We start from the raw sequence: 144,179 nt of genomic DNA on the forward strand, positions 1-144,179 counted from the left end.
TCATTTAGTTCCCATTTATAGTCAGTCTGGTGTGTATTTTCTTTGTAGTGTGTTGAGATCTTGCAAGCTTGTCTGTCCCAAAGCAACGGTGTCGTCTATAGTGGGACTCGTGTGACTGCTGTGGTGTTGGAAAAGGCTGTATCTTCTTGCACCTTTATCCTGGTCCTGCCTCTTAAACTGTTATTATCTAATAACCGCTAATATTTTCTGTCTTCTCTTCAGGTGGTTACAGCTCAGAAACTGCAACTTCACTACGATCAACAAGTAGTTCAAGTATGGACACCACACCTCGTCAACTGTATAGAGCAGGGGTCGGCAACCCGCGGCTCCGGAGCCGCATGCAGCTCTTTCGTTCCTCTATTGCAGCTCTCTGCAGCGAGTGGTGCGGAGCAAGGATGCTGATCAAAGCCGTTCACTTTTTCACACTAACTGCCTCAGAATAGTGGCAACTAGTCACTCATCAGTGAACAAGCGAGAGTTACACAACAACTGAATGACGCTGAATGCCACACCACACTCATGGTTGTAACATCAACCAAAAAACACTGAACTCCCACAGTGCATTGCAGCTCATTTACTAGTTGCTGTCGAGTATTTAATTCAAATGTATTTTTATTTTTCTGCGTTAGTTTTTTTAAATATAATTCTAAATTTGAATTGATGGTGATCTTTTAACATTAAAATAAAATGTATTTAATTTTTTGTTGCACAAAATATACGCCACAACTGCCGACGTGCGACACCCGCCGCAGGTCCAGTCCGCTATTTATTGACCTTTCGACCCCAGGTAAGCCAACCATGGATAAATCCCTGTTGCAATTTCGTTTTCTCTGTAGCAGTTATTTCATTTCATAAATGCAACACACTATGGGCCTAGCATAGAGGTGAAAATGATATATGCAGTGTTATCTTCATTTTAGATGTCAAAGGGGTTTTGTGGCTCCCAGTGTTTTCTTTCCAAATGGCTCTTTGAGTGTTGAGGGTGCCGACCCCTGGTATAGAGTATGGATTCATTTCCAGTGATGTTTCACCAAGTTTCTAATCAGTGTTGTGGATGTATGGTGACTTGTATGTAAATTGGTAACTCAGCTATTTTTTTTCTTTTTTTTTTTCTTTTTTCTTTCATTACCAGTTCAGTTGAATTTTGTTTGTTTTTTTTTGTTTCAGAACCAGTCATTTTAATGAATAGATTTTTCAATATTGCTGTAATAATGACTACCTGCTACAGTTGAATAAAAAATATGGAGAATGGTGAATTGTAGCTGTTCTTGTTCAGCTTGGTCTCATTTTTTTCTCATGTTCTCATGTTTTGAAAAGATCAAATTATTGTTGTATACTGTTATATTACATCTAATCTAATATAGCCTACAGCCTTTTTAAATAAAATAATGCCATTAAAACAACTAATAAGAGCACATTTCTGTAACTTTAAGCATTATTATTCGTTAATTTGCTATCTTTATGGGTAATTTCATTATTTTAAAATGTAAAATGTTTGTAATTAAACGTAAAACAATTAAATATCCATTTGATGTTTTCAAAAATGAACAGTAAATTCTTGCAGTCTAACCAAATATCTAGTTTTGCAACAGTTTTTGACGTGTTTTGAAAGATTAATCACATTATTTTGTGTCATATGCTGTTGTATTACATCAAATGTAAATTATTATACAATCTCTTCCCATAAAATAATGTCAAAAACCGTTTAATAACAGTAACTGTAAATTTAAGCATTATTGTTCGTAATACAACATTTATTTACTATATTTCTAGGTGATTTAATTGTTTTAAAATGTGAAAATATATGTGTATAAATATAATATTATACTACTCTCAGTCCTGTTGATCCTTTAATTAACACAATGCAAACTGGGTAAAATGTGCAGTATTTTTTTATTTTTTTTTAAATGTGTTTAAAGTGAAGGGCCAACACACTTTAAGAAAGACAAACGCAGACAGATCCACTGTATCAAACGTAAGCCTCCAAGCACATCGTTTGTGTAGTCATGGCTCCATCTTGTGTTAGATGTTGGACATGTCAATACTGACTGAGAGTTATCTTAAGATAAAGTCATTGATATATCTTTGTATCTTTAAGAAACAGGGTTACTAAGGACATCAGAGCAGCTAAATCTAACTTCTTCATAAATCTCCTGCACGACACTAAAGGAAATCATTGGCAAATCTGTGATTGTCTACAGAAGTTAACTGGGAAATGTCATAATACAACAAAGCAATTGGAGACCATTCATAATGGAACCTTATGGAAGACACCAGTAGAAACAGCAACTCTTTTTAACAACCACTATGTTAATTCTGTGAAGTTGATTATAAATAGTCCTCAGGCTACTCCCCTATATTCTTTACCAGTTCTCTTTAACCGAAGTGTTTGAATCCAAGGTCACCTCTATAATCACCTCTATTAAGAATTCCAAATCAAAAGACATTTTTGGACTAGATGCGTTGCTTTTGAAGAAGCATGCTGCCACTCTCACAGGTCCAATTACTAACGTAATTAATGCCTCAATAAAGAAGGGTAAATACCTTCAGATTTGGAAATCAGCCATTTTTGTACCTGTTCAGGCGACACAATGGACATGAATAACTATAGTATTATAGTATTTTACCGGTCATGTCTAAACCCCCCCCCCCCCGTCCTAGGGCCTGTTCTGTTTAGTCTATACATAAATGACCCTACCATCAATTTGCTCAGGATGTGAGGTTCAGATGTATGCTGATGATACAGTAATTTATGTTCATGCACAAACTAAGGCACAAGCTGCTACCACGCTCAGTGACACCATGGTACATGTTCAAAAATGGCTGGTTGATTCACAACTATACCTTAATGTTAAGAAGACAGACAGAATTCACACCCCCTCCATACACACACACACACAAACGCAAAGCCATGGTTTTTCTATTTCTTTGCGCAGTTTGTCTCTTGCTTTTTGGGATGCTTTCTTGGCTGCTAAATCAATAAAATGAAAGCATGGAATACATAGAAAGGGCATCATTAGTTTTACAGATTAGTAGTTACATATACATAAGGTTGCAGTAACTGACCACCATGGCTTTGCGTTTGTGTGTGTGTGTGTGTACGGAGGGGGTTTGAATTCAGTCTTAAAAACAGTTAACCACAAATGTGCATGTCTTAGGAGCTACTACAATAATCAGAACATATATAAAGCAGCGCTTTTAAACAAGCTATCATAATTAAAACCAAGCACTATTTCTACCCATATATTTCCCTCACTGTGGCTTGCACTGCATCTTGAATGTCACTGTCAGGAGTATGTGGAGGGGTTAGAGGGGTTCTTTTCTGTCTTTCTTTAGACTTCCTCTCACTCAGGTCATTGATTGATTTCTGATTCAACCCCATAACAGTGCATGTCAACTTGATGATAAAAACAATGAAATATAGGTAAGAAAGTATGTTAGCACTTACCTCTCATTACAGGGTCAGCGGGAAAAGATTTGAGTGATGAGAGGAAGTTGGACTGAACCATTATATTTATTTATATTTGTTGTGCTTTATTTACGAATAATTCTTTTATTTGGGTTAAAGTGGACAGACAACGTATTATATTAACAGAAAGACATGTGGTTACTGACTATTTTTTATTAGTTTTACATTCAAAGAAAAAGTATTGGTCAGTGGAGACATGCTCAGCAAACCCATAAAAGTTTTCAGAACATTTTTTTAAAAATATCTTTGTGTGTTATAATGCAAAGACACATTCCATTTCTTGTGTTAAAATGCAGTTGTGGTGTACTTTATATGAAAATGTTTGAGGTACACCTGTGGGACACAAAGTGCACCGAATTCAGAGAATCACCCAGATAGATTGATAACTCAAAGGATTGAAATCATTAAATAGTTTCAATATGAAATTTTCTAATTTTCTCCTCTCCTCAAAGAAACTTAAAATGTGTACATCAGAAGAATTAAACTGCTGCAAACGTCGTCAAGAAGCACTTTGTAAGAAACAAAATACATTATAAGGTGGGCTCTGTTTTTTCTGTACTTCAGTGTATACCATGTTCTTCTAAAAAAGGACTTCACAACAATAACAGGATGTGCTCTGCAGTGAAATGGCTCAGGGGTCAGCTGGGGCAGAAGGAGCAGTGGATCCCCCCCGTCAGGTCAGTGATGGTTCCCTCTCTGACGAGGCTTTGCAAGAGTTGAGTCTCTCTGTCCACATTGTGCGACGTCTGCTGCAGCATGGCGCTCATAGGCAGGTGGTCGTAGTAGTGCAGTGGCGCCCCCCTCTGGGTCAGATTATAGCCAAAGCCTGCCAGGCTGACCTCATCACACAGCAGACTGGCTACATTCAGTGCAATAACGCCCAGGGTCGGCACATTCTGCACAAACAAAACAAACACACAAAACTTGTTGCCAGTAGCTCTGTGAAGAATAACAATTTAAGGTTATTCTTATTGTGTTAATGGTTGTTTTTTGTGCATTGAACCAATCAAAATGGCTTTTGGTCGTGTTTTATCTTTTTGTGCTGTTTTTATTTTGTCCATTGGAGTTTACATCCCTCCCTCAGCGACAAGGACAAGGAAACACCATGTGACATGATTCATGCCGCTGTTGCTATGCAACTGGCCAAACAACCACATCACCTTGCCACCTACTTTTTTTTTGTATATTTGATCATAATGCTAATTTGATTAAATTTGAATACACTGTTTGTTTTTATTTTACTTACTTTATTCATTAACCACACACCTAGACTGTGAACGTGGCTTTGATAAGTTTCTTCTCGCTTGTCTCAAAAGAAACCTTCACCTAAAGCTACATCTGACACTCTACGTCTGTGACTGTATGACTTGATTCTTGTCAGTATTGACATGTCCAACATCTAACACAAGATGGAGCCACGACTACACAAACGATGTGCTTGGAGGCTGACGTTTGATACAGTGGTTCTGTCGGCGTTTGTCTTTCGTAAAGTGTGTTGGCTCTTCAGTTTAAACATTTTAAATTGCACATTTTACCCAGTTTGCATTGTGTTAATTAAGTGGTCAACAGGACAGAGAGACATTTAAAGGTACAGGACGTGTCTATTACCTGGTCCCAGCCCCACTTAGGTGGTCTGGGTGGAGTGTATTTCAGGAGGTCGAATGCAGTTTCTCTGACGACATGTGGGTTTAGAAGTCTGAACCTGGGCGGCTCAAGAGGGATTTGATCTGGAACCTTCTGCCAGAAGTGCCGCAAGTCCTGCAGGGGCTGCAACACAAAGAACAACTTTGTTTGTAGAAACTACTCTTTCTCAAAAGCACTGGCTGAAGTTTGGGAATATTGAAAAGGAAGGAAGTATATATTTTAGCTGTCAGAGTAACGTCACATGATCATTAAGAGGATTGCATGTGACAATGGCAGGAGTTAAATTCCTGAACTGAAGCCAACTGTGAGAGATCTGAACAGAAGTCTGCAGGATCTTCCCCTGGGGGAAAATACCTGATTCTTAAAAAATATAGTAAATCTCTACAAAAACAACACAACTATGATCCAACAACAGAATCTGAAACCGGACTCAGGCTCAGGACATTTTGTATCTAAGAAGTATCATTGTTCAGTTGGTCTGAACTCATGTCTAATTACATAATCACAGTTGGATCTCTAAAATTAGATGAAGTCTGGTTTCATCAGGTCGACCACTACTCACCACACTGAGCTTGTTGATCATAGCAGAGATCCAGCTGATGTCTACACCTTTAAACACCACAGCTGCAAACAGGGATTGTGGGTCAGTGTCGGCCCAGTGATGAGGTGTACCCTCTGGGTAACTCATCCTGATGCTGGTTCGATTTCCAACGTCAACATGAAACTCTCCCACAGGACCTCTGTTTAACCTGAAGGACCACAGACCAAAGAGTCACTGCCGTTCATTCAGACTGTTATCACCAGAGCACAGACATCATCTGAACCGACATGCTCCTTGTTCGACATGAATACACCAAGCAACACTGACAAAGACCATCACACTGTGTGTGAAGTTAATAAAGTCTAACCTGATTATGGTGTCAAAGCGGTCAATCAGTAGGCCCAGCTCCAGGCCTTTGAGAATGCCTCCATTTCCTATGACCACACAGCGGTGACATTTACCTGATGTCTTTTCTGTCTGGGGGGCTGAGTCTGAGGCTGGCAGCTTTAGAGGAAAATACAACCATTACATTTATGCTCTGAACAGGACTTGTTTTCACATGTTAAAGAACCACAATCTCACTGTATTAGTGTGATGTGTGTTGCATGTTTGTAGTAAAAAAGACACACAGGGTTAACACACTTACATGTACTATGGTTATTTTCCCTTCATAAACTTATTGATAACTTTTCAACAATGTAATATTACTGATGTCATTCGTACTGTTAGTAGATGTTGTATCTGACTAGAGCTGCATTAAGATATTAAGCACGGACAGATTTCAAGTAACCACACATACAATACAACACACGGTCGGGGATTATTAAACAACAGCCACATTACAGCAGAATCAAAGAAAGAAAGAAGTTGCATTCACCAGCTTAAGTAGCTCCATTACTTTGCCTTCAAGGCCCCTGAACCCAAATGGCGGTGGGTACAGGAAAAGGTCATCAGGAAGGGGCTCATCCTTCCACAGGAAGGGCTGTTTAACGTAACTGGAAGCAGGGAGATGAGCTGCCAATCTTTGCCTGCTGCTGCTGGGACGACACTGACTCTCCAGAACTCTGTGCACGTGTTCATGCACTCGCTGTAGTTCAAAAACAAACAACAAAACCTATTAGCTTTAGGGCACTGATGTTATAATGTGACTAGTTATACAAAACCCCCCCTGCATCACTTCTACAGACTGTCGGGTTCAAACATTAATATCAGATTGTGCCTTCAGATAACATAAGTTTATAGACATGCGTGACTGGTTTTTACTGCTTCAGTATACATACTACAACAGTACTATACAACAGTATCTGCAGCGAAGCAGGAGTTTGGGGTTTTCTGTCAGACAGTGTTGCTAACAAGCTCAGCTCAGATGAACAGGCCACGATAACACACCACATACTGCTTGTGTCCTAGTATTATAATAAGAACTGTGCTGCAGCTCTGAACAGGGCGTGGACACGTGACATTTTAGGTACGTAGAAGCTTATCTTTCACATTTCAGTTAAAACAACATGATTTAAGCAGTTATAACTACCATTCAATCAAAGGCTTATAATTTATAACAGCAGCTTCTCACAGGAAAGACACTGCTGGTGAATTTCTATATTTGAGTTCTTCGCATATATTAGCACAATCTGATCCACTAAAGCAGTTATATTTTTAAAGCTTACATTTCCAAATAGCTAAATATTTACTGGTGCCGGGGGGACTGTCAAAGCTGAAGTGTACAGCCTCAGTAAATTCCTTTTAATTATATGTTTACCTTCAGAGCCCTGCCAGGTGCTTCTGTCACAGTTCAATATTACAATTTATAGATAGTGAACATGCTGGGAGAAAAGAACTAGTGTGTACAGTATTGCTTTTGGATTAGAATACGACGGTAATATGAAGCTGAGCAGCCTAATAAATAGAGCTCTAGGGGACAAGGACCTTGCAAGTGGCCAGTGGGCCCAATTTGTTGATATGTATACATATTTTTTATTCACATTCCTTAGTGACATGCTATTGCTTTTATAAAAGGGCTGTGTGGGCTATCGGGTCCATGGTACTGATTGTTATTGGGAGTGTGTGTGGTTCTTTTTTTTTTCTTTCACAGTACTGCATGGTAAAATGAGTATACCCAAATTAATTAAGAGTTGATTTTAACACTTTTAAAGTGTCAATATGGTTCCACACCTCAGAGTGTTAATTTAACACTTTTTCGAGTGTTGGTACCTTTACACTAAGTTAGTGTAAATTTGACTCTTCTTGTAGTTAAATTTAACACTGCCTAACATCAACCAGTGTTAGTTTTTAACACTTTTATGTAGTGTTAGCAATTAACTCTCTCAGAGGACTATTTCTTAACGACACAAGTGTTACCCCCATAACACTTAAAAGGTGTCAATATAATTCTTATATGATCCTACAAAACATACTTTAATAAAATAAACTTCACTAAAGGGGAGGCGTTAACACTTGGGTTGTTAAATACAGGATCAGAGTTTAGAGTAAGAAGCTCGGAATTAATGTTTAATATTAATATTTAAACATTTACACCTAGAGGTTTGATTTAGTGACACTTCCTTTTTACACTCGCTTCTGACGACAACTATTTATTGACTGAGACTTAATTATAATGGATTAACTCTACCCAGAGTATAATTAACTCTACTAGTGTATGTCTAGTTTAACACCAAGAATTCAACTCTTCTCAGTTTGCTGTGTGGGTATTCAATAGAGTCGTATAGTACAGCCTGAACACCGTGCTCCAAATTAAACTCACCTTTTGTGCAGGGCTGAGGTGCCACTCGAAAGGTTCTAGTATTTCTGTCTCCATCAATGGCAGAGAGACCATCACTAAAAACACCAAACCTAAAACCAGAAACAGTGACAACACACACCTACACACACACACAGACACACACACACACACACACACACACACACACACACACACACACACACACACACACATAAGGGGGTGGTTTGAAACAATCTGGCAAAGAAGCGGAGCATTTAGAGTTTTATAAAGTGAACAAATAAACAGTGACAGTAACAAGTGGTAGATGTTATAGTTTGAATACTGCTTGTTGAATGCAAAAGGGAAATGCATGAATTTCCGTGTCAATCATTCATTCAACTGACTGGCGTTGATGGTAACGATAAAGCTGTCCAAACGCTAAATGTAAATTAAATAGGAAAAGAAGCAAATAAACAGCATTTCATAAGTGAAATCAAAGTGGGTGCTCTAATAGCTCAGTCTGTTACATGAAATAGCCACACACTGCAACTCTTCTATGTAGATTTGGCTTCCTCAAAATAAAACAAAACAAAAAATCCCAATGCCACGTCATGTCACTGGCAGCTACAGAGAGTGAAGCCACCATCTTCACATGTAAAACCAAAGTGAAAGCTGCAGTTTACTATGTGTGTGCTCGTTGGTAAAAATGTTGCCTATTCTTATTTTTTACATATGTAAAGAGAGAGTATGAGATAATAGGAGGAACCTGTTTTTTACAAAGAATCTTGTTAGAGATGATAAAAGGTTCATCTGAAATAAACAGCTCGTCAGCATGACTGTACTTCTTCTTAAGACTTTTCTATATGTTGCCATAAAGCATCTCTTTTCACTACTAGCGTGTAGTAAAAAAAAAAGCCACATGATCTTAAAAGAAATGAGATCAATGAGAGATGAATGATACGGCTGTTCTGCTTTTAGGGCAGGACAGAGTAAATCAGTCTCGTGTCGTGTCTTTGTGTCGTGTTGAGAGATTATCACCTGTGTGGTGTCCAGCGTTTGATAAGTTTCATGTTGTTCTCCTTCACAGTGCACCCTGGGGACTCTTCTGGTCTCACTGCCGAAGACTGAAGCCTTCTGGCTCTCAGCGATATTGTCCTGGACACACAGGGCGGACACATACTGCCAACAGAAGTCCACTAAACATTAGCCACATCGATAAAAAAATGTATTTGTTAAGCAAAGCCTTCCCTTCTCTCCATTGGATCTAATCCCCAAAAGCCTCTCACGTTTCTCATGTCACGTGTGTTAATAAACTGTAGATTGTTCTCCTGATACAAACAGTGATTATTATTATTCATTTGCAGAAGTGTTGTTTCTAATTGTGAGATATACAAGGGGTCCACTGAGGATTATACAGTACTCTGATTTGCTTTTTTGTAATTGGAATACTGCAGGGTGGGTTGTGTATCCTGGGACAAGAGTCAAGCATCTCAGCTGTTCGACAGTGGTCACTCAACTTGTCAGTGTCCTTATCAGCATCATCATCCTCATCATCATTATCATCATCATCATCATCATCATCACTATCATCATCATCATCATCATCATCATCATCACTATTATCGCCATCAGTACTAGGGAGACTGAAGGACACTGTCTCCAATTCCACTTTTTGCCCCAGTCATATATAGCATTTGCACTGTAATCCTTGAGATCACGGTTGAATTTCACAATTTTGCCTTGTTTCAATTTAGCAGACAATTTCTCCATGTTTTCCTTTAATTTGTTCTCAAATGTCCATCTGTGTTCTTCTGACTCCTTCTCAGAGAGATGGACTTGTAGTTCTTCAGTCTGTGTTTGTAGGGCTTTTTTCTGTTTTCTGGCTTCCTCAGTTTATGGGAGAATCAAATCTAGGGAGCATTTGTTAAGAATCGCTTCCCATTTGTCTTAAAATTCTTCATTCTCATGACCAAAGGATGGAAATTTGTTTAATCTCAGCCCTTTTGGGATCATATCTTTCCTCCAATAATCTGTGACTATGTGCAAATGTGTCTTCAGTTCTTTTTTCTGAAAGTTTTTGAAGTCTGCCATCTGTGCAGGTTCCTGATCCAAATCCAGAAATGTGTCTTCAACAGTAATGCCCTCATCCTTGGTGTAGGAGAATGACTTGTTGTTGCTCATCTTTGTCAGTTGTGGATGGGAAGGCGTATTGCACATGTAACAGAATATTGCTCATATGTTATTGTTTGTCTACAGGGAGAAGACCTAATTTTAGAGTCTGACGGCAGAGGGGAGGAAGTACCTGCAATACCACTCCTTTCCACAGTGTGGTGTAAGATGGAGCCCCCTCCACATGATCAAGGTTGCCGCCAAGGACAAAGGTAGGCTAACCCTTTGATTAACAAATGTGTTACCAGATCCACAAATGTGTAACCAGATCCACAAATGTGTAACCAGATCCACAAATGCGTAAAATAAATTGGCATATGCCAATTGATTTGTATGTGTAGACATTGTATTTGTAGACAGATCGGCAAATACGTACATCGATCTGTAAATGAGTGATCTATAATTATTGGGCGTCTAAATTGGACGTGGACGATTTGTGGATCTGGTTAAACATTTGCAGATGGAAATACATGCACAAATACTTTTGCTGTAATAACGGCCCCATATTTGCCAATGAAAACCACAGGCAAATTGTTGATGTGCAGCCTCCTTCTCTCTTTTACCACGGGTTGTTTGGTGAAGTCGTTAACTGACTGCTGACGATAGGATTTGGACCGTTCGGGGATGCCTTTCCAGATGACCACGGTGTTATTACAGTAGTACTTTTGTTGTATTTTGGGACTTACATATTTTGCATGTCACAGTAGAATGGGCTTCATCTTTAGTGAAGTATTTCCCCACACTTGTTCAACCAAATTATTGTAAGGGATGGCTGTTCATTGGTAATGACAGATTTTAAAAATAGTCTGTCCTAAAAAAAAAAAATAATACATGTAAGTAACAATGAACAAATGAAAGTATTTATTATGAGTACACGAGTGTGATTCTATTATGACTACACGAGTATGATTCTGTGGCAATTACTGATGTGATCACGTTGATGTATCAAGACACGCGTGTGGTAAAGTATTTCCTCAATCTGAACTTTGTGCCGGCCTTTGCATGTGTCACGACGTACGCCCAAAAAAACACAACTCTTTTTGGTTCTATGTTTTATGACGCCTGAGCTCAGTTTCTCTAGCGTCACCCAGGCCTGATTACTGCCACACATGTTCTCAATCAAGAAATCACTTCAATAGGACCTGCCTGACAAAGTGACGTACACCAAAATATACTCAAAAGCTAAACATCGTGGTGAGAAAGAAAGTAATTGAGATTGATCAGTCTGGAAAGGGTTGTAAGGCCATTTTTAAAGCTTTGGGACTCCAGGAAACCGCAGTGAGAGCCATTATCCACAAATGGTGAGAACATGGAATAGTAGTGAATCTTCCCAGTAGTGGCCGGCCAACTAGAAATAACCCCAAGAGCAGCCAAAGAGGTCACAAAACACCCCACAAAAACATTCAAAGAACTGCAAGCCTCACTTGTAAGGTCAGTGTTAATGACTCCACCATAAGAAAGAGACTGGGCAAAAATGGCCTCATGGCAGAACCAAAACAAAAACAACTACTGAGCAAAAAGAACATAAAGGCTTATCTCAGTTTTGCCAGAAAACATCTTGATGAGCCCCAAGACTTTTGGGAAAATTCTCTGTGGACTGACAAAGCAAACGTTGAACTTTTGGAAGGTGTGTCCCCCATTAAATGTGGAGTAAAAGAAAACTAGAATTTAAGAAATAGAATATCACAGCAACAATCTGGTGGTGGTGACGTGATGGTCTGGGGCTGTTTTGCTGCTTCAGGACCTGGAAGACTTGCTGTGATAAATTAACTATGTATTCTGCTGTCTACCTAAAAATCCTGAAGGTGAACATCCAGCCATCTGTTCATAACCTCAAGCTGAAATGAACTTGTGTTCTGCAGCAGGACAATGATCCAAAACACAACAGCAAGTCCATCTCTGAATGGCTAAAGGAAAACTGAATGAAGACTTTGAAGTGTCCTAGTCAAAGACCTGACCTGAATCCTATTGAGATGCTTCGGCATAACCGTAAAAAGGCAATTCATGCTCGAAAACCCTCCAATGTGGCTGATTTATAACAGTTCTGCAAAGATGAGTGGGCCAAAATTCCTCCAGAGTGCTGGAAAAGACTTATGGCAAGTTATCACAAATGCTTGATAGTAGTTGTCGCTGCTAAGGGTGGCCCAACCAGTTATTAGGTTAAGGGGGTAATGACTTTACCCCCTTATAAAGGTTAAAGGTTTTTTTGTTTACATGTGACTAGCCAGCGCTGGTTGTTAATTTGAAGATCATGAAGATAGTCGGGCGTCACCGATGGGTTCACTTACACAGTTCTTGGTTGTCTGGCTACATTTTACAACCTCCAGAGCAAGCCTGAGGGCAACGGTGGCAAGGAAAAAGTCCCTTTTAACAGGAAGAAACCTTGAGCAGAACCCAGCTCATATGGAGGGACCTATCTGCCAAAGGCCAGCCGGGTAGAAAGAGAGAAGATAGAGAGAGAAGAAGAGCAGGGGAAACAAGATAAACAAACTTCTGTCATAGATACATACATCCAGCTGAAGGAAACACGTAGGATCTAGTAACATAGCTGATGATCTTATGTGATAGTTTTTGAGTATAACAGGAATCATGGGCAGGTTGGTGAATTGTTCATCTAGGTAGGAGTGGACCACTGAAGATGGAGGGGAAGGGAGAGAGTGAGACACAGTGGTTAGTAATAGAAAATAAATTATAAGAGATAGAAAACAAAATGATAAGATATTAGAGGTCAGGAGCCAGAGAAGAAAGAGGAGAGGACAAGTCCTCAGTGCATCGTCCCCCTGCAGCCTAGGCCTATAGCAGCATAACTAAGGGATGGTTTAGCCAGCTCAACTATAAGCTTTGTCAAAAAGGAAAGTCTTGAGCCTGACCTTAAACGTAGAGACGGTGTCTGCAGGCATGCAAAAGATGCTGTAAATTAAGAATTCTTTCAAAAATATAAATAGTGAAAGTCAGTGATTCTGTAGGACCGTATACTCAGTGGTCGGCCAAGGAAGGAATCGAGTTTATTTCCCTTTGAAATCAGAAATCAGAACATGTTCAGCAGTGCCCTCAGCTCAGAACTGGCAGAAATCAGTGGGACCCAGGTACAACAATCTACTCTCGGGAGACGTCTGGCCAGAAGTTGTCTTCACGGAAGAGTAGCAGCAAAAAATCCATCCATCTGACATGGAACCAAGGCCAAGAGACTCAACTATGCAAGAAAACATATGAACTAAGGTGCAGACAAATGGCAGCAGGTGCTCTGGACTGATGGGTGAAATTTTAATATTTGTCTGTAGTAGAAGGCAGTTTGTTCACCTGCTCACCGAAGGGCTAAGGTAGAATAATGAGTGTCTGCAGGCAACACTGGAGCATGGCGAAGGTTCCTTGTAAGTCTGGGGCTGCATTTCTGCAAATGGAGTTGGGGATTTGATCACGATTAATGTTGTCCTCAATGCTGAGAAGTACTTATCCGTCATGCAGTACCATGAGGGAGGTGTATGATTGGCCTCAAATGTATTGTGCAGCAGGACAAAAAGTCAGCCAAGATCATTAAAAACTTCAGCATAAAGAAGAACAAGTCCTTGAAGTGCTGGCATGGCTCCCACAGAGCCCTGATCTCAACATCATCGAGTATGTCTGGGATTACATGAACAAACAGAAGGATTTGAGGAAGCCTACATCCACAGATGATCTGTGGTTTGTTCTCCAAGATGTTTGGAACAATCTACCAGCCCTGTTCCTTCAAAAACTATGTGCAAGTCTGCCTAGAAGAAGTGATGCTGTCTTGAGAGCAAAGGTTGGTCACACCAGATATCGATTGGATTTAGATTTCTCTTTTGTTCATTCACTGCATTTTGTTAAATCGTTAAATTAACTATTAACACTTCCATTTTTTAAAGCATTCTTACAGCATGTCTTCACACCTAACTCAGGATCATATTACCTAATTCATGACTTATTGGAGACTCTGGCATCTCAAAGAGGGAACATGGTTTTGGCATCGTCGTAGATATGTGTCAAGTGACCGCCTGCATGCAGTAGAACTGATCAATGTGCTTTTTCTTCCTTTACTTCACATGTGTGCTACTGAACTGGAGCAAGGATGATAGAATTTATAATGATTTATCATAATAATGATCCTCAGTGTAGATATCATCACAGTTTTCCACAAGTGTTTTGCCTGTACACTGGAGTATGTAACGTCAGCTTCATCTAACAATCAGAGAGAAACATAATACAAATCTTTAACTCTGTGTTTCTGTACAGACACTTTGTTCTGCTACTACTAATACAGAATAATAGCAGGTGAGCTTTATCGCTGTGTCAGTTTTATAATATTCATCTCGACCTTGTCATGCATTCAACTTGACTCTTACTGCAGGAGTGAAACACAAGTTAAAGCACAGGTCATAATCCTTCCTTCACCAGCTGCAGCTGCTGCAACACAGAGAGATGGAAAGAGAAGTAAATGGATCGCTGCATTACGAAGAAACAATGGAATCCAGGGACAGAAACCTGGTGTTTTGGTTCACATTTCGTGTCAAGTAATATTAATGTAAGCTGTATTTTTTGAACGTCTGGAGGGCTATCAGATAAGTTTATCGATGTTGTTTTGGCGTAGGTACAGCCGACAGTGACTATTTCAGTTCCAACAATAAAACAGTAAACGGAATGTTTGTGATCACTTCTCGTCATCTTTTTAACATCCGGATGGACGCTGCAGTATTGTTTGGCTATGTTACTAATGTTACTTCTCAGTAAAGCTCTTAGCATTCACATAGGCGATCCACAAGTACCAGAACTTTAGTATAAGTATAGTATTTCCCAGTGTTCAAATGAGGCCAATATAAATATCAGGATAACAAGCCAATATTTATGGATCATTTGTTATTTGATAACAAATGATTTCGTATTTGATCTAATAATCTGCATTTTCCTCAGTCTAGCTGGATTTTATGCTACATTTGACCATGTTTTTGTTTTAAATGCACTAAATTGCTGGACATTTGAATGGACTTGGAAAATTGCCTGTGAATGGCGGAAAAATGCTGTCACATGGTGATTTTATTTTTAGGTAAACACAGCCAGGAGGAGGCACACAGTCAATAAAATCATAAAATTTATATCACTGTGAAGCATGCACTCAGTGTCTGACAAGAAGTAGTTATAAAATCAACTACGGAAAGCAGGCTACGTCATGTTGAATCATTATTTGGGGGATTTTTGTTACAGGTTAGTGCTAATGCTAACCGCTAGCCAATGGAATTTTTTCGGGGGTGTCCAAACATTTACTACGTTACTCTCCACAGTGGGTCAGCTTACTTCTTGTAATATCTTTGTTGGAGAGGCTTCACTTCAAAAAGACGGACCAGACTTCATCCCCTCTGTGTCCTCCTGAGGTCAAATCGTCCATCCAGTGAGTGAGAGTTTAGGGGTCGTTGAATATATATTACCATCATTCAGAGTCAACCTTTTAAAATAACACTCGCGTTCTTGGAGAGTAAGTGTATTTGTATATTCTCTAAAATGTGTGTTTTGCATGTCCATTCTTGCCAAGAATGTCTGTTGAAATATGCTAACAGGCTAAAGCATTTGAGATGTTTAGCCTCCAGCTAATCCCCGCCCCTCAAATACGTCACACTGTTTACAAACTGTGAAGGGGTCCACTGAATCTCTAATAACACTTGAATTACAGTACGTTAACAGGCTATTTTCGAATTTTGACAAAATAATTCCAAAAAATAACAATCCCAAAACCCGATGTTGTTGTCCGTAGACCGAAAGCGCGCAAAATGAGAATGTAGAATGGAGAGCAGGAGAGAGATATTAACAGTAGCTAATTAACGGTCATTAACGGTCGTTAACGGTCGTTAACAGTAATGGTCAAGGGTGCACACGGTAAATAATATTACTTTACTCTGGGTTAAGTTTGTTTATGATGAAAATGATACCGAATGGTTTGTGGTGTGAAACGTTAATTTCAAAATAATAATAGATCCCTTGGATTACATTACTGTCTATGAGCTAGACAGCTTGCGCTTGGATGTTAACAAATTTCGGTTCTGTTCCTAAGATACCACAAGAGCTTGAATTTAACGTAATTGGTTCAGTAAGTAACTGTGTTTGTGTTTATAATTGTGTTAAGCGGCGTATTTTGATTAGCGTACCAGGTTACTCGAGTTCATTTTTTAGGTTGTGCCAAACTTCAGTTTAGTGAAAGAAATTAAGGGAGGTAATCAAATATTGTAATATAGTCTAACTGAGTTGGATGTAATACATGCTTTGAATAATTGGAAAATCCACTGTCTCTCATGACAGATATTCATTGAGACTGTCTTCTCCTCGTTTTAGTTTTCACGGTATTTAATGAAGATGTTTCATCAGCGTGTACAGAAGAATAACTCCATAAAGTCATCATAATAAAATCATAAAATTTATATCAGTATGAAGCGTGGACTCACAGCGTGACTGACAAGACTTACTTATAAATTCAGCTTCGGGAAGCAGGAAGATAGAAGATAGAATACCTACCATTTAAAAAATACGTTCCTATGCATGCGTATCTCACCTTCATATTTATGAACCTCATACCATACCAGAATCGTGTTTTTAACAAAGGGATTATGTGTTGTGTAATTGTAATATGTGTAATTCTTTTAATTTAGCTGAGTATGAGTGGTAGATAGGATGTCGTATTTCCTTCCATACTCATCCAGGACCGTGGCATTCCCTGTGAGAACCACCAGGAGGCAGTAGTGAATTGAGCAGCCCAAATAAGCACCATTGGAGGTTTGGGAGTTTCAACCCACCTCTACCATTGGGGAGATAAAGCAAAGATAAGCGAAGTCTAGCATGTCTGTTGTTCCAAATGAAATTACAGAACATGCTTTTGTTAATCCGCCCTATCGTGGAGACTGGTAACATCGACCATCTATTGATAGATTCAGAAACTGACTCTATCACTGGATTGTAATTTGTCTCTACTAAATCGTCAGTTTTAGGGGTAGTCTCATTTATTCTAATGCCTGTAGGGGAGACAGGGGATGATAGTAACACTAAACTAGGCAAGTTTTTTCATACAGAAAGTGCTTGTAATCTTTACTCAGGCCTTTTCAAGTAATATTTACTTGCTAGAACTCCTTATTTTTTTTTTAATGAAAAATATACAAGTAAATTGCACTGACAATACTCAACTACAGATTGTAACTTTCACTCAGATTACCATCTAACAGTAACTGCAAATGTTGCATCTAATTACAAAACCCAAGTAAACGTTTCTTTGTTTCCTACTCATCTTTTCTTTGTTACATTCTATGTAATTATTTATTATTACTAATTAATTAATATTTGTTATGAATGTATTAGTTAATATTAATCTAATTAAGTAAATATATATATATATATATTTACTATTCTATTTAATAATAATTCAATATTTTTCCCAAAACAAATATTTGCAGCTTAAGGGATGTTTGATAGACATTTTTAATTCACATTTGAAATAGCATAGATATATTTAAAATATCTACATAACATTATGACCACAAACACATGGCCCTAGAACTTCTTGCTTGCAAATTTCAAAACAGTGCACATATACATATACATAGAGTACATACATCAAGGGAGTTCAGAGACTGTTAGAAAGCTCAAAAGTAAAGCAGTGTAGAATTTGAAAAATTAAATGCAGAATGACAAAGCATCAACTGACACGTCCATCTCATGTTGTGGCACCTGAAACATACAAATTAAACATCTCAATATTATACCAAACCATACAAGTTAAACCTAATCATTACTAATTTGATCTTACAGTGTGTCAGTCGTGGAGTCCAAATTAGCTATGCTCCGTAAAAATAAATAAATAAAAAAAATAATTCGCATTAATATTTGATTTTTTAAATTAAATATAAATGTGCATTTTTTTTAAGAAATCAGAAAATTATACTTTCTAACGTTATATAACAAGTACATAACTAATAACATAACCTGCTGGTGTACGTGACGTGACATTATTGTTACACCATAGTTTACAAAGGGAAAGTTATTGATGGTAGTTCATAATAAATATAACAAAAATAAGCGAAAACAGTTCTCCAAATTGTATAGTATAGACAGCAGAAATCAATAGATGCAACATCATGTTTCTGACTCTAAAATACATAAAATGTACCTTTTGAATAAATTAGATTTTGCTTTGATGTTGCAATTTGCAGATGGTCCCTGAACACCTGACTCACAGTCGGCCGCGCACAGATCAATGCGTTCAGCACAGTTATGGCACATTTAAAACAGGTCGATGTGAAAGTGAGTGCGTGTACACGGAGACCGCGCAGTCGTCAGGTGCGAGTACGCACATCGTTTTTGTTTTGTGTTGTTTTGTTTGTTTGTTAGTTGTTTAATTATACGTCATGGCAGCGGCGCCTGGTCGTTTTATTGTGTTCACAAATAGACATACAATCATAAAATCTGTTGTATCAGTATCAACAATTAAAAATTTCAAAGGACTTCAACTTCAGTGAGAGTGCCTCAGTCTTTCTCTTCAGCGCTGCTGAATGAGAAACATCTGAGTCACTTAAAATTGACGTTTTGTAACATCAGCTGATATTATACGCAGCACCTCAGCGTTTTGCACACTACGCCGCTAATATCATTTTTAACGCTGTTAATGTTGACATCACATGGCGCTGTTTTCATTAGTTTTTCGGGCTCCGCTGTGTTTTTCTGAGCAGCTTCTGCCTCAGATGATGTAGATTTATGTTTTAATCAGCGGTTTGTGTTGTTTCCTTAAACTTAATATCACTGTTAGCGTGTCTGTGTTATGCTAGCGGGAGGTGCAGAGAGCTACAGGTGTGTTCAGGGTTTTTAATTCATATTTATTTGTTTTTCATTTTTAAAAGTGAGGACACATAATTACAGACAATCGCCAAGTAATGCACTACACGAAAACTGCTATTTTAAAGTAAAAGCGCTGAATTCGTATTTTTTTCTTTTTGTAGAATTGATATAGATAATTGAAATAATAATTACAAGGCCAAAAAAAAAGGAAAGAAAAATAAAAGGTGTAAAATAACCTGTTGGATGAATGCTTCCTCAATTTTCCCCATGTGGTATTTTCTTATTTTTGTTTTTCAATGTACAGTATTTTATTCGGTGTTGTTATATAAGTAATGATACATGTGTTTTGAGCGATGATAAGTGTGTCGTATGGCAAATCTATGCACTGTTACTGTTGTACGCCAAAGCAAAAAGAAATTAAAAAAAAAAACGAATTACAAAAAAAAAAAAAAAAGGTTATTTGTTGAATTTGCTGCTGCAGCTGCGTTATCGTTATAATATTATAATCTGCGTGGTTTATAAATATAAATATTTATTCACTTTTGGCTACAGGTGAATTTAAAGTCGGTAGGAGATAAATTTTAATTTTAATAAAATTAGAGTATTGAGCTATTGTTGCCTTCCGCTCTCTGTCTCGTTTTGACCTGAAGGTCCAGTCACCTCTGTGTGTTGCAGCAGCTGCAGCTGGTGGAGGACGGATTATGACCTGAGCTTTAAGGTGCGTTTCAATCCTGCAGTGAGAGTCAAGATAAATGCACGACTGTGTCAAGATGAATGTTTTAAAATTGCCACACAGCGAGGTGTTGTGTTGTGTTGTAGGTTGAAGACAGTGCTGATCTTTTGTTTACTGCCTTGGTTCCTCTGTTTTGAAGCGGTCACTAATATGCATTAATTAATTAATTCATTAAATGTGTCTCTCTGTTCTCACTGTCCTGTTGACCTTTAATTAACACAGTGCAAAATTGGTAAAATGTGCAGTCTTTTTTAAAATGTTTAAAGTGAAGGGCCAACACACTTTAAGAAAGACAAATGCCGACAAATCCACTGTATCAAACGTCAGCCTCCAAGCACATCGTTTGTGTAGTAGTGGCTCCATCTTGTGTTAGATGTTGGACATGTCAATACTGACAAGAATCAATGAAGAGTGTAAGATGTAGCTTTGAGCGAAGGTTTCTTTTGAGACAAAACAAGAAGAAACTTATCAAAGCCACGTTCACAGTCTAGGTGTGTGGTTAATGATACATATATTGTTACTGCAGTAATGTTGCAGGTATGAAAATCTAAATCCATCCTAAAAATCTGATTTTCCTGCAGTCTGAAAACAAGTAAATCCAGAAGCTTTGTCTCTTGGGTTAAACTTAGACCTAACCCCATGTTCAGTAGAAATAACTTGCATGGACTGCTCTGTCTAAAGTGACTGAATGTCATATGTTTATGTTTAAAATTTTTAAAAGTCTGAAAAGAAACTTATAATATATTATTATATTTCAAGTACAAAAACAGTTCACTTAAAAAATACAAAGATGACATGATTATAGAAACTAAAATGATTACTGTACATACGTAAGTTTGGAGCAGGATGAAGTCATTGTGCAGAATTTGCCAACCCTGGGCGTTACTGCACTGAATTTAGAAAGTTTGCGATGAGGTGGCAGATTTGAGCTACAACCTGTCCCAGAGGGGGGCGCCACTGCACTACTACGACCACCTGCCTATGAGGTGAACCTATGAACCATCACTGACCTGACATTTGCTCTTTATATTTTGAAGTTACTGTTCTTCCTTTTGAAAACATGAAGACACACACCCAGTGAAATACATTTCAAGTTTCTTTGATGAGATGAGAAAATTTCATATTGACACTATTTATTGATTTCAGTCAGTTTGTCTTTTCAGTTTGTGATAATCATGAATCAAAGTCTAAAAATGTCCATAGGAAGCAGAAGGAGCTGAGTCAAACTGTTGTTTCTGATCAGTGTGTCCATCAAATATGTTACTGCACATGTCGAATAATAATAAGATTTTCATTATTAAAAAATAATACAAATATATCTATTCTAAAATAACCACAATTCATGTTTGTGTCGCATTGAGGCAGCTGCAACCTCCGTCCAGCAGGTGTCGCCATAAAGCTTTTTAAAACTGAATGAAAACAGTTGTTCATTAAACAATGCTACGAATAGTTATTAACTACTTAATTTCTTAACAAACTGGAATTAACTTTACAGCGAAAACACGCAGAAGTAATTTTACGTAGACAGGGGAAAGGCTCATTTACTTATTGGAGCATTTTATATTAAACGCGCCCTTTGATCGTTAAACAGACACTTCCATAACCGGAAATCAGCCAACGTCATCTTCAAAATAAGTGTCCCCAAAGTGGATTTTCACATAATTAAATACAATCTCTGGGAAGAACGAGATTCACTTTAGTTTAAGAATATTATGAATTGTATATATTATGCTTTGACGTGAGTTTACTATTTAACTTTGTCTTGAGAATGTATTTTTAAATCGTAGGTATTTTATTTTGAAGTCTGCTTTTGCCTGAATTTACTCAATGTTTAACAATTAAACACGCGTGGTGGTGACGGCTCGAACAAGAAGCCGGGGCAACAGGTGTGAGTAAGTCTATCTCAAGTTTGTTGTTTCTAATTTATTAATATTATTGAACCGAATATTACTTTTGCTGCCTCTTGTACTGCGCGCTAAACAAAATATGCGGACACATTCCGAGAATATAAACGTGTATTCTCAAGTGGTTTGCGATACAGCGAACTCCATTCAAATATCCGGGATTTTAGTGTATTTCAAACAAAAACTCCAACAATACGCGGTAGAGAGAGAAAAAACACGAATAAGTGTTTTCCTCTGTGGATTTGGAGAAATTCGGCGTTAAAATTAATCCATATATCAAAAAGGTCATTTGTTGAATGATCTTTCATTTCGGTCATTCGTCTTTCGCTGAGTTAACGTTATAATGTTACAGTCTGCGTGGTTAATAAATATAAATATTTATTCACTGGTGAATTAATAGTTCGTAGGAAATGAATTTTAATTCAGAAGAAGTCACTTTTTGAGAGTATTGTGCCAGTTGCCTTCCCCTCTGTGGCTCATTGTGACCTTAAGGTCCAGTCACCTCTGTGTGTTGCAGCAGCTGCAGCTGGTGAAAGACGGATTATGACCTGAAGTTGTGTTTCATTCCTGCATTGAGAGTCAAGTTAAATGCACGACCGTGTTTAAGATGAACGTTTTAAAAATTGTCACACAGTGAGGTGTTGTGTTATGTTGTAGGTTAAAGACAGTGCTGATCGCCTCTGTTTGGGTTAGTGTTGGTCGCCTCTATTGTGTATTGCCTTGGTTATTGTGTGCTGAAGCGGTCACTAATATGCATTCATTCATTCATTAATTCACTGTCTGAATTAATGGTGTGAAGGTGAACCGAGGGTCGGTTTCGTAGGTGGTTTAGTGCCGCTGTGGTGTTACATTAGTGGGAATAGTGCAGGTTTCGAGGTGAAAGGTGACTCTTCTCTGATTGGCTGACCGCCACAACCCCCCCACTCTCCTTCCATTGGTTCTTGTGCATGAATCCTCTAACTTCACCCCCCTCCTCTCCCCTCCCCTTTTTTCACCTCCCCTTCCCTTCTATAGCTGTCTCTCTAGGGGACGCATAAAAAAAACACTCTTAAGTCCCACAAAGTAAAAATAAAGATAAAGTAAAATATAAGTAAAATCGAGTACAATAAAAGAAATACAGAATTGAACAAATGAACAAGAAATAGAGATGGAAGAATTTATATTATATACATAGCAATGATAATAAGATGCAATAGTGTCCATTAACGTTAATAACACAGAGTTATCTGTTCCAGAAAGTTTTTATACAGCCGGATAGATTAGGGTATAAATCACATCCTGTGGAGGAGATGGATCGTCCGTGATGGAGAGCAATTTGTCCAGTATCCTCTTGTCTCTCACTGAGACAAACGTCTCCAACACTCTATCAATAATGCAACCAGCCTGTTAGATCAATTTGTCCGATGTCCGTTTTCGCTGGACGTCAGCTTGAGTGGCTACTAGAATGAAGCAAATCAAACCATGTATAGGGGAGAAAAATCAGCAATGAAACACTAACCTCAGGAAGAAGCCTCACTTGAATCCTGTTGTTGGATGATTAATTAAATTATATTTATAAAAAAATAAATATATATATTGTTTTTTCTATGATTATTGTCTTAATGTACAGCATGAAACCGATGTTCATATTGCTAATGTGTGTGTGTGTGTGTACAAACAAAATTATATATATATATGTATTTTTTTTTTACTGTAAAATTACATTGAAATACTCACGCTAAGTAAACAGAATTATATTCTTCAGTGACATGACAACAGAGATTACTGAATGAGAGGACACGGTCCAAAAATGTAAATATCTAACCATTCACATGCAAGATATAAAATAGAAAACCTAGAACGAAGCTACAGGTTTCCTTTTGAAACCACGAGTCCATTTTCCTTAGTGAGTATAGTAAACTCTGTGTTGGTTAAATGTTAGGTTTGACACAAATTCTGTTTCCAAAAGGGAAACATGAAAACTGCAAGCGGAAAGTTGAAAGTAAAACATAACTTCTTTGGACTTTACACATTTCCGTATATTATAGCTATAGAGGAATTTCTGCAGAAGTGGTTGCAGGTTTCAGCTCCTCTTGAATCTTTGGTGTAAACTGGACAAACCTACTACTTTCATAAATATTGCTGCCAGCGCAACCCCCTCACCTCCTCTAAATGCCCCATCTGAGAAACACCAGTCTTGGTTCTTGGGACAGTTTCACCCCACTTTCACCTGGTTGATAAACCGACTGCACTTATTGCATAAGAGCAGTCGGTTTAATTGTTGCTATCTCTCACTCTCACTCCTCAGCTCACAGATTAGACATGTCCCATACTCTGCTGTGGTTCCCTGATTTAATCTAAATTCTGTGTGACCAGATCTTAAACATTTACTTAAAAAACTGATTTCAAACTATTTATCATCTCCTCGTTCTGGCACCCAAACAGTAGTTGGCGCTGTGTCTTTTTTTTTTTTTTTTGCCAGTTGGACTTACTGCTTCACTTTCAACAACGGCAAACTTTCACCAAATTTTTGGTCAAATTTCGAGTCATAGAAATATCTGTAACCTTACCGATTTTTTTTATTGGCCCAAAACAATCAATTCAGAGAAGTCGAGAAAAACAATTTGAAGGACACTAGGATTTTATCATTCTTATTACTATTTAGATCAAACTAACGACACAATTATTAACTTTTAAAACGACGGATTCCGTAATGAGTGGAAAGGACAACTTCCTCTCTGTTGTGCAGTTTTTTCCCCTTGATCAGCTTTTATCTTGTCTTGTCTAATCATCTCAGCTGACCGCACAGAGGTCGTAGGTCACTGAGGCAAAGGTGAGGAGGACGAGCCTCGGCTAGAGCCTGGTGGCTTCTGCAAGACACTTCGTTAGAGGAGTTTCCTTTCCCGTTCATCTTAAGCCTTAAAAAAGAGGCGTGTTTATGCACACTGCAGCTGTGGTTTTACTGATGTTGTGCACGCGGGGGGGAAAAAAAATAACCCACATCCCGTGTTTTGGTCCCACAGCCTTCACTATCTCATGGTCAATGGATTCATTCATTGATTGCTTACAAGCCATTGAGTCAATCAGACTGACCGTCTTGCTGCGACCAATCAGAACGCTCCCTGGAGCCGGTCTGACCTTTGATTGGTAGATTAGCTATAGTTACACATCACCTGAATCTTAATATGTGCCAGTGTTTGGCTGCAGTTGTATTTCAGTGTGTTGCTGTAGCAGCAGCAGCAGCAGCAGTAACAACGACATATCCCAAGGTCGCTGTCGTTGGATGTGCAGCCTCCTCCGAACAGGTTAGTATGAAAATAATTTACAGGAACACACGAAGGAGCGCAGACAGGTAGCCCTGCAGGAAGAAACATTACCAGTCGTGTACAGGTTTTTCCAGTTCGTATTTTTCTACTACATAAATGATCAAGGTCGGATGTAAAACAAAGACAACTGGTTTTGTAGTTTTTCTTGAACTGTCAAACCGCAGATTCATTCAAGTAGCGTCTTCTGTTCTAAAGGACTCGTGGGGAGTTTAATGAATCTTAACTAACCTGCACTATTCTGTTCCTATGCTATTCTTGCTACCTGCTGTTTTCATTTTAAAAGCTATTAACAAACTAAGCACTACTTCATGAACATTTTGGAGCTCATGCATGGTCTTGGTTTCTTTTGAAAGCCAAGAATATAAAGTTTCTGTCACAAGTGGTATTGTTCTTGAGTAACGAAAGTTGGCACACAGTTTTGAAAAAACGTGTTGGTTGTGTCGCCTGTGTTGGTTTTATGAATGAAATCAGAAGACAATTGCATATTGCATACAGCATTTACTCAAACACAACTCGTGTACAGAGCTCTGACTGGTTCAAGAAGCTGCTGCTGTCCCATATACGACACAAAGGAATGTTAAAGGGTTAACTTAAGTTGAACGTGGTAGTTTTCGACAAAAAGTTAGAGCTTTCTGATTCCAAGTTATTTCCTGTGTTTGTCCAGCTGCTGAGAAACATGGATGAGGAATTGCATTTCGGACCAAACACAACCTTTTCTGTTTATTAACGTGTACATTTCTGGGGAGTTGCATGTAGGGTATGGAGGATCTCCTTGTACCCATGGCATAGATGTGATATGCAACCACAAATTAGGCTTTAAACTGTCCCCTGGGTTGGTGGTTAATGTTTGGCATTATTAGCAATCTCTACAGCTTTAAAACTGACTTTACTGAGTGGTTCATAAGAGAAATGATCAGGGGCTGCTACTAAAGGGCAGTTTTGAAGCTCAATGTGGTCGCGTGTTGTGTCTGGATGCTGCCATCTTGGCAGTTTCTGGTTCTGCCTTTACAATGAGGTGGAGCATGAGTGGACCTGAAGTTGGTGGGTGATAACTAGAAACCTGTGAGGGAACCCATAGAAATCACGCCCCTACCATGCCCCTAATGATGCATGATTGAAAGTCTCAAAATGATTCAAGCAAATGAGCTATATATAAGTACAATCGCCTTGAAAGGGTAAATTAGCTTAGTATAACCCAAAATAAATTTTGCACCAAGCCATAAATAGGATTATTTCTGCTGTAAGTCTCTATTTCTAATGGGAAGTTTATGCTTCTGTGTCAATTTGACCTCATAGCTTTCCAGAAATGTAACTACACATCACAGAGCTGTGATTGGTCCACTTGGTAGTAGCGTGTTTCTCCTTCAGTATTTCCGTCTGCTTCTCCATCTCTGCAATCTTTCGAAGTGATTGCATTGGATGAATATAGATGGAATACATTGAAGAAAGGTCCAACTATTTGTACGACGAAAGTTTCAGTCGCCGTTGTTGAACGTGAAACAGGAAGTGGAAACAAAAATTAACCCAACTGGCAAAAAAGCCAGATCGACTAACTCACAAATACAAATGGCTTGCACCAGCGTAGGCTACATGTGTAGGTTACACCGTCTAGTCCCGCAGAGATATAAACCACACCTAACACTGTACTGTAATATTTATCCCCTCATTTCTGCAGTGACTGCTGGTCAAAAGTTAAATCAGCTAATTTTATTACCAACAATTATCACTGGAATAAAACCATACAAGTGTTTGTAACAATCAAACAATAAGACTGCATCAAAATCATCTCTATCAGTCGTCTATCATTCATTGATACCAATCATCCTCCTGCTCACTATTGAACCTGTTTGCTAATACATGACTGTTGTGTTTGTTTTGTGTGATATGGAGATAATCGGTCCACCTTGGTCTTGATATGACCAGTGTAACGGATTGTTTACCCAGAGTCTGGACCTTTCACATGGAGGCGGATCTGTCCTTGTGCTCTCACTTAATCTGCTTATTCATTAACAGGTCTTCAGTGTGTTTTTATTTTAACACTGAGGACCTGTTTTCAACCGTGTTGAACATCAACAAGACGAATGGAGTCATTAAACCTGACACCTTCAAAAGTTTTTCTCAGGGAATCTGTTAAGTATGCGATACATGATCTAATTATAGTGCTATATGAGCCGCAGCTGAACAAGTTCACCCACTATTATTGTATAGTTGTAGGACTGTACTTACCACCCAGTCCTGTTTTACTGAAATGCTGAGTTCAAGATTTTTTCTCTGTTTCTCTCTGATTGTTAGATGAACGCATAGGCTCCACAAAAACTGTGATGATATCTACACTGAACATAAACGCCACTGTCAATCAGATCAAACCACACAGCCATGATGAGGCAGATAAGAGTTTTAAATCCTGATAATTTGTTTTCTCCTCACTTTAATTGTAGATTATGTGGTAGTGACATGTTAGACATTAAAACACTAGTTTGGGCACCTTGGATTACTAAAAGAAATCCTACTGATGCACAAAAGCTCAATACGTAACTTGGGAAGTTTGGGATTACCTGCTAGACATTAGCATGTTGGAGTCGCCGCAGTTAGGAAGTTCAAAGTCTTTGCGTTTCTGAGAGTGATGAGTGCGCATACACTGATCAGCCACAACATTAAAACCACTGCACAAGAGAAGTGAATAACTTTGACCATCTTGGGACAATTCAGTGTTCTGTTAGGAAGCTTTTAGACCCCTGGCATTCATTCATGTGGATGCTCCCTAGACCTCTACCACCCACCTAGACCAGACCAGGCCCCCCATGGCATTGACACTCCTTGACACCTAGCAGGATGCAGACCGACACAGACACACTCACAAAAAAACAGCACCTGGCCTCCAAATTTACTAGATCCCAAAGTGATCAAGTATCTGCGTCATGATCTACAGAGGCCCCTCACTTCAACCTGTAGGACCCAAAGGCCCCCCCACTAACAACACCAGACACACTCAGAAGGCCCGTGTCTATTCTCTGATGCTTTCGAGGCACAAGGTGTTCATAATTTTATTTTTTATTGTGATATTGTATTGATCCCACAAGGGGAAATTATCTCTGTACATTTTGACCTATCCAGTCGTTCACACAGTGTTTCACAGCACTACAGCCTCTAAGGGCCGAGTCTGGGGAGCAACTTGGGGGTGAGGTGCTTGCTCGAGGCACCTCAGCCGTAGAAACAGAAACAGAGGGAGGTGAACCTGGGACGCTCCGGTCCCAAGCTGCATTTCCAACCACAACCCATAATTGTGTACAGGTTTAACTCGTCTTAGTTTGAACAGACATGGCCGTTATTAGTTGTTACACGTATCAAACCTCCTCAAATCATGGATTTAAATTACTAACCTAGTCTTTTCTCTTACTTCCTCTCTAGGTCTCCTCCTGGCCAGCATCTGTCCACACACTCCTTCACATATCACACACTCTTGTCACCTCACCTGTGAACCGTAACTCCATCTCACCTCAGTGATACCAAACCCACCCTCCTGCCACATTTCCCACTTTAACTTCATCTGCAGCATCATGCTAAGCCAGGAGTTCTTGCAGAAGTTGGCGTTTCCAGATCTGGAGAATGTAAGCCAGTACATCAGGAATGTCTCCACGCCCATGTTAGTCAGCGTTGGGGCGGTGGCTGCGGCAACAACCTACTACTTGGCGACAAGACCGAAAGCTCTCCCTCCAGTATGCGACCTCCGAATGCAATCTGTTGAGGTTCAGGTGTGTTTAACTTCCGAGTCCTACAAACACTCATGCTGCTTAAAAGTATTTGCACCCTTTAGGACGTTGCACATTTCTGCATAAATTAACTGTTTTCCCATATCTGTGAGTTGCAAAAGTAAGTGAACCCTTGTTTACAGATGTGAGCCCTTCGTGCCGCAATAGCCCTATTTGCACAGGATTAGTTTTACGATTTCTTATAATCATGGAAGTTGTCTATCATCTTAAACTTATGCGAATCGTCCATGTCCATGATTTGTAAAGTAAAAATTACACCACAAATTACCTACCATAATTATCACAACAAAGAGTATTATCCTCTGATAATGCAAATCCAGTGCGAATCGACATCTCTGTGATTTAGGGGTGACTTTTTACTTTTTCATGACTTTTTTCCGTCTCTTGTCAGTTAAAAATCATGAATTATGTGCTACAATTAAAAGTTTGGACAGATATTAGAGAGCAAAGTCAAGACGTCGCTGAACTATTCACCCGTTCAGACGGATAAAAACCAGTAAATCAACCATTAACGTGTTCATCTGCAAAGGTGGAGCTGATTTAAATACCACCCGGTCGCTGGTAATTTCTTCCCCGGGATAAATAGTCAAATCAAATCATGAATATTTTTTTTATCATTCATTATAATTTGCAAAGTAATTAAAACTGTCTCACATGCAGTGGAGTGAGATGGGAAGTAGCAGAGCCATAACAACGGATCTTAAATTTGACTAAAATGCAGAATTTGTTCATCCCATGTGAATGTGCCACATGATACACAGACATGGGGGGGGTAATATTTTAATCACCGAACGTCCTCAGGTAAAACTAATACTGTGCTATTAGGGCTAATAACAGCAACAAGATATTGGAGATCACTGTCTTTGGCACTTCGCCACGACCTCTGTGTTCTCCTGATGGTAGATTTGTTAGTTGAACATTAATATTATCAAATGTGAGCAAGACATTTAGCTTAGTTCCTTTGCGTCCTCTCAGACGATTGTGTGTCTTGCATTTGGAGCGAACACTTTTTTTGTTGATCAACCTGTGGATGGTAACGGTCGTCCTGAATCCCCATTCGTCTCCATCTGTCCGACTGTGGATTTCTTCCAAACTCTTTAGAGATGGTTTTGTAACCTTTTTCCAGACTGATGAGCTATAACAACTCATTTTCTGAAATCTTCATTAAGCTCCTTTGTCTGTGCCATCATACATTGAAGATCTGACTGAGACAAACCCCTGATTTTAGACTTAATGACACCTGAGTCATTACATTGACTGGAAACACTTGTGGACAGATGGACTGTAATTTGGCCTTGAAATTGCTCTACCTTCACTTACCATGGCACCTCACAGATATGTAACATTGGCTCATTTCTGTAATATTTCAGTTGGGTTTGGTTCTCTTTGTTCAACTTTCAGGGCGTCTTTTTTTTACAGAAATGTACAAGTTCTTTTCTATTCGTTGTTCGTTCCAGATCTAGGCACAATAAACCATTACACAACTTTCCTGTTACTGATTAAAATCCCTGCAGGATGTTATGATTATGTCAATCCACACTTTGTCCCATAAATTCTACTATCCTTGCTGCAGGTCAGTAGCACACAAAAGGTGAATTGTTTGTTTTGTCAGGGTGGAGATTTGGCGCGTCGATCGGTCCTACTGAACGGAGACGGTCACTTGACGCACGTCTACGACGATGCTAAAACAATGTATGAGTTCTTCCTCCGAGGTGCCAGAGTCTCCAGTAAGTCACAAATTATGTAATACGATCCCGAGTTAATATATGTTTAGTTATAGAGCATAAAGTACACGGCTTATCTCCTTCATGGGTTTAGTATCTCACAGTTGATAACCTATCAGCAACTTAGGCTTTGTAAGGTGTTTCCCTTTCTTCAAATCTACCTTCACAGAGGGACATGCACAAAATATTTTACATCCGGAGCAATGTAAACAACAAATTGGCAACCTACAAAGGTTCTTTTTGTGATTTCTGCAAACATTGTTGTTGCTATACAACATACAGAGTAGGAAATCACTGCATGCATGTGTGAAAACAGATTCTATGAAGTGATTTTTTTTTTAACTGGAGAATCTGCCTCATTTTTTCTCTGTTGTCACTCTCCTTTCAACCTGCAGATAATGGCCCCTGTCTAGGCTCCAGGAAACCAAAACAGCCCTATGAATGGATGTCCTACAGCGAAGTAAGAGCTCCCCTTGTAAAAACATTACGGCCTCCAGCTGGTCAGCAGCAGAGCTTAGAGTTGCATGCAGCACAACAGTTGTTAACACCGGGGTGTGGTGTTAGTAAGAAATTATGAGCGGTGCATTATGTAGGTCACACATGTTTTTTTTTTTTTTCTCTGGCATGGAGCCTACATCACTTTTACCCTTTGGTTTAAGGTGAGGTTGAACAAATGTGTTTACAAATTGTGTGTGTGTGTTAGGTAAAAGAGCGGACAGAGAACCTGGGTTCTGCGTTTCTTCACAAAGGACACTCCAAGACCACTGACCCCCATATTGGCATTTTCTCTCAGAACAGACCCGAGGTAAACAAACAAGCACTTTTTTGATATGAACAAGTCTTATCAACTTTTGTCCTGATAAATATGATCTATCGCCTAATTCTGTGTTGCACATTTTTAGCCAACTTATTTTTCAACTACTTATTGCATGTGGTACACGTCTTATTGGAATTCATTTATATATGATTACGTGGTGTAAAAAAAAACAAAAACATTTTGCATTTATCAAAACAAGCATTTTGATTGCACAGGCATATTCCAAGATTCACAAATAGTGAAAGAGTGATTCACGGAGCATGAGGTATAATTTTCACAGAGTCCAGACCTGAACCCCTGGGGAATCATTGGGATGTGTAGTGGTCAGACTCTTCATCATCGTCAGTACAAGATCTTGGTGAAAAACCAATGCAAAACCGGATGGAAATAAATCTCGTGACATTGCAGAAGCTTATAATGCAGATGCAAGTTTCTTTTTAGTTAGTTATTTGACGCTATAGAAACAGGATGTGACATCACGATGACTCCCAGTTGCCATGCCAACCGCTACATGAAGCAAGAAGAAGAAGAGGGAGTTGGAAAAAAATAAGTACAGTGTTTAATCCAACATTTCTTTGTAACTGGTGGAGGTAGAGCAGAGCGTGGTACTAATTAAACGAAAACGTGAATGCGTTAATATTCAAAATGGCATCAGTTTGACCAGTGCACGGAAGTGGGGGCGCGTTGTCCATATTTGTGTACAGGCTATGTATGAAGTAGCTGTGCTTTTTATTGAGTGTGTTAGTCATCCTTTAAAGCTTTTGTGTGTGTGTGTGTTATTTGTAGTGGACCATCAGTGAGCTGGCATGTTACACCTACTCTCTGGTGTCGGTCCCTCTGTATGACACACTGGGAACAGAGGCCATTTCCTACATTATAGACAAAGGTAAACCACAGCAACATGAATGCATCCTCTGAGCTTCTGTCAAGTTATGTGACTTTGTGTTTTTTATATATATATAATATCAGTTCATGTATCTAATCGTCTTTGTGTCTTGTTTGTGCAGCCTCCATCTCAACCATAGTGTGTGATGTGACGGAAAAAGTCAATCTGGTCCTGGACTGCATTAAGGACATGGATCACTGTCTGAAGACCATCGTTTTAATGGAGACCCCCAGTGATGATCTGGTTGAACGAGGGAAGCAGGCGGGAATCCACATCCTCAGCCTGAAGGAGATGGAGGTCAGTGGACAGACTATCCACAACTCTCTTTTTCTTTTACCAGTTTATTTTTTTTGTTATCTTACATGTTATTTCTTGTTCAGCTCGTCGGTTTTGTGCCAGGAAATATCTGAACCATTTTCACTTTCCTTCTTCTCTTTTCCTTGGTAATCTTTGCTTTATCTTGATTTTGTTGTAAATCTTTTTTCTTTTTCCACCTATTTTTGTCGTATTTGTTTATTCCTTAGTTTTTTTGCTGCAGGTTTTGTTGCTGCAGTTTTTATTTAGCTTGAATTTATTAATAATTTTCTTTGATAATTTCATGACTCTATGCATCTGCTTCTCTTGTTGCACAGGTTATTGGGAAGACCAACCACCGCCAGCCAATAGTAAGTCCCCACTGGCTTCTTGAGTCCCATCCTACTCACCCAATTGTTTTTGTTTGACCCGTTTGTCTTTATGTCTCTTCAGCCTCCTCGACCTGAGGACATGGCTGTGATCTGCTTCACCAGCGGAACCACAGGTGACGAAGACGCACAACGGATTTGAGAGAATCATCCTTTCCATCAGTATTTAAAATGTTTACCATATGTGTTTGTTTCAGGAAGCCCAAAGGGAGCTATGTTGTCTCATGTGAATATCGTGTCCAACTGCTCGGCCTTCATCAAAATTACAGAGGTGAGGTGTTTATTCGTCAGTTTGGTTTTTCTTCCTCTTCCCAGAATAAAGGATCTGTAGATGAGCTAGTAAACTAAAGAGGTTTTTCTCCAAGTGTTTCTGCTAGCTAATGATTAGTTAGTCCACATATTTTATGACACTGCCACCAAGGTGGTAGACAAAAAGACTTCAGTATGCATTGTGTAATCTTCAGGTTTCCTTTCCGTCTGTAATGAAAAAACAAACAAATGGTTGTGTCCTCGCTGTTGTTTCAGCAGATGTAGAAGAAGAAGAATGCAAAGGAGAAATCCAAACATTAACTGGTTTATTATGTTTCTGACAATTCAAATAGCTGGAAAGTGGGATTTTAATGGAGAGAGGTGTAAGAAGTGGAAAAGTACACCAGTTCATATTGAATGCTAGTATTTTTTTCATTATGATTTGAATTTTTAATTTACCGGCATGCTGGTGTATTTAATTAAATAGCGTTCAGAACTGTGTTTCAGACTGGACTATTTTCAATGTAACACTTCTAAACACTATGGTGCCACAGAACGAGAGGACTTGTGGCAAAAAAGATGGTGCTGTGTCGGTTGTTTGGGTTTTTTTTGTTTGTTTGTTTTGTTTAGAGTGACCAGACGTCCCCGATTTCTGGGAACAGTCCCCGCTTTGGATGATCTCTCCCCCGGTTAAACATGTCCCCAATTTTAGCTTTATGAATGAGAGAAAAAAATGTTGCACGCAGACTACAATTATTACGGTAGTTGGTCGCACTGCTTTTTACAATACATATATAGCAGTTAAAATATGTTTAAATACGAATAAATATGTCCTGAATTGTCCCCATTTCATTTCGCCTTGATGATATTTATTTATTTATTTATTTATTTTTATCTCTGAGATGTAAATGTCCCCAGATTTCCACATCAGCAGGCAGTGCTAACACGGGACCATGCAAACCTGTTTTACTACCAGTGTGGGATTATTCTATAATATTTGCTCATCATCACAGTAAAATAGTCCATCCTTAGTCAATCTACTACATTAACTCCTCTCTCAACCAGTAGAAAATGTTGTGAACACGTAATTTTACATTGGGAAAAAAATACTGTGATATATATATATATATATATATATATACATACACATATGTGTGTAGTGATTCGCAACTTAAGTGTGGTTCAGCTGTGACAACATGTAGTGGTTCTTGGTGGAGAAGTGAGTTTAAACCCTTATCTGATGCGGGGACGTATTTTAATACTGAGACATTTTAACTAACTTGTTCCTTTTTCTCTTCAAGTCGTACTTTAAGACCTCTTCCCAGGATGTCATGCTGTCTTTTCTGCCTCTGGCCCACATGCTAGAGAGAGTGGTGGAGGTACAAACATTAACACTGTCCCCCTGCTTGTTTGTGTGTGTGTCATTGTTGCCCTCGTTTGTGTGTGTTTGTATTCCTACCTGTGTGTTTTAGTTTTCCTGTCCGTTGTCTCCCAGTGATGTCCATATTTCCTTCCTGCCCCTGGCTCATATGTTTGAGAGAGTAGTACAGGTAAGTTCCCCGTAGCTCCCGTAGTCACCTTTTGTCTAAAGATTAGGTGTATCCCTTTAAACCTTGTGTGTTTTTTTTTTAAACCACAAACTCTCACCTTCTCTGGTTTCCATCTTTGTCTGATGTCACTGACAGGGAGTGATGTTAGTGCACGGAGCTAAGATCGGCTATTTCCAGGGAGATATTCGTTCTCTGCCGGACGACCTGAACACACTGAAACCTACCGTGTTCCCTGTGGTACCACGGCTCCTAAACAGGATGTACGATAAGGTGGGCGGACATGTTGACGATGAAGATGATGATGGTCTTATGGGAATGATGGTGAGGCTCTCTCTCTACATATATATATTTATATATAACGGAGTTGTGTGTGTGTCTGTAGATCTTTGGACAAGCCAACACTTCTCTGAAGCGATGGCTGCTGGGATTTGCCTACAGGAGGAAGGAGGCGGAGATGATGAAAGGCATCGTGAGGAGAAACAGTATCTGGGATAAACTGATCTTCAAGAAGGTCCAGGTACACAGATCCGACCCGTCACTGTATGGCTTAGTGATAGATGTCCAGGAATGGGTTTTTACTAGAGCTGGGCATTGTATTTAATTATCTTTTAAATGATGCATAAAGTCTTCCCTGGGAAGTCTGTGTTTTTTGGCATGGTGTCAATGGAGTCGAGGTTCTCCAGCTGTTGTTAGCTAAACTCTCAGCAGACGACAGGCTGATGTCCCGCCAAGAATCACAGACAGTAGGAGATGCATGAGTGTGTGTGAATGTTTCTGTTGAATCTCTGTTGAAGTTATTAACAAGGGTGTCTGTTCTCTAGTTGAGGCTTCCTAACAATCAGTATTTTTACATGCACGTGGAAAAAACATAAATTGCCTTAATCCGACTTTAACTGGACAACTTACGTGCATGTAAGCGTGTTACTCCGACTAATATCAGAGTTCTCCTTATACGACCAAGACACCCAGATAATGCGATTGGATATCGATTTTCAACTGCATGTATGTACTTAATCAGACTTTAACTAGACAACTCGTGTGCGCATGCTTGGTGTTTGACCCCGGGATAAAAACATCCAAGAAAGTGAGTCGCAGAAGAAGATGAAGGTGAACAGAGTCGGTAGAAGAACCACCAGAGGGATAGCGTCGTCTTATCTGCACCATAAATAGCGTGCACATTATCCAGTTGTTTAATATATGACGTAAAAGATCAACTGGAAAGGGGGTTGTATTAACTCGATGAGAAGACTCATATCGCCGACTAGTGTGTAGGAGGAGAACATGTTCCCAGCAGTTATTTGATTTTCTCTCTTTTCTTGTAAACTGGGACAAGGACCACATTCAGAAAGTATATGAATAATGTAAACTATCCGTAGCTGCATCTTAGTACAACTATTATTAGACCTGTTGCTGTGTCCAGATCTTGTCTTGTGAAAGATTTATGAGCTGCACTTTTCTATATGTGTGTGTGTGTATATATATATATATATATATATATATATATATATATATAAAGCAACAAATTCCTAAATACATTTTCAGTTAAAGTCATAACAGTGACATATTACATAGATGTTTCTCTGCTGAGCTCTCTTATTTTGTGATAGCGAAGTCTAAGCCCCACATCAGCTGTTACTGGGTTTCCTGCTCGTCTTGCATTACAGCACACTCTAAATGAATATAAATAAACAGTGGAAAAGCCCTGATGCTTTGTCAGCATCTTCTTCACCTAATGTGGAGGAGGAGGATTTAGGAGGAGGACTACCAAGTGGTCCAATCACAATCATGGCTCTGTATTTCTGGGGGAGGTTACAGCACTTACAGCATGTCTGCAACTTAATGCTGAAGTATAAAATTCAAAAACGAAGGACAGTCTTTTGAATATGTGCTGTTATGACCCCTGATCTACAGACTAATGAAACAGAAGACATGAAATGAAGCACCCTTTGTCCCTATGATAATTCAATATATACTATAATAAGTTTTCAGTACGTACTGAAAGAGATTCAAAGGGTTGAAAACATAAATAAAAATGCATGTCAAACACTAGCCTGTGACTTATTTCAACTTTATTTGCTGCTGATGTAAATACTGTAGTGTGCTGCCCCCTACAGGCCAGCCTCGGAGGTCGCGTGCGCCTCATGCTGACTGGAGCTGCTCCCGTGTCTCCGGCTGTTCTCACCTTCCTCAGAGCTGCAATAGGCTGCCAGGTAACACATGCAGCTTAATTTGAGTCCGTGTCGCCCTGTTACTCTGTCTCTTTATGTCTTATTTACTGGAGGAAATGCTTCCCTCTGATCTATAATCATCCTCATTCACATCTCTTCTGTTCCCAGTCTGCTTTGCATTGCTTAGTTCTCTGCAGTAATAATAAAAAAATCTATTCTGTCTCAGTTTTATGAAGGCTATGGACAAACCGAGTGCACAGCTGGATGCACCCTGACAATGCCTGGAGACTGGACTGCAGGTAATAAATAATAAACTGCTTCACTCAACTCAAACTAATTAATCTTGGTTTTAAATAATCAAGAACCGAATCTCGTGTCCTCAGGTCACGTCGGAGCTCCTTTGCCGTGTAACTCGGTCAAACTGGTGGATGTGCCTGAGATGAACTACCTGGCTGTGAATGGAGAGGGAGAGGTGAACCACCACCACAACAACAACAACAACAACCAGACGCCATCACATTGCAGCAGAAACTTTCGTTGTTGTTCACACTCTGTGTGTTGTTTTCTTAGGTGTGCGTGAAGGGTGCCAACGTGTTCCTGGGCTATTTAAAGGACCCAGAGAAGACGGCGGAGACCATCGACGCAGATGGATGGGTGCACACAGGAGATATCGGGAAATGGCTTCCGGTAGATTGATCTCGTCCCGGGCTCAACCTCGCACACGTCTGCGTCTGTGGCTTAACGTAGATGTTCACTATGTTGACTTGTGTGTTTTTTGTAGAATGGCACGTTGAAGATCGTGGACAGGAAGAAGCACATCTTTAAGCTGGCACAGGGGGAGTACATTGCTCCGGAGAAGATAGAGAATATTTACACCAGGAGTGATGCAGTGGCTCAGGTCTTTGCACATGGAGATAGTCTGCAGGTAGGAAATTATTATTATTATTATTATGTTTTAAGGCTAAAACCAGACAATTAGTGGGATTTAATCCAATATTTTGAATTTCTTCCACAAGGTTAAATGTGAAGCCATTAACTACACTTTTTACTATGTGATTCATTTGTTTTGTTCGTCTCCAGGCGTGTCTGGTGGCTGTGGTGGTTCCTGACCCTGACTTCCTGTGTGCCTGGACCAAGAGGACGCTGGGGCTGCAGGGCAGCTACCAGGAACTCTGTGGCAGATCGGTAACGCTAGAAAAACTATGAGCTCACACCGAATTCATGCCGTTCCTGTGTGATTATGTCAACCAGTCATTCTTCTCATTTCCTTTGGGTGTTCACAACCAGCGTAGAACTCTACTATTGTCGTGGGACAAATTATGGAGTAGACGGCCAGTTTGACAAAAATCTAATTCAAAGTCAGTTGTAACTATTATGGAAGATATTTGTTCTAAAAAGGCACAAGTAAAGGTAAACATACACAAACGCTAAAGATTACACCTGAACCTGTCCTGCTTTAATGTCAAAGCATCTGCTGTGTTAAATATACGTGAAATCTTGTGTAAAAGATAGTTAGCATGCAAGGAAAGAGCTGATATGATATGAATTTTCCATTATTTGAACAAATGCAACATTGACTAAAGTAAACAAAAGACAAAACCTAAATGTCAACAGTTTAAAAGTTACTGTCTTCTGTGAAGGGAATTAACGTAAAAGTATCACGATTACTAATAGTGGACGACTTCGTCTGATATGAGTCTACGTCAGACAAGAAAAGCCCAGAACCAGAGCTACACACACACAGTGAAGGGTAACGTACGCACATTTGACTTGTAATAACTTCACGACAGATCATTAGTCACTAGCTTCGTCTGTGCAGCCATGGTAGAACCTTAATTAACTTTTAAATTAACACAAGAAAACCTCAATGGACATTATTTCTTCTACTCTATTGAAATCATTCTGATCTGAGACTCCTCACATGGACGCTAAATAAAATGAACAGAATGTGTGATTCAAGAAATATCATTCATGGGTTCTGCCTGCATCAAATCCATTAGAAGAAGAAGAAGAAGTCTTTTTCCCTAATTTTGACAACCCAGAATTTATTTGGTATGAGAAGATGATTAAGGCAGAGGAAGAAGAACCCACATTTTCAATTTCAAAGGGACAAACATGCATAGACGCATAGAAAGACACTGTAGGATCAAGCATTTCAGAGCATGGTTATTTAATACTCGGATTATCAAAGGTTTACACCATGGTACAGTTTAAATAGCATATTTAATGTGCTGTAAATGATTCTTAGGTTGTGACATATTTATTTCAGCTTTTTATTTTATTTCATTTATAGGAAGTCAAGGCAGCCATCATGGAGGACATGGTGCGACTCGGCAAGGAAGGAAATCTGAAGTCTTTTGAGCAGGTACAGAGCTTCACTTAACTATTATCGGCTTTTATGACCTAAAGTACATCTGTAGACTTTGTAGTGTTCTTACATGCGTCAATAATGTAGACATGAGAAGCTGCTGGTCTGAAAATGAAACATTATCTTGTGTCGTTCAGGTGAAGGCCATCTACATCCACACCGAGATGTTCTCAATCGAGAACGGCCTGCTCACTCCAACAATGAAAGCCAAGAGGAACGAACTGCGCCAGTACTTCAGATCCCAGATAGATGAGCTCTACGCTGAGATCAAAGTGTAGAAGAGGGGGAGAGCAAATCTGAAGACGAACCGGGAATGTGTTTTTAGGTGAAAAAGGAAACGGCAGGGAGGTAGGAAAGTACAAGCTAAAGCACACAACAGGAAGGAAATGAGGCCAAAAGTCATGCCTATACTGTGTACTGTACAAATAACGATGTGATAAGATGTTGATTGTTCTAATCAGCTTTTTATGGGCATTTTAAAGGGAAGCAGTTCTCTGTAGCATCGGATATCTCAGGACTTTCAAGAATCCGTTTCAATGAGTCTTGCACCTGAATTAGGAGCCATAAGAATTGTACCAAACACAGTACAGTTTATCTTGTTTCATGATTTTATTTTGCAAAAATGTTGAGTGTGTGTAGTGGATAGAAGGATATTCAAGTCCTTAATTCTTTTTATGAATAAGCTTTAGCTCCAGTCAGCAACAGTTTAGATATTCAAGGTAATTCAATCACTGTTGGCGCGACACAAGAGAACCAGGTACCGCAGAGCAGTTTATTTATGGCGGTAACCTGAACGGAAGAGATTTGTTGAAGGAATAAAGTTTCTTAAATTATTGTAGTGTGTAATGGTGAAAATGCAATTGTAATATGTTTCTGATTTAAATCATTGTGGTTTCATGAATGTATTTTTGACTCTGGTCATTCTGTAATTGTTTTAAATGTCATCTTGTGTTTTGTATAAAAATAAATGACATAAAAAAATGAAAACAACTCAAATATAATGTAATTGTGTTCCTTTTGCCTACTGGATAATGTTTTTACACAAGCATTTAAACAGTTTAAGTAGTTTAGCATGTCGGTTGCATGTTTTATTTTAATTATGCTGTTAATAAATAATCAGGGTCTTGCTTTTTATTCCAAGAGACAGTACTTGATGCTTGATTGTCATCTAATATCGTTCAAATGCGCATACAGAATGAACCCTCTCGCTCACCGTAGGACCGAATTTTAGTCTAATCCGCTATGGGTGGATAATTCATACAATATGTACAGCTGGCACTTATTTCAAGTAAAATGTGTACATCTTGAATACAAACACACCTCGCCGTTTTCAAATTCGTTCCATTAGCGTCTTCTCTCACTTCTCTCGTTGCGCTGTAAATATTTTTTGTTATTTAATTATAATCTCCACCCACCCCTGCTTGTGTGGAATGGTACAGTCCGGAACTCGAAATATTTTGCGGGAAGTCGCTTCGGTGTGTTTACAAAACATAGCTGCTAGTTTAGCTACGTCTGTTTCCAATGAGGTGAGAAAAATACGAATTGTGACGTATAAACTTAACAAGGGTCAATCCCGCAACTCCTCAAACGTGCCATTTTCTCTTCTGTTTGCGAAGAATTCCGTTTAAATCTGTTGGACACGCTTACGGTCACTATTTATGTACATTTGTTCATGACATCATTCTGTATATTTTCTGCTTACACTATTTTCTCTTTTAGTTTACAAGATAATACGTATTTTAATCTTCATTCATCTCAAACGTTTATGTTTAAACGTTGATTATTAAACATATCCGGTTACCGTAATATTTGTAGTCTGCGCACGCACAACATACTCACTAAGCGTTTAATATCCGCCTACCGTAATAACCCTTGTTGTACTCTGCGCGCAACATTTTTTTTCTCATTCATAAATCGCTAAAATCGGGGACGTTTTCCGGAACAAGTTATCCAAATCGGGGACTGTCCGTACAGAGTCCACGGCTCCCAATGTAAAGACTTTCTCTTATTTCCACAGTGCCAAAAAGCGTAGGGGGGCCAAAGTGCTCCAAGCGCCACCGGGGGAGAGACAGGTGAGTCCACCAACGATCACCTGAATGGGTTGTTGCCTTAATGTCAACAGTTTTATTGAGGAAGACGTCAACACGTGTTATTATACCTGTTAATGCACTTTAAATTATGGATTTGGTGATGTATTCCTCTCCAGAAACCTAATAATGAAATGGAAAACCCCAACCTGTCCACCATAGACAACGCCAGCTTCCTGGAGGGACTGCAGAGGAATAATGGTGAGTCTTTATCTTTGTGTATCCACGTCAGTGTATTTTTTATTTATTATATTCCTGTTTAGTCTAGCAAGCAGGAAGTCAAACTAACGGACCGTGCCAAACCCTGTGTTGCCTAGGTAACCCTCTGCACAGCACAGCCATAGACGAAGATCTGAATCTTTTAGATGACAAAATGATGGAGAGAGGAAGAGCAGGAGCTGTTGTCAAGAGGAAGGGGACGAAGGGGGCTGGAGACAACGAGGAAGAAGAGGAAAAGAAAAAGAGAAAGAGAAGTACTGGAGATAAGGTCAAAAGCAGGTACGGCTAAAAAGGGTTTTCTTGACACTTAACTTTCCAAAGTGGTCCATGCATTTTTTTTTTAAAACTATTTCCGTACTGGTCAGGCCTGAAGAGGAAAGAGTAGAGTTAGATGTGGAGAAGAAGAAGAAGAAGAAGAAGAAGAAGAAAACAGCTCCTGCTCCAGAAATCAAGAGAGGTTTAGTTGGGAAGAAGCCTGCAATGAGAAAGAGTGAAGGAAGGTGAGGTCACATATAAAGGCCGGCATTAAACATTTATAGGGAACTCATTGACACACTTGGAGATTCTAAATTTCAAGCGTTATTATTGTAGGGCATGGGAAGACTTTTTATTTTCATTGAGAAAATCAAGATTAATAAAGTTACCTTATATGGTCCCTCGTCCTTAAGTGTTAAACATTCGAATATTAGCGCTGATTTGTCAGCATACTCACATTAGGACACTTCTTCCTTCCTTGCGGACCACATTTGACCTGAGAATGTTTCCTGAGTTGGTTGTGTGAAAACCACATTCTTCTAAACCTCACTGAGTGACTGTACCTGGTTCCTTGCCCCATTAAAGGTTAACCACCAACCAGCTGTCAGACGTTTGGCTGAATGTGAAATATGAAACTAGTGTGTAAACAAAAGTTTGAATGAAACTGGACGACTAGACAAAAAAGACAAAACAAAAAAATTCATTCATCTATGCGGAAAATACATATGTAGCATATATATGTACGTACAAATTAGCCAAATGCCCCTATTTGAGCAACTATACCACTGCATGAACTTAACACTGGGACTTAACATAACATCATGTATTAAACCTGTGAAGAAGCAGCAGAGTTGAATTGCCCGCAAGTGACAAAATACAGTACACAAATACACTAATATAAATATATATGGATATGTATGTAGTATAATTAAAATTGTATGTTCATGTAGATATTAATGTAAGCTATATATGCTATATATTTATAATTATATAGATGTTTATTAAGAATAAATGAAGATACAAACTGAGGGATGAGAGGAAGGAATTTAAAAAGAAGTGTTTACTTCTTCAAATTCCTTTTTTGAACAAATAAGCTGTGTTTCTGTTATTTTTTTGTCCAATTATTTTGTTGTTTTTGTTCATAATCATCATTTCTTTCTTTTTGTATGTACATATTTTTATACGTTTGTACGAAATAAATTCATTCATTGATACGTTCGTTTAAAGAAGTGTCTGTTCCTCTTTGTCCGTGCACTTGCTCGTCTGACTCGTGTTATTATTTATTAACTTGTCTGTTTGTTGTGTCCCTACAAGGCCAGAGGAGAATCAGCCGCCGAAGAAGGACAAGAAGACCAGATCAGACAGTGGCACTGAGTCACAGGTGAGCCAGTGAGTTTCTTTAGCGACGCATTAGAAAACAAACAAGTTAAAATGAGGCTTTACTGAGACTTTCCTTTCTTCCAAACAGAGGCCCAGGAGAGACCTGTCCTCCGATGAGGAGGGTGACGAAGAGTCCGAATGGGTAGGGAGTGGACGGACGTCAGAAGACGACTTCCACCGGGAGCCACTGACGGCTCATCTTTTTTCCTTTTCTTTCTTTTATTCAGAAGCCGAGTCCGAAGAAAGCCAGGATGGCCGGTCTGGGCACAACCGGGAAGTCTTCACTCAAAAAACCAAAACATAAGAAATCTTCATCATCAGGTCAGAGAAAAGAGTAAAAGAGCAACGCTTTATACCAAAAATACGCATTAAAATGAGGCAAACTGATGTTAATGAGTTTTACAAAAAGCACTTTTCACTATTCCTTGGGAAACTTGAGCCATTGAACCACTGACATCTGTTTCTACCACCTGAAGGCAGCACATCTGCGGAAGACAAAACAGACAAACAGAGGAGGAAGAAGCAAAGTCGTAAGACGCAAACCGAGTTAGAGGTGGTGCTGGACGCCTTCCTCGACTTCTGTGACCAGTACAGGTGAATTCTCACATCTGATCGATTACTGCTCCCAGTACCTCTAAGGCACAGGTGTCAAACACGTGGCCCGCGGGCCAAAAGCGGCCCGCCAGAGGGTCCGATCTGGCCCGCTGGATGAATTTGCAAAGTGCAAAAATTACATTGAAGACATTAACTGCAAATTTTGCAAATTTTCCAATAAAAATAACTACTTTTCCTACTTTTCACACAATTTTAGTAAGAGCTGTGGACATAACACAATATGAGACATACAGAAATTGCACTACTTTTTCTCAAGAAACATCTGGTTGTTCATAAAAGATTTTGTAATAGTGCAGTTCATTAAATGTAAACACTTTCATAATGTACTTCTTTGTGCTAAAACAAAGGGAAACATTTGAAGTTGTCATTATTTGAAGGTCTGGCCCCTTGAGATCATATTGTTCTGTACGTGGCCCCTGAACTAATAAGAGTTTGACACCTCTGCTCTAAGGGGTCTTGGATCCAACTCTTTTCACTTCACGCTACCGACTCAGCGGCTGCTCAGATTCTCGTCTTTCTGTCATCTTAATTCTAGATGTGAATAAACGGATTGTGTTTGTTCTCAGGGAGACGGTGAAGTCGGAAGCAGTCAAACAGTCCATCGATTCTTTCTCCGACAACGTCAGAGACCAGCTTTCTGAAAAGGTCACACTTTGCTTGGTCCTGGTTCATATTACACACAAATTGTTCAGAAAATAGAAACTAGACTTTTGAAACAGAAATTTCAATTTTTTTTTAAAAAAAAAAGGGCTTTTAAAATGTGCTGCCACCTACTTTTAGTTTCCACAGAGTCTTAAAAAGTCTCAGATTTGATAATTCTAATTTAAAGCCTTAAAAAAAAAAGCCTTAAATACGAGTTTATTTTACATTGTAGATCTTAAATTACATTTAGTCAAGTCATAAATCCTTACATACATTTTACAGTATGATCCCTCTGGCCCCGGCCTATCGTCTATTATTTATTATTATAAATCATTCTGGGTCTCTGATTTTCCTAACTTTTCATACTTCATGTAAGTCTTAAATTGAACCCGTTTAACCCACTTGTTCAAACCTGCAGAAACTCTGACTACCAGCACAACCTGATTTGTTGATGATATAAACAAACATTTCGGTTGTTGTCAATAAAGACAGAGATACACAACAATACTACAAATGCGTATCTGTGCCATCAAGATGTTTTTAATCCAAAATGATCATGACGATGCTGGATTTTTAAACTATAAACTTGTACCGATCGGGCATTAGATTATGACCCCCTTCTTAATATTGTTTAAACAGGTGTGACTCATGATAATGAAACTAATATACTGGCAACAATGTGGCAGTTTACTAGTGTAGTAAACCTTCATTTAATAACCATTAATTTGAGAGAATAATTTACAGCACCTTAACGATTAATTAATATGATTTATTTTATTTGATTCTCAGGCATTCGTGCTCACGTGTATGTTGCTAAAGGCCAGGGAAGGAGAGACTTCAGGGAGTGTTGTTGTGCGTGACTCCTCACTGAAAGTTATGAGAAAGAGCTCACTCTGCACCCATGAGTCAAACTGTGTCAAATAGGAGACCTTTGTCAAAGAAAGTTCAGCCTGGGGGAGTCTTCTCTTTGGAGTCTGCATTCAGAGCATCAGAGTCTTTATTGCGCAAAAGTTCACCACAATCCCACTCTAAAGTGTAAAGGCCTTTGTTCTCATCTTTTTTACTTTTGGGACACCACAGGTCCCACCTTCTGTCCATCCCCTACGTTTGGGGTACACTCTTATACCACCCCTTCATTTAAACCAGTTACACTGTAAGAAATTGTCGTCGTCACTGTTGCTGAGGTTTTCATGACCTTGTGTGTCAGTTGTTCTTATCTATCTGCACCGTGCCATTGCGCCGTTATCAACTACTTCAGAATTCCCCTAGGTTCCCAGTTTTATAAAGTCAGCCCATTTTACACCCTTACTTTCAGTTCTAAGCCTATTTTTTAAAAATAATGAAGTTTATTACAAACTGGCAATGAGTTCAACTACCTTCTACATATAACGTGCCCTTACACACGTGCTCTTGTGAGGAATACGGTAGATATACTTTGTTTTCAGTGCTCTCCCTCTGTGTTCTAGTAGCATATACCTGGTGAAGTCCCATCATATCAAACATCATATTATAATCTATAACTAATGACATTATAATCACACATATCACTGTAATCAGTACAACCTTATAATCAAACATGACATCATCGTCATTCTGCCTGCATCTTTTTCATTTTTCTTCTTCTTAGCACATCACAGGCTTTAAAACATTTTACTACAATACGAAAAACACTGAAACTAAAGTAATTTCTGTTTTCTTCACTCTTCCAGATCTCTTCCTGTAAGGAGTTCAGGGTTCTGCAGAGAGAAAACACCAAGGTGAATACGTTTACCTTTTTTTTTTTTAGGCTTGTGGCTCTTGGGGCTTGTTTGTCCAGCGCTTTTCTTCGTTTTGCAGCTTAAATGTGACTTTTGTCCAACTTCAACTTTGTTTTGTGCGTCTTTGCGTGTCAGGTGGGTTCGTTGATCCGTAAAAAGACACAGAGAATGCTGAATGTCAAACACGAGCTGATGAGGTGAGAATCAAGTCAACTATTTTCATAAATGCAAATTAGCATAAGAAAAATGTTTTTAACTGTTAAAAAACGCTACTTCTCCTAAAAAAAATAAATAAAATACAAGTAAATGCTTTCAATGAAATACTTAAATGAGTGAATTTAGCCTGAGTGGGTTTGTTTCCACAGGGCAGAGAGGCAGGTGGGGCTGCTGAAGAAGGAAAAGACTCAGCTAGAAGTCAGATTAGCTGATCTGAGACGAGGCCACGAGTTCCTCCAGGACGTCAAAGAGCTAAACAGACGATACCTGGACTACCGACGCAAACACCCCAAGGAGAAGGAGACGGTACGCTCAGTATTTCCTTTAGAAACCAACACCTTCTGAAAAAGATTAATTCCTGCTGTTTTAGCGACCGGCTGGTGGTAATTTATTCCTTCTTTCTTTTCAGTACGGGGCGTCCAGTTTACCGGCTCTGCTGCTGGAGGCAAAGTATGTCAAGGTGGCAGAGGAAAAAGCTGAGAAGAAATAAACGTGTGGGAATATCACGTTATATCCAGCACACATACACAACTATATAGGATTTGAAGCTAACCGAGACCACATATTGTACTATAATACTAAAGATGCTGGATTCATTAACAGCTCAGATTGGTTTGGATGTTGTATTTTATATACTGCCAGCATTGTACCCTCTCAGACTAAATGTAAAACGTGTTCTGAATGTGTATAATAAATGCAAATAATAGTAATAATAAAAGTTGTTCTAGAAGTATGCAGATCAACAAATTGAAATTCTGCTCTGAAATGGAGTTGGAAACACACAGCAGCCTACACCACTGTCTGGTTTCCTGTGTGACTTCCGCTCATAATGTGTCACAAGTAAAAGAGCTGATGCTCGGGTGAGAGCTGGCTACTCATTGATTTTACTTTATTTTTATTTATTTTTTCCTCTTTTGCTCGTGCCTTGACAGGGGGCAGAACTTTGGTCACGCCTCTGTAGATTCAGGATGTAACTTAACTACGTCTCCATGCAGTGTAACAAATTTTAAAAGCTGTAAATCATTAGAGACACTTAGCTCTTCTGGACTAAGTGCTAAAGACGCCCAAGTTGCCCAGTCTGACTTCTGCTGTAGTTATGCATAAATGAGTCTTGATCGGTTTTTATTAGTGGAGAAGCTGCACTGTTGACCTCCACAGACGGAAGAGCTCATGGAACACTAAAAGTTCAACTATACTTGTCAACTTCTGCATTTCCTTTGCATAAGCCTCCTGACTTGGTTGAGTTCATGACTGAGATCATCAGAATCGCTTTAATGAAATTCTCCTAGGAGACAAACTGCTTCCTCTGGAAGGAAACGTGTGCCGTTTGGGTTCAGAGCATGTATCCCTCTCATTAGATCACATTTATTTTTGGAGAAACGCCCGTCTAACTCTCCAAGTATGTTGTCCACAATGAGGCAGAACATCGTTCTCCTAAAAATTATTCTTGTCACCATTATTACGTTTGCTCTGACCTATTGTAGATGTTATGAGAGGCCCCACCAAGTCTGGAGCTAACTCTTTGAGATCTCCTCTTCTTACCATTTCCAGTAGCTATATTACACTTTGTGGCGACATTATCTTTCCACAGACTGTCAACAAATGAGTCACTGCTGTACTCCTGAAGTGAGTCTTTAAGTGCGTCAGTAGTAAACCCACTGCTATCAGATGGCAGCTTCAGAAAGTTGCGAGAAGACTGACAAAGCTTAGATTTAAGTGAGAAAGTAAACCTCGAGCATGTACGGATCTTTCTCCACAATTTTCTGTAGAAGTGTCGTGCAAAACATGAAGCACAGCTGGTAATTTGCACATTAAATTCCTGCAGGCCAAATATCTACATCATGACCACCATGTGAATTACAATGTACATAAAATGCATGTTTTGCGTCAGTCTTTATTCTGGCTGCCACTCCTCATTACAGATGCTCCACCATAACCTGGTCCAACAACATTGGATCTGTAAATTCATATATTCCCAAGCTGTGGATTATTTTGTCCTCCGTTTTCGCCCAATCTTGTTGCTTGTCAAGAAAACTTTCATAGGAAGTACCAGTAAGATCTGTCCTTTCTTTTTCACATATTTGGCTTCACCAACAATCAAAGAGAACACTCAACTTCCTCTATTTTGTTGTCACGAGCCATAGTTGCCATTTGACCATTTGGATTGTGGCTTCCTGTCATTTTTTTCTGTACCACTGGGTTTGACAATCAAGTTTGGCAATCAACTCTTAATATTTCAGAATACATGTCCCCCCTGTTTTTTGCCTCTCCTGTCTCACAGTGACTTTGTTGGGTGACCTCGTTTGGACGCGTCTCGGCTTTGAGAGTATTCAAGCCACGGATACCGTTTGTACCAGTCACCGTGGACGGACCTCTTCCTTTTAACTTGTAGAGTCCGAGGATATACCTTCAGATGAGGCTGTGAGGGACCTGCTGCTCTGGATTGTGAAAGATATGCAAACGATAAACAACATCAAAGTCTATCAGGTGTGAGACTCACAACATGTTTCTTTTTCTTTCTTTAAAGGGATTAGAGAATAGAAGTGACTTAAAACTGTCCAACGTCATAAGTCTGTTATTATTGAACAACCTTTAATGATAATAATCATTATTATTTATTTTGACAACTACTTTTGTAAATTAATTCATATTGCAATTACAATGGTTATTTTATTTTACTAGATAGTATGTCTTTTAAATTTAATTTATTCTTATATATCTTTCTTTTTACTTGTGGTTTTTAAGAGTTTTTTTATGCATGTGCAACTAAGCTATTCTGATCATTAAAGTTAGTTTAGATAGTTAGTTATGATGAATAAATAAAGATTACTTTATTCATCCCCGAAGGTAAATTAGGTCGTCATGGCAGTCCGGTATTGAATACAATAAAATACAATAGAATAAGAAAAAAAAATAGAAGTAAAAATAAAAACAAAAACACTGAATAAGGCATTTACATAGGTAGATAAGGTGGACCTGATGATACAATGGTAACGTTATGTGCAACGAAGCTACGGTGACAAAGCAATTTCCCTCGTGGATCATTAAATATATGTCCAATTCTTAATTGTGGTCGTCACGGTAACGGACAGTTTTCTGAGCCAATCAGCTTTTAAGTTTAAAACGCAGGAAGTCCCGCCCTCTGAAGGAAAAACGTTCGTGATTGGCTGAAAGTTTCAGGGCTGCTCTTTGAATTGTGACGTTTAGTTCCCGGTGACATTGGATTAAATTAGTACGTTGAACCTGTAGCTACCTGTCTGTCTACTTAAGGTCTCTGCGACGAATTAAACCAGGTATGTATATTATTATGTGTTCCTATCATTGTTATTTACACTTACGAGTTTGACTGCAGCTAAATCGAAACATGTCAACCTGGTTTAGTTATATAGTTGTTGTTTCTTTTACAGTCATATGAGGTAGGAGCTGTTTTAAATTAATACGGTGCTCATATATCCAATTCCTGTGTATTTTTTTTGCAAGCACAATGATAATATTGCAGTATCACAGTCAGCTAATGTTGCTTCTTAACCTGACATAATTGTTTTCGGTGTTTACACACACAGAAAGACACGACTAATGCCCGGTCAGTATCGCTTTTGTCGCCGCTGCTTCTAACAATTTCCTGTTGAGTCAGTGGGGTTTCGTTATGAGCTGCAGCATGTCTTAACAGCTCCAAACCCACGTCAATACCCCTGCATGTCCCTGCAGCAACTCCGAGCCTTTCACACCGACATGCAGTGTAAAATTATACACGCCTTGTGAGTTGTCTTGGTGCCACTTTTAACCTTAAACCAGGCTAATAACAAAAGTTAATAACAGGATTAACCACTGGGCTTATCGTGCAAACTTTGGCAGCCACTAAGCCCACAAATGAGCCCAAGTACCTTTGTTTTGATGGCCTTATTTTCTCCACATAACACAAGAATGTCAGGAAATCCTGCCTTGGTTCCTCACCGTTGTCAAATGAGCTGTTGTGTTTATACTAAACAAGTTCTCGTTCTTTGTGTTGACAGCAATATCTGAGAAACCAAGCCCAGGACTTAACTGTAACTATCACTATCACTATAACCATAACTATAACAGTCCACCATAATTCATATCATTATCTCCTGATCTTGGTCTGATGACTGAAACTGAAGGCGTGTGCACCATGATCTCTGAATGAGTTCACCAGAGAGTTGACTTTTGAACTGTGAAACCCATAAAGCTGTTTGCATCAGCTAAAGCAAACTTTAATATAATGAAAAACCGCTGTGCTTTATTTGTCCTCGTTATTGCCTCTGAAGCTTTGTAAACTTTAATTTGAGATAAAAAATGTAGTGTTTAGATTACATCGGCTGATTTTCACTACAAAAAAAAAATATATAACATTTATATTTATTCTGTAGTCAGTGGGAACTGCAGTATGTATAACTCTGCATTTGTATATTTTTCTATGCATTTAAATGTGTTTTGTTCATATACTCAGCCACAACATTACGACCACTGACAGAGAAGTGAATAACATTGAGCATCTTGTGACAATTCAGTGTTCTTCTGGACAGTTGTGTGGTTGTTACCACAAACCTAGACCAGACCAGGCAGACAGGCATGCCATAGCAAAAACACTCAACAATTTAGGAACAGCTAAAAAAGCAAAAACAAAACAAAAAACAGCAATTCTGCAACTACATTGCCTTCAAAACAGTAATAAGCAACAATAAAAGCACAAATTGGTGATACAGATGAAAGCCAATGTCCTTCAAGGGAAATATGAACTTGTTGCACTGAAAACATTATGACAAACAAATGTTGCTTTACTCTAGGTGTAGTCTCCGATAAAGGCTTAATGGCGAGATTTTATTTAATTTTTTTTAGAATAAAGCTGTTTTAGAGGCACAAGAGAAACCTAGACAATATTAGGAAGGTGGTCATAAGCTAGCTTTAGCTTTAGCTTCCCTATCAATGTCTTACAGGTGTCACACGTGTTCTAATTTCTTCACCTTCTCTTCTTCCTATGTCTGCAGCGATATGGCTGACGATGGCGGTGACAGAGACACACAGAGTCATGAGGACGATGTGGATAGTTTTTCCATTCCGTTTAAGAGGTAGTTATTCACTGTCTTGACTGCCCATGTGTTGACGAACATGATCAAACCCACAGTGTTTGGACCTGTGTGGGATAACTGGACTTCAAGAGTGAACATTAACGTTCACGTCACAGTCGTAGCGAGCGCAGTAGCTATGTGGCTGTACTGTGGCTGGGTGTGTTCCTCTTTTGCAGTCTCTCAAAACTCGTCAGATCTGCATATAAGTTACCACCCTCACCTTAAAGTGGAGCAGGGTTAAATATGCATCAGCAACGATACCTATTTTAGTGGTTTGCTACTAGTAGCAGTACTAGTGCTCAAACAACATTTCAAACTTTGCGTCATCAGACACTCTGTCTTATTTAGTCCAAATGGATTTGCGTTGTATGTGCAGTCCACGTCTCCCAGATGCTTTTAATACCTTTTAATAAGTAGTCATCATATATGCTATATATTTTTCATTGTTTCAGCCCAGTCTTCCACATTAGGTATCTCTATCTTCAGCCAAATTCAGCTGAAAAAGGAATATAATGGTTGATGGAAATGATCAGTTTTATCGGTACTTTAACATCTTGTATCTTGATATGTCTTTGGTCTTGTACATATGTTTCCCCTCCATAGTCTGTACAGGATGGGAAGCAGGTTGTCTGCTGGTGCTCAGTACTCTCTTGCCATCCATCCTGTGACAACTAAAAATTCGCTACTCTTTTAAATATAATGTACCATTTCCTCTGAAATGTATAATTTTGAAATTCATTTTCTACCCAAATCTGTGCCAAACAAGACATTTTATAATAATTGGTAACACCATCCCTTCAAAGATCTCCCTTCTCCATGTTTGCCTGAGATAATATCTCATTAAAGAAATCCTAAATGTTTAAGCCATATTGGAAAGCTTTTAATTTCCTTCTTCTCCAAGAAATCCCTTTTGGAGTAAACATTATCAATCCATTGTAGCACTTTACTTGATGGTGTAGCTCCTTAACTTGATTCTTTGCAATTTTTTTTCAAGTGTGGTAATTAAACGTTGTCTTTTTTAATGTATTAATCTTATTTTGGTAATTAATTCAGCAGTTTTTATCGTCCTGTTGCTTTTCTCAAAGAAAAAATCTGCAAACTGTATTTTTTTTCTTCAACTTGTCACAGTGAAGACGTGAATTATTCAAAAGTAGAACGCAATTGGTAAAGAGCTGGATGCCCTCTTGGATGGATAATAAAGTGGAATAAAACAAAGTCCTTGTCTATGCCACACTCTTAGATTTAATAGGTTTGTCTGTAATACATCAACCTTTATAAGGAAATATCTACATCTCTGTGTGAGACGTGCGTGATCAGGCACAGATTGTAGTTAACAGTTCTTGTGCTAAACAGGTTCTTCAGGTTTTAAGCAGAGTGTGTTTACGAGTGTGTGTGCTTATTTGTTTGCCAACAGTAAGACTAAGAAAATAAAGCCGGACGCCAGACGCAGTGGCAGAGATGAAACAGATTTAGATTGCCACCGCTACAGGATGGACTACCCTTCCATCGGGACCTGTTTGATTATCAACAATAAGAACTTCCATAGGAGTACCGGTAAATACACCCATCCAGCAGTTTGTTTACACACACAGATGCACACTCCTTCATGTCGTGGACACATGGACAGTTGTCTACATTTTTACAGTATTCCCCAAAAATGAGCACCATTCCGTCAGTCTAGCAAGTCACCCAGCATTAGTATTAGCATAGCTTAGCAGGTAGACACGGTGTGCTGAATTCCAGTTCCAACCTGTGTCGCATAATGAATGCCTTTGTGCATCAATTGAGAAGTGGGAGGAATGTGGCTGAAGTCAAGTTCTGCGGAAAGACACATGTGTCTTCTTCCAGATAAAACTGTGATGGGTCACAATATGAAAAGCACAAAGAGAAATGAAGCACAAACGGAAAAAGATAATGTTACTTTCACAGGAATGTATTGCACTTGCCTTCTGTTACTAGGACACTTGAATGCGACAGAGCCACTGACGTTATTAGATGCAACAGAGCTTTTCCTTCTTGTGACGAGTCAAAATTTCTGCTTCATTCCTCATTTGTGATCAGAAACACATGAGTTTAGATGATCTGTGAGTCATCCTGGTCAGACATGTTCTTTGAAGCAGACATTTAACAGTGTACTGTAATGTAATAGTGCCTTTGCGTGTTCGTGGGTCTCTCTAGGGATGAGTATGCGCAATGGGACCGATGTTGATGCCTCTTGCGCATTGAAGACCTTCAGCTCTCTCGGTTACAAGGCCACAGTTGTAAATGACCAGACTGTGGCTCAGATGAAGGAGCTCTTGATAAAAGGTAAGAAAAGTTTGCATTCATTCAAGATTATTGCTGTTTTAATGAAAATCCTCCCAATCCTGGTTCACTGTCATGAGTTGTCAGTGTCGCTTATATCACTAGGCTAGCAACTAGCTTTCTAGTGACTAAATTAGGAATAGTAGTTGAGACAGCCTGGGAGATACTGGTGATTAACCTAGGAATAACCTAGTCACTAGTGAAGGCATACCCATGACTAACATAGGAATTCAAGTTGCAAGTGTTGAGATACTAGTGACTGATCTGGGAATTCTAGTCACTAGTGTAGGAAAACCAGTGAAGGACCTAAGAATTATAGTCACTAGCATAGAGATACCATTGACTACCTAGGAATTATGGTCATTGGCATAGAGATACTATTGACTACCTAGGAATTATAGTCACTGGCATAGAGATACCATCGACTACCCAGGAATTATAGTCACTGGCATAGAGATACCATCGACTACCCAGGAATTATAGTCACTGGCATAGAGATACCATCGACTACCCAGGAATTATAGTCACTGGCATAGAGATACCATCGACTACCCAGGAATTATAGTCACTGGCATAGAGATACCATTGACTACCTAAGAATTATTGTCATTAGCATTGAGATATTATTGAGTAACCTAGGAATTATAATCATTGGCATAGAGATATCATTGAGTAACCTAAGAATTATAGTCACTAGCATAGAGATACCATTGAGTAAACTAGGAATTATAGTCAAACACTGATCCTAAAATGTTGACAGTGTCATTAACATACTGTTGTCCCCTGTGTCTTCAGTGTCCAAGGAGGACCACAGTGAGAATGCATCCTTTGTGTGTGTGCTGCTTAGTCATGGAGACGAGGGAGTGATATATGGCACAGATGGTTTTGAAAAGTTCGACACCCTGACAAAGTGTTTCAAAGGGAATCAATGTAAGGGTCTGCTGGGAAAACCCAAACTCTTCTTCATTCAGGTAAGTTGGCTATGAACATGACACTGCTGTTCCATCCAATGCAATGTATTTTTATATTCATGTTTCAATGAAAGGCTTATATGGCAGTGTTTTTTTTTTATTGTTCTTTCCATTTTCAAAGTGACTCTCAGTAGTTTGATGTTGTGCAAACCATGGCTTTACTACGCAGCTTCACATACAAGAAGACAACAATTTGGCAAAGTTTTCAAAACTCAGGAGTCAAAATGAATAACCTACGACAAACGCCCACGAAAGAACAAACTTTAAATGTTTTTCTTGTGGTTAATGTGAACCTCAGACCATCTGGACACTCGCACAGTTGATGACTGTCGTGAACCTTTCAGGCATGCCGTGGTATGAGCCTGGATGAAGGAGCTGATATCGAGACCGACAGTGTGAGTGAGTCAACATCAGAGAAGATTCCTCTGGAGGCGGACTTCTTGTATGCCTTCTCCACAGCTCCAGGTAACCAGTAATAGTAATAGCAATAGAAAAATACTATTAATATCTCTGTCTTGAAGATGCTTTATTGCTACCAACATATTTGTTGTTCCCAGGCGTCTTTTCTTACTCTGCTGAAAGTGTCACTTGCCCCGCAGGCTACTATTCATGGAGAAACACATCCTGTGGCTCCTGGTTCATGCAGTCATTGTGTGAGGCTTTGCAGGAGTATAGAGGACAATTGGAGCTGATGCAGATCATGACCCGAGTCAACTATAAGGTGTCTCGGAAGTTTGAATCTTCTTCAAGCACGCCTGGATTTAGTGGCAAGAAGCAGATCCCATGCATCGTCTCATTGTTGACCAAGGACTTTTACATTCCTTAACTGGGTCCAAAGTGAGTGTGCTGGTGTTGCCAGTTTCATATCATATATTTTCCCTTTGAGGGTATTTTCGTTTTAGGCTTTTAATGGGATTTTCAACCAGTCTTAATTCTATCTTCCTTACTTTAAAAGGAAAGAAATATGAAACTGTGATTTTTTTCCATGGGTGTGTACTCCATCACTCACATACTTCTTTTAATTGTATTTTTACCAGATAAACATTAATTTTAACACACACAACGTAGCTTAACTAAACAACTAAATGATGGTGACAGTGTCTCCTGAGGGGTTTCTACATAGACATAATAACTTGGATTGTACCTAATCATTTTCTGTGATGATTACAAACAAGTTGGCTTTTTTATAATTCCTTGAATATCAGTACCATTTACATTTAATGTTTTATACATACAAGAATAGATTATAAACAGGTTTACTTAATTTAAAGTAACCACTGTACAAATGGACAGTGAAATTCTGAGAACAACTATCTGATGTAAAACATGTAAACCACATAAAGATTCTTCTTCTTCTCTTTCATTTCTGATTGACCGTTTTTTTCACCCATCTGATCGCCACTGACATTATCAGTTTTTAAGGGCAGTGGATAAGAAAATAGGGTCTGGATAAAGTCATTATCCTGGTTGCTATTGTTCACTTAATATATGCAAAATATATTCATTAAGAATTTTGTTTAAATTAAATCCTTCCTCGTATGATAACAATCTCTGTCCTAAACAGAGTGTCTTGTGTGTGTGTCAGCGTTGGTGATTTGCCTTTGCAAAGAAGAGATTTAGAAAAAAATAATATTTAACTCAATCAAAACCCTTTTTTTTGAATATTTTATTTTCATTTTTTCAACTGAAATAAAGAAAAAAAACACTACATTCAAAATGGGTTTAACAGCATCTGACATTGAATGAAGAGTGACAGAGGCTACGTGAGGAAATACACAACAATCAGAGTTGTCAAGTGACTTTGCCTCATGATACTGTAAAGGGTAAAAAAAAAGACAAAATAAACAAGACAGGAAAGACACACACACCAAAAAGAGAAAAGGGAGAAAAAAAAAACGATAAGAGATCTCTGAGAGGAGGAACGAAATCTCGGTCAGGAAAAAAAATACAGAAAAATTGCAAAACCTTCTAGTTCTTTGTTGCATGAATGTGAAATACAGGAGCCGGTAAAGTCACCAGAAGCTACTTTTGTTATGTTTGAAAATAAAACTTAATTAACAGCATTTGTGTCCCCTTGTAGGAAACACTCATAGAGGAATGTGGCGTGTCTAAAAGCGCCCTGGGAGGTAATTAAGATGCTCCCAGTGCACATTTAGATCTGGACGGTTTGTAATAAGTTTCAACTGAGCAGACTGAAACTCACTTAAGATGAAAAGACCGTTTTTCATCCGGTGCCACTTTCCTGTCAAAGAATCTACTTCTGTTATAGCTACATCCTGGGTGATAAAATCAGATCTTGTTGCCAGTTTTTGTTCTCTTTTCTTTTTTTTTAAAAAAAAAAAAAAATCTGTGTATCTGATTATAAAACAGCAACCTGTTAACCAGTATTAATCACTAGAAGGTTAAAGGTGCAGAGTAGGTTTGTGTGAGGCTATTTTACTATAAGTTTAGGATGGTTAGAGACTGCACGTCAACATCCAACCACCAGATGAAGCTAGAGAGACGTCAGTTGTGGTTCTGTGGGCTGTTTATGAATCAGCAGTCTTTCACATTTACAGGACACGGCTGCAGGAACTGAAACCGAGGCTCATTTCAGCCCATGCGGCACACAACAGCCAATTTGTCGCTGTTACATTTATTAATACAGAAGTGAGGTTTTCTAATAAATAGTCGGTTGTCATATTTGACTCTTGATCCGATTTAATTCATTCATAAGCCCCAACACTGTGCATATATATTATGTACATAAATATAAAAAAATATATTGATAACAGCAGCCGTAAACATGAGAAGCTTTTTTCTCAGTTGGTTTATCTGACCCCTCCCCAGGCTCAGCTGCAGCCTGCATATCTCAGAGTGAGATAACCCTGACCTTATGCAGAGCTGGCACACTGCACATGTCTATGGGAGCAAGGGTCTGCAGGTTGTAACTAACACAGCTTCTCAAACATAGTAGTTTCTGTTCCCGTATTTACCAAAACCTAATTTCTCTTTAGCATAAAAAAAAGACCCAGGTGTCAATGTTTGAAAGGCTGCTATTAATGCATATGCTATGTGTATTTTTTTTTAGTTTTAAGCGGATTTAAAACTAGAGCATATCTAGTTTCGTCTTTTAAATTTGGACTTAAATATTACATCATGGTAGCATTTCATAATATTCTGGACATTTTCATATGAAACTGCGGCGTTCAGTTTCGATTCATGTTTAAAAAAAAGAAAAAAGAAAAAAAAAGCACCACTTTGGTTGGTTTTGAATCCGGTGCACCATTTCATCTTACTGGAAAACAAAATGAAAAGGTGTACTTTCTAAATCAGTGCAGGTGGCGTTTTCAGTTTGTCACACTCATGAGGCTGTTAACGCTTCTGCAAAGTTTCTGGTTTCATTTCCAGCAGCAGACATTCAGAAAAGGGAGGATGCACATGGGCGGAGGGGAGGATGGGGGAGGGAAGATAGAGGAAGTGAAAATGAAATCCACCTCCAAGATCGTCTATGTTCTTTTATGGCAACGATCCACAGCTAGCGTTATTTTATTTTATTTTAATTTATTTTATTTTAAACATGCGCTCATCTGAGCTTGAATTTTTGGTTCGTTTAGGTTTATTTAATATGAATATTTCACTTTGCAGAGGAGGAGTTTATTTATTAATCACAATGAAAATATATTGATAACAGCAGCCGTTAAAAATATATTTGTAACACCTGACACATATTCAAACAGATATAGATAAATAGATGGATAGATACTTTATTTATCCTGTGGGAAATTATGTGTCCAGTAGCTTAATCACGTAGAAACAGATATAATAATATGAATATGAACCAAATAGACTGTGACTTTATATATATATATTTCATATTCTATGTAAAGAAGCTACTGGAAACTGAATTTCTCTTAGTATAAATAAAGTATCTATTTTATATTATATTTGGAGAAAACCTGCAGATGCAGATACGAATATGTTTACAAATAGCAAATATAAATAAAAAATAAATAAAAATAAGGATAGATAGAGCTTTTACCATTACTAATTACATTTTATCGTATGTCTTGTGTAGAGGTTGTTTTGTTGTCTCTTTGGTCACTACTTTTCTTGGCTATTATTAGTATTATCGTAACATAATTTATACTAGAGGAAGCAAAATACAGATAAAATGAACAATGTCTACTTAATGTTACTAAACTAGTGCAATATATATCGCATAGTACTGTGCAAACAGAATATGTTTACAAATATCTCGGCAAGTAAACGAAAATTATAAAGTTACACTTAGCGCTGTCCTTGGGGTTTTTTTTTTATGGTACCGAGAAATCGGAGCGGAGTGAGACCTCTTCGCGTCTGGGTCGTTCGGCGGGAGCGCGCACGCAAGCTCCTCCGCGACGCCGCTCGCCCCCGACAGAGAGAGAGAGAGAGAGTCAGCGAGGGAGAGACGGAGCAGGAGGGGGATTTCCAGGCCGAGCCCCCACTTCCCGAAGCAGCAGCCGTCGTTGTTTTGCTTTCGGTCTGGACGCAGAAACGCTTTCCTTTTTTTTTTCTTTTTCTTTTCTTTCCCTCACTTAAAGCCTCGAATAATTCAACTTGCCCCAACTTCGGCTCGGGCTGTGCGACTCCTCGGGGCTGGACCGTGAGGCCACAGAGGCCGTCCAACACTGAACAGGTAAAGGCTTTTATTTCCGCATTTACCCACAAGACTTCCTAACGACACGACACGACATGACGGATCCCCAGCTCGAACCTAAGTGAAAGTAGCACTGCAGTTTTTCTCTGCCCTTTGTTGACTAGGTATGGGATTTATTTTCACTTTTGGCTTCGTTGTCGATGTTGTTGTTTTTGTTTTGTTTTTTTCTTCTTCTTTCTTTCTGTCTCCTTGCTCCCGTGCAGCCTGGGCAGACAAACACACCGCTGTTTTAACTTTCGACCTGACCCCTGTTTCTAAATCAGACTTTACTCACCAAATAAACACGCCACTAACCTCTAAAAGGTTCAAGCTAATGCGGCTGCAGCTTTTCGGCTCTTTCCTGACCTCATGGAAAGCGTCGGGGATTTGGATGTTAGTTTTGAACTTCAAGGGTCTATACGCGACAAACTGAAGCGTAGTTTGGTAAATATTTCATATAATATTCGTGTTTTTGTGTGTGTGTGTGTGTGTTAGCAGGATAGCTAATACCACCTGTTATTTGTCAAGCTACTGCCCGCTTTTATATATATATATATATATTTTTATTTTATTTTATTTTTTATTGCAATCAGCAACCCCACAAAAAAACAACTACTACAGTAGTGTGGCTTTGAAATTAATGATTACCACATGTAACTCGACCCTAATGCATTCAAGCAACACGTTTACTTATCTCATTATATGCTAGTTATTCCCACATTAATTAGACGCTGTTTATTTATCCCGCTCATGAGGAATTTCCTCGTCACAATAGCACAGAATTAGACCAGAATATATGCAGAAAAAAATAATAATAATAACAAATTTATAAGATAATACAAGATATACAAAAAAAAAAAAAATTATAATATTTAGAGGAAAATATAGTAAATACAGTGTGGAATGGGAATTAAAAATGCTAAACAAAAAAAAAAGAAAGAAGTAATATATTTGCTAAGATTTTAAAATGTAGAGTTTGCCGGATATTAATGAAACAGAAGTCGTCCGGATGCAGCTGGAAGTTTCAACCCTGCTGCTCATTAAAAAAAAGAAAGAAAGACAGAAAGAAAAAAGAAACTAGGATGATGTTTTTGCATTTGAATATGTGCCATGTCACCCTGTTCGACCTGTTGAGGAGCTCACGTCAGTAGGTGACTTGTTGCCACTGTGTGCAGGGAGTGCCGGTCTCACCGGACTTTGACCGGGCTGCAGGGAAACTAACCCCGGCTTTAAAATACACCGGCCGGGTGAAGGTTTTTTTCTTTTTCATTCCCTGACTCTTTGTTGTTGTTGTTGTTGTTGTTGTTGTTTTTCTCCACTAAGCATGCTCCTTGTTTTTCTGTTCTAAAAAACAAAGAAAGAAAGAAAGAAAGAAGTTGAATGTGGGTCTGAGTCGACCGCAGCGTCAGTTTTATTTGTGAAAAAGTAACTTATGACATCTGTTCCTAGCAACATCTTAAAACCAGCGAACGAACCAGAGCTGGAGGGTTTTTTTTTTTTATCTTTACGACGACACACAAAACTGATTGATTGTCTCGTTAGTCGCTCACAAAAGAAGAAAAAAAAAAATAGTGGCTGCTTCCTGTTGCAGTGGGTAGTGGCAGAGTAGAACCACGTGTTTCAGAAAATGTTCCCGGTGTAAATTACAGCCCGGTTTATTGTTATGACGTGCCATATATGTTCCAAAAGGAGAAAAAAAAGGTAGATTTTAATATAAGAGGTTGCTATCGGTAAAGGAAGATTTACTCGTGGCTTTTTTTAAAATTATTATCATTATTATTATTATGTATTTATGATTTTTTTGCGTTCCTAGGCCACGATGCCGGTAGAAAGGATGAGGATGCGGCCATGGCTGGAGGAGCAAATCAATTCCTGTCAGATTCCGGGATTGAAATGGGTTAACAAGGTAAATGTCCACACACAGAGCAACAACGCAACAACGGTTGTGTTGTGTGGTTAACACGCTAACCAGAATGTACATGTGTGCAGGAAAAGAGGATCTTCCAGATCCCCTGGATGCACGCGGCGCGTCACGGCTGGGACCTGGAGAAAGACGCTCCGCTCTTCATGAGATGGGCCATACACACTGGTAAGGCACAGATTGAACTGCAGTTAACTGCTCCACTGCTTCTCCTTTTTGGTGGTTTTCATTTTCAAGTCTACCACACACACACACACACACACACCACGCCAGTTATCTGGTGCAAATCAAAGAAACGTTTGATATTCACAATATTCACCGGGTGAAAAAAAAAATGCCAGTCCCACTTTTTTGTTGTAGGTATAAGACGTTCGGTTCGGTCAGGGAGTCGTCTTTTTAGACTGAACACACTGGTTCTGTGCCTCATTAGTGAAGAGGAAACCATATGAAAACTCACCTCAGTGTCGGGATGTCCCCCCAGTGTTTTTGCATATGACGTGGGAAAGAAATGTTGACTCCTCGTACGTTTAATATTCATTTTCACACTCGTTCATGCGGAAATTATGAACAAGAAATGATGCTTTACTTTCCGTTCTACATTTTAAGGATGTGGAAAGCGGCAGAAATCAGCCCAGCGACACCGGAGAGACAAGTGTTTACCTTCAACCATCGATTCTAATGACAAACAAATTAAGTCATCGCACGCTATTCAAGTAGCCACCGATCTCGCAGATCTCTGTTTTCGTTTTCTTTGGAAATACGTGTCGGGTCTTTTTTTTTTTTTCTCGCGAATCTCAGATGCAAAACTGTGTCGTCACCCAGTTGAAAGTTTGCGCCACCGCCTTCTGTGTCTGTCAGCAAGATAAAGTGCACGGACCTGCATTTCACAATGTTGTGAAGATACTGACTTTCATCTAATTTTATCAGTGACTCATCGGGTTGCTCACCGTTTTGTTACCTCAGACGTTATTTGACCACGGGGCGGTGACGCAACAGATGCTGAAATGAAAGTCTCAGAGGTTTCAGATTTTAACCGTTGCCACTGAGCGAAAACCTACACGTGCTTTAAGAAAAGAAATCTATTTTATTTAAACGGTTTAAAACATCATTGTGGTGATTTTTGCATTAAATTTTAAGTTATTCAAATAATACACAGGTTCATAATATTAATAATAATCTTATTTTTTTATTTCAAACATGTGCAACAGTAGAGTGGCGACTGAAACATGACGTCCTCTGCCTCCATTTATCCCTTTACGAAAATATGTTGGATTCATATCAATTTGTATTTAAATAAATTAAAAAAAAACATCAAAAAATGTCCAAACAACCTTAGATTAACTGCTGTTAAAACTAAATGGTGAAACCTTTATTTCTACAGAACAAAACAGCAGTAGAGAAGGTCAAAAAGCTAAAGATAAGATAGCGATCGTTTTCGTGAACCTTAGTAACACTACCGTGTTCCCCTGAAGATGATGCACGCATGCCAGTAATGCCTGTAGTGCCACAGATGCCCTTTTGAGATTCTACACTTTTATCCGTCCCCGTGTGCAGGTAAATACCAGCCGGGTGTGGACCGTCCCGACCCAAAGACATGGAAAGCCAACTTCCGCTGCGCCATGAACAGCCTGCCAGACATCGAGGAGGTGAAGGATAAAAGCATCAAAAAGGGAACTAACGCCTTCAGAGTCTATAAAATGCTCTCGTCCACAGAGAGGAGCTTGAAGAAAGGTGAGCTCCGCCGCCGCCGCCGCCGCCGCGGTGACGGAACGTATTTATTTATATCTGTGCATTAAGACGCTTTAATAAACTGACGTCTCTCTGGTTTCCATTCAGGAAAGAAGAAGACAGACAAGGAGGGGAAGCCCAGAGGAAATAAAGAGGTAGGCGATCGTGCCTCTAGCTGTTGCTGTCGCGCACGGCACGAGTACAGTAGCGGTTTTTGTGGGTGCACGGTCCTTTCAATTCCAGAGTCAGGCAAACAAATAGCGACACAGGCGCAGAAGATCAGCGAGTTTCTGACTCCTCACGGAGCCGTTTCATTGGAACTCAAACGGCCTCTCCTCCTGGCTCCTTTGGTGACATGTTAAACATCACAGAAGTAGTTTTCTGAGAAGCGCGGCTGTTTTTGTTATTGCCAAGACGGAAGAAAAACACTTCTGGTAATTTTACTCAGCCTTGAGTTGAAGCCAGATTATCTTATTTGCAGATCAACTCTGCATCCAGTCAGGACTTGACTCAGACTCTTACCAGAAAGTAACCACAATAACCACACACTCTACTCCTCACACGTTCGGTTCCTGCTCTCCCGGCCGCGGGCACGTTAAAGCAGTTACATGTAAATTAGTAACGAGGTGAAGGAATTGGCATTTTGGCAAAGCGCTTAATGAACACTTCGGAATTATTAAAGTGTTAAATCAGAAATGCTTCTGCTGTTTTCTGGGACGTGTTTTTTCAGAAGCTGACGGGAACGATTGTGTAATACTTGGCAAGTTGGTTTCGAACAGTTCGGCCTGTTTCATTTGTTTGTTGACATGCCTGAAATGCTTCAAATGTTAAATTTTATCTCTGTGTGATCTCCCCTGGATTACAATGACATTGTGGCAGGGAAATAACAAAGGAAATTCATTTGTTTAAAGCGCAGCAGCTCCCTGTGTTACTGAGTGTTGTCTCACAGTTTCTAACATCTGACTGTTGCATTCAACATAAACTCTTGTTGGTCGTCAGTTTTTACTGGGATGAAAGAAAATATGTGAGGACTGTATGAACAAATTAAATCCCCCCGCTCAACCATAACTCGGCCCTTTTTCTGACCAGCAGGCAGCTCCTCCGTCTCCGGACAGGACTCTAGTTGAGGCTAACGCTGGACCTATTGATTACACCAAACAGGAAATCATCAAGCAGGAAGCACTAGAGCTGACGGTGGCTGACAGCGCACCAGGTATCTCACCATCTTTTTCTTTTGTTATGCTGTTGAGACGTGTGTGTGTGTGTGTGACCTCTCCCTGCTTTTGACATGGCACATTTATTCGTATGTCTGCCTTTGTTGATAAAGAAATGCTTTAGAGCTGTGTATATAATGTTTATAATAACTAAACCCTCCTTTCTTCCGTGGATTTTGACGTGTTTTATAGAAACAAAGCAAAAAAAGATCAGGTGTCAGAATAGCAAAGCTTGAAGGAAGAGTCCAAGGAAATATGTATATATACACAACACTACAAGTTTGGAAGCAAGAGCTAATTTGAACATAAAAGATCATAGTATCGTTGGTCACTTTGCATCAAAATAAACATGATTATTATATGAAGAGAACTTATCAGAAGCTATTTTTACTATAATTACCAGGTATTAACAACAGCTTGGCGTATACGAGTCATTCATTCACCAAGGGATATTTCTACGCAGACTCTCAAAAGTATTAGAAGAGTTAAAGTGAATGATGCAAACTGTGATTTGTTTTTTTTTATTATTTTTTTTTACGTTGGCACTGCAGTTGTGATTCTTGCAAATCTTCTCAAGCCTAAAACTAAGCTCTTCTTTTCTTTTGCTGACATTTATTCAGCAATGGTCTGGTAACATCAATGAACACCTGAAGGTAAATTGAGGAAAATGTTCATGTCAATGAAAGCAAAAGTCGTTGGCAGTGTGAAAAGGAAATTGAAGTTGCTTCCAAACCTTTGGCCTGTGGTGTAAATAAAGGCTTTATTTCATTGTGGAACGGTTTAAAAAACATTAGCGCTAAAAGAAAGGACGGTTTCCCGATACACATGGTCTTTATCCCAGTGTCCATTTTTTTAGCGCTAATGTTTTAACCCATTTTATAAGAAACAGCCATCTCAATAAAGACTTTATACATGTTTTTATTGTGCTAGAGGAGTTCCTTGTACTCCTTCTTCAAGCTTTGCTGTTTATCTCTCTCTTTCCAAAGAGCACCCTGGTTATTTGCATAAGAAACTTCCTGAGCATGTTGGAACCTGATGGATGTACTTAAAGAATAAAAAAAAAAAGGCTTAAATGTCCACATTTGATCTGACGTGGGTGGGAACAGTAACATAGCAGAATAATAACCTATAGGCAACGACAACTCCAGATTATTTCCATTAGTTTAAGTGTAAAGAAGAACAAGTAAATTAGGAGAAAGTTTACATTTAATAAACTAAACTTGGAGGGGGGGATGAAATTTCTTAAGAAATATAAGTGCAGTTTGGGCTCATTGCTGCCTGCTGTTTAGTCCTGGGTCTCAGTGTTTATCTTATGTCCACTTGTCTTATTAACCCTTTAGGCATCTGTTTAACCCTCTTTGAACCAAAAATGTCCAAAAACTGCTATAAAAACTTAACTGATTATTTTTTTTTGTCTGTGTAAACCTCCTGAGACCCTGTGTCCTCATATGGGGACATTAAGTTTTATTGCAGCTTATTACAGCCAATCACGGGACAAAAGTGGACAAAGTACAAATCCCCACCATGTTTTACGGTTGCAACTTGTTTATTCACGCTTTTTAGATTTTCTACTTTGATATGATGCACAAATGTAACAAGTTGGGACTTGATTGTTTGCAGTCCTGTTTTTGCTCAGCAATGTTCAGTTATTGAAGTAGTTTTATACATGTGATGCACATCAGCGACTTCATTGTTTAACGCAATGAAATAATCCCCGTGTCCACATATGGGGACTGTTTTCTTTTCCCCCAAAAAACTGCTTCCTGTTTATGGATGATGTTCAGTTTTTATACGTTGGTTCTGCTAATCCACTAATCTTGGTTATACCCAAGACTGATAAGAAAAAAATGCCCCTGTCCCCCAATATTAATTTTATGGAAAATAGCAAATTTTTCATGTTTGTTTTTGGTAAGAAAAACAACAGTAACTTGTATTAGTCAAAGTGGCATTTAAAGGGTTAAAATCCTCAAAATGATTGAATTTTTAGTAGTTTTGTGAAGTGCTGAAGTGGTTTAAGAGATTTATGCAGAAAAAAATCTGAAAATAATAAGTTTTTATCGCAGTTTTTGTACATGGACGTCATTGTCCACTGAGGTTACACGAGGGTGTTAAACTTTTTCCACAGTGTTGTGTTGATCTTTTAGAATTAATCTGTGTGGAGATAGACTTTGTTACAAAAAACTACCATATGCACTAACACAGCCAGAACGAAGAGGACAACTTTGCCCAAATGGACAAACAATAGTTACTAATAGTTAAAATAGTGGACACATTAGGAATAAAAGTGTAACTTCTGTGTAACCTTCACTTTTCCAAATTCAGATTAGACCCTTGTACACTTGTGCCTTATGTTTGCCACCTGTGCATTAAAGTTAAAGCCGTTTAGTTCCGTCTGTCATAACGGATCCCGTGTGTCCTCCCGCAGCCATTCACAGTTCGGTAGAAGACCACGTGATCACCAGCGAGCAGCTGCCGTTCGTCTGCCAAACCATCGAAGTGACCACTGAGAACGAGGAGCAGACCGTCAGCTCCTCCCACTCGTACCCGCTCCAAATCTCTCCCGTGTCCTCGTGCTGCGGTGAGAGGACGCACATCACGTCTTAATGTCTTAACCACAGCATGTTAGGAGATGAAGCAGAAGTCACAGGAGTGGAGTGGAGTGGAGTGGGGGGGCGGGTGCTATTCAGAGCACATCTGACCACAGTTACATGTTTTTTTTTAGATGGTAGTGGTTAGAATTCAGCAGCTTCTTACTAGACAAGAGTCAAGTGGTGTTAAAAACACGCAGCTTTATCTCTTTTAGCTTTTTGATTATTTTGAGCAGCTGGTAACATCTGTAACACTGGTTATGGAGGAGGGGGAGGGACTTTGTCACCGCATGTAATCTCGAGGCAAATGTGTGGGAAACCGAGTGAATGTGATAAAATAAGCCAGTGTTAGATACCGAGCAGCAGCCGCAGCCGCCGACGACACAACTCGTTTCGCTGGGATTGTGTAATAGATGAATATAGTAAAAAAACAAACGGTTTCATTACCACCTTTGAGGTGCGTTCATGTTCGTGGTGCTCTGTATCAGTCATTCATCCAGTCATTCAGGCTCAGCTGGCCAGGCGGGTTCATGTTAGAGCGCCTATCTTTATACAACTACTTCATATTTCCTCATTTTTTTTTTTTTATTTATTACTTGAAGAGTCAAGTTGAAGCCACTCATGCATCCTTAATTATTATTGTTATTATATGTTTGTTAATATGATTTTACAGGTGAAAGTTAAAGCCTTTATTTCTTCTGTCTGTCTGATTGTTCTCACTTTAACTGGTCACTTTCTGAATGTGGCTTTATTCATACATGAACGTTTATATATGTGTGTGTGCGTTTTATTTCTACAGACAGCGACACAGACAGCGACACAGAAGACATCAAAGAGGTTAGTCTGACGTTGTGCATCAGACGGAAAGAGTGTGAATCACTAATATGAGTTTCAGGCGAACAGGTTTTCACGTGTTTCAGCCTCACTGCTCAGACGCAGAGAGAGTGTGTGTAGTGTGTGTGTGCGATGCTTGCGAGGAGCTTCAGACGGATGTTCAAGGGTTAAGATTTAGTTTTAGGTTTAAGGTTAGATTTAGAGAAGTGTGTGTGTGTGTGTGTGTGTGTTTTCCTTCCTGTAATGTTGCGAGAGAATGAGAAAAGGGAGGGCCTAGTCAGGAACTGATGCAGTTAAACATTAACAGTTTGATTTGAGGTTTCATGAAAACCCGCATGCCCGTATACACACTCGCTTACAAACACACCTCACACTACTACCACCTACGTACCTACTGGCAGTCAGAGTGTGTATGTGCTCATAACCAAGTTGTTAACACTCAAGTTTAAACCCTAATGTGAATAATATAACTAATAAGAGAGATAAAGGAGGTTAGTGTTTATCAGATAAGCTGTTGTGTGGTTGGTGAATTTACACTGTTAACCGCAGCATGCGTCAAAAAACACCCACAATCTTTACATTGTTTTTTTTTTTTTTTTTGTTGCCTATGCGGTTCCATTACCTTCTTCTTCCTTCTTTGTTGTTTTTGTCTAGCCGGGCTTCGGCCCCTACAAACGCAGCAACAACTACAACACATCAGTTCTCAGGATTCCCTCGTGTTCTCTCCCTGGCATGGCCACGTTCGTCAGCCCGAGCAAACCCAACTTCAGGGTGACCAGCACGCGGGACCCCACCCCTCTAATCAGCTACACCGACAACTGGACGCCGGCCTACAGCCAAAACTCTATCGGCTCCACGGCGGCCAGCCACACCCACGAGATGCGCGCAAGTGTCATTATGAAAACTTCCGACGTCACGTCCTCTTGACCTCAGACGAGAGGGAGCACCACCGTCGCCGTCGCCGCCCCCCCCCCCCCCCGGGGGGGCGTAGGAATGACAGAGAATGTTTGTTTTCTCCATCAGGGGCCACGTGGGGCCTTTAGAAGGCGCAACATCCAAACCTTTGATTTATTGTGTAACGTCTGTCTGGGTCGTTCCATTCGTTCTCCCCCTTTCGTACGTTCAATTTTTTTCGACCAACAGAGAAAAGTTCTGAGTTCAGAACCAGATCCCGGTCGTGGTGGTAAAATGGCATCTTACGAGCGGGGGGGCACATCCAGACACGCTCTGTTATTTCTGTTCTCTGTTGGTTGAAATGCCCTGCGAGTGGGGAGCACTTGAAATAAACGCGGAGCTTCTGCATTGGCCCCGTCGGGCGTGTGACGTCGGCGTCCTTGCTCTTTCTCCACGTCCAGGAGGGTTAGCGTTACCGTCCACACGCTAGAACTAAAAAACACAGCGGAGAGTACGCAGTGACACGTCTGGTCATACCACGATTATTTCTCCTGCTGTTTAGCTGTTTAGTTTACACTATCCTCTCGTGAAAGAACGTCGCCACTTTTTTTCTTGGAAGACGAGAGAAAAGATTTTATCGTTCAAGTCTGCGGATGAATACGTTTTTTTTTTTTTGTTTTTTTTTTTTTAAATATATTAAATCAGTTCTGTTGATGCGATTTTAAACCACCCAGACAGCAGGGAACGATTAATTTGATCCCAAATCAGCTCAGTTTTTGTTACAAAAAACAATCAAAGGAAGGATGTTTTTTTTATCAGATGAAAGTTTTAACTTTCATGATCGGCCCCACAGTGGAAAGCAGGCGTGTTTGTGTTTGTGTGTGTGTGCGAGTGTGTGTGTGTGTGTGTGTGTCTGTCTGGAAACCTCAGGACAATGTATTCCCCAACACACATGGATGAACTGACAGACAGACTGACAGACTGTGAACCATGTAATCATGTCTTCTCCTCTCCTCTCCTCTCCTGGTGTTAATAATGTATATAGCTCATATGGATGTATGCCTGCAAGCCGCTTCAGCACCTTACGGACAGCACTGGCGCGTGTGTGTTTACTTGAGTGTGTGATAGTGTGGGGAGGAGGATAAAAGCTTTATTGATTATTTGTGCCTTTGATAGCGTGGCTGGATTCAAACTACCTGTGCTTTAGTCTGCTGGCTGGTAGACGTTAGGAATGTTAGTCGGCTTTAAGTCGACGGCGTCGTAGGAAGCGCGGGAGGATCTGGACCTGGTTACTACGTTTGTTTTTTTTTTTTAGTGACAAATAATTTCTATTGAAGCTATATAAGTTGGAGGAAGAGATGGATCCTTTACGTTATACTGAAGTTCATTTAAAGGATGAGGACGGGGCGTTAGCGAGCAGAGTTGGTTGTTTTCTTTTACAGTCCTCTGTCCCTCAGCGTTAAAAATGTTCCCCGCTGACTTCACAGAGCTCAGGTGTGATCACATCCACCTCTTCATTCCTCCTGCTCCAGCTCTGTCCAATTTACATCTCTCTCCCTCCCTATATATATATATATATATATATATATATAGTTATATTTTTTTAATATATTATTACGTCCTCTTGAGAATCACTGCCTGCTCAGTTGTAAACTGATGAGTGGGATTGTTGGCAGCTCGCAGACTAAAGCACAGTCGGTCGAGCTCCACTGGGAACCGGTTTTAAAAAGTTGCAGTGGAGTCTGCAGGAGTCGGCGATGTTCTCGAACCAAACCCCTAGAAAACCTGAACACTGGACGCACCTAACGATCGCGGTGAATCTATTGACATTCTCACCGCTTCTAAGGGGTTTGTGTTGAGTTTGGCTGTAACCATTTCTTCCATGTTTGCCTTAGAGCACCACGAACTCACAGTGACAGACCGCTTCAAACTCGCTCCGCGTTTTTGAAGTTCATCGTAGTTCATTATGCAAAAAGCTGCAATACATGGGTTCTGATTAAACGCGGTCCATACTAAATGACTTCAGCAGCCATGACAAACACCTTCCTGTTTATTCTGTCCGTGTAAAAGAGGCTTTCAGACACAACGTCGCGGTTTTTGTCGCTGTGGCTCGTGAAGCCAGAGTGCGGCGCGTCGGGCACATGCAGCGGTCAAAGTTCATCTCGGTAAATCATCATCATCGTTGCCGCTGCAGTCCTGGTCCCGTTTTGCGTTTTACTTTTAGGCTGCACTGCAGACTCCCTCTCAGAGCACACATTCGACCCTCTTGTGCACGTCTGTTGTGGTTCGTTTCACTAAAAAAAAAAAAAAACACAGTACTTATCTCTCATCGCCCTGTATTGGACACTACTTTCCCTCCATATCAGTTATCTTGATGCGTTTCTTCGTTAATGGCTTTAAAGACCTGGGAAAGTTTCTCAAGCTTGTAAACAGCTTGTAAAAAGCTTGTAAACAGAATAACTTATTTGCTCCATACTGTAGCAAACAGTTTGCTCGACTCCGCAGCGCAACCAGCTTTGTGTCTGAAAGCATCATTTACCTTTTTTTTTTTATCATATAAATCTTTGCAATGTGTTACTGTGGTAACATCCTCTCTTAGTATAATAACCATGAATTGTTTGCACTGTTTAAACGTGCCAAATGACATGCTGCCTGGGATATTAAAAACAAACAAATAAATAAATAAACGTGCGTCTTCCCAGGTCTTTGCACCAGTGCGTATTTCAAGTTAACATTGTGTTTTTTTTTTAAAATGTTTTAAGCGTCAGTCGACTTGAAGTTGAGCAAGTTCTGAAGTTCCAAATGATCAAGACGTCTGGCCTGATAATCAAATATTCAGACTTTTCCCTCGTTTGCATTGCCTTAATAAAGAAATATTAATAATTAAACTTTTTTTAAAAAAAAAAACAAAACAAAAGCCTGAGCGTCATCACAAAGACGCTCAGCAAAGAACTAAAGTGCACTTTTACATAGAGTTGATTTCTGCTTTGTTGTATGTGTAAAAGGGAAAAGTCAACAGTGAAAGTTGGCAGTGGGGAGTTTTAATATTAAAGTGATCTATCACGCAGTGGGTTGATGTTTTCCAACTTTTTTTTCTTTTTTCTTTTCCGCATAAGCAATTCAGGGCCACTGAATCACTTATGAGTTAAAACAGGTCTCTCTCTATCTTTTGCTTAAGCACATAAGGAAAAAAGCTGATCACTGATCTGCTTCTCACGATGCACCGAGAGGTTTTCAACAACACGTCACTGTTTATTCTCTGTACATTAAGAAAACTACATGTGAATCAACATGTAAAATCTGAATAAAGACTGTTTTTGTATTTATCCCGAGGTCTGTACACATCATTTATTACCTGTGCAATCAGCGGTTGAGTTAGGGTTATCTTACACACCCAGAAAGATCAGAGTCCGCCTTTACGGCTTCTCGCACAACAGAGGAAAGTTGTAAATCTGTAGCTGTTAAGATAAAGACATCCAGTAAAAACAAAGTCCTCCGAAAAGGAGGCCGTGTTGCCGCCTCTTGGAAAAAGTGAAGCCAGAGTTGGGCTAGGGCTCACTAGGCCCGAGATAAGAGTTAGATTCGCTGCTGACGTCTGCAAGTTAGTACATGTAGTGACTGTACGACAAGCTGTGTGTGTGTGTGTGTGTGTTAGTGCTGAGCGGAAAAATACGTGTGTGGTTTTGCTCTTTGTCAGAGTTGCAGATGTGCCTTGTTTCACTCACTGACAAGAGTTTAAGCCGAGCACTAACTGCTGTTTCAGTTTCACTTGTTGTTCTCAGTTCTCACTCTACTTCCTGTTTATCTCAAGGCCTCGGTGGCGAGTGGCCAAGTTTCCCTGACAACTGTTAACCGCATGCCATTAGTCCGGTTTAAGCAGTCTGTCTTTTAATACGTTATATCTTCTACGTTTAATGTTCTCTCACTAGCTCCTTTGTGTCCGTAGGTCTCCTTCACCCCTGCTCTGCTTTAATTTCCTGGACCACAAGCAGCAGCAACAAGTCATATCAGAAAGTCCCTTCTCTTCTTTCTATTCCCTCTTCTTCAAATATTGGAGTTGACAAAGGCATGCTTTCACTCTCCAACTAAAATCTCTTTGCCGTCATCTCTAGAGCCATTAACACGCCACATTAGCTCAGAACTTTAGCTTAGCTTAAATGGATTTTCTTCAGACCTCTTTACATTCACATACCATTTAGTGGCTCACACAGTGCCAAACAGGAAGGCAAACCTGTCTGCAAACAAACCGGACAGGCAGCTCTGCGGTCATGTGCCACCGATGCCACCTGTTGTTCAGTGGTGAAATTGCAGGTTTGTTTCTGGTTTTCAAAAAGGTCCTCAAGTCACTTTATAGTTTTGCTGGCTCCTGTATAGGACAGCAGTGGAGAGAGGAAATGTCACATGCAATTGGTAACTTTCTTCTGGTTTCATTGATAAAAGTCACAGCTGACCACACAACCAACACATTTTTAAAGCAAAAAAAATTCAGGTGAATCCAACAACTTTATTTATATTTTATATATATTTTTTTTAACTGTGTGCCAACTTTGATTAGTCAAGAACAATACCACTGTGAGTGATTCTGACTATTGTGACAGAAACAGAGTCTTGGCTTTCAAAAGAGACCAAGACCGTGCACGAGCTCCAACACATTCATGAAGATCATTCAATTTATTTTGGGAATGTCCTAAATCTGTGTTGTTGTCTTGCAAAAGGGCCTGAATGATAAGAGTTTAAGTCTTTTATTTATTGGCACTTTCTTGGTAAAAACAGCTGAAACACATCCATGTGCACACGAAAACCGTATTTTTCTTTTGAAACTGGACATTTTCTGAATTGCCCACCAAAATATTAGTGTCTAGACCAGGGCTATTAAAAATTCAATTTTACAAGGGTTATACAGGATAAAATTATGTTCTATTAATGCTCAATTTCAGCTCATTCAGTTTAAAGTAATTCACAGACTAAATTCCAAGACTAAACTGAATATATTTTTTCCCACTGTCTCCACCACTTGTGATAGATGTAAATCAGCTGATGGAACCTCTTGGGCATCTCTTCTGGTCCTGCTCTGAGCTCACAGGTTTCTGGGTTGACATTTTTAATTTGTTTAATTTGTTCCTGACTGTCTCTTAGTGATTCTGGGCTGCTCCAGTGGTTCTTTGACTCTTCCTCCTGCCTTACAACAAGCGCTCATGTTTGGCACGGCCATTGCAAAAAGGGTGATGGGTCAGCTTCTCCTCCCTGCTTCAAATGGTGGCTAAATGACATGGTTTCCTCTTTACACTTGGAAGAACTTCGGTTTTCTATGTCTCCCTAGATAAATTCAAGAAGATCTGGAGCCCTTTCATAGAATACACCAGGAAGGACAGACAACAAACTGGGCTCACTGTTTTTTTTTTTTTTGAATATTCCTGTAAGTTGTCCATACTGACACTTTGCCGTTCCCCTATGACTCAGGCCTCCTGGACTCAATGTGTGTGGACACTCTGGGACATCTTTTCAGTGACTGTATATTTGCACACTTCCTTTTCTCTGTGTTGACTAAGTGCTGGCTGTATGTTGTTGTTTTTTTTTTGTTTTGTTTTGTTTGTTTTTTTTTTTGTGGGGGGGGGGGGGGGGGGTAATTTCCCTTGTCTTGGTACTGTACAACAATTTGCACAAATAAAAAAAAATAAAAAAAATAAAAATAAAATAAAAAATTAAATTTTACGTTTCAGAGTTGTGACATCTCGGTGTCTAATATATGCAGTCAATGGTATTTTAGCACTTATGCTTCAACCATTAAAGTCTAGATAGTCTTGGCAAAACCGTGTCCAAGGTGATCCGCTTGTTTGGACTGTTGCATGGCAACAGTGGCGTGGATCTTGTCACATGCTGTTAGCTGTTGAGAGATAGATGTTGGTAACGTTCCTTCAGCTCCAGCATTTTCACAGCCATGGGGTAAAAAGCCGTGCTCGAGTCTAATGGTGCGGGTCCTCACGACTCTGAGTCTTTCAGAGGGGAGGCTGCTAATCAGTGAGTGTCCTGGGTGAGTGGGCTCGAGTAGATCTTGTCCAGATGTGGGAGTGGGTAGCCTACAATCCACTCTGCCATCTTGTTGACCCAGAAAAAAAAAAAGAGACACAGCTGGGGTTTTCTGAGGATAAATGTGGCGTTCACTGTTGAGCCACAGTCTGTTGGTGCTTTGACATGTGTGCGGCGAAAACCAGGCCACTAGTTTCTGGACACGCTCCCTGTATGGAGCCTCGTTGTCACCGCCGATCAGTCCCACGACCGTCGTGTCATCAGCAAATTTGATGATAGTGTTAGTATCTCAGGTAGCGACATAGTCACGGGTGTAAAGTGTGAAGAGGGTGGGACTTAGGACACAGCCCTGTGGCACTCCGGTGTTGAGGACGATGGTGGAGGATGTGGGGATGCTCATCCTGACGTGCTGAAGTCTGTCAGGAGGTTCATGATCCACCGACAGCACCTTAGTGTATGTCTGTTTGTTAGAGCTAAGACCCTTTTAATATATTTAATATCCTTGTAACCGAAAACAAGTCAGATAAGAATTAACGAACACACTATGATTTCATCGGCATGTGGTTAATTATAAACACGATCATGTTGACTGAACTGGACACGGTGGCAAAAATCAACACGAGCGTCTAGTTAGGTTTTGCACTTCCTAAAAGTCAGCACTGTCTTGATTCGCCTTTATTCCAGAAGATTTTACTTTCACTGGTCTCTAAGATAACTCGCATCAAAGAGGAGATCGGTAAATAAATAATAAATAAACAGGTGTAAGACAGACTTTAAAACTTTTTTTTAAAAAAAGTGCATAGCCAATATTTTCCCCAAACAAAGGGAAATAAGGATCCATTAGAGACAGAAGCTGCTACAATACTCTACAACACACCAACTGATATTGATGTTGCATGTCAGGTGTGATCACATTGTATTTTTTCCTCATTCAGCTCATTCAAATGACCAAGTCTGAACAGGGCTCAATACTGTACTAACACTGATTGGATAAACCCCTGTATGTACATAGACAGACAGATATGCAGCCAGAACGTAGTATGAATAAATAAAAAGAGACAGTATTTTGTAATATGGTAATCGTTAAATGTTTCTGGGCTTGGTCCAATAACTCACCGGCAGCCAGGTGTTCTCTTTGCTCAGCTCTGACCTGAAAGTGAAGGTTACCACAATTAGCCTGATGAACAAAAACATAAGGCGCATTTGGAGCATAGATGTCGGTGATCAACCAAGTGTAACCGGCTCGGGCAGAGGTTTTTTTTGGGGAATGCAGGAGGATGTAAGCGGCAACTAAAAATTTCTCAGATACACAGCACAGAGTTTTAGAAGTGGAGACAAGAGTCTGACACAGTTCACGTTTCCTCACCAAACAAACGCTAATTACAGAGAACTTCTCTTACATCTTGTTTACTGGAACAGAATTAATGATGTACTAAGAATAGGAGGGAAGGTTAATAATGAAACCTACATTAGGTGGTCTGCGGCTCAGACTGACTGACGGGAAACGTGCAGACTAGCTTTTGTCAATGGACAGTAGCACCATTCAGAGGGAGTTCAGACAACATAACACACTGTTTATTTATCTCATGTATGGGACATTTCCTTGTCACAGTAGCACAGAACTAGACTAGATTAGTATATACACAAAAAAACAATATCAAATCACTCTGAAACCTATACAGAGGAAAATAGAAATAACGATAAAGATATATATAAAGATATTCTGTATATACAGTGTGGAAAAAGAATTAAATTAGTTAAAAAAAAACAGGTAATATAATACAATAGGGTAAATAGGGTGTAAAAAAAAATGGTCACAATACCTTCACCATTCTTCAAGTTTGGATGTGAATGCCCTCAAATTTCAGCCTTTATGTTCATGATGTAATTTTAACTTCAATCTTAATCTTATGATTAACAGCAAACAGATACGTCAACAAAGATAAATCACATATATGAGCACAACTCCTGCTATCTGCTTTATGAAACAATTTACAGTAATGAATAACTTTAAAATGTAGTGTTTACCTGCTCTACCGCCCACATCTCTATTATAAAAAATATCACAGTGAGTTTATTAAAAGATTAACCAGGAAACATGATGCAGTAGCAGCTCTGAGACCAGCAGGTTGCACTGTTACTCCATTTATCAAACCTCTGCCCTTTCCCTTTTCTGGCCTCTTTTACTTTTCCAGCTGGAGAAACTTCTCACACAGAGGCTTCATCTTGTATTTGTCTAAAAAAAATACACGTTTATGTATAAAAACTATGGACTTTTTGATGTAATGGGTAATCCAGTCTAGTAGAGACATAACTGATTAAAAAATGTGTCATGTGCAGGACTTTTCACCAATTTCCCCTCTTGTACACTAATGAAACATGATGACACAGGAGAGGAGATTCAGCAGGAATGCAGTCAACTGCATAAAACCCTAGAATAAAAATGATTCTGCGTCCTTTTGCTGAATTGAGCCATATTCATTTCTAATGAGAGGATCCTCCACCAGAGCACATTTCGAACGCGACGCGCTTCGCAACGAAGGTGTTGCACTGCACAGGTTCTTAATTATTCAGATGCAAAGTAAAATAAATGTATACATGTCTGTAATTAGCCCTCGCCGTGACTCCCGTGCAGCTGTGCTCTGCAGCTGGGTTGTAATGAGGCAGCTGGATAGGGCTTGGCATACAGTGATGCACACACACACACACAATTTGAGAAGTAACCAGGTATTGTGAGTCATCAGCAAAAACCCCGTAGAAAAACCTGACTCAGAGAGAGATGTATATTGTGAGACAGATGGATGAGAGAAGACGAAAAGCACGGGAGAAAGAAGGAGGGGGGGGGGGGGAGCGGTGGAGCGAGAGAGGAAAACAGACGGAGAAATGGAAAGTGTCACCGAGGGGCGAGTTAAATGACATTAATGATGCGTTGGTGTGAAGTGGCTCTCAACAGTCTTCCTCTCTCTCCCTACTTGTTACCATGGTTGCTGCTGCTGACATCCTGATCGCAGAGCGCAGATAATGGAGTCAGGTGTGGCGTGAGGAGGAGGAGGAGGAGGAGGAGGAGGAGGAGGAGGAGGAGGGGGGGTGAGAGGCGAGTGTGTGTGGGCGCTGTAACGTGTCGCCCCCACATGTGTGCGTGTCGTGCACCGTGTGACCTTGAGACCAGAGGCTGTGTGAACTATAGACTGTATATAAATATGGACAACGTGTCTCCACTTTGTTTCATTGGCTAGACAGATGCTGGTTTCTATGGGATACGGGCGGCGCCATCTTACAACTTTGGAGCCAGAGTCTGATCAGTCCGAGAGTGGAGCCACGATACGCTTTCTCCACCAGTTACAAACAAATATTTAATTATGAACTGTACTTATTTTAGTTTCCGACTCAGTTATGACCTATACTGCAGCCAGTCACCAGGGGGAGCTCTACTTGCCTAAGCTTCAGCTTTGAGGATCTGTTCTGTCGTCAATGTTTACAGTCTATGGCGTGGGTCTTGAAAAGGGGGAGGTACTACAGGAAGTGGCAAATTGTTTGATTAGACATTTGTTATATATATTCATTTAATTTCCCCCCCTACAAATTTAAATTTCTTCAATTACTGATTAACATGAAACCAACATTAAAGGGATAAATGGAGGCAGAAAATGTTTTCTTTTTATGTCAGCACAGAGTAGGCCCCGCCCCTATTGCTGCTGAGCCAATCACGAGGTCGTATATTACACGTTGGCTCTGTCAGGTTCCCTGCAATTAGCCGAGATCCTATTGAGTCCCCGGGTGAAATGTCAGACGCACACTGCTTTGTTTATATCAGGTATGTTTAGGTTTACGGCAGTTGGCTACCCCACTGTCGCTTGCATGTTTGAAGTAAAATTAAAAAGATTACACCTGTGTATTATTTAAATAGCTTAATATTGAATGCAAAATGATAATAATAATAATGTATATCTATAAACAGCACTAGGTGGGGTTTAATATAGAACACATATAGTAGGTAGTGGGTCTCTACTTAATCTCATCAGTTTAGGGTCCTTGGCCTCTCAGTGTCTTCCTCATTTAATTTCACTGTACCTACACTATCTGGATAAGTGTACATAAAAAAAAAAGGATAATCCCCAACTCCAGATATAAATATGAAGTCAAACACTAATAGAAGTTGACTAAAGTTAGAAGCACACTTATACTTACACAGAGGGAGAGAATTCAATCTTGCTAAGCTTTGGATGCACAAACACACAGGGGCTTGCAGAGGTAAATAGTAATAAGCAGAGGACTGAATCGATGGCTGTATGAATTAATGTCAGTTACCTTGGCAACCGCAGCCTGTGAAATAAGACACACAGAAAGCAAGGGATGAAAGAAAGGAGAGGTGGAGGAGGAACAGCACATTTAAAGAGGACAAATCAAAAGACGTTTCAAACGTTAGAGTGAAGATGAAGGTTGACGCGTCAGGCTCATCGGTTTTGCTGCTGTTTTTGTTTCCTTTTCCTCCATCTTTGGTTGCTTGCTGCGTGTTGCCTGTGCTTCCAGCAGCACGTCGTGTCTTCATCCACCTTCCGCAGGTGGTGCTCTTCTCCTTCCATCATCAAACTGAGCCGGCAACCGTGCAAAAAACAAAACAACAAAAAAACAAAACACATCTATTTCTCCCGTTAAGTCGCTCAGTTCACGCTGAGCGAGGTCTTTTTTTTTTTGGAAGGAAAGCATTTTTCAGCTGCTGGGTGAATCTGAAAAGGCCAACTTGTTTGATTGTGGATAGAGGAATTTTTGTAATTATATGCGGCCCACTCAGATTTGGACACAGCTGTGTGGAACGAGAGCTGAGGGTTAAGAATAAAGAAACAACAGTGAATCCTAATTGTTCGAGGTCGGACCTGTTTTGCTGGAGCTTCTTGCATCTTGCAAGTACATTTCCAAAACAATATGCACGACTTTCCAGTCAATCAAAGTCTTATCTGCTTCCTTCCTGTCCTTCATTCTTGGTTCTCACCCATCCCAAAGTTTCCAGCCCCGTCTTCTTCCCCCTCTCCTCCGTTTCTCCGCCTTTCTAGATGCTCTTGCTTTTTAATCCTCCCTCTGATTTTGATCCGCTTTTAATCTTCTCTTGTTGCTTTAAAGTTGCTGAAATTCCCCCAAATTACACAAGCGTTTCTTCTAAGAGCTTCTTTTCTCCTCTTGACCGTGCTGCCAAATATGGTGCAGCCTCGTAGTTCGACGGGTTCGTACTCTGGGTACAAGCAATAAAACTAAAAACATCGTGGAAGCTGCATCGTCTGCGAACACCCAACAACATTACTTTAAACTCGTAAACTCTGCGACCTTTTAGAAAGCTGATACAAAGATTTCTGGCCATGGTTCGTTAAATTGTACGACCAATAAAAAAATAAATAAAACGCCTTGTTAAGGAAGCTCAGCAATTGCCATCAAACTGTGAAATATGAGATGGCTCGCGGTGAAATTCAGTGCAGGTATTTAAGGAGCTCAGATGATCTGTCTGAACGAATGTGGTATTTTCTTCTTCATTTAAAGCGTAATAACCTATTTAAGCTCTAAATGAGGAAGAAACTACCACTGTCCAACTTATACATTTGAATAATCAATATCTTAAAAGTGAAACTCAACATACTTCACAAGCCATGTGCCTGACGCCGACCGGGTAGAGAAAGAAAATGAGAAAAGAAGAGGAGAAAGATGTTCAAACACAATAAAATGATTTAATAATACAGGACTTGTGTCTGTCTCAAGTCATATTGAGAAAAGGCTATTTCATAGCATGTTTAATGGCTAGCTAGCTGGTGGCTACACTGACTGAGAAAGTGGTGAGCAGAAGTCAAACGGCAGAAGTTCTTTATAGCGAGACACTTCTCTTCTTTTTTTGTCCTTTGGCTTCCACCCGGGTTGTGTTCATGAGCCTGGTGATGTTGTCAGTCAAGTCAGTGGAGGATGTGTTTTAAGTGTTGTTACCAGCACGCCCTGATGAGCACACGGGACGAGTGGTTGAGACAGGTGAGGTCAACTGGAAGGCAGTCCCCTGATGGAGATCCCTAACGTAGTTCACAAAAAAACTGCTGTCCCAGGTGACTCACTTCTGCCTTTACTCTCAGTCGGACCCGAGGACAAAGAATATTTCCACGGAGGCATTTTCGTGCGGGTTCTTGTTTTCCAAAGTTACCATAAGCCACTGAGTCACAACAGACACATTTCCTAGAAATACTCTTTGGTTTTGGCATTAAGTTCTTCTTTTGCTCAGTTCTTTTTCAGTCTCATCTCCTGAAACTCGGCTTTAAAGTGAACTGAAATCAAGGTAAATGTTTTTTTTAAAACCGCGTTTGAGCTAAACAAGTTAAACATCCAGACCCTGTTATGCGACTCCTCTAAGCCTCTCACGCCATTCGTCTTTAACAATGTGCCTGCCATTTCTTGCCCGTGTGAACTTTAGCATTGATTTGTCACAGTGTGTGCAGATTGAAGGCTGTGCAGCTCTGCTGGGCCGTCAGAAAACCCTTTGTTCAAATACAGTTCTGGACAGGACGGGTGCCATCAATTACACTAATGCCACTGAGCTGAAGTCGGGTCCACTGTAGGCTCAGCCAATGGCATCTGGCACATTACACGCCCAGCTGTGTGTGTGTCTGTGTGTGTGTGTGTGTGTGTGTGTGTGCTCAAATATCTGTATGCTTAGGCAGTAAACCTAGTTGCCTCATTAACTCACATACCACCTTACTGGCACAAGACGTAATGACTCAGGTGTGTGTTGATGTGAATACAGATCATGGCTGAGTTTTGTAGGGTCATAAAATGTTTGTTATGACTTTTACACATAAATGAATTTTATTTTATTGTCCTGTCCTGCTCTATAAAGCAGCTCAACCACACTCGTGTTTTTTTCCATGTGTCCACAGTTCACCTTCACCAATGGAGGATGCTCGTATCTGCTTTGATAAGGAAACAGCAGTCTTAGTATTAGCATAATTTCTTTTTTCTTCTTCTTTTGTCCCTGTCATTCGTATGAATTTGTTGTCAGTCCAGATAAAAAAAAAAGTGTGTGAACCACGACTCTGTGCAGGCTAAGGCTTGTATTGATATACATACAGACTTTACATTCACATTCAGTTTGCACATTGATGCGTTTCCCTGCACATGCTGTGAACCTATCATTGAAAAGACCAATCAGTTGGTTTATTTATTGTCTGCAGTGACTATGTGTTTTGAACAATTTTTAATTTGTTATTTTATATGATACTGGAAGATTTATGTTTTAGGGGAAACACATACACACATTATACAATACCACTGTCACACTGTATGTATGTGAGTGCATATGGAGGCGAGATGCTCTGTTTACTGAGATGTACAAACACATTAAAGTCTATTTTATTCCATTCTGCACCTCATTAATGTGTTCATCACCTCTCCACCTCACTGCCTGGACCACACATTTGGCATTAAGTGACCCCATTAAGTGACGCTCACCAGTTTGACCAGACACTTGGCACATTTGTCCCCACATGCGTCTTTGCTTGCGCTAGCGAAGCTGGTTTCCTGGAAACTCAACAGCCACGCGCAATGATGGATGGTTGCAAGTAATTTCAGTTTGATTTTCCGTGTGAATTTATTGGAGCTGTAGTACGCAGAAGAGGAGCTAAATCAATGGGAGCGTGAGACACGAGAGGACGGAGGCAGCGGCTGGAAGACGGACGGACTGCAAAGCCTCTCCGGCTGTAACGCATGGAATGAGCACAGCAACAAACACGCCAACCGCCGTGTGTGGAGGAACGTGTTGAGGTATGAGGTCAGGTGCTACGTATCCCCATGGTACTTTTGGTCATCTGGTCATATCTTAGTTCATTTTTTACTACTGGCTGCAGGTACAAAAATACATTTCACTGTGCGTTGTACTACTATGTATAACTGTGCATGTGACAAATTAAAATAAAATCTAATCTCTTATCTTTTTGCCCATTATACAGTTTGAAGCTGTCTGGTGTGGCCCCTGTTTCCCTGAATCTCTGCAGGCAGGGGCTGCAAAGTTGGCACGAGCCATAAACCCAAAAAGCTGACATAAATCATCCACATACGCCCCCTCCCCTCAATCCATAGGACCCAAAGGCCCCCACTAACAACATTATGTTGCCAGACACCACAGGACTCCCTCAGAAGACCCATGTCCATTCTCTGATGAGTCTGTTTTGGAAGCACAAGGGAGACCTACACGGTATTAGGAAGGTGGTCATAATGTTATGCCTGATTGATGTATACGCACACATAAATACATATGAACAGTACATTGGTGTTGGTCCAGGACAAATCGTAGCACCACTATTAGACGCATACAACGAGAGGAAAGTTCTAGCAGTTTGTCGATTGTTTGCTGGCATTTAAATCTTCATTGTAATTTTTCATTATAGCACACGGGGTTAAATTGAAAGAAGATTTAATAGATAGAAGCTCGCATCACAATGACAAACCATGAAGACCAGTAGCTAATGTCGGCCATTGAGATAATTCACTTACAAAGACCACACCTTAATTAATGCAAATACGTTTATTTGCATTAAGAGAGAAATGGTCGTGAGAGGAATGAACGGAGAGATGAGAAAGGTCAGAGGGTTTGGGATGAAAAGGTGTCGGGGGGGAGGGATGAAGAAAAGGGTCACAGGGTGAGATGAAAGAGGATGAAAAGAGGCTGAGGTAAAGACATGGCAGGTGTCCCCTGGTTCCTGTAATGAAAGGGGGAAGAGGAAGAAAAGAAAAGAGAGGGAGCAAACACAAGTACACAATGTGCTTCCATAATGTCATTTTCATAGGTTACATACTACCAATCTTTTTTATTTATTTTTATTTTTTTAAGTACTGGATCAGATTCTCAGTTTTGTAGACACTGTTTAGAAAAACACAGATGAGGATTGAGCCTCCCCCCCAAAAAAACCTCATTACAGTCAACATTTATCGTCCACTACAGACTATTTTAAGCCCTTAATTGGCGTCGTGTTTCCTTGTTGAACAAGCGCAGCTATTTTAGGGTGCATGTTGTCATTGTGACAGACAGCATCCTGCCCCCTTATTATGGAACCAGGCACAGATTTCTTTTTTTTTTTTTTCACACTAGGAAAAAAAACAAAAAAAACAACAACAATAAAATCAGAAAAGACCTTCAGATATCATCAGCTGCATTCAGCTTTCACACCATCTGCCTTCCACCTGCAGCAGTCCTCTCTGTTTTAGCTTCCACCATCCCAGCGTTCGTCTCATGTTTATTCATCCCAATTTATTATTCATCTCAATAGTTTGTTTGTGTTTTGTAAGACGGGCCCGGCTCTAGTGGGAAAATAATGAAGAGAAAGAGAAATGCCTCGTGAAGTGAAGTGTTCGTCGCCGGTTTGAAAAGCTCGCAGAGATGGAAGACAAGGAGCGGTGATTCATCGCACCTTGCAGAGAGTCATCGAGTCACCTGCTCATTAAGGAGCCTGCCAACTTTATTCTCTTGCTGCTATTTCCAGGACGAAAATTCACACAGGAAGGCATCACAACTGTCCAAAAGAGTCCAGAACAGTTTAGGATTCTTATCTGTGAGTAATGAAAGCGATTCGCTGTTGATGCCGCAAAGCAAACACACGCCAGAGAGAAAATATTGGTACAGCATCAGCCTTACCCAGCATGCTTCGCCCTGTGTGTCCTTACACTAATAAACTCTTATCGCCGTTATGGATAACACCAGATCCCACTGTGAGCTACTTAGCCCAGGTACCTGGCAGATTTGCTTGAAAGAACTCATTCATGTGACCGAGAGAAAAAAAAAATTATTCATCTGCTCCTTCCACCCCAGCCAAGACTTAAAGAGGTTAGATTTTCGTTTAATTAAATTTGGTCATACTCTGTCTAACCTAATTTATGAAAATTGTCTGCAACAAAGAATTGTGCCACTCTTTTCTTTTGTCATGTACCTGGGCTAAATAAAGGCACGTAAGAGAACAAAGCAACTGGCTGGGGCTACTGTGGCCAACAAAGGGGCCCAAGAGCCACAGTTTTACCAACTTTGACAAAACTGACAACTTATTCACTCAGAAGTTAAACGTACATTTTGAGCCTTGTTCCTGAATTGTTCTTACATTGATCGTTGATTAATGGCATTCAATGTGCCACCCGTTTGTTCTTAGGCAATAACTAAATTTCAGATTGCCTTGAATCACATTAGCCAGTATGTCTCACATTAATTCTGATAGTTTACACCACAGACTGTATAAATATGGACAATGTGTCCCCACTTCCTTGCATTGGCTAAACTGAGGTCATTTTCCTGGGAATATGGGCGGTGCCACACTTCTGCACTTCCACCAGACTCACTAGCATTTTCGATTAAATAATATTACTATCTACTCTACCTCCACCTGTTACAGTATTACAATATTTATTTATTTTTACAACTCTCACAGTCCCGTGGGACCGCTTTCCAGAACGTTTGGCATGGTAACTGGTAGTTGCCATTATGTCACATTCTGTTTCTATAGACACATTATATTAATTACCTAAAATGACAGAAATCATTATTGAAAAAATGTATATGACATGTATTTTAGTGTTTTAATTAGGCCCAAGTCTTGCACTTATGATCTATGCTGCAGTCAGTCACCAGGGGGAGCAGTACTTGCTTTGGCTTCACTTGTGAGCAGCTGTTTTGCCGTCCATCTTTATACTGTATGTGGTTCACACCCAGTAAAGATGATATTCTTTGATATTTTATTTATTTGCAACTGTTCAATCATCGGATGATATCGAGTCTCCAATATCTTGATTCAAATGTTCTTGAGTGGGTCAACATTGGGATGATATGGGTATTTTTTTTTTTAAATTGCTTTATAAAGCGTATTTGAAACAAAACCAAAGTGCATCTTTTCTTTAAGACAGTGGGCGCCATCAAATGGCTTCATAGTGTCTAAGATCAGATGCCTAGTTCAGATTCGTGTATCACAACAATTCAGTTTTGCATTTGTTGGCTCAGCATTTGCAAACCATCTAATTCTCTTTTTTTCCTCCTTGTTGAAAGGAAACAAAAGTGTCAAATATTGACAAAAATGAAGAAAGAAGTGAAGGAGGGAATCATTCGCCTGATACAGGATTACAGAGAGGAGGGCCACCTGCGTGTTACTCTTTATCTAGATGGAGACATGTCTCTTAAAAGACAGTTACGCATACAGAAGGATGTCAGGTACACAGCTTTATCTACGCGAGTGTGGCATCCTGCAGCTGCTGTAAGGTGGAGGGGCTAATAATTGTAATGACTCACAGCTGAGCCTGTCAGATTTGTTTAGCAATTTGGAAAAAGCCATTTAGCTGAAGGGATGCAGCTACGCGACGGTGGAAACTTGTTTATTTTGCAAAGTAGAAACAGGGGTGAGTTACACATACACACAGGTCTGTGATCCCCTTCAGTGAGTAAGGAGTCAAAAAGTCTCCTCTGTGCTAATTGGATCTCTTATAAAGGAGCATAAATAGTTCTCAGATTCTATAAAACCAATGAACCTTTCTATTACCCATCTAATAGTGTCAAGTGTATTTTAATTGGGAAAGGGGGGAAAGTGTCATGCCCCCTGCGTCTACCTCCACTCCCTCCTTTGCCTGCAGGCTCTCTCGTTTTTTTTTTTTCTTCGTGTGCTTAATTAATTACCTGGAGACGGGTGTGGTGAAGTCTGGGACCAGCCTCATCACCTGCACGGCGCCGCGTTCATGTTTTCTGAGCTTCGTCATTTTCTTTGTTCTGTCATGCTCCCAGTTGTCCGGATGCCACCAGCTTTATGTTTGTGGATCCCAGTCATCATCAGATTCCCTCTCAGGTCGATAGTCGGCCTCTCTGGACCTCTCCCTTGCCCGCCTGTCCTCAGCATTTCCCACCGTCCTCTGCCAAACTCAGCCAGCAGTTCAACGCTCTGCATTGGATTCTGGTCGTCCGGTACAAATCCAGCCTTGGAGCCTGAGCTACCACTCAAGACTCTCGGCCCCAGACCTGCCTGAAAGTAACAGAAAGTCTATTAGACTTGTGATCCCCAAGCAGATTGTTCTTGTCAGTATTAGTTTGCTATATTCACCAACAGACCATTTCTTTATAGGCTGCATAATAGATGGCGTACACGCCTTGTCCTTCACTCATGCGTTAACACAAACCCTGTTTGGGTTCGGACTGCTTTCTCACTTTGTGCTGGTCAGACTTATAAAGTTAAAATTATACTGGAGTTGGGAATTTAAAACTTCTTGAGTTAAGAACATGCCCGTATAAAGATAGATATAAAGATATATAGAGACTCAGACTTGAGTAAAAGTACAAGTACCCTATCAAATAAGGGACGTGAGTAGAAGGTGAAGTGTTCTTTAAGCACCACACTTAAGTGGAAGTACTTAAGTATTCAACATTTTTTCACTTAAGTATTCCAAGTAGTTTATTTTAATATTCACTACTCAAGTGCTGAAAGTAAAAGTACAGTCTAAAGTAAAGTCTATCTGTACGTAGCTTTGATGAAAACTGATGAACCATAACGTTAGAGAGAGCTCCAAGCACTGAGGTGAAGTTGGTTTGATATTGGATGTTCGGATATTCGACAGATATTCAAAATAAACAATGGTGTCTTTTTTTTCCAATACCTCCTAAGTCATGTGACCTAGTGACGCCAAAGCAATGCAGAATAGTTCTCCTATGTAGTACCAACCACACATACCTTTTTTACACCCATTGTATGCACACTCTATTTTATATGATGATTTTTTTTTTTAAGGAAAAGCCATTATTTCCTAAAAAGTGTGTGTGGTTGGTACTTCGTAGGGGAACTATTCTGCATTGCTTTGGAGTCACTAGGTCACATGGCTTAGGAGGTATTGGAAAAAAAAGACACTATCAAACCACCTTCACCTCGGTCTCCCAGTATTGAGACCCAACACAACAGCTAAAGTTAGCTAACGGCCATGAACTCGCCAGCTAACTAGCTAACATTAAGTTAACTAACGTTAGTTAGGCACCGATTATTTTATTACTAATTACTAATATAAGCCAATAGTAACCATAACTTATACAGTTTTGTATATATGAGCTTCTTGTTAGCTTGACGTTACCTAGCTAGCTAGCTAGCTAGCACTATGGTTTTAGCCCGTTCTAGCCTTACCTCGGAGCAGACGTATGTATACTTGTTTATTTTCTTCAGATTTAGCTGGAGTGGCGCCTTTCACACTGTTTGATCCACTTAAGGCATCGCTCCTGTTGTGCTTTCGGCTTCTTGAGTTACACCAGCCGAGCTCTTTGGGTACCTAGTGTCCGACTTACACACTACACCGCGTTTACAGAGTAACGGCTGCTAGCATGTATGATTGGACAGTGGGGGCGGGGTTTAGCGAAAGGTCACGAGTAACGATGCGTCACATAAAAAATGTGCAGTGAAAATATGCAGTGAAGTAAAAGTGGAAGTAGTGGAAAACAACAATTCTCCCTCTTTGTTTTTTTTAGTACTTAGTGAAGTAGTTGTACTTTGTTATGATACATCTCTGGTTAAGAACAAAAAAAAAAACACCACCTCATTCAGCAGATTAGTTGAATTGGTTCATTGTTAAACATACAGTTAAGACCAAAAATTTTTTTCTTCAGCTTAAAGGAGAATTTCAGAAATTTTATTGTGGGATTTTCTTCTTTGGATTTGTTGACACCTGAAGTTAGTGGTGGTAACAACGTCGGTGGTTTTAATGGTACAGCTCACAAGCAATAAAACAAACTATTGGCATTTTAACAAAGCTGAGAGGGTTGGTTTTGGTTTCCTGCAGCTCTTCACCTAACAACTCGCCGTGGCTGCTCCTTGTACTTCTGTTACTCCCTGGAATATTTCAAAGAAATGTGCTGTGATAAAATGACAACAGTCTTGTATTCACTTAATAAAAGTTGGTTTTCAAGTAAAAAACTTTTGCTTTCTGCAAACCTGGACATATCATCTATTATCTATATTCCAGATTTCTGTTTAGAGATTATGTTGGCAGTATTTTATGCAGTGTGCCACAAGATTACACTTCTTTACAGAAAGACATCCATGAACATCTAATTTAAAACACAGCTTTTTTAATGAGTAAAACCTAAAAAAGACAGCAGTTCGTGTTACTGGCTTCTCTACCGTGAGAAGAGACACTCTGATGAACGGACTGTAAACAGGACAATGTAGAATATATTTAGTCAGAAACTGTTATTTCAATCAGCCGGATGCAATGCGTGTTCATCAGTGCTCATAGTCCACATGATGAACCAGCAACAGTCTAATCACACAGAGCTGGATTTGTCCTTTGGCACAGCTTGAAACATTGCCGCAATGGATGTAATTTACGGTATAATGCAAAGTAGTGCATATTTTAAGTATAGTTATCATTCACACGACACTCCATTACAGGGAAATTAATGGCATCCACAGAGCACCGCCATAAACCAAACTATAGTTCTGTTTTGCTGAGTGCAAAACAAGGTGAAATTGGAAATACAGTTTGTGCTGGAAGCAATAATCTCTCCATTAGATTTAAAGGGCAGATTTATTGGCAGTGGCACACTCTGCTCCTATTGCTACTGCAAATCAACCAAGAGAGGAGAATCATGAATTCTGAGTCTTTGGTCCCGAAGCCACATTTGGCTGGTTTACAATTTGTGTGTGTGTGTGTGTGTGTAGGAGAGGGGAGAATGTAAACTTTCCAGAGTACAGTCCCAGTAGAGTCACTGAAGACTTTCGACTTGAGTCATTGATTCTAATTATAAATTCATCTGGGGGCTGTAGATTCAGAGGAAGCTACTCACACACTTCCCGCACACACACACACTGATTTACAGTCCAACGGCTCTGCTGGTTAGATGCTGGGCATCTGTTGCGAGACTTCACTTAATTTAATTTTCATCATCAAACAGAAACTCACATACAAACAGTAACATATTCATTAAAGTCACGCTCTGAGAATGAAAACCTGACAACGCTGACAGTGAAGCCGGTGAAACTCTAGGTTTTAAAGTGAATCATGTCTTGACCTCTTCTAGCGCAGTGCTTTCAGTGTTTGGATTAGCCCATGTAAGGAGTCAAAGAGTCAAAAGGTGAAGTTTTTTCTGCACACAAAAAAAGGATGCATGTTTTTGTGAGTTATCTGCCTCATACTACAATAACTGTGCATACAGGTGGACATTTCAAGCAATAACACCATGCACTGGTTTGCACTGGAGCCAAACAATACTTGAGACAATACTTGCTAAATGCTAACACTGTCTTTAAATGCATTCAAATTGGAAAATATTAAGAAAATAAACATATTTTCACCTACCTACTGTGCAAACTGAATATTTTTATTTCTCAAATAGATTAACATCTAATTGACATTTGTGTATTTATTACATGAATATAAAATGTTCAACCCCTCAATGGGTTGAGGGAAGGGGCCTCTGTGAATCACCCCAGAAGTACTTGATCAGTTTGGCATCGAGTGACTTTGGAGTCCAGGTCAACACCTTGTGCTGTTCTTCATGTTTTTTTGAGTTGTTCCTAAACCCTTTTGGGGTGTGTGTCTGCCATCAAGGAGTGTCATTGCTCTGGGGTGGGGGTGTCTGATCTGGTCATCTACATGAATGCCAGGTCCAAAAGTTTCCCAGCAGAACTGAATTGTAACAAGGCGGTTGATGTTATTTACTTCTACTGTAACTGGTTTTAATGTTGTGGCTGATCAGTGTATTTTAGATGAATACATGTCAACGCTTGATGAAGGTGAGTTTGCTGTACGATTAGCAAGCCAGTAAATTTCGTTGATGTATGAATGCTCTGCGTAAGTGAGATGAGTGTTTACCTCTACGCACCACACACGACCATTGCTCTGATGAACAGTGTCGTCCCGTGGAGTCTTTCATTAGACGAATCTGTGTACCTGACTGTGTACACGTGCATTAGTGTGTGTGTGTGCGTGTGTGAGTTGTGTGTGTTCATCTCAGCAGCGTTTGAAGAGCTCCACGTAATTACTGCCTCCCTCTGCTCTCACCACAGGAAACACTTCACTGGAAACTTCACTGAAACACACTTCATTGGAAACAGAGCCCGTGTGTTGATTGAGTGTAGATAGAGTCTCTGCTTTGAGAAGGCGACTGTGTGTGGAGACCAGCAGCACTTCCTCAAACTAGCCCAAGTTTGTTCCATGTTGGACCATAAAGTGTAGAAATATGGACGCTGTGTCCCTGTTTGCTTGCATTGGCCAAACTGACGCCATCTTATGAGTTTGGAGCCAGAGTCTGATCACGATGGTCCGAGAGTGGAGCCACACGAAGACTCAGTCGAGTTTTTGTTTAATTAATATTACGCTCAAGGGAAGGTTGTGTTATAAATTTAATTTATTTTTATCCTTTAGATGCATAAATGGGATTGTAATTTAAAATTTGTAGCGTTTAATCTTCCATGTATTCCTCAAATAAGTTGTTTTTGATATGAGGCCATTTGGATTTGTATGTAACTGTTACACTTTTCAAGTAATTGCATTTTTTAAATTTTTTTTTTTTTTTTTTTATTGCATTTTTTGTAAATCACAGCTGACCTGGTGGTGGCAGTAAACTACCTCAGTAGTCTTTTGGTATTTAGAGAAGCGCTCTATTATTACTATTACACCAAATATGAAATCATTCTCGTGTTGGGATCAATATTGGGCGTTAACCTTGTTTTTTTACCTTTCTAAAAGCGGTTTTGTGATAAAAATGTTTACACATTCATTCTAAGTGGGGTCATTTTTGACTTTAATTAATTTGAATAGTTTCTTTTGTATCCACCTGATGAATCAGTGCTAGGTCTTTAGCTGCTACGGTGCTACTCTAAGCTTCCAAGTTAGCCGCTAACATGCATAGTTTCTCTGTTCACGCCAGTGGACTTTGGCATCAGATGTGCGGAGCCCTCACTGAATATAAATACAACTGGGAAAACACAATGGTGTCCTCCTGACCGTAAGAAAAACAGCCCCCTAATTTGTTTCGTTTGACTGGAAAACACAAAACACATCTGTGTGCAGCCATTTAACGAGAACAGAGCCAAGGCTTTTTGAATGCAGAACATATAGAGCACAAAAAACAAGCTTCTGGGTTACTTTTCTGCTGCATGCACCATTGGAGTGATGGCCGTGCAGACAGACCCTGCTGCCTCAAATTTCTAACATGGACACGGACACGGGTGGATGAAGGAAATTTACCTCACAGAGTCAAGGAAACCGTGATTTGGCCGTTTGTCTGGCTGCAGTTTGGTGTTGAGCAGATGGTTACAATCAGTATTTGCTCTAAACAGGTGTGGCAAAATGAGAATAGTCAGACTGAAAGTTTTAAGTGGGACAATATGAACACTGAGCTGAAATAAGCTGTACAGTAGTTCCGTTACGCTGAGGGGAAGAGGAGGGTGATCATTTCGTGGCTTTGTCATTTACTCAGTCGTCTTATCACCCTGTGTGCTGCTGTTAGTCTTATCTCATAAAGCAAGCTAATTAGGCCGCACACCTTGCACAGCAGCCACTGAAACAGTCGTAACAGTAAAGCAGCCCGATCAGCGAGCGGCAGAGTTCCTGTGATGAGAGCAGACGAGCTGTCGGCAGAGGCTCAACTTTCCACGTTGTTGTAAAAAAAACTTTCCTTCCTTCCCTTTCCCCTTCGTCGCCTCGGCGCTCAGATTAAGTTTGATCCATGGGAAAGTTGGAGTACAATCAGCGGCTCACCCGCGTGTGAAGAAACACTGAAGCGTGACGTAGAACTGCGGTAGGCCACATAACTTTGGGGGATTAAATCCACAGAACAATCAGAGGCTCATTTCGACTGTGGCTCGCTACTACACGACAAAAGCAAAGAAAACCACGTAGCAATATGTATCTGACAAACCAAAACATGGCATACTGCAGTATTTCATTCATCACTCTGAAGAACAGCGTCCAGATGACATGACTGACATGACATGAGTTTTGAACAGTATGAATGTCAAAATATAATCTCAGAACGTGGGTAATGCTTTTTACAATGATTTCCTCTGCTTTAAAACATGATATATATTTGAAAAAAAAAAAGAAAGAAACACAATTTTGACTTTCCACAGTAGAGAAAGCACAGGTGTATTAATGACATTAACTGTTTATACTATGGACAAACCCAGCATGATGTCACTCATTGGATCCTGACCCCAACTCACTCAGACCCGGAAGTTACCACCTGGTTAATGATGGCTTACTTCCATTTAGTATTCCAGTGAGCCACACCTGTGGACCATACACCGTATATAAATAGGGATATAAATGATATAAATACGCCAACTAGTAGTAATCATGATGTTACATTCTGTTTCTATAGCGTCATATAACTAACGAAAATTAAACATCTACCTAAAATGACAGAAACTATCTTGGAAAAAAATTATTTGTCGTATTTTATAGTGTTTTCGTTTGGCCCAAGTCCCATCCACTAACATGGGCTCTACTAGCTTTAGCTCCAGAGCCATATATTGGAGAGAGTATGGCCAACTAGGGAATGGACTGTCTTGAGTTATCCCGCTATGCTGATTGATTCTGAGCTGGTCACATCTTTCATGGGAGCCATGTTAGATAGAGAAGTGGCAATAAGAGAGAATTAAATTGGATAAAAAAAGTTAAAAAGTTAAAAGTTAAAGGAGAAAAAACTCCCCATGAAATTTTCATCTCAAAAGCACCAGAGACTGAGGAGAAGGTAAACACAGCACCGTGACTGATGAGGCGATTGGGCTACAAAGCATTTTACAGGTTGATTTAAGATATTTAAAGTGAGTAGACGTCTGGATATTTAAGTGAAGGCTTTTCACAAATTGACAGACATTGGCAATAAGGTTTTTAGGCCCGTTAATGGTGAAAATACATTTATTTTAACACAGCACATTCGCCCCATAGGGTTACACTGTGGAACATGGCGCCCATGAATTGAGTTGGCCGAACTCTCTCTAATATATGGCTCTGTTTAGCTTCTTGTCATCTTTATATAGTTTATGATATATTCATCTTAGAAACATTTGGCATAGTTAGCGAACCTCTGCAGTGACTATGAGTTGGGCAGCTTTAAATATAGTCTTTGTTGCAGGTTAGATTAAGCTGTGTGGTGTTTTTTTATATATATATATGTGTGTGTGTGTGTGTGTATGTATTTTTTTTTTTTTAATCTTCCTCTGCCTTATTTGAAAGAAAACGACACCCAAATCCTCTTTCTAGTGTGCCCTTTTCTCTCTCCCCGTCACATTCACAAAAGGTGACGTCCAAGTACCTACTTTTATTCTCCCCCTAAGAATCGGCAGTAAAGGTGTGAGCTTCTCTCGAGCTTCTTTATGATCTGCTGCAGCCAATTCTCATCCTCTCGCTCAAGACAGGATTGATCTGAGGAACAATTTGAATCTTTAAACTGGGTTCATTCTTTGAAATCCTTTTCCCTCCTCTTCACTCCACCCAGGTTGTTACTTATTTTTGGACTTTTTTCCAGTTCTCCCCAACCATGTCTTGTCTTCTCCTTATCTCACACGCCATGCATCAATCCTGCTGCTGCTGTTTTGAGGGACTCGCTCAAATTACCGCCACAAGTTTTATAATTTTCCTGAGTACGTCAGAAAGTTAGTTATTTTGGCTAAAAAAGTGATGCAGTGTATAATACTTTTAGCTCTAATCAATGACTGTGCAATTTGACCAAATACTGTATTTGTTTCAGTTCTGTTTCTACTCTGACGTTCGCGGTTCATCCGTTTTAATCCTGTGGCTGTCGTGTGATTGACAGTCAGCAGAATGCAATGTAATGCAGCAGCGATATGAAAACACTCAACTGCAGCACAGATAATGACGACACAGAAATGCTGATGAAAACTAAACTCTGTGAGGCTGCAAACAGATTCCTCAGGAAGCACAAGACTTAGGGTTAACAACTTCAACTGTATGCGGTACCTGAACTACACAGCTGTACTCACACAAGGACAAAAATTAAAAACGTCACGTCTGAAATCTCAATTATGGAAATCATCTCTGTAAGTATACGTGGTTATTTATTCCACAGCAACACTTGAGCTAAAGTTCATTACGTGGGTTACGTAGCTACAGAGATGGGGCAAGGATCTATCAGCAGCAAGATTTTCTTATTTTCCACTTACTTTTCTACATGTCTATATCAGGATCTTAAGTACAGTACATACAGGGGATGGCCTCTAATTATGTAAGTAAATACCAAAATATAAGTCGGCTAAGAACAACCATGACACACTTTATAGGGACCTAAATGCACGTAAGAAATTTCTCATTGTTTACTGTCAACATCACAAACAGCTGAATTGATCTGATTATCCGTCACACTAAAACAGTTTTGTCACAAAGGTGGTACTGAAATAAGAAAAGCAAAATGTCTGATTCCTAATAACGGAGACTCTAAGCGGCCACGCATTCATACATGTTATTTCATCCGTTTTCCTGTGATAACGAGCTATTATCTCAGGAAAACAAAGCTTTGTTTTCTTGAGATCTCCAGAACCTTCATCGTTATCTAGCAAACATTAAAGCACAAAACAAACGGTTGCCCTTACAATGACCTATTACATCAGGCTATTATTTTACTATATTACAGTGCTAAAAGCATCCATCAGTCAGCACGGCATGACAGAACTGTCTCCAATTAAATATATCGAGATCTCAAGAAAACAAAACTTTGTCCACCAGAGATAATGAGATAAATAACTAAAGAAAATAGAACTCGTTATCACAGGAAAATGGAAAATAAATAAATAAATAATATGTGAACACATGGCCACTTAGGGCTTCCATACTTAATAGCTATGTTGAAGTTGAAAATTCTTTGTATTCATGTATCAGGCTACCTTCTGTAGGTAGTGAAGGTCTGGTCACAGGATTGAGTTCCCAAATGTCAGGGGTGTCCAATACATCGATCACAATTGACTGGTAGATTGCAAAGGTAGTACGGGATGATTGTAGCATGACATTTAAAAAAAAAAAAAAAAAAACTCAACGTGATATTTGACACTTGGTTGATGTACAATAAAATGACAGATTAAAGGGCTGCCAGTCTCAGAGATCCATAACCATGTGTGGTCAAACGTGCCAGCCTTGAGTAGTTTGCCTTCCAGTTTACACTGATGGTAAAGATAGCGTATAGAAATGATGGACCAAGTAAGAAACCAAAAAACGTATCACTTCCATGCACAGCAGGAATGCCAAGTGTGTCCCAAACTAGCAACTGTGACCGTGGAAGTGCATAACTGAAGCTCCTTTTCTCCCCAGGAGGCTGGATACCTGCTAAGGATCTCATCAGGATGGTGCATGACGTTCTGCTCTGTGCAAACAGAACATCTTCTGGAAGACCGAGGGCCCCGTCCCATAGTGCCTGGTTAAAGGGACAGTTTGCCAGGATTCCTCCATCACTGAGCCTCCAATAACTACCAACATCTATGATGCAGAGGTAATGTTTGCCATGAACAACTGTCGTACAGCAAACAGAAACGTCCCTTTATAGTTGCAGAGCAGTAAACCAAGTTAAGAGCCCTCACACAATTTAGAGAGCTCCATTAACGGAGGAAATCTCCCTCAAGTTGTCCTCAGTGGGCACTGGTGTGATGTAGCAGCCACATCTGCTGCTATCTCGTGCAACATGCTAACTGAGGGCAATAGAGTGGAATGAGTCCTCCTGCGGCAAAATATCTGTCAAAACAAACATGCAGAAAATAATCATACAGAATAAAAGAAGCAGCAGCAGGGAAAGAAGTCAGCGTCTTAGCCAATTAAGCAGAATTAAGCAACATGGTTTAATTAAGTTAACTTAGAGTGTAAAGTGGAAGATTAAGCTTTTATTTACGATTATTCCCATCGGGAAGAAGGTGGAAGATTAGGAAGCTGCTGCGCCTCGAACAAAACAGTTATGTATAGATTCAGGTGCTCAGTAGTGAGTTCATTTCATTTTTATTTATTAAAAGCTATTCACCCCTTTAAAGCTACCCTGAAGCTAAACCGGGAAATATTGATGACAGGATGTCAGCAGATAACTCTACAGTAGCCTTTCAGCATGATGCCTATACATTTTAGGTAAAGAACTAAGAGGGCAATCTCTGAGTTATCAATAACTTGAAGTTGGAAACTACTTGTCTGGTCTATGAAGTCATTTTTTGATGCATAAGCACTTTTCCACTGAATCTCCATTATGGTCCCAGTTGTTATAATTATCTAAAGATAGCATCTCTCCTTCCCGATATGCTGCAATATTCCTCTCTCCTAAGGCTTACTTTAAGGTCAGTTAGCAAACACACACACACACACTTAGACACACAACCAGGAGCAGTGCTGACACAGCAGATACTCAGGTCAGAGGAAATGTCCCTTGTACCCGTGCGACAATATCAAACCCCATTCATTATTTACCATACCCTACACGTGTTTCTATGCGGGTGAGTGGTGAGTATGATCTCTTGTAAATTCGATATCGGGAGCCGAAGCAGAGGAGCCGGGGAGAAAGAGTAGCCACAGCTGCTAATGCAACAAAACCCAGTGTGTAATAATCCTGTTTGCATAACATATTTTACTGTTAAGGTACATGTTAAATCCCGTGAGAACAATAAGCTGTTTTTAATTAACGCCACGCGGTGTAGGAAATATTGCCTCTCTGCACAACAGAGACAGGAATAAGATAAAATATTGAGATGTGCAGGTTTTTGGTGTTTCGGTCAAAGTTTCTGGTGCAGTGCAACTTTGAAGTTTCCACGAGGGATACATAAGACTTAATTAAAGTCAGGTGCATTTAATGATCACGTAATACTCTGCATTTACTCTATGGATTTACCAGTTTATACGTCAGCCTGTTCAAACTGTTGTATGGTTGCCTGGCTGAGGCCCCGATAAAAGAGTATGGTGCCAGCTGAAAGGAAGCTGTGACGATGCAGGTTTGAGTCCGCGTGGACATTCATCGGCTCTGAGGATTCATAGAACATCATGCCACAGAATCAAATTTAAAATCATTAAACTATTAAAAGGTATGTAGGCATAATCAATACAAGTTAACCACTGGTTGGATGAATGAACCGTCAAAAAGTGTATCGGAGGTGTGACCCATGATTTATCATAACTTTTATTATATTCACAAGCACAGAAAGACTTGGAGTTTGGCATAATGCAGAGGTCAAATGAAAAATGTCACTGCATTGCATCATGAGACTATTTTTTTGTTTTTTTCTTTTCACTGTATCCGTGGAGGCGTACTGGAAACCTCACATCTACAACAAATATGGCCACGGCTCAAAGGTTGAAGAATGACTGCTGTCATAAAGTGAATATTGCGAGTCCACTGAGTCGATGTACAAAAATGTCACTGAAAGCTCCGCTCTCAGTGTATATTCACTACGGGCTTCAAGTCACACTTCAACCAAAACAGGCTGCAAAAGCCGGCTTTAAGTTACACATATCGTGACCACAGACTCACTCAGGTTTGACAGCATTTAATATTAATAGCTAATTTATTTCTTTGGAAATTACTTATTCTTACTGTTAGACCCTAATGCTTTTTTTTTTTTTTTTTTTTTTAATGCTTAACTCACGCATGGATTATTGCTCATCTTATGTCAGCTCATTAAATGGAGCACGTTCTTTATCTTTCTTAGTGAGAAACATTTTCCAGATTTTTTGTTCTGAAAGAAAAATCCATTATTGTGTCACAATGTTTTGACGATATGTGGCTTAGGGCCGTGGTTAGTGGTGGTTAAGGAACAACTGTAGATCATAACCGAACTCTAAATTGAAACTTCACATCATAACATTTAATTAATAACATTTACCAGGACACATTCCCCTAGCTTCATAAATTCCCCTTTCCATTGACAGTCACTTCAGTGAAGAAACGCAGGCTCAGATGATGCCTTCATGAAAACTCAGAACAACCCCAGGTTGGGTGGGGGCAGGTAGTGAACCACCTTCTCATCAATACAGCTAAAACCAAAGAGATGGTGGTGGATTTCCAGGAGGTCCCGCCTGCTTTCTGTAGCCACCACCATCAACAAGCTGGACTGTGGTCATTACTTTTTTGCTGATGAACTTAATTCGTTCATTCTGTGAATGCGGCTGCTGATGCTAACACTCTTCTCATACACTGAGTGGAGGAGCCTCTGTGTGAAACACCATCACTAGTCTCTGCTTTTGTTTGTCAGGCCAATGTCCCCATGTCCCCAAACTGCCGTGAAGGCTGTTTGTTCTCTATAGCATGCCAACACAAACACACATTGTTCGCTGATTACACAGTGTCTCTCTGCATGTAGTGTTTGGACACATTCAGCAGAATGAAGCTGGATCTAAAATACAAACAAAAAACAAAAAAACACTGGTGTTCAGGAGTAAATTATGGGATTGTCTCAGAGCAGTGGCGCCTACATCCCATTTTAATACGACTCCAGATGGAATAGACAGACACAGCTTCCTCTAAACTATTCTCTGATGCCTTCCCCGAAAGCTGCTCTATCTTGACTGAGAGCAGTCGAAGAGAAGTCTGTTTAATAGACTTTCAACAGATCTTTGGCAGAAGCCTTTGAGGACCAGAGGCATTTCTCAAAGAGGAAATATATTACTGGTCACTTCTACCGCTACTTTTTCCTTTTTCTTTTCCTGAACAAAAAAAAACAAAAAAAAAAGTGTCAGGATGGCGTGGACAAATTGACTTTCATTCACACCGCAAGGAAAACGTGTGCAGTTGAGCAAAATTCTTTTACAGATCCGATACTTAAAAAAAGTATCTTAAAAATTTAAAAATAAAAAATTATGAGGAATTTTAGAGCATTAAAGTTGAGGGAACAAAACATGCAGATGGCAGAGGTGGAAGGTGAGAAATGAAAAATGGATGAGAGGGAGAAGTGAATAAAATGTTAATGAAACCAGCACGATTATGCAAACAAGATATTCACTAAGCTCCTCATCATTGTTCTTAAGTAAACAGGCACCGCGTCGTATTTAACTCCAAGGGTCAATGTATTCTTCCTGGCGTCTGTGCATGAAAGTGAGAGACAGAGAAAGAAGAAGAGAGAGTGTTTGGGACAGATTAACATTTGACGCGTTATCAGCCTCCTCATTACAACTGCTCGGCAGTTATAATTTCCAATAAGATGCCACCAAGCGTAAAATCAGTAATCATACTTGCTTTCTTTCTCCTCCGTACTGAAAAAAAAAAACACAACACATTTTCAAGTTCAGAGAGCGAGACGGAGAGAGAGAGAGAGAGACAAGGAAAGTATTATTGTGAAACACTCTGTAAATATCAAATGAATCCGCTTCACATAGAAACGTCTGAGTTTCTTTTAAGCTCCTGCTGTTCAGAATGTAAAACCATGTAGATGAGATGTCCTGATCCTGAGTAATGTCAAAGAATACGTACACTAAATGTTCCAATTAATGGATTTTTAATCCAATTAATTAAAGTTGATTTTTCAGTCCTTCTATTTCTACGTGGGAATGATCATTGATAACCAGGAAGTACAGTGTCGCTGTGGATTCAGTTCCGTTAAAGGTGCTGTATTAGGTATTAGCACTTCCTGTTTTTAATGCAGGTACAGATCAGTGATTGAATTATTACAAAACTATAAGAAACTAATGATTCTCTGTTCATTTCTGTTATTCACAATGGACACCAGAAATCCCACAATATAAAAACATATTGTGACTCTAATAGCATAAAGTCATAACGCTAACGCTCTGTGTCCTTAGAATTGACTCATAAGGGCCTGATCAGACCTTGCTTTAAGATGCAGTTTTGAAGACACGTGTGAACACCTCCAGGACGCAGACATTGCATTTGAGAGATCTGATCTCTGACCACATTTGGAGGAGGTCTGGGTCGCCTGATTTCCACATTTCTCTGAGAGTGTGAACACAATGTGTCCTGAGTCACATTATAGACTGCTTATAGATCCCTTCACAGTTTGTAAACAGTGTGAGTTTTTTTGAGGGGCGGGGCTTAGCTGGAGGCAAAACATCTCTAACACTTTAGCTTGTAAACGCTAGTTACCATATTTCACTGATTTGGCAAGAATGGACGAGGAAAACGCATATTTCAGAAAATATAACAATACAGTCACTCCCCGAGACCGTGAGTTATTTTAAAACTCTGACTGATGGGACTATATTCAGCGACCCCTACACTCTCACTCACTGGATGGACGATTTGACCAAAAGAGGACACAGAGGGGATAAAATCTGTCCTGTCTTTATTAAGTGAAGCCTCTCCAACAAAGATAGCACAAGAAGTAAGTGGAACCACTGTGGGGGGTAACGTAGTAAATACAACTTCTACCTAGACACCCCAAAAAAACACATAACTAATGTTGTGTTGGCTAGCAGTTAGCATTAGCATTAAAATGTAACAGGAATCCCCCAAATAATGATTAACTTAATGTACTTTCAGTCACATTGTTGTCTAATTCATAACGTTATCCAGGCTGAAAATGATGATGCATTACATATTAATCTTACCTGATATGAAGTGTGCCCATTGTTGATGATTGTCTCACTCCATTTCTTTTGAGCACGCCAAAGTTGTCTATGACTGACAGTGTCTGGTATGTGATAAAACAAAACAGTTGGTGTTTTAGATTTTTTGGGTTTTCGTAGCCAAAAATACAGTAAGACGTTACATTTTCGCGGGTGAAAGTGACAGCGCTCGTCTCGAGCTTCCCTCTGTTTTGCCTCCAGCTTACGTTGTGATGTCACAGTAATGTAGGCCACGAAGGAGTCTGTACTCACCAGGTGTGCATCTCCTCAGCACTCCTGGGGTGCTTCTGCCTCATTCACTCAGCAAAAAAAAAAAAAAATACAGCTGCTGTAATAAATGATTGTCTAAAAGGAAAAGAAAACACCATAAGTGATGTCCTTATTTACCTTCATGACCATAGATAACGGTGCCAGGACACTTCCAGGCTCTGAGTTATTATTGTGCAGACCTAACTAACGTCACAGTGGACGTCGGTAAATAACTTAACGTGTGATGACGCACACACACAAAACAGTGTTGTCCTCGGCTCTGAAGCAACGGTAGACATCCACTGGAGACAATCACTGTTAAAGTAGTTCACTGCGCTCCAGATATTGTACCTAATGATGGTCACTTGCGATCTGATAACCCAGATCAGATCTTAATGCAAGGTCTGAACAGGCCAAGAAGGAGTGGTATTTTCTAGGCCTGCTCAGAGTTTTAACACCATGGCAGTACCTTAAACAAATAGTTTCTCCCAGAGAAAGTGGTTTCAGTGATTTTACTTGGTTGGAGACTTAAAAAAAAAAAAAAAAAATCATTGACTGCCTCAATGACGGAGCCAAACCAAAGCAACTGACATATCAATTAGTTGAGTAAAAGGCAAAGAGAATTGGCTCCGGGGTATCGAGACTCCACATGGATGCTTAAGCAAACCGTTTGTTAATTGGAGCACAGATGGTGTGTAACGGAGCCACAAGTCCATCAACCTGGTGGGGAGGACAGTTTTCATCACCTAGAAACTAATTCAGTCGGCAACAGGCCAGGTTGACTGGAGTTTAATTTGGCAGCTTACACAGAAAAACCTATTTCTCTAACTTGTTCCCAACAAACTTGTAAAAACTGGTAAACCTCAACAAATCCTTCTCTTTACGTGAAAACTCACTTGCCATGACGCAAGACGTGGCATTTGACGAACGTCAAAACATCCGCAATTATAATTTCTGTGCATACCCACACACTGACTGGCCTATTTTCCAGCTGCGGCGGCAGTCAACAGTCCCGGAGAGCAGCGTTAGTTTTCAAACCTGTTCCCGGGATCTGCAAATCCCAGCTACTCCACCTTGATTTTTCTCGTCAGGTGATAAGCTTGTCTTCTTCTGTGGGGTTGTAGCTGTCATGGTGGAACAAGGAGAAACTTTTTGTCGAGGCAGAAAAACATCCACGAGCTGCAGGCTCAGCTGAAGCTAATGCAAAAGCTGAAATTTCCTGGTGAGCCGTAGCTGGAGGGACTGACACTCCTCATGTGAGCAAGGGAAATAACAAACAACTCCAGCCAGCACCACACTCCAAATTCACTGCACATGCACAAATATTCTTACTCAAACCATCCACACCCAGCACTTACCCAACGCTGGTGTTTGTTGTCTAATTAGACCTCCTCTCAGGACTGTGTACACCTGTGGTTTACACCTTGTTATTGGGCATTGCAGCAGCAGTACATTTTCAGTTATAGCTGAGCTATTTCATTACTGCCTCGTTGAGATGGTGTACATGGACATTTACTACAAACTAAACATAAAAACTGTGAAACCGATATTCCTGAGTCAGTGGGAGCAGTTTCTTTCCTTGCAACAGGATATACCACAGAGGAAAACCTGAGCCTGATGTCTAGACACGTTTATCCATTCAAAATAGTTTGATCACATGATCCACTCCTATATTTCTCACTCCTGTGCTGGAGTTTCTAAGGGAACATTCACTTACTGAATACCGACCTTATCCACTATAAAAAATAACAGTGAATGAATGAAAGTTATTCTTGCGTTCTTTGTAAAACTAAACAGAACGTCCTTTCTCCTCTATTGCTTCCTGACTCGTCACCCAGATGGCCGGACATGGACCTTCTGCACTCTTTCCAACTGCTTGACTTATGTTCTCTTTCAACTCCGTCTCCTGTCCCTATTTTCTTTTTCTTAAATGCATCTGTCCACTCAACACAAAGTAAATGTCGGTACAGAGTGAAGGCTCTCCTGTGAAATGACTTGGACAGAATCCATCCTCATCAAGAGTAGACCACAATGCCCCCAGTGTACAAATCCAGACAAAAAAAAAAAATAAATAAAAAGCTCAAGTGGAAACATCTCAAAGTACTGACCTTATTTCCTTTTACAATGGATTGGACCATGACCCAGCTGCAATCCCACACAGGAGCACGTTATAGTTATAGTTATAGTTATAGTTTTGTTTCTTATTCTAATGTCTGTGAGCGAATTTTAACAAGACTTTGTGATTCTTTTAAAGATTTTAAATGATATGACAATTTGTAAGACATTTTGTTAATGAATCCTAATGCAGATTCTGTCAAGGAACTGCATAAATCAGTGTTGTGCCAAATAGGTGACAAGTGATTTCCTTGGAGAGACTCAGAGTGGTGCATTCACTGGCAGGTGAATATATTGGTCACCTTACAAGCCAGAGGTCTTTTTCATTCATTTAAAGCAACAAATTGTCCATAAGTCATTCTTGTCAACTGACTGGATACTTTAACTGTAATATTTTAAACTTGTTATGTGATTCAAAAACATATTTTCTGCCTTTCAGCTGCTGTATATCTTAAACTGTTCCTAATTGGGTGGTTTCAGCTGCTGAGTGGTGCTTCCAAGTTTCCCTTTTTAGTTTAATGCAACACATAGCTTAATTTCTTGGGTGCATGAAACTTTAAATCTTTCGCAGTGGAACTTGTCAGCTCTGTGATTCGTAGTCCAGTTTACTGTGTGATAACCTCAAGGTGTTAAGCAGCGAGTTACAAGCCAGCAGCATCTGTTTCATAGTTTTAATTTATTGTCTTCCACATCATATGTAAATGGTGTCACCTCCCTCGGTATTATGTGGTTGTGCACCAGCTGCTGAGTGGGCTATTTTAAATGTGCAACCGTAAGCTGCTTTCGTCCTTTTTGTTTTGTATTTTTGCTCATCATCCTGTAAAATCTGTTCCTGCATTGTACTGGCTGCTAAGTGCATCAGCCTGATGATTTAGTTTTTAGTTTCCAATATTGCAAACTAATGGTTTTATCACTTATTTTGGTGGCTTCCATTTTGGTGAATGTGTTTTTTTACGTTATATATATGAGAAAACAGCACCACCTGCTCATGTGCTAATGCTAGTGAGTGCATTTTTCAATCGTTCATCTATCTTTGTTTTCCTTCCTCGCTTCCACGTCACACGCTAATTGTACAATTTATCTTGGCACATTGCTCAGCTGCTTTGCTTCCTGTAAAATCGTCTGTAAAATATGTGTTTGTTTTGTTTTTTGACTGCATGCCACATGTGCATTCATTTGTTTCCGTGTCCATTTCATTCTCAGAATGATCCATATCTTGCAGTGTACTTGTTGTAATTGCTGGGTGGTCCATTTTACCACTTTAATTTGACATTTCACTTACGTTTTAGTGCTTCCAGGCACTCTGTTATGAAACTGTCTGGTCTGTTAAACCACTAAACTTCCTCATGATGATTGTGTAATATTATTTAATACTCTGGCGCCAAGCAATTTTGTTTGTACTCCTGCTGACAGCTTTTCTACAGCGGATACTTAGGGCATCACAGTGTGCATTAATGGGAACTTGTATCAACACATTTTTGTGTTATTCAGTGTTACTTTACCAAAGTAACACTGTTTAATTAGACCACATTACAAACAAACGTTATTACTCCGCTCAACAACATGACCGAGCCTTTGTGCCAGAGAACGGAGCAACAACACATACTGATGAACACCATCACTGACTATTTGGAGGACAACATAGAGTTAATAAGAAGCTCAGCAAATGCTGCATCCATGTTATATCTTTGTAGTGTTAGGCAGAAAAGTAAATAAATCAGCAGCACGATTATAAATACTATTATAAACCCAAATATCAATAATATCATCTCTGAACCTTATTCATAGTCATATTGAGGCAACAGAGAAAAGGGAAAAAAACTCCAACGATGGATGAAATGTACATTCACCAAATGCCTTAGTAAGCAGGGCACCAGTTCCTCGGCCATCTTGACATAAGCGCTGTAGAAACTGAAACACACTAGACACCCAGGTTGTGGCAGTTAATGAGTCATGGGAAATTCAGATGCAGTACTTTCTGATCAACAGTGAGTTCATTAGTTAGGACGGCAGCAAGCTTCCCGAGGTTGTTGTCAGACTTGTCAGTTAGCAAATTAACTGCATATCAACAACATGAAGCCATACTTCTTGCACCCATACAACCCCATATACACAGAGGCTGTATGTGACAACTGATGCCATCAGGGCTGCTTCAAGACACCCTGGGGTTCCCCCCACCCCCACCACGCGTAGCAATATGATACAAAAATAAAACAGAACTGGTGTCATAGTGTTGTAATATACCTCTCCAACAAATTCAAATAGATAATTCAAAAGATTCATGCTGTCTAACTAGCTGTTATTGTCCATTGAACACTAAACTTTTCTGATGCTAGGTGGGACTGGGACATAGTGACATGTGGCAATGACTACTCTTAATGTAACACACATTCATCCTTACTGCTGTCTCGTCTTCCTCTTGTTTTTTTTGTTTTTTTCTTTTTGCATGTCCTGAAAGGTAGGTTCACTTCATTTTGCCCGTTGTACCCTATTTATAATGATATTGTGCAATAACTCACTTTATTTTCATATACTTGAACATATTTCTTTACATATTATTGGACTCTGGACTCACCATGTGCAATCATTTCTGTGCAATAATCTCCTGCTGTGCAATACCCTATATTCAATGTCATTATAGAACACAGGTTCACTTATGCTTGTACACATTAGGGCTGCACGATAAATCGTTAAATATTGCAATCTCAATTCACTTTTCATTTTGTAAAAAAAAAAAAAAAATCGTGCCAAAGAATCTTAGTTCTATGCTAAAAAAAATCATGATTCACATTTTTTTCCAGAATCGTGCAGCCCTAATACATATTGTTATATATACTGATGCATATATTCTTACTATACCTATTCTTATAGTCTACATTGCTCTTTGTTCTTAAAACTGGTACACTTTGAGTAGAGCAGCTGTAAAAAAAAAAGTTATTTTCCCCTGCGAAGTATTTCTGATTCTGGTGTAGGTGAGACTCCTCATGTGTTATCGTTGCAGTGTCTAAGAGGGTTTCAAGTTGTGTCGTTGGTCGTTGATTACCGACCAAATGTCAGCAGTTCCCAGGAGGCCCCTCTCTACCCACTCACTATAAAGGGGAGGGTTGTCGTTGCAGCATCTATATGGGTTCCATCATTGTCATTAATATGTACCAATACCAGCCGTCTTCCAGCTTGGGGCCCTAGTTTGCCTGTCTGCTTGCGACAGCCCTGGATGCCTTACACTAAAGCTCTAACACCTTTACATCTTTACTGGAATTTGAGACAGAAGATGTGAGGAAGACAGAATGAAAACCCTTTATAAACTCCAAGGGTAGAAAGGTCTGTGACTACAGATGGCTAATGTAGAAAACAAAGCAGCGTCGCAGATACTGTGGTGGAACAGCTGAAATCTTGAAGGAAGCAGAAACCGTGCTATGTGGGACCAAATGTAAAAGAAGATGATGTCACATCCCACAAAAAAAAAAAAAAAAATACAAAGAATGCCTTATACGGCTTCATTACTAATGGAAAGAGCACATTGAATATCTACCATGACCATGCAAATATCTCCTGACCCCCAAACTGAATACGGGACACTAGGGAGGACACAACCACAACATCAGACACTTCAGGGGAGTCTATGCATGAGAAACCTAGTGAAAATAGAAACAGGCGACACTCATGATCTCTAAATGGTGCCACAAAGCAGGAAGTGAATATGCTCGAGAATGACACGGCACCCTCTCCGATCAGCTACGTCCCAGGATTTGTGGCAAAGAAGATTGAAGAGAAAATCACCTGCTTGCTTCACGCCTTGTTTTTATTTTTCCGACGCAGCGTGGGTCTCCAGAAGCCATCACAAGGCATTATGCCTGTGTGTCTGACAACAGAGAAATGCAATCAGCAGAGGATGAAAGCATACGGAGGACGCCTTCCCTGTGGACCATTGTCTGAGCTCTGAAAGATGTTTTCATGCATGTCCACAGCCATATGACACCTGTTAAAGTTAACCGTATCCATGAACTAGTGGAAATGGCCATAGTGTGCTATAGCACAGTCAGATTTAGTCATTTTGCTAGAAGGAAATCTGAAAAGTAGAAATACGGCCACGTGCTTCAGACAGCTGATCAAATCCACTCATTTTTTTACTGGATATTTGTTGTTTGTTACCAGTTTTGATTTAATCATTGACAGAGACCTTCGATCTTTCCAAGGTAAAACAAATTACAGCATGAAACACATTCTTCTTTACTAACGTAGCCCATGCTGCGGCAATTTCGACTGTTCATTTTCGTTGGTTTGTTTTCCATCATATATAAAGAGATGGAGCATCTCATCATTTCAAACGCTGGGCTTTGATTCAGCGCACTGCTGTTGAAAGTTTTAAGGTTTATGCTCACTCCCAAAATCAAAATATGAGGTGAATAAACAGCAACAGCACTAAGTAGTCAAGTCCTCCAGTCACAACACAATAAAAAATAGATCTGAGCAACAAGAGAGTACATAATAAATCTGACAAAGAAAAAATATAATCTAAACTATCTAAGACGGAAGCAAGGAAGAAACAACAGAGCAGATAAATAAATCTCTGTATAAATATTGTGTAGATAACTGCACATGAAGAATAGTTATAAAAAGGGTTTTTGAATGTTAAAAAATGGCGTGGCAGCGTTAGTAACTATGACAACTTCTGGATAGGATATTTATGCTTCTCAAATTTATGTTATGTTATCCTTAATAAACTCCCTGCACCCTAAACTTCCTACAATGCACTCCAATAGCATGTTCTGTTACTGTCAAACCCCACTCTCTGACTGATAAATGTCTATTTTGTGTTTGTGTCTCGCTCAAGGACACCACAACACGAGGCCGAACTCAGATCCTTTGTATTTGTTTCGTGTCTCTTCGTAATTTCTATTTGCTGTGTGTGCGCGTCCTTTGTTGCCTGGCGAGCACATCGCGGCTCGGCTCTCTCTTTCTTAAAGGCGCCATAAATACACACTTACCTTGACTCGAAAGATGCACCGTGCAAAACAAACAGAGCGGAGCTGATGTCTGCAGACCGCTGACGATCAATCGTACCTGGTGCCGATGGTTTCCATGGAAACTCTAGCATTATAAAGGACGGGCAAAGGTTACAAGTCGTGGAGAGACAATCTAAAGAAATGGAGAGAGAAACCAACCAGAGAGCAAGTGGAAACTAAAAAGGAACAAACCCCCGAACTACAGGAAACCTCCAAATGAGGTAACGCTGGTTTTTAACCTACTGAAATCAATCTCCTCCCGGTTACAGCTCTAAATGGTTTTGGCAGAAAACACTTCTTCATGTCTCTCTTGACTCCGGTGAGATTATTTGGTTTTCATGCTTGTTAAATCATTCAGTCCTCATCGTCTAAGTGGATATGAGCAAGTTCACTGAAGAGGTTTCAGCTGCAGAAAAAGGGCTTAATTAATTCATTAGGACGAGGAGCTACAGACGCATGAGAGACAAAAAATTAAGCCTGGCTTTTCTATAAAAACAAAACAAAAACAAAAACCGTACGACATAAAGTTCAGTTTTTCTGAGAATTTTTTATACCCTCACCTGCTTAGTATAAGAACACGGCCGCAGTGATAAATACAGTATAACAGAGTCAATGCAGATAAGTTTAGTAATGTGTTAAATGTCAAAAATAGCAAATAATAGTCATAGCAACCTGACAACTTTGTGTAGCTCAGTCCAGGTTTCTATGTACTCTTACTCATAAACAGTATGGTGTTGTTGGTACATTGGTTTAGTTTTTTCCTTGTAATTTAATTTCCCTTTCCTTGCCGCCGTTGCCAATTTGTATAGTTATTGACGCAATATAAATAAAATTTAATTGAATTTAACATTTATAAACCAACATTCCTTAATATGTGTCAATTACATTACTGTCCCCTTTGCTGCACATATTTTCGTGTTACCTAAGTGAAGCCAAAGCAAGAACAGCTCCCCCTGGTGTCTGGCTGCAGTATAAGTCATAAGCTCCACCTTCTCCATGTTAGTAGATGGGACTTTGGCTGAACTGAAACGGTAAAGTACACGTGAAATAACTTTCAAGGATGGTTTCTGTCATTTTAGGTAGTTAATATTGGAGGCAGTTTCTTTGTCCAAACGGCAGCATAATATAACAAGTTAATATCCACGTTATAAACATTAGCTGAACTTGCCTTTATGAAAAGAAATCTGTTGGACATTCTGTTAAAAACACGCTTAATAAACAAGACATTACACTTGGAAAACTCTGGAACGTGATCACCACACAAGTCAAACACATTTCTTGGGGGATCTTTGGAAATCCTATAAAACTATTTCCACTTTGCTTGTCCCCGAATATTCTGGCATTTATTAGTTAGTTGCTCACAGTTGTCAACCGAACAGTTATTAGAGAAGCGCACTTTCCTGCCAATATGGCGGCGTTGTCATTAAGCCGTCAGCTCCTGGAGCTCTACAGTATGTACATACAGTGCTCAGTTCATTGGTTATGATCGCTGGAGTCACTCACATGACATCTTTTTAAAAATACATGAAAAAACACCTCCATGTAACAGTTCTCCTCCCTTCCCTCAGTCTGACTGAATCAGGATAGCAGTCCCATTCTGTGGAGACACTTTATTGATTTAAGTATCCAGAGATGACCCTTGGATTACTACTTGTGGAGTATGCATATAGCCATACCACCATTTGTGAAAATCCATCTATTGCACTAGTGATGTAGATTCCATATGGTAAAGGTAAAGTACTTTATTGGCCATTATACATGCTACTGTACAATGAAATCGCCACTGTGGGCCAGCGTACTGTGCCACTGTGCTGCCTCTGGTTTGAGTTGATCATATGAATCTATGCACCATAAAAGTTCGGCCCTGGCTTCTGATAGAAACGCTGTTTAAGGTGATATCTGCATCTCAGCATCACTCAGAATAACAGCAGAGTCCTTAGATGCCAACGTAAAGTTGACAAACTAATAACAACACCATCGAACTTAAAGACTCAAGTATCTCTCTGCGTCTTAAGCCCAAAGCAAAATAAAACTTGATGGCATTCAGTTCATCCGTGAACAGTGGGTCTCCAGTGTACTAACAGAACTTTATCTCGTACAAACAGATTTTTTTTTTATTTAGGAAAAACTAGCCTTCGTTTGTTTTCTCATGTGAACCGTACGTAAGGATACGTAATTCCGTGAGGACCACTCCCTAAAGTTTTCAGCTAATTAAAATCATGCCAAAAAGCACGCGTGACCTCCACTCAATACTGTGCCTGAACCCTCCCTGTGCAAACCCGGTGATTTATAGAATAATCCACCCTTATTCCCTTATATAAGGAAACAGATGCATATCCTGCCAAAGAATAAAAATAAATAAATGAATAAATCCCCAACAGTCCTCAGTTTGCACAACTTACACGCACTTAACAGAATTTCATCCTGCCTCAAACACAAAGAAAAGTATGCTAATTTTGAAGCACTTGCATTCAAACCAATCTGCACAAAAAATAAGGAATAACATAACCTTGACAAAAGAAGGACACAGACTGGAGGTTTGCCGTGATGGATTATACAGCTCACACAAATCGTCGGCTAAATGCTAATTGTATTTCACCCCATAATACAGCATTTGTTGTAAAAGGTGCAGCTGTAAAACGGAGCTCCTGCTCTGGATGTTTCTCCTTTCTTAGGAGTTACGAGGTTTAATGTGCAACGAGCACAGTTTCACTGATGTACACAAATGCAGGACAGACATCACACCTGGTGCAGGTTTCTTTCAGCAGAAAGCAAATGTTATTCTGACGTATTTTCATTTCAGTTTTACTCAAAGAACCCAAACAACAAATCTTCCTAAAAGACCTATTATAGGTCGTCTAAACTGTGAGCAACACAAACAACGTGTCCTCTCATTTCCTGCAGAGGTAAGGCACTGAGCCGTCTCTACACAGCCCCACAAAGCCAAACCTGTCCTGGCTAAAAACCTGTATGAATATTATTTGTCAGTCTTAAAGAAGAGCTAAGCACTGAGCCAGAAACCAAACAAAACAGCTCGAGCAGAACCAGATTTATTCAGTCTGCAGTGAATGCAGCTGAAAATGGAAGTCAGATTGAAAAAATAAATAAATAAATCCTTCCCTCACCTTTCCACCTGAGTTCCTTCGCAATCACTGAGGTCAGCTGAGGTGGAAATCAGTCAAACATTTCTTTAAAGTGCAAGTGTGTAGTTTGAAAAGCTGGTAAAATAGTGGCAGACGGAGGAGTAAACAGCCACTCTGGCCTCAACTCACATTCGGTATAAACTGCTGGAAGATAGAGATGTTCGATACCACTGATTTTCTTTCCAGTTTCGATACAGAGTAAAAACTCAGGCTGGTATCAGCAATACCGATCCGATACTTTGTGTAAATACACCTAAAAGAAAAAAAAATAGTGTATTTCAAATCATATTCATAAAGAATACTAGACATCAGAGTTATTTATTGATTTATTTTAAACTCAGAAGTATATTGAGGTAGCGGCCTCATTTCCTATATAGCTGAGTTAATACAACAACAGAAAAACCGAAGAGAAGACACAATCCTTGCAACATATATAATAATGTCGTTTAAAACACTTAAAAAAAAAACAAATAAGCAAAATAATAAGATCATTAAAATAAATTATTGTTTAACTATTAAGAACCACTATAAAATGAAATCTTGCATCTGAATTCTGACACTGTTCTCTCCTCTTTTATCCTTCTCATCATAAATGCCTCATATTCTGTGTTGTGGTTTAACCTTAGATGTGTTGTTGTGTTGCCACATCTAAATAGTTTAGTTACTTTCCACTGTGTTCCTACATTACCGTCAATGACTGAAGTAGCAAAAGTATCGACATTTTGATTTGAAAAATGGTTTTAGAGCATAAAGACCTGGTATTGGATGTATCAGTATTTCAGGATCAATCTGCACATCACTGCTGCAAGGAGACATAAAGAAGATAAAACTATCAAATGTAGTGAGAGTCAACATGCCTGTTTCTATTGGCATGAGATTTCAGAATTCCCTTTTATTAATGACCAGCCTGAGTGTGTTTCCATCTTTATTTTCCTACCACAGGAACCACATTTCTTACTTTTGTTTAGATACTTTACTTCACTTAATGCCTCCTAGTTTGTGTCTGCCAAATGGCAACTGGGACCTAACTTTGAGAGCAAGAAAATATCCTTTGTCTGCAGAAGCGTGGCTGTACGACGGCACAGAGAATTAATTGGATTCTTGCTGCACTGCTCACAGTACAGTTCGGCCTTTCTGACACAAAACAAAATCTATGAATAAATGCAACTGTAAGAACAAACTTGTAGAACTTAGACAAGAGTGCTACATCCGTTTCAAAACTATGCTCGACGTACTTGAACGCAGACAAATCACCAGATGGACGCGAGAAGAAGAGCTGCGTGTGACCGATCGCATTTTCTGTCGTCTCTCGGTTGCACGACAGGGACGGTATGAGACGATTTACTTAACATCATCAAATACTTTACGCAATCAGTTCATTGCTCCAAGCACTAAAGCAAAGGCGGTCCAAGTTGTGTAAGTTGCATAAAAATGTGTTCAGACTTACGAGCGAGCGTAAAGGCATCCATTTCTGTTGCCATGATTTTGTATTCGTGTGTTTACTTATTTCACATACTGCAGTCAGACAGAATTAAACACGAGACGATGTGCGGGCATCTGGTTGTGTGTGTGTGTTCTCCTGTGATTGTTGTGAATGGGTAGTGGGACAGTGGGTTCATTATACTGTGGAAAACATCTGCGTCACCCACTCTTCTATTTTTTTTTAAGCATAACGTCCAATTATAATAACCAGCGCACACACATGCAAACGCACACTCATCCAGCAGAATGCACATTTACTGTGCCTCTAATTAAAGTCACTGAGAGACGACAGCTATTGAAGAACTTTCTAATGTGGTCTTGGCGCGTCCTATTCATTTCCCTCAGTCAAATCAGCATCTGAATCCACAGCATTATTTGCTGTGTGGATTTTAAAAGACCTTTAATGAACACTCTGGTCTTTTGTGGCCACTCAATAATTTCTTAGGGACCTGGTATCTGTTCACACTCAGAGAATGCCAGTAAATGATTTCCACTCACTCCTGCAGTCTTCTTTTATCCGCTGCTCTATTTGCACCTGATTTTAGGAGCCAAGAACACAAATTGCTGTCAGCAATGATGTTGTACTTTGGCTGTTATGTAGTGAAATTGATGTGATACAATCTTATCACATCATGTCAGATTTTAAAAATATATTTTTTTTATTAACCCAAAGTAACTGAAGCAGTGAAAAAGGTACAATGTGAGATGTGGTAAGGCAGTGATGTTGATCACTAACCACAACCAGTCTAGATCTTATGCGGGAGCTAATTTCACCCCCAAACATAAAAGTCAAAAGCGCCCGGTTTGTTGTGGAACCACCTGATCTGGCAACACTGGTCACTGTTATTCTTCTGTCCATCACCACATAAAACCCGGCCAAACATTTTGATTGGACTGGCAGAGTATTCTCTGGACATTCAACATACTCCCTTTTGTATTTTTTCTTTTATCACTCAGATCTTAGATTTGTCTGTGGAGTTTAAAATATTATTTTAGTCTTACAGATTAGTGCATCCATCGATTATTGATCCAGTCCATAGTGCAGGGCAGCTAAGGGTAGGTGGAGCCTGGGAGCTGACAGCCGACTTAAACGGGCAGCTGATTGTCCCAGTGCAGATAGTGAGCACCCGACTGAGACTGGACCTACTGTTGTGGTTGGAAGTAGAGAACGTAGTGTTTTTTATTGAGCTTACTGTCCCATGGGAAAGACAGAGTTGAGGAGGCTAATGAGCGCAAGAGAGCTAGATATGCAGAGATGGCAGCAGAAGCTGAGCAGCGAGGGTGGAGCACGTCCCTGGCAGCAGAGCGAGCAAATGAGGGGCTGTAGCTAAGGAAGAAACACGCTAGCTGGGGAGCATGCTAAAGGCAAGGTTAGCTGAGTGGTTTCAGCAGTTAGTAGTAGGGCTAAGCTAGTCTCTCAGTTGAAAGTCACATGGATGGAGGGGGGTGACTCCAGGACGCTGGAACTCACTGATAAGCCTTCTTGAGGTGTTGTGGGCCTAACTGAACAAAAGATCGGTGAAGGGAGGTGTCCACTTGAAAACCCTAATGCTGTGCCGCATTCTGCCAATGTTGCAGCTCTTCTGGTGTTATTGCCCTGAATCTTGGCACAAGAGAGAAGAAGTGTTGGTTGACACTTAGTTGCATATCCCATCACTTCTTACCGAAAATCCCAGTTCCTTGCGGTTCGTAGGCCATAAATTGCTGTTTCAAATTAATTTTTTTTTTCTTTTAAACCTGTCATCTTCTTTTAATTAAAGTTGGTAATTGCAAGTTGGCAACCTTGGCAAAACGATTTATATTGTTCGCTGCTATTTACTGAGCCAGGTGGTGACTAGTTTTATGGACAATAACTAAATTGTAAAAACAATTTGTGGAAGTATGGTCTGAATGTTTTGGCACCTTTCCCTGCTCTGGTCATTCCACTTTAGAGAAGAGCAGAAGCTCATAAGTCATCCTTCCCTTATCCATCCGACCATGCCTGTGTGTTCCCCCCGTGCCCCTCTCCTTCCTCCTCATTCATACACTTTACCTCCTTGTCACTCCGTCCATCTCCCTCTCCTTCACCCTTCCCTGAGCCTCTCTCCGCTTTCTCCCCAAAATCCAATTAGTCAGAGCTGACTCCTTACCCTGCAGAAGAGAGAGAAGCGGGGAAGGGATGGGAAACTTAACCAGAATTTTCTCCAACAAGAATCGAAAAGTGCACATCACAGGGCAGAAAGAATCCCTCATCAAAAGCTCCCAGACGAAAATTTTTATTTCTACACAAGAGAGGATCATACAAGTACATACTGCAGTATGTATTCGTTGAAGTGATTTTTTTTTTGGATTTGGACGCATATTTTCTTAATGTTGTGTTAAACATTTAATACACTTATTTGGAATAACATTTACACGATGCCTGAATTAAAATAGAAACCAAGACTACTAAATCAATGTCAGTTCTGGTTCGCACAAGTAAGTCCTCGCACACGCAACAGACTAGAATTGCCTGGGGGCCTCTAGTAATTTGTAATGATTTGTGGTCTTAAACCAGGTCTGGGAATCAAAAAGTTTGGCCAACCCTGTCTTAAACCATTGCATATCGTGTTGGTAGTTTGTAAAATATACGAATTCAACACAAATGCCGACTATAACTTTTTATTTGTTCAAGGTGTTTTTTTTTTCTATCTCATTCATGTTGCTGCCAATTACCGCAGATGGTTTCCATCATCCCAAATCACCGAAAATATTAGACTCACATTTCGTTCAGTAACTGAACCACCGAAATTGTTGACACTAATACAGCCAAATCCAAAAAAGCAATTCTATCCCTACTTTAGAGTTTGCAAAGTCATTTGATGGTTTGATTTCTTATTTTATTTTATATAATTTTATGTTGTCAGACATAGACTTTAATTACAACGTCTGAAACTATTTGTAAATTATCTTTTAAATAAAGTTACAAAAAAGCATCTCTCTACTTGACTCTTAGTACTTAGTACTTGCCCCTGGTTAACAAAATAGAACCATCTGGATACAACGGGAAAACCAAACCTGAGAAGTGGCTGTACTGCATACTGGTCCACCTACACACATGTAAGAAGTAACTACGCTTTCAAACCATCTGTTAAAAGTGATTAGAAAAAAAACCAAAATATTGCTGCTCTCCCACCCAACTCCTTTTACATACTGCATTTTCTGCAATGAAAACAAAAACAAAATGTAAGCCGCCTTCATCAGCCACTCTAATAGTTGATGGGCTTCAGGTTCATACAGATAGATCAACAAAACAATACCACTTGAACACCAGGAGATAATGATGATGATTGCCTGAAAATAAAAATAAAAATAATAAAAAAAAAACCTTCCAGCATGGTAATAGCTGTAATTTTTAAACAGACAATACATGGGAATAAGAGCACCAACAACGCCTGGTTGTGACATATAAAGAAACCCCAATCTCAATCAGGTTAAAAGTAACAACACTGAGAAGACATTTTCCAAAAAGTTCCTTTAAGCAACAGTCCTGATTAGAGATCATTAATCTATAACCTTTATACAGCACACTATATATTTGAATTGTTTCTTTGGTGAAACAGAGCCCATATTGTCTTGTTTCTCCTCTGCCACAGATACTCAATATTTATATATATCATCATGAAGACGTTTTTTTACACAGTAATATACCTCAGTGCCAGGTGTTTCTGTATGTCATAATCTTGCCTTGCTCGTTACGGGTCATATTTATCATGCTTTATTATCTGACAGTCCCAGAGAATCTATTTATGCTAGGAAACTCATTGAACCATGCTGGGTTTTATCATTTTCCAAATTTAAACGATTGTGCACTTGGTTAAAAAAAATAAAACAATGTTCCTCCAAATTGTCCTTAACTTTTGTTTCCCACAAATGTTTGCTTTCCCATTTGATTTCCTCTTCTACTCCTACAACCAAACTTTCCAATCAATCATAATCAACAAAGGTGTGTAGACATGTTTGGAAGATATTCCCTGTCTCTCATGAAATGAATATTTAATTTTTTCCTGGTATTCCACTTCGCGTCATCCTGGGGGCTAACTGTTACAATTACTGCTATGGAAGATGAACATTTCTTCTTAATCAGCCCCAAACAGACCGTAACAGCAACTGATCAGGCTGGAAGAAACCCAGCCAACTAATAAGAAAACTACCTGGTGATAAGCTCGGACAAACTCTTTATTTCCCGAAGGCGACTATGAGTTAATTGCAGAATTGTATCTCATTTAAAATAAAACAAACACACACACACACACACACACAAAAAATCATGCTAAAATGCTTTGCACTAGAGCAGTGTTCATATTGGCTGGAAAGCTCATCCAGCTTAGTACAAGCTTTGAGAGAAAACTTGACAGTGACAACAAAGATTCCTCTGCGGCTGAGACTGAGTAAATCCTGCTTTTGCTTGTCTGAAAGTGCATTATGGGTCAGTGTACAAAGCCTGCGCATGTAAGGTAATCCTGTCAAAATGTCTCTGCTAGTGCTGACTTCTTGGAGGAAGTCTGGAAACACAACAAGAAAATAATATGGTCTCATTTTAGGGAGTCGAGGCTCCCTAAAGGGTGAAGAGATTCCTTTTGAATGCACACAGTGATGATAGCTGCTCACCTAGAAGTATCACGGCCTCATAACTTCTGCTGCTTTGTTTTTCCTTGGGATTTTTACACTGCGAATGTCAGGATGTGTTACCAAAAAGGCAACATTTCTGAAGTAATCATCACGAGGTTCTACTGTGTACAGTTTAATGTAAGATACAGATTAGCATTAGCTGTGGACATCACGTGTTTTAGAAACCCCCCTCCTTACGTATGTTTCGTATGGCTCAAATTTACTGACGTTATCCTTGGTTATGGTGACTTTCCTCTTCTGCTCCACTACATGTCAGAGGTAATATTACAACCATTTGTACCTCTACACTTTCTGACAGCTCTAGTTACATTGTGGATTTTGGTCAACAATAAAAAATATATTTTTAAAAACAGGTTAAATCTGCTCCACCTTTACCGATGTGATGAACACGCAATTGCACTACTGAATAAAATCCAACAAAATCAAAAATCTGCCTCCGTGCAGACCAACCATCTCATCATCCTTTTGTGAACTTGTTCTTCTGATGGTTTTGAATTAGCTTTTTCCGTGAAAGGGAAATTTTGCCTTTGTACGTAAACAGCTGTCCAAGCACTGATTTACAACAGTGCTTCAATAACAGTGTATGGTAGTGTATGGACATGGTCGAGCCGCACAGGATTAAAATCATAGATGACCTCTGCAATTATTACAAATGATTTAAACTAGTAAAACTAGTTGCGTGCCGATAAGTCTTTAACCTATCTCTACTTAATCTCTCCATCAGTTTGGGGGTTTATGGCCTGAAAAACGATGAAGACCCCGTTCTAGAGTTTTCATTAAATGTCAAATGATCTATTACCTGTGCCTGGACAGACTACTGTGTTACAGAAGGAAACTTTATAAAGGGCTTATCCTCTAGCAAGTCATAAATTTCTTTTTCTGTCATTTGTTTGAGGATTTAGACCAAATCCCGTTAAAATCAAGGACCTCCTGTTTTGTAATATTTATCCAGTCTTTCTCAGGTATTAAATCACACTTTATTGGTGGAGAAAAGATCCTACCTATAAAATTATACAAATGATTAAAGCCCAACTGGATGAGCTGAAAAATTAAACACTAAGACATTTGGGTGGCACGTGATTTTCACATGACAACAATGATTTGTGGTTTCAAACCTTCTGATAGTGATTAATTCCACTGTGTTATAATAATAGTTACAGTATTTTAATGACTACAGTCTGATATGACAAGTTCCTAGAGCCTAATAAATGAATTCAAACATTTTCCACGATTAGCAAAACTCAAAAGATGATTAAGTTAATAGTAATGAAAAACGGAGTAGATTATTAAGACTTGTTAATGGATGATGTAGTCAATGTATTTGAAACGACAGAGCAAACCAAAACGGTTGTGAAGGCAACAATAAACAGCTTCTCTTTGCCTCCAGCAGGTAACATACATCTGGTAAAACACTCACAGCCCATCACTGTCCTAACAGCCTGTGGATTAGACTCAAGCCCCTCTACTGGGAACTAGTTAATACTTGTTTCGGCTGGGTAAATGAGACTTTATACCTGTCTCTTTGTACAGACAGCTGGCTGGCAGAAAGAGTGAGAGATAACGGGGAAGAAAGGGATATGGGGGCAGAGATACTTTGAAGTGTGGATGATGAGCTTTTTAAAGGACATAAAGGCAGATAGAAAGAGACAGACACTTAACCAGCGAAACCGATAGACGGACCGACAGAGCTACGAGGGGCAGATGCTTCTGTCTGATTGCAGCTTGTGACTAGTCACTGATGGCAACGAGGGAGAAGGAAAGAGCGATGACAGAAAAGTGAGGGAGCGATGGCAAGCGTAAAATGTAGGAGTGGGAGGACAAAAGGATCGGTCCACTTTAAAGAAGGGAGGAGAGGAGGAATACTGGTGATGAAAAGTGACACAGATAGGTGGTTATTTTTCTAGGCCCTGAAAAACTTTGACAAACTTTAAACTGCTGCAGATTTTTTTATATTATTATCATTTATAAATAGATATCATGTTCAAATATGTTTAATAATTAGGAATTTATTGGGCCATTTATCAGGAAAAGGTTCAGTTCTAGTTTAGTTCTACAGTAAACTACTCAGAAAATAGCAGGTACATTCATTTGAAAAATAATCGACAGTCGATTGAGAAAACAATCGTTTGCAGCAGCCCGTGTCTCAACCCTGACAGCACGGAGGTGTAAAAGCTTAATGCACGACTCGTTGCCAAAGACTGCAAGGAATGTATTAGTGTCACGTATACCTGAGGGAGAGGGCATTACTCTCGGTATGTATGATGTACAGCACCCCAGGAGCAACAACACCTATCGGACTGCAATGTATAAGACCCATTTAAAGACCCACTTTCCAGATAAAGATGCTATTCTTTAAAAGAAATTTTATTACTGACATGACTTTCAGTCTCCTCAGTGCCCAATTACATATTTAATGTATTAGTTAAAAAAAAGTGGATTGCATATTCATAATTTACCCCTTGCAATAAAGACATTTCCGTGTACTTTTGGGATTGCTAGTGTATCTTTAATCAACTCAGTCCATATTACTTTGGAGTAGTTTTGAGTTGGTCACCTATCTAGGGTTTTATCTCAGTCGAATCCTCTATTCAGCCTTATTCACACAGGAATAGTTTTACCTGTGGACCTCCAGTAATTTCTAACAATCACGGAGGTCGTCTGTGATCCCAGTCCCGTGCAAATCGTCCAGGTCCGTATAAAAATTACACCGCACATTACCTGCCATAATTCTCATAACACAAAGGTGCTTTGATAATACAAATCCAGTGTGAATCAACATCTCTGTGATTTAGGGGTGAGCTTTTACTTTTTCGCGACTTTTCTTTGATTTGCGACTTGTCACTTTAGAATTATGGAGGATGTGCTATAATTCAAAGTTTGGACAGATGTTAGTCGAAACGTCGCTGAACCATTCGCCCATTTAGAATCCATTAGAAACCATTAGATCAGTCATTAATGTGTTCATTGGCGAAGGTGGAGCCGATTTAAATATTGCCAGGTTGTTGGCGATGTTGGATAAAAAGTCTCAAAAATATATTTTTATCATCCATTATAATTTGCAAAGTAATTAAAACTGTCTCTAACACACAGTGGAGTGAGGCTGGAAGTAGCAGAAACATAACAACGTAACGTGAATTTGAGTCAAACAGTTTGTCCCGTGTAAATGTGCCACATGAAACACAGATGTATGAATCGTATGAATCATAGGACGTCCTCAGGTAAAATTAAACCAGTGTGAATAGGGCACGGGATTAAAGCGTTTACGAGGTTGTGCATATGGATCAGCTAACAGAAAACTCATCGCTCTCAAGATTTACAAATGTAGTAGAAAGTGAAAATATTTTCAAAATGAATGTTTTAGCCTTCGGACCTAAAATAAATAATAAAAAAAAAGAAGTTAAAAATAGGTGAACTGTTTGTATGTCGCTGTTTTATCTTCAAAGAGGTCGCAAATACGGATATATGTATATAGGATGTGGACGGCTAAATAATAAATCATACCTACAAGTAGTTTCTATGTCCTAAGTGCATATAACTCTTTGTTTTTGTCTTTCAAATCAGGAATTGATGTTGTGTGTCATGTGTGCTTGTGAACTTCTGTTTCATCTTTTTAACAATGAAGCCTTTTTATGTAAGAACTGGCTCCTTCCTCGTACGTAGAGAGACTGGAAGGTAAGAGAAGGCGCCATCATCCACAGGCTCCACATCCACCCAATGTTCCCAGTCACAGGTTTTGACTCAAGGACGGTTGTGTAGTCACCAAGGAGACACTCGCCTGGGCCTTTGTTCACGTGGTGCTGTACAAGGAGGCTCTTGTATTCCCTCAGAACTGCCTTACGTAACCTCCACTCAAATCTGATTGCAGAGAAGAGCAGGTCCAACTGCTCCTGACTAATTTTGAATGTCAGGCGTTATCAGCATGGGGCAGCCGCCTGCTCCACTAGGTCATACTTCTGCAAAATGCTATGACACCATAGATTAGCGTCATTTTCCTCCGCGGAAAGTGCATGTTCAGGTCAAGCGTCTTTTCATTTCACCTTGAGCCCACAGAGAGTAGTGACTCTGTTTCTTCCAATATGGCCCCGGCCGCTCTGATTCATTTTGTCAGTGGATGTGCTCCATTTTTAGTTTGCCACCAAGCCTTTGTTCTCCACCTTATCCGCTGGCCACCTTCCCTGACCAGAACCTCCACCCTGGCATGGATCTAAGAGCACCTGGTGTTTTTGTATGTGATGCTCAGGATGGAGAAAGTAATCTTTAGCAGCATTCTGTTCAGGTGTGTCTTCCAACAAAATTACACTGATACAGGCGACAAAATAGTTGGAGCTACTCCCATTGTCGACATGTGCGACTTCCTCATTGCTGTTTACAATGGCACTACTTACCAAGCTTTCCCCTCTTGGCTGCTCTTCTTCGCTTTGGGTGGTAGGCGGGCATGTTCGTCCCAGTTACCGGTTACATACTTCTTATCATCTGATGCTAGCTTCAGCTCGTCATCGTCTCATCTTAGTCATAAGATTAACCGCCTTTGACGAATATGTTTCGTCACCGTCAACAAAATTAACACTGCAACAGAACCTCTGGGTGATCACGACATCTAAATCTAAACATTTAAAGCTGCATTAGGGTGAACTCAGGCAAATGACTCACAGAAATTGACCTTTTATAGTCATTTCCATAATCTAAGAAATAATAGAAAACTGATCAGCCACGAGGAAGAAGGAGGGACATGTGTTTATCACACCCTCACATCCATAAAATTAGAATCAGGGGTTTCACATCAGGTGCCAATGATGAAAACCTCCTGAGGGAGTGACAGGTGGAACCTATCTTATTAAAACCTCTGGCTTCTGAGCCAGCCCAGCAAATTCAGCTCAAGACAAGACCGTTTAATGCAAAAGGAAGTCTCCAAGAACCCCCCACCCCTGAAAAAAATTCATCATAGGATCAACAACCGTTGGAGTCAAAGTGTATTTGTGTACAATCAAAAAAGAGAGGAAAAACTAAGCTATATAAGAGGAAAGGGAACAAAAACTTTGCTATCCTAAAAGAAAAGTTTGCCAGTGAATATGTAAGAACAAGGCCTTTTGGGAGAATGTGCTCTTCACAAACTAATCAAAGATACAGTTGTTTGACCGCAGTAACAGCAGACAGATCAAAGACGGCTTCATACAACTGTGAAACTGCACAAGGGTGGAAACGTTATGGTTCCAGGTTGCTTCACTGCCTCAGGGTGTGAGCAGCTCAAAGTAACTCATTTAACTATGAATTCTGCATCATACTGAAAAACAAAACAAAAAAACTGGACGTGGACTCCTCTACAGTATAATAATCCTAAACACAATACCAAATCCACCAAAGAATAGAAGAAGTACAGGGTTATGGAATAGTTTAGCCTTGAAGAAAAGGCCAGTTTTGATATGAGAAATTTCTGATTTTCTCTTTAAAGCTGTTACATCTGCCCAGAGTAATGAGAAATTTGTTGTCGCTTTTTGGGCTGCGACACAACTGTTCTGTGACTGGTTAGAAACTGAAAGTGGGCGTGGTTATTGTGTAATAGTAGAAATGCAAGCAGCCACTCTGTGAGCTGCCAGATGCTAATATTGCTGCTAATTTCTCCTGTGCCAACGGACATGGCCGCCAAAACACCTGACCAACATCTGGAAATCTCCCACAATGCTCTGCGCATGTGACATATGCTGCAGAGGGAGGACCCTATGAGGACTTCTCTGTGACGTATAAATACCACAACGAACTTTGTTCCTCTTCCTCACCTCGAGAACAAGAAATTTCAAATTTCAAATTTCAAATTTCTCTTTGGCTAGTTTACTAACTTTCCACCTCCAGTTCTCCCTACCTTCTTTCCTTTTGGCCCTCTTGACTGTGAATAAAAACATCCCCTCACTCAATTCATGAAAGCATTTCTGTTACCTTCTACATCTTATTGACTCCGCCTTTCTTGTTTTATCAGTTCCCTTCACCCCCCATCATGCTGCATTTGAATAAAAGGCAAAGTAATTTCCCACATTTGACTTTGGTCCTCATTTCTTTTCAAGACTGTTTGAGGGTTCAATCTCTAGAGTGAAGGTTACAATTAGGTTAGGGTTAGGTTTAAGCACATAGTTAAGATGCTGTTGTCAGGGTAAGGGGCTAGTCAATGAATGTCCTCACGAAGACAGCCATAGAAACATGTATTTGTATGTGTGCTCTTGCACAGCTATTTTGCTGAGGACCAGTTTGAGTTTTACACCATAGGTCTTGAACGGGTTGTCCATGGAGATACTTGGTTGATTAGACATGTTATTGTTCATGTATTTTTACCCACAATTTTCTACCACAAACTTAAATTTCATCATATTTTAGTAAAGGGATAAAAGGAGGCAGAAGACGTTATCTTTCAGCCAACACACGCTGTCAGGTTCCCTACAATTGGCCGAGAGCCCATTCGTTCCCCAGGTGAAATCCCAGACGCATGCTGCAATATTAGCAGAAGAGAAGCTAACATTGCAGTCAATATATTGCACATGTTTGAAATAATAATAAAAATAAATAAATAAATAAAAAATTTGAACCGGTGTATTTTCTGAATAGATTAATATTGGATGCAAAATGGTAATAATAATGTATATTTATAAATAGCTCTGGACCAAGTTTAATATAGAACCTACTTAATCTCTCCATCAGTCTTTGACCTGAAAAACATTGGAGACCCCTGTTTTACACCGACAAAGGGAAGACATTTTGGCTGGTCCTCACTTCTTTACAAGTCTTTGTCTTTATTGTCTTTATTTGAGGGTTAAGACTGGGTTTTAGGGTAAAGGTTACAATTAGGATTAGGGTAAGGGATATGGTTAGGCTCTTAGTTGAGATGCTAAGGGGAAAAGGGCTAAGGAATGCATTATATCAATGAATGTCCCCACAAAGATGGCTATAAAAACATGTGTGGGCATCCGTCGGGGCTTCCTCGGTCTGTGTGCAGCCAGAGTGAAGGAGAAAACAGGTAAAGACTGAAAGAGAAGGGAGAGAATGGCACAAAAGAGAGAAAAGGTATTGAATCACATCGAGGGGGAAGGTGTCAGATATTCCATTTGAATTATCAGAAAGCAGAGTGTGATTGGCTGTGTCGCCCAGCGGCTTCAGCTCGCTCATCCAAGCCCGCCGAAATGTGAATGATCCAGAGGCTTTGTCCCAACCAGGTCTTTACAAGCTCATGGGGACGCGAGCACAAATACCTGTCACTTTGTCAGCTGCAGTTACGCAGAGCGACCACAGGAGAGCAATGGTGTCAAATCCATGAGTCCGAGGCACCACAGGAGAGGCCAGTCTTCTGTGTGCACAAGTCACTGCTGAGTTAAAAATTGTAAATGAGAGACAGGCTCCGTCTAAATATAGACCATGTACGCTCATTCAGTAAATGACTACTAATTGTTTCTTCTTCTTCTTTTCTTTTTTTTTCCTTGAGTAAACAGGCTCAAATACCAGGGAAAATGTAGTATCTGCATTGCTCCCTGATCCTTCAACTGCTACTTCAAGTACTCTGAAGCACAGAACCGTGGGTACATTTTGACTTTTAAATGTATGCTGCAAATTCAAGTACCTTACTAAGTAACTCAACAGGCCTCGTTCCTCGTTAGCGCTGGTGCACATCAGCTAAATGAAATGTAGCCCTGCTCAACGCGTCTGCCATGATGTCACTACAATCAATCTGCTTCATGGTTTCACAGGCAGCTGATTTCCTCCTAATCTACAGTGGCTGATTTGACCTCTGTTTATGTTGCTTGTAGTTGGGATTTGCAAAAAGACACGTATTAGCACAATTAATAAAAGTGTAATTTGTCCCGACTAAAAAAAGCTAACAATACACAGTCCTAATGAGTTGACACTTCAAAACTAAAGACAAGAAACATTTCTTGTGCAGCATCACAGACTAGAGCTGCAAGGTTTGGTACCTCATGTATTTATGCCAAGCTTTGCTAAGCGCTTGCTCCATACAGATCCGTCTTTGACACACTGTCAGGTTAGATATTTAGGTTAGCTTGTTGACATTGTCACATCGTCAACCCTTAGAAACTGGCGGAAACCAACACATATTATTAGCCCGGGCTTCACAGCATCAGTGTGGCACTGACATAAATCACAGCCAGCTCAGCTTTGATTCATACTGCATCACGTCAAGTGCTGGGCGTCACTTTGTAGCTTCATGTCATTGACTTCCACTGAAAAGAACTTCTAGGCTTTGGCTTTTGCACCAGTGCATTAGAAAGCAAATATTTAAAATAATAATAATAATAATAAATGTTGATGCATGCATTACCATGACAAACTTTTTTGTCTGGCAAAACAAAACATTTTACATCATTGAGGTTAAACTTAGTCGTTTTTTGTTGTGTTTCTGCATACCATACCAAATTAGGTATTTTAACCAGTCTTTGCTTTCTTTGTACACTGATCAGCCACAACATTGAGATCACTGAGAGGAGAAGTAAATAACATCTGACACCCTCTGAGGGCCCATGTCCACTCTCTGATGGGTCACAACTGCTTTGGAGGCACAAGGGAGAGACCTACACAATATTAGGAAGGTGGCCATAATGTTCCAGACACCTCCCACCCAATAGCAATAGGGGATTAGGAACAACTAAAATAAAACAAGAAAAAAAAAACCCACAAGGTGTCATCCTGGTCTCCAAATTCACTAGATTCCAAACTGATCAAGTATCAGTGGGATGATCCACAGAGACCCCTTCCCTCAAACCACAGGACCCAAAGCCCCCCCTGCAACTTTCACCACAGGACACCCTCAGAGGGCCCATGTCCATTCTCCAATGACTGTTTTTGTGGCACAAGGTAGACCTACACAATATTAGGAAGGTGGTCATAATGTTATGGCTGATCATGTGTGAAATAATAAAGATGTCACTAACCTCCTTAAAATATATCTTAGACATAATTTGTTTTGTTTTTTTGTGCAGTCTGACAATTCCTTAAAATGGACAATTTAATTAGTGGTTAAATTGTCTCGTCCTCTTGCCCTGTTATCTTCTAATTATCTTAAATGACTGTGCATCACTTGTTTGCTCTTTTTTTCCCCGTCTGTCCCAGTCCTGGTGTCTATGCTGTGCCAGCATAGAGCAATGGCTTATTTCTGTTCCTTTCTCCTGGCAGCAGAATTGCTGATGAGAGTTTTTTTTCTTTTTTTTCTGAGGCTGCTTTACAATCTGTATCTTTGGCACTTTGTTCAAATTGTAAATCGATGAGGAAACCCAGGCAGCAGGTTCCATTTCCACTGCTGTGTGAGGTGATGGAGGTGAGGGAATACTGGCTGAGCCGAGAGCTTGAAGAGACAGAGGCTGATGAACACGGACACTCATACGTCGGCACATAAAGTAATCTCTCTGATTTTTATTAAGGCACATCCTTTCTGAGAACGTAGCTCCGAGAGAATGTACTCAAAGTCTTTAATGAACACGCAGGGCTTTAATCAGATGCATATTCTAGTTCTTTATCTCAGAGTAAGAGCTGACCTCCTCAGGTCTTAATATCCAAAGCAAATCGTATGGCCTCTCGGTAAGGCCGTGTATGAAAACAGGGATTTATGGCCATCTTTACTGCGAATAATTCCCAGGATGGTCACCTCTCCCCAAAAGGGGAGTTGAGTGGAACTAGCTTTGACTTTTGGCCACTAAGGCAATGATTTTCTTGAAGGACTTGAAGGAAAGTTGCAGGTGATTGATGAAGTTATTTGGTGGGATAGTTCAGCTCTTTCTTTTTTTTTTTAGTTTAAAGCTCTCTGCTACTAATAAACTATTCTACTGCCATGAGAGCTTAATCAATCCTGGGCATTGATGGAAAAAAACATATCTTGGACACCATTACATGCTAGGTTGACTTTTGCTGGTTCATTCCCCCAGTAAAGTATTTAATTGAACAAGGCCGCCGTATATGAATAGATGAATGAACCTCTTGGACAGATCTAGTAACTTAGCCTGGACTTTGCTCAGGGGCAAATTTAATGGAAAGAGATGCAGAGAAGGACATGAATGATGGGAGTGAGGACGGATGTGGAGGTTGGCTTGTCAGGCTTGTCCAGGCTCCTTGGCATCAATGGCCAGAGTGGAGGAGACTCCACTGTCTCAGCTATTCAGGAAAATAGATGGTGTCTGAAGAGAATAATGGGAGGAGGGAATAGACGATAGAGGAATAGGTTGAGGGTAGTGTAGGAGGATGTTTTAGAATAGTCAAGCCCAAAATCCTGATCTTAATCTCAAAGAAATGTTATGGAAGGACCTGAAGCGAGCAGTTCATGTGAGGAAACACACCAACATCTCAGCACTGAACGAGTTCTGTACTAAGGAATGGGTTAAAATCTCTCCAAGCGGAAATTTACCGTTAAAAGCCAGGTCTCTTATAATGTCAAGGGCGTGGTTTACACTCACAAATAAAGGCCGGAATCAAAATACAGGCCGGGCGCTAGTCATCCAACTGTGATATAATAACACACAGGTGCCACAGATGGCAGTAGCTACATTTAAAATACCACATGAACCCAACTTTTCAACGAAACTGTCAACAACAGAGAGCAGCATGCAAAGAAGAAAAGTTGAGGTATTATTTGTAATATGCAGAGGAAAATACATTAGAGGAAGCTGAGAAACTCTTTAATATTGTTGTTCTGACACTGGGATGGTTCCCCTCTGCTACACTATGGCCATTTAAGTTGCCGTGAGATTTTCACATGTATGCGGAACATAGGACACTGATCGTGGATTTTGTGGAGTGGTCCCAGGGAAACCACCTACTACTGAACGTGGAGAAGACCATAGGGCTGGTCATTGACTTTAGGAGAAAGAGGACACCAATGGAGCCCATCATCACCGTCCAGGGCCTGGACGTGGAAGTGGTGGAGAGTCCACATGAAGAACAGGCTGGACTGGAGGGACAACAGTGATGCTGTGAACAAGAAGGGCCTGAGAAGACTCTACTTTCTCAGGAAGCTCAGGTCTTTCGACGTGTGCAGTGCTGTGGTTTGTTGGGGGAGTAATACCAGCAAAAAAGACATCTGTACGATCAACAAATTGATCCGAAAGGCTGGACATGTAGGTAGGGAGTGGGGGTCATTTGTCTCAGTGAGGGACAGGAGGACATTGGATAAACTGCTCTCCATTATGGACAATCCATCCCATCCACCACACCAAACATTAGAGGGTCAGAGGAGCTCATTCTCCAGCAGTAGTGAACGCAACAGAACTTCTTTTATTCCACATCCTATCCAGCTGTATAACAGCTCATCTTTTTGTGACAATTAAGCTTCTATGATCAATTAATTTCACTTTTGGATCATTAAAGTCTAAGCCAAAATGTACCCTGTTTATTTTTCAGAGTTCAAACTGATACAATGGCGTAATGGTGTCTGTTCTTACCACCCATGCTTACGTACGTGTTTATTAATCCTGCCCGGCTGCTGCTGCTGGTAGGAAATTAGAAACAAAAGCCTGTCTCCAGTAATGACCGGATGTTCTCAGCGGCTGAGTAAAAAAAGGCCCTGGCCACTATTAGAGGAAATACGGTAGTTGCTGTTATTGCTGCACAAGGAGATCGCACAAATACCATACCAATTAATTTATATAGCACGTTTAAAACAACAGAGCTGAGATCAAATGAGTAAACTGACAAAACCAGGAACTGTCTGAATGTTGTTACTATTAATAGAGCAGCCTCCATGTGCCAACCCACCGTATTACATAAAGGATTTATTTTGTAGCAACACTTCAGCCTGAACTTGTTGATGAAATTGATGATAAACAGTTTCTATAGTATAACCCTGAACGCTAACCCAAGTAGTGGAAAAGGTTCAGGCTAACGGTTAAACTCAGTGACAACAACAACTAATTAACCGTTGCATAAGAAACAACAAAGACGACAAAGTAACTGCGCCCGCACAGTGAATAACCCATTTTTTGAGCAAACAGCTGTTCTATGCTCATTCACACAGAGCGAGTTGCAGAAATTATAGGGATAAAGCAGTGGGTTATTAGTTTGTTCAGCTGTGCTTCAGTCAAAGGGGGCATAAGGGCGGCAGCTTGAAGAAGTTTGTGTACATACTCATGTCTCTAGCTGGTTTCAGTCACCCCCCCAACAGCTACACAGCCCGTAAAATCCAGTTGAATCATAATCTCACATTTCCCTTTGTCTCGGAGCCGTCTTATCCCAGCTCTCGCAGGATGGAAAGACCTAAGCTATGTGCTCTGTGTGTGGCTGCATTCAAATATCATTGTGAATCTTGTGTGTGTGTGTGTGTGTGTGTGTGTGTGTGCATACATGTTAACTTGCATTCTAAGATCACTTTCTTTCCTTCTATTTTTTTTTTTTTTAGTCTGTGTCTGGGTCTTTAAGGGCGTCTTAAAGCGAAGGCGCGTGTGCGTTTATCTTCACCGCCCCCACAGACCAGATAAGTCCCACTCACTTGACGCTATGAATTAAACATGTGTTCCCTTGTTTATCTCTGTGTGTTTGTATTTGTGTGCTTATGTGCATCTTCTAAATTTGTGGTTCTTTGGTCACGGTGTTTTAAGTCTTTACAACAGTTGACATGTTCAGTGCTTTGACTTTTAAAGGTGGACGTTGTGTTTGTGAATATACTTTACACCTTATCCTGTGTTGTGTACCCTGACTCAGCCATTCGCTAACTTAGTATTTATTGTATGTAGACTGTGGCCACCACAAAGGGTTTGTTTGACATGTTAGACGTTGCTTAGATTTCTTAGTTTCTTTTCGACACAAAAATGAAACTGGATTACAGTCTACTGCGGGATGTCTGTGTCTGTTTTGTCTCATGCCAAATCTGTGTTCTTTACCTGCACAACACACGACACACACAGCACGTACGCCAGTTTTACTCAGCATGACGTCCTCTGCATTTAATCAGTTGCTCTTTTCCCGAGTGTCTTAAAACTTAAAAATAGCAGATTCACTTGAAAGACAAAGCAGCTGTGGGATACTTGTGTAGGTAAAATCTAAATCAAAACAAAGAGATGGAAAACTAGTCCACACTGTCACTGCCAACTGTAAGAATGTTACATTTTAGACCACAAAGTTCAACTTTAGAGAAAAAGATCTTCTAAAAAGTGAAGCCAAAGCATGTGGAGCTCCCCCTGGTGGCTGGTTACAGTACAGGTCATATTTACACATAAGCAAATCTTATATATTTAGCTTCTACTATTGTATTTTATTTATTTAATCATTATTATTATTTTATTTTACACCTATATTTCTTTTTTTTTAATGCGTCACCAAGCAATTTCAGTTGTGGATCAATAAAAGTTAGTTTTAATCCTTTTTGTTTTTGTTTGTTTGTTTGTTTTGTGACTGTTGTGTGTCCTATTTAATGTCTTTTGACTGCCTGCTCTCTGTGTCCTATCTAATTCCTTTATTTGGTCACTGTTGTATTTTTATTTATTTATTTTCATTTGAATTTCCCCAACAGGTATCAATAATGTATCATCTGGTAACTACAATACAACAACTACCATATCACACACGTAGCTGTCTCATATAAGTTTCAGTGCACTTGCTGCAGAACATGAAATCTCTTCCTCGTCCCTGTGATATCGCTCTGAATGTGCACGCTAGCTGCCGGGCCCCACGGGACAGGTTGTCGCGCAGATACGATGCTTTAGAGGAGCGGCTGAATGGGAGACGCTGCCTTTATCGTCCTGTGGTCCGGGTGATACAGCTCTCCCCTGCAGGCATCCTGCAAGGCCAGGTCCTTCCGCTCAAGTTGAAGACATTCACAATTTATTATTTTTGTTTTATTTTCTTTTTATGTGCCGTGAGGCATTCCAGGGACTATGTCTAAAATCAGAAGACGGCCGAGCAGCGCAGAACTCAACGTACAGCGCGTCTTCTCAGACAGTGTTTAGGTTGATTAAACTAATGAATAAATGAATCATGTAAAGATTAAACATAATTACACCTGCCCTGCAGAAATGTTCCGGAGCAAAACAGCCTGCGTGAGCTCCGGGGCTGCTGCATTTTTTATTTACCACTCTCGCGTCTCTTGAGTTCCTTGAAAGATGTTTAATTATCACAGTTTCTTCATAAACACAATCTGCGAATTTGTTTCTACGAGGATCCGAGCGGCATCTCTCCATGTGAGTCCGTGTTTGTGTTTGTATGTATGCGAGGAATCAGAGCTGTCTGCTGCTGCTGCTGCTGCTGTTGTCCCCGGGGTGGACACAACAGATGGGTGAACAGACACACACGCGCACACACAGTAAATGAGTGTCCCCGTGGCATCATTGAGAGCCTAAATACGAATGTTGCTTCACTTTCTGGTGCCAATCTGCAAGGTCAGTGAATAAAACCGTATTACGCCGTCTCTTTCTTAAGACACACCATTAATATCCCCTTGGCCATACATGTGACACACAGCTGCTGCAGACAGTGCGCCGCTCATGGTTGTTTTTTGGTCTTACACGCCCATATGGCTAAACTGCACATTTGTCCTCTCCTCTTTGTGAAGCACAAACATACCATAACACCAGATGGTGCGTCTCTGCACAGTCAGGTGGCAAACCAAACCATTCCTCCACGTGGTTACCATGGGGACCCACCACCATGCACACCAAACATAGCAGATACCACGGGCTCAGAAAGTTCTGTCCCAGCAGCAGTCCTTCATGAATGCTAAATGTGAGCATATTTTTCTCCACAATAACAACTGGAGGCAGCAGGTTGCGGTGCCCACTCACAATATTGTTTCTGCTTTATTATTGTTATTATTATTATTATTTATTTTTTCCACTTGGATTGTTCAACCCTCTGCTGCAGTGAGCGGTGGCTCGTGGACCACAAGCAGCCCTCCAGAGCTTTCCATCGGCCCCTAGGACATTACTGAATTCATAGATATATATATTTTAAATCAAATGAAACAAATGCCTTCTGAAAGGCAGCTTGTGCCGTTGCCTAACTTCAATCAAAAAAAGCGTGCTTTTCTTGTGTTGTTTCTCATTCTCATTTTATCTATATTCATTTTTCACAATTGTCCTTGCATAGGCTGCACACACACGCACACACACACAATAACCAATACAACCACCAATATTATAGAGAGGAGCATGGTAAGCCTTGCACATCAGCAAACATATGCAAATAATAGAAATAAAAGCGACAGGCCTCAGTTATTAGAAACACAACAAATTAAAGTAAAACCAAGAGAATCATAAGACTGAAATACTCACGTTTGGTCAATGGGAGAAATTCCTCCGTTTCGTGTATGTTCTGGTCATTGGATTTTCTGTTTAGAAAATATATTAAAGACAGATATTAAAAAACAAAACCAAAAGTTAGCAGTTATTTGATTTTCATTTTAAAATTCAAAAATTAAAATTGAAATTCAAAGTATTTTTCTTGATCAGTGAAGAGAATGGATAAACAAACAAAAAATGGTCATTTTCATTTTCTGCTTCTGAAAACAAAAATTAAAATCGTTAGAAGACGGAAACAAAAAGGCATCCGTTTTTTTTCTTTTTTTTCTATATTTTAGAACCGGAAGTTGTCGTTTTCAGAGTAAGAGAACGTATGAGGAACTTTGTTTCTGACCAGAGCGCCTAATATATGACTTCTATGTGGTTTCCCTAGTTCAGGCTAAATTGTCTTTAGAACCTTACTCTGACGTGATTTTTGACACGGCAAAACAAGATATCGCTGCACGCCTATCAGAGCAATGTTAGCTAGGAGCTAACTATTCCCTGATTATATGTAGTTAGTTTTAGTTAGTTAGTTTTAGTTTTTACCTGAAATATGCGGCTTAGTTCTTCTGTAGTCATGTCCTCTTCACTGCGACTCCTTTGTTGTTTCGAAAAAGGACGCACTGATCCATGTCCATCAACTTCTGTTACACAGTACCGTCCTCATACGTGCTCTTACTTTGACAACGACAGCTTCCGGTCGCACAGTATAAAAAAACTAAACAAAAAAACGGGCACTTTTTTGTTTCTGTCTTCTAACGATTTTAGTTTTTGTTTTTAGAAACAGAAAATGACCCCGATAAAGAAACATGCCATGAATTGCAATTTTCATTTTTGAATTTTAAAATGAAAATCAAATAACACAAATACTCATTGAGCTACATTGTCAGAAACACAATAAAACAGAGAAGCCACTGGCTTACAGTACAGCGGCTTACTACTGTCAGCACTCACAGCGGTGGCAAATGAAATTAATTTCCTGTGACTACCCACGTTAAAAAACGGTGGCATTGCGATGTTTTCTTGCATTAGCAGTTACTTTCAGACTTTCAGATTGGGGGCAGCGGGTAACGTCTGCTGGAGACACATTCATCTGTTCCCAGCTCTGGCACAGTGGATCTGCTGTTTGTTTTAGTGGGGTGTTATAAAGTGATGCTGGTAGAAAGTACAATACAAGTGTTGTATACCATGATGGATGATATCGGTCGAGGCAACCTTGTCTCTGCAAGCTGCCTTTTAATTGGTTTTGAGAACAATGGAAGTCCGAGGCTTCCAGCAGGCGATGAGTCACACCTGAATTGATCTAATCTCAGATCGGAGGCAAATCTCAGTCAGGTCAGGCTTTGAATGGGACTGGAATAAACAGGGATATGAACCAACAGACAGAAAAGACAGCAGTCATCCTTTTATGTACTTCACTGAGATATATATATATAAAACAATGTGGAGCACGAAAGAGACACCAAGATGACTGTTGTCCATTTTCCAGGGTGGTCCCATACCATTGGCACTAGTTGGACGCTTGTCACCATGCAGAGTAATTTTGCGTGGAGTAAAAAGCTCCTACCAAAACATTAACAACACAAAAGTGAAACAGAACTGCCATAATTCAAAATGAAAGCTCCTGCTACTCATTATTTGGACAGTCCAAGTGAATTTAGTCAGATTGTTGGTGGTCAGATCCAAGGAGAAGTTTATTCCGGTCCGATTCCCATTGATATTACACTTTAAGTGGGCGGAAGCAACCTTTAGCAGTGGTTAGCATCGTACTATTGAGGTTCTTGGGTCGTAATGAATATGAACTTCAGTATCCTTAACTGTGGAGCCATACAGTTAACCCTGACAGCTTGGCAATATAATTATTAGCCTACAAATATATATAGTATGTCCGTGTGCAACGTGTTCTCACCTCAAACCAAGAGCAATTAGCTTAGTGCACCCTCTGTAACCAGTGTCAGCTTGGTTGATTTGTTCGGGAACAGAGTGTGATTTTGTTCACCCCAGCCCAAATTAACCCAAGTTTTGGAACAACAAACTTTTTTGTTGAATTGAACTTTTGAATTTTTCATGAGTTTTCAGAGAGGTGACTTGTTTACGTCTGTAATCTGGGTAAACAGAGGTGTTTAGCTCGTATTTTGATTTGCTGTGGGCTCATTTTCGATCCTCCACCTGAGATTTAGACGGTGAAAAGTTTGAGAAGACCCAAACTAATGGTGTAAATGACTGACGCCACACAGGGCTGACTTAGTTCTCATTTCTCTCACTTTTGTCGCAGATGCAAATAAAAAAAATCTATCAAAATCAAACTGAAAAACAAAAAAGGAGTTGCAATCTCTGCAGAAATCCCTTGTGTATAACCCACCCTCTGCCACGCCATGACACATTGGAGCTCCAAAAATATGTACTTCAATTCAATTTAGAGCAAATTAAAATAAAACAATCTGATGAGATGAGATTCTGTTTGGTTCTTGTGGTGGACCACAAAGCGAGATTCGTGGTGAGGACCGGGATCTGGGAACGAGTTGCATGCTGGGACCACATGCATCTCCTCCATCACCACCTGGGTCTCCATCTAATTAATAGTGTGTGTATTCAGGGAATGAACAGAGGGAGACAGGGGGAGGAAGAGAGACGGAGAATTAATAGCTTGTGTACTTAGGGATTGACAGAAAGGATGGAGGAAAGGAATGGGGAGAAAAAGTGAGATAGATTACCCTCCTTTTTTAAAAAATATGCGTCTATGACGTCGCTCACCAAGGTCACTTAAATGGTAGAAAATTTTGTTCCTTGGGTCTGTGCTTTCTCCATCTTTATGTTTGTGAATGTGTTTGTGATTGTACCCTTTTCTCAGCTTTCAACATGAGATGCTAAATTCACTTCAACTTAAATTATCCTAATTACCCGCAATAATGTAGGGAATTAAAAAAAAAGTGAAGGGAATGGTAGACGGAAAAATCTGTCCTTGAAAGTGGAAGTTGTTCACGTCTTTGATTAAGAGGAACTTTGACCAAAAGGAATCAAGAGAAATTTCATATTTCAGAGTTTAACTCCGTATAATTTGATGACTTGGGTCTTGAGGGCACAAGCATGAACCTAAAAATAAAAACTTCTTTTGTCCAGATCTTAAAAATATATGACAACAGACTGTTGTTGTTTTTCTTGTTATAGTCATTCCTTGGATACCTGACAGGAGAGCTTAATAACTATATTCCTGGAGGATAGTACGTTCTCAAAATGATTGACAACTGGGGAAGATAGATTCTGAGAGCTGCGTTTGGCCGTAATAAACACCCTGTGTGGTGTCCTGAACGAGCAACGTTGTCAACATCTGAAAGCAAAATATGTCTCGGCTCTTGACAAGAAGTGGCGCTGACCTTGTACACTTCAAAGTGTTCCTGAAGTTCCTCCTGAAGACCCCCCCCCCACCATGACAAGTTTAACCACTGAGGCTGGCAAATGTTTAATACAGATTATAATGTTGTTGTGAGGATATTCGCAGGCCGTCCCACTTCATTAGACGATAAATAGAGGGTGGAAATTAAGACAGGCCAGCTGGGAAATTAAGACCGAGTTTTTACTGAGAAACACTGCTAAAAACTTTGCATTTAGCAAAACGCTGGGATGAACAATAAATTACTTGCAGACTTTTTAATAAAGACAGCATGTGACTCAACACACATACACACACAAATGTCTGTTCTATAACAGCTCCGTGAATAAATTAAACACTTAAAATACAATTAAACAGATAAAATGATCTAGCCAGGTCTGATGTGACCGTTACTGTATCATCTTGGTCTTCTCTTATTACACCAAAGTTGCAGGGGTGTGGCACAGCAAGCAGAGCAGTGGAAGTGGGCGGGGCCCATGACCCAGAGGTCGATGGATTGAAATCATCCTCTGCTAAGTTCTTCAAACTTTTTTTTTGTCGTCTACACTGCTTTATGAGATTTTGGAAGTAATTGCCACTTTAGTTTAACGGTCATCAAAGCAAGAGTTAACTTCCTGAGACCCTGTGTCCTCATATGGGGACATTGTCCTTTTGTCTGCCATGTACTGGTAGAGAATGGTCAATACGCTTGTTTATTTGTTCTAATTAACTTTTCTAGTTTGATATGCCATGCAAATTTCACAAATTCACAAGTACACGTTTGAGGACGTTGGGATTTCATTGTTTCCAATTCTGCTTTTGCATTAAACAGTTCTATATTCTGATGCACATCGGGGACTTAAATTGTAATATACAGTGAAATTATCCCTGTGTCCACATACATTTTTTTTCAAAAACTACTTCCAGTAGAAAGACGAAGGTTATTTTTTGTACTTCTTGGGTAATACCAAATACCTAAAGATCTTAATCTTATTTTAAAACTACAAACAGGAGGTTAATGTGGCACAGCAGTCTAAATGGCTGTTACAACAGGTCAAGACCCACGGTGATATGGTGAGAAGAGGCCATAAACCCTTACTGAAATAAGAAAATTAAGTGACTTGTAGTAATGATAGGTGACCAGACACTAAACTGAGCTCATCTCAACTTTGAGGCAACGCAACTGAGGTGAGAACTGATGTGAGTTCCCCAAACATAACAAGAAAAACCCACTGTGACTTGGATTTCTACTGGTAAACTCACCATGCTGATAGCAGGCTTGGAGTATCACATAGATCCATACTCGTATTTTCTTTTCAAACAGACAGCTGTAACTAGAGCTGATATAAGTAATAAAAAAAAAGTACATGGTCCACGTGTGGAGCGAAAGATAGTGGATGAATTGTGACTGTTGAACTAGCTCTGTTCTTACTCAATAACAAAGTTTTGTTCTGTTTATTTCTGCTGAATCTTTGGCATAACAAGAATGTTATGTAGTCCACCACAGCCTGGAGCAACTGTTGGCAACAAACCAACTGGTGATGAATAAATCTTGCCTGAGAGTAAAATGACTTTTACTGTCAGGCAAGACAGTAAAAGTCTGTCTTGCCTGACTTCCGCGGAGCTCATCCTTGTAACTTTTCAATCAGTTCTGAAAGAATAGTTATTGTGAGCTCTTGCATACTCTAAAAACAGCTACCTGATGTGCAGACTGTTTTGCAGGAGAAGTGCTCGGGGCCCATAAACCAGCAGCTGATTGATTGAAGCTATTCTCTGCTAATTAGAAATTTTGTCAACCAATTGATCTCCATTTTAAAGAAGCCCAGACTTGAAATTCTCCACCATTCTTTACATTTGACACAACTATTTCTGTCACATGAATCCTTATACATTATTGAAATTAAGTAAAAACTGAAAAAGTGTTTAAAAATGCAGCTGGACTTGTAGAGTTTTTAAGAAGATGTTTTGTCACACATCTGAGGAGGGGACTAATTGTTCCTGTCCTCTTACCCTATGAATGATGCTCTAATGACCCTCAACACTCAATGACAGGTAAGTATCTAGCTTTGAATGGACATTAGTTAAACCTGCAGATGTTCCTATTTAAACCTCAACTTCCTACCAATCCCTTAGGACTGAATTCATTTTTACACAGGATAAGATGTTACAACCTCTTGTGTCAAAATCCCAGTCAAAACATATTTAGAAGCCCAGTCAGCTACCTACCGCCTAGCCAACGGCAGTAGGCGGTATGCTAGCTAGCTGGTGTAATAAGCTACTCACAGACAACCAAATATAAACAGTTTTTGTTTTAAGACCAATAATTTGGCCCAAATTGAACCTTGTGGTAGTGTGGCCGAGTGGTCTAAGGCGCTGGATTAAGGCTCCAGTCTCTATGGAGGCGTGGGTTCAAATCCCACCACTGCCAGTTTCCTAGTTAGTGTAAAAGCTTGTAGCAACTGTAAAAGTTACCTGCATTTTAATTCTCAGGATAGACATTGCAGTACAGAGAATTTCTGACATGTAGAGTGAGTCACACAGACAAACACTCAAAAAAAGATAGGTAAAGGAAGATGTCTGGACTCACAATATATTTATTCAAAATTATTGCAATAAAAAAAAAAAACCTGCAATGGAAACAGTTTTTTCCTCATCTCCTTGTCACTGGCATCACCAAGGATGACGCAGTGGGTCATGTGGCCAGTTCATCTGAAGACAATTATGGGATATCGTGAGACTAGACTTTACAAGAGTAACAGCGCAATTGTGCTTTTTCGAAATTTCAGAAATATTGCTTTTATTTTGCAAAAAAGTATAATGGAAATGCAGCCACTGAGCTTATCTTGACACAGATGTCGTGATGTTGCTTGGATATGCTTTTGCTGTAAAGTCTTAAGAATGTCTGCAGTTCCATAAATTGATGGAAATATATGTAAAGTTTGCAAAGTAAGGTAAACAGGTTCTCTGGTACATTAGAACTTTTTCTGGTGGGAAAAGCATTGCCTCCCATTTGTTAGAACTGGGATTACTAGATATTTTGTGAATTTGGTCTTCCTTCTGAACCTCCCCTTCAACTGACAGATACCATCAAAATGCTAACAAATGAAAAAAAAAAGGCTCTGGATTTGATTTATGCGCTCTGTCAACGAGCTGATGCCCGTCTTAAAGAAGCCATGTCTTGATTTGTCCCTGTCATTTTTCACTTCTGGTTCGCTCGTTGTCTTTGACAGTGAAGCCCCGGTCCGTGTCATGTTAATTCATAATGCCAATCCATACTTATTCTGTAAACTAAAGCACTTAAATTTGTTTGACAAAGTAAGATTTCAGGCTCATAATAAGCCATTTACCACATCGATTCCCTATAGATTTTAGTAGGAAGAGCAGCTGCCAATCTGGCTCTCCCTTGTTAAGCTCCGGTTAATTCTGGGAGAAGCTAATTGTACACTAATCACATATAATTAGCCCCTGGAGGGAATGGACAATGCTGTGGGACACAACAAATGTTCTGACGTATCTGCTCCCACTACCGGGTGCCAACATGTGGGTTGTTGTGAGGAACAGTTTGAGCCAAGTGTTTCTGGTATACAAGTCAATATTTTGGAAGTTATTTCACTCAGCACAAAGAGACAGTACGGTAAATTGTTTCGTTGTTTCCTGCATTCTTACATTTGCACTGGTGAGAATCTGAGAGAGAAGTTATGAATAAGGTTCTGCTTTTATTAAAAGTTTTGTGATTGAGGTAAAGTATGAATAAAAATGTTTGTAGCTCTAATAATAATTTCGTTTGGAAAATTTCACGACTTACGAACTTTGTGATCTCAAAGTCCAGTCTTGATTGACACTGGAATTAGACCACATCCACCACATCTCACTTAGCGTGGCACTCTGATCTTGTCCTACAGGCCTTGCCATTTACAACGGTTAGATGGATTGCACGCGCCATTTCATCTCAATATGTCTGCATGCACTTAAGCGTGTTTTGAAAATCTAATGGTCATTGACGGATTATTTAATAGTGGCTTTCTTCTGCTTTTAGTTGTAATTGAAATGGAAGCTCTGTTACTTACTGCTGTGAAATGTCAGACGGATAAACCCCGTAACAATCGTTTTTTGCCCGTTTTTATCACTAATTTAGCCTGAGGGGAAAATGGTACTTTTGAATAAAGTCTGACAAATTGTTTTCTCTTTTCTGAACTTCCCATTTAGTTTTTACCCTTTAATGTCCTGTCAGTGATCTGTGTTTACATATTTTTTTTCTGGACCAGTAAAACTAAATCGTTGCATTGCATGTATGATTATATATACGTTCTTTGTGTAGGAAACTGATTCTTTGCGATATCTTTTGATACATTGGAAGAGTGAGCCTTTTCTTAGGGAGGGTAAATGTTGAAGGCACTAATGATCTCAGTGTTTTCTGAAAAATCCTGCCTTTCAGCAAACAATGCAGGTATTTTATCAGTCAAGCTCTCCTACAACCTAAAGTGTCTTTTTGATTGAACACTACTAGAATAGCACTGTGTGTCGTAAGCTTTACAGTGTCTTCTGATGTATTTCTAGCAAGGCAGTATCTTACTGTAGGTAAACAAGACACAGTGTTGAAACTAAAACTGTAGAATTCACTAAAGAAAGTGTTAAATCATATCTCAACCAGCAACACACAGTGGGAAAATAATCGCTCTAAAATCTAAATCATAACTTCTATACAATGGTGCCGTTTTATACAACCCACAATTGTTTTTTCACAGTGATGAGGTTAAAGTTATCCATTCATCAGACAAAATTAAAAAAAAAACAAAAAAACACAATGTATTGAATTGTAGTAGCCCAAGTATACCACCTATAACCACTAGATGCTGATTTTATTCAGTTCAGCAAGCTTGTTCCTGGTCAGTTCTCTATCCATGGAGAACACGGCGAGTGCCACATATGTCCAAAAGACAAAAGAAAAGTAATCTGTGACAGAAGCACATTAGTGCAAGCCCTAATCCACAAAAATGGGATTGTAGTTTGACAAAAAAAACAAAAACAAACAAAAAAAATAAACGGCCTCAATACGTGAATCTGTTAGAGCTAAATTTGGTGGGCCAGCAGTACTTCATTGAAAACGGCTTGACGCTGATTGGATTGTATTCAAAAGCAAACAGACAATAGGCAACAGCGGTAGATATCACTAGCTGTATACTGGGACCTCCACAGAAACAACAGCAGAGTGGCGCAGCGGAAGCGTGCTGGGCCCATAACCCAGAGGTTGATGGATCGAAACCATCCTCTGCTATTGGTGTTTCTGTTTAGTTTTAGCTAAATGGGAAACTTTGCCTTACCTGTCTTAACTTACTGTAGATGGCTTCTTTCTTTGTTTCTCTAGTCGCCACAACTCGTTGTCTTGATGAAAATTTTACACCCTAAAACCACCAAACAAAAGCAGAGTGGCGCAGCGGAAGCGTGCTGGGCCCATAACCCAGAGGTCGATGGATCGAAACCATCCTCTGCTATTGGTAATTCTGTATCGTTTTAGCTAAATGGGAAACTTTACCTCAACTGTCTTAACTTACTATAGATGGCTTCTTTCTTTGTTTCTCTAGTCGCCACAACTTGTTGCCTTGATTAAAATTTTACACCCTAAAATCATCAAACAAAAGCAGAGTGGCGCAGCGGAAGCGTGCTGGGCCCATAACCCAGAGGTCGATGGATCGAAACCATCCTCTGCTATCGGTGTTTTGTTTAGTTTTAGCTAAATGGGAAACTTTACCTAAACTGTCTTAACTTACTGTAGATGGCCTCTTTCTTCGGTTCTCTAGTCTCCACAACACACTGTCTTGATGAAAATTTTACACCCTAAAATCACCAAACAAGAGCAGAGTGGCGCAGCGGAAGCGTGCTGGGCCCATAACCCAGAGGTCGATGGATTGAAACCATCCTCTGCTAAGGTACAGCTCCTTTTAAAATAAAAGGATTACCTTCAGGGACGTCAATGTATGATTTGTATGGGTGGTTCACATGGGAAATAACAGATGGCCATATTGCGCCACCTTTGCCTGTTGGTATTTGACATTTGTGGGCACAAACTCAAAACGATACCTAAGAATGAATGTTTATCATTCTAACTCTTACTAAAGTTCCAAATTCACCAGCGGTGGTGTGTTGGGTCCTTAATCTAGAGTTGGATTGCTCATAACTGTCCTCTGCTATAAAAAAGTACAGGATTGTATGTAATGAATGAATGACACTCATTTAAGTTCACGTTCACTTTAAGATAACATTTGTCGACACTTGGTGCCATTTTTAAACACCTGTACATTCAACACTTGTCAATTGAATGCAGCGAGTGGAGTTAGGTCCCAGTCGATATTTAGATATATACACTCACTTGCCACTCTATTATATACACCTGTTCAATTGCTTGTTAACACAAATAGCTAATCAGCCAATAACATGGCTGCAATCCAATGCATTTATTCATGTAGAGATGATCAAGACAACTTGCCGAAGTTCAAACCAAGCATCAGAATGAGGAAGAAAGGGGATTAAAGTGACTTTGAATGTGGTTTGTTTGTACCAGACAGGCTGGTCTGAGTATTTCAGAAACTGCTGATCTGCTGGGATTTTCACACACAACCATCTCTAGGGTTTACAGAGAATGGTCCGAAAAAGTTAAAATATCCAGTGAGCAGCAGTTGTGTGGACGGAAATGTCTTGTTGTTGATGTGAGAGGTCAGAGGAGAATGGGTAGACTAGTTGGAGATGATAGAAAGGCAACAGAAACTCAAATAACCATTCATTACAACCAAGGAATGCAGAATACCATCTCTGAACGCACAACACGTCCAACCTTGAAGAAGATGGGCTACAGCAGCAGAAGACCACACCGGGGGCCACTCCTGTCAGCTAAGAACAGGACACTGAGGCTACAGTTCACACAGGCTCACCAACATTGGACAATAGAAGACTGGAAAAACTTTGCCTGGTCTGACGAGTCTTGATTTCAGCTGTGACATTCAGATGGCAGGGTCAGAATTTGGTGTAAACAACATGAAAGCATGGATCCATCCTGCCTTGTATCAACGGTTCAGACTTGGCGCACTTTGGGCCCCTTAGTACAAATTGAGCATGGTTTAAATGCCACAGCCTACATGAGTATTGTTGACCATGTCCATCCCTTTATGAACACAGTGTACCCATCTTCTGACGGCTACTTCCAGCAGGATAATGCACCATGTCACAAAGCTCATATCATACTTGGAACTGAAGATGCCGCAGTATGTGGATAAGTGGTGAAATGTCCTAAAAAAAAAAACAACAACAACAAGGCCAGCTGCCCTTGTTTTAGGTTTAGTTTTTAACCTTCAGTACGAACTGGTCTCAGCCACTTCTTCCCACAAACTAGGAAACACAATAATCCGCTGTAGCACATTGATCCCTATTACTTCTAAGCAGACGGAATAGTTGCTGATCTTGTTCCCTCTTGTTAAGCTCAAGTCAAT

The 144,179-nt window shown here is 39.9% G+C and overlaps 5 protein-coding genes and 1 non-coding gene across 12 annotated transcripts; 5 read left to right on the forward strand and 1 right to left on the reverse strand.

Moving 5' to 3' along the window:
• Positions 1–3,706: 3,706 nt before the first annotated feature.
• On the reverse strand, positions 3,707–8,537 carry LOC125008237 (lactosylceramide alpha-2,3-sialyltransferase-like). The gene is made up of 6 exons (XM_047585384.1): positions 8,416–8,537; positions 6,532–6,741; positions 6,022–6,158; positions 5,676–5,862; positions 5,078–5,236; positions 3,707–4,365 (listed from the first exon to the last, which is right to left on the reverse strand). Exons 1-6 carry the CDS (start codon positions 8,485–8,487, stop codon positions 4,108–4,110), a joined length of 1,023 nt encoding a protein of 340 aa, XP_047441340.1. The 5' UTR covers positions 8,488–8,537; the 3' UTR covers positions 3,707–4,107.
• A 13,393-nt stretch (positions 8,538–21,930) lies between these two features.
• LOC125008405 (long-chain-fatty-acid--CoA ligase 1-like) lies at positions 21,931–40,480 on the forward strand. Of its 3 annotated transcripts, none has more exons than XM_047585619.1 (21): positions 21,931–21,990; positions 28,716–29,059; positions 30,690–30,804; positions 31,197–31,261; positions 31,505–31,606; positions 32,405–32,504; positions 32,626–32,801; positions 33,137–33,169; positions 33,252–33,303; positions 33,385–33,458; positions 34,909–34,986; positions 35,122–35,256; positions 35,369–35,503; positions 37,101–37,196; positions 37,381–37,453; positions 37,538–37,626; positions 37,725–37,841; positions 37,936–38,079; positions 38,235–38,339; positions 39,448–39,519; positions 39,660–40,480. In XM_047585619.1, the coding sequence occupies exons 2-21, from the start codon at positions 28,865–28,867 to the stop codon at positions 39,798–39,800; spliced, it is 2,097 nt and encodes a 698-aa protein (XP_047441575.1). In that variant the 5' UTR covers positions 21,931–21,990; positions 28,716–28,864; the 3' UTR covers positions 39,801–40,480. The 3 variants fall into 3 exon arrangements, with proteins under 3 accessions (XP_047441575.1, XP_047441576.1, XP_047441574.1); XM_047585620.1 differs by having other exon boundaries at positions 21,935–21,986; XM_047585618.1 differs by lacking the exon at positions 21,931–21,990 and adding an exon at positions 25,162–25,286.
• A 473-nt stretch (positions 40,481–40,953) lies between these two features.
• On the forward strand, positions 40,954–47,580 carry cenpu (centromere protein U). Of its 2 annotated transcripts, XM_047585312.1 has the most exons (14): positions 40,954–41,048; positions 41,540–41,594; positions 41,729–41,810; positions 41,927–42,107; positions 42,194–42,328; positions 43,398–43,464; positions 43,552–43,605; positions 43,691–43,784; positions 43,940–44,057; positions 44,645–44,723; positions 46,430–46,477; positions 46,613–46,674; positions 46,843–46,999; positions 47,103–47,580. In XM_047585312.1, exons 1-14 carry the CDS (start codon positions 41,044–41,046, stop codon positions 47,181–47,183), a joined length of 1,218 nt encoding a protein of 405 aa, XP_047441268.1. In that variant the 5' UTR covers positions 40,954–41,043; the 3' UTR covers positions 47,184–47,580. The 2 variants fall into 2 exon arrangements, with proteins under 2 accessions (XP_047441268.1, XP_047441269.1); XM_047585313.1 differs by lacking the exon at positions 42,194–42,328.
• Positions 47,581–49,841: 2,261 nt separating this feature from the next.
• LOC125007842 (caspase-3-like) lies at positions 49,842–56,418 on the forward strand. Of its 2 annotated transcripts, none has more exons than XM_047584681.1 (7): positions 49,842–49,986; positions 51,700–51,780; positions 53,195–53,334; positions 53,959–54,087; positions 54,880–55,055; positions 55,400–55,520; positions 55,655–56,418. In XM_047584681.1, exons 2-7 carry the CDS (start codon positions 51,704–51,706, stop codon positions 55,879–55,881), a joined length of 870 nt encoding a protein of 289 aa, XP_047440637.1. In that variant the 5' UTR covers positions 49,842–49,986; positions 51,700–51,703; the 3' UTR covers positions 55,882–56,418. The 2 variants fall into 2 exon arrangements, with proteins under 2 accessions (XP_047440637.1, XP_047440638.1); XM_047584682.1 differs by lacking the exon at positions 49,842–49,986 and adding an exon at positions 50,262–50,276.
• Positions 56,419–59,234: 2,816 nt separating this feature from the next.
• irf2 (interferon regulatory factor 2) lies at positions 59,235–72,217 on the forward strand. Of its 3 annotated transcripts, none has more exons than XM_047584678.1 (9): positions 59,235–59,712; positions 61,526–61,618; positions 61,702–61,801; positions 63,188–63,364; positions 63,470–63,516; positions 64,451–64,574; positions 67,001–67,153; positions 67,963–68,000; positions 68,652–72,217. In XM_047584678.1, exons 1-9 carry the CDS (start codon positions 59,353–59,355, stop codon positions 68,922–68,924), a joined length of 1,365 nt encoding a protein of 454 aa, XP_047440634.1. In that variant the 5' UTR covers positions 59,235–59,352; the 3' UTR covers positions 68,925–72,217. The 3 variants fall into 3 exon arrangements, with proteins under 3 accessions (XP_047440634.1, XP_047440635.1, XP_047440636.1); XM_047584679.1 differs by having other exon boundaries at positions 59,241–59,712; positions 64,454–64,574; XM_047584680.1 differs by having other exon boundaries at positions 59,559–59,837.
• Positions 72,218–139,044: 66,827 nt separating this feature from the next.
• On the forward strand, positions 139,045–139,126 carry trnal-aag. Its single transcript has one exon. It is a non-coding gene; the product is annotated as a tRNA-Leu (tRNA).
• The last annotated feature ends 5,053 nt before the right edge of the window (positions 139,127–144,179 follow it).

The sequence above is a fragment of the Mugil cephalus genome, chromosome 5 (assembly GCF_022458985.1).
Source record: "Mugil cephalus isolate CIBA_MC_2020 chromosome 5, CIBA_Mcephalus_1.1, whole genome shotgun sequence".
NCBI classification, from domain to species: domain Eukaryota; kingdom Metazoa; phylum Chordata; class Actinopteri; order Mugiliformes; family Mugilidae; genus Mugil; species Mugil cephalus.

Coding starts and splice junctions, on each gene's coding strand:
- LOC125008237 (XM_047585384.1), bottom strand. CDS start 8,487: ATGGTCTCTCTGCCATTGATGGAGACAGAAATACTAGAACCTTTCGAG. Junction 5,237..5,675: donor TGATCAACAAGCTCAGTGTG/GTGAGTAGTGGT, acceptor TTTGTGTTGCAG/CCCCTGCAGGACTTGCGGCA. Junction 4,366..5,077: donor CTAAGTGGGGCTGGGACCAG/GTAATAGACACG, acceptor TTGTTTGTGCAG/AATGTGCCGACCCTGGGCGT.
- LOC125008405 (XM_047585619.1), top strand. CDS start 28,865: ATGCTAAGCCAGGAGTTCTTGCAGAAGTTGGCGTTTCCAGATCTGGAG. Junction 31,607..32,404: donor TCTCTCAGAACAGACCCGAG/GTAAACAAACAA, acceptor TGTTATTTGTAG/TGGACCATCAGTGAGCTGGC. Junction 33,304..33,384: donor CTTCACCAGCGGAACCACAG/GTGACGAAGACG, acceptor TGTTTGTTTCAG/GAAGCCCAAAGGGAGCTATG.
- cenpu (XM_047585312.1), top strand. Junction 43,465..43,551: donor ACAGTGGCACTGAGTCACAG/GTGAGCCAGTGA, acceptor TCTTCCAAACAG/AGGCCCAGGAGAGACCTGTC. Junction 43,606..43,690: donor GTGACGAAGAGTCCGAATGG/GTAGGGAGTGGA, acceptor TCTTTTATTCAG/AAGCCGAGTCCGAAGAAAGC.
- LOC125007842 (XM_047584681.1), top strand. CDS start 51,704: ATGGCTGACGATGGCGGTGACAGAGACACACAGAGTCATGAGGACGAT. Junction 55,056..55,399: donor CCAAACTCTTCTTCATTCAG/GTAAGTTGGCTA, acceptor TGAACCTTTCAG/GCATGCCGTGGTATGAGCCT. Junction 55,521..55,654: donor TGCCTTCTCCACAGCTCCAG/GTAACCAGTAAT, acceptor CTTGCCCCGCAG/GCTACTATTCATGGAGAAAC.
- irf2 (XM_047584678.1), top strand. CDS start 59,353: ATGGTACCGAGAAATCGGAGCGGAGTGAGACCTCTTCGCGTCTGGGTC. Junction 61,802..63,187: donor GAGATGGGCCATACACACTG/GTAAGGCACAGA, acceptor CCCCGTGTGCAG/GTAAATACCAGCCGGGTGTG. Junction 67,154..67,962: donor TCCCGTGTCCTCGTGCTGCG/GTGAGAGGACGC, acceptor TTATTTCTACAG/ACAGCGACACAGACAGCGAC.